Source organism: Dermacentor variabilis, chromosome 3, assembly GCF_050947875.1.
Source record: "Dermacentor variabilis isolate Ectoservices chromosome 3, ASM5094787v1, whole genome shotgun sequence".
In the NCBI taxonomy this organism is placed as follows: domain Eukaryota; kingdom Metazoa; phylum Arthropoda; class Arachnida; order Ixodida; family Ixodidae; genus Dermacentor; species Dermacentor variabilis.
In genome coordinates this window covers 98,717,900-98,851,967 of record NC_134570.1, presented here as the reverse complement: position 1 = coordinate 98,851,967, position 134,068 = coordinate 98,717,900, and the positions used below count along the sequence as shown (strand labels likewise).

At 44.9% G+C, this 134,068-nt stretch overlaps 2 protein-coding genes across 3 annotated transcripts; one reads left to right on the top strand and one right to left on the bottom strand.

Annotated features, from left to right (window-relative positions):
- Positions 1-14,861: 14,861 nt before the first annotated feature.
- Positions 14,862-104,290, bottom strand: pcm (5'-3' exoribonuclease pacman). 2 transcript variants are annotated; one of them, XM_075686027.1, is made up of 39 exons: positions 104,101-104,290; positions 101,300-101,431; positions 101,086-101,186; positions 99,902-99,999; positions 96,517-96,626; positions 95,716-95,826; positions 94,057-94,142; positions 92,193-92,280; positions 91,913-92,081; positions 86,731-86,798; positions 86,490-86,637; positions 83,170-83,308; positions 82,995-83,084; positions 80,392-80,548; positions 78,991-79,110; positions 70,850-71,019; positions 69,527-69,653; positions 68,943-69,032; positions 67,106-67,209; positions 64,755-64,868; positions 60,484-60,558; positions 57,153-57,240; positions 52,712-52,825; positions 47,714-47,812; positions 46,607-46,786; positions 40,309-40,391; positions 37,864-37,947; positions 35,757-35,892; positions 33,636-33,825; positions 29,034-29,239; positions 28,461-28,610; positions 25,941-26,115; positions 25,554-25,611; positions 22,994-23,075; positions 21,669-21,791; positions 18,492-18,537; positions 17,900-18,255; positions 17,446-17,661; positions 14,862-17,172 (listed from the first exon to the last, which is right to left on the bottom strand). In XM_075686027.1, exons 1-39 carry the CDS (start codon positions 104,173-104,175, stop codon positions 16,810-16,812), a joined length of 5,121 nt encoding a protein of 1,706 aa, XP_075542142.1. In that variant the 5' UTR covers positions 104,176-104,290; the 3' UTR covers positions 14,862-16,809. The 2 variants fall into 2 exon arrangements, with proteins under 2 accessions (XP_075542142.1, XP_075542143.1); XM_075686028.1 differs by lacking the exon at positions 21,669-21,791.
- Positions 104,291-104,445: 155 nt separating this feature from the next.
- On the top strand, positions 104,446-112,365 carry Spase12 (Signal peptidase complex subunit Spase12). Its single transcript, XM_075686026.1, has 4 exons — positions 104,446-104,633; positions 104,723-104,782; positions 105,286-105,372; positions 112,084-112,365. The coding sequence occupies exons 1-4, from the start codon at positions 104,580-104,582 to the stop codon at positions 112,189-112,191; spliced, it is 309 nt and encodes a 102-aa protein (XP_075542141.1). The 5' UTR covers positions 104,446-104,579; the 3' UTR covers positions 112,192-112,365.
- The last annotated feature ends 21,703 nt before the right edge of the window (positions 112,366-134,068 follow it).

The following is a 134,068-nucleotide window of genomic DNA, read 5'->3' as shown; positions in this document are numbered from 1 at the left end:
GCCATCAGCCACGTCACGTGCAACATGGATCACTAATTCTCTCTGGACCAGCAATATTATGGCTACTCTTCAGGGACGACGTTGGAAATTAATTGCAGGTGCTGACGTTCCCCGTCACATAATAGTTATTCTGACTTTGCCCTGCAGCAAGATACAGCCCGTGGTACCACTTTAAAGCCAGTATAGCTCGCGTCTCTCTAGCTCGAGGGCTCTTATCTAAAAGTATTGAAAAAGAGAAATCATTTTTCTCGGCAACTACTGCACCAAATTTGTTTATATTTGTTACGTTTAAAAGCAGTGAAAAGCTAGCGACTATAACGGTAGCAAGAATTCGATTTAGGCTACCCATTCCTTAATAAAAATTGTTGAAAATCGCCAACTTTCAGAAAACGAAACTATCAAGATTGCAACTCTGTAACTCAACAATGAAAAATGGTATCACAATTATGTAAATTACATCTAATAGCACATCTAAAGCGTACAACAATAAGTTTATTGACTGGAAAAGGCAGAGAGGTCGACCAGAAAGTGGAGTATCATGGCCTGCTATTCTGCACAAGGGAAAGGGAAAAGGAGAAGGAAGAGCGTCACAATGGGGTATTATGATGGGAGCAACGACATGAAAGAACACATCGCATAAGTTCTACCACCACAAGCGTGAGTCCAGGCCTGTATAACCTAAGAAACGTGAGAAAGCATGCATTGCCTCTATTGTCTGCCAACTCTCCGGCCATGTGCCTAACAGGAGGTCCTCCGATAGTGGTCTTCTGTCTAAATGCCTCAAGGTAGCTGCCAGTGTCAGTCTTTTGCATGCATACGCAGTGCATACCATGAGCACATGGTCTATAGTCTCAACAACGCCACACGCTGAACACCCCAGGGAGTCCGCCAGTCCCAATGATCTGCAAGTACCTGTACGTGAAAGCGACGCCTAAACGTAGTCTGTGTGTCAGGCAGGCATGAGGGCGTAGAATTCCACGAGGAACAGAAAAATGCCTAGCGGGATCCAGCCTTTTAAGGCGGACGTCGCGAGCGTCTGGCTGGGCCCAGTATTTTCTCATCGCACTCCTCATCAATTCCGACAGCAGGCATTTGAGGTCCGGTCTAGGGAACGGTACAACAGTTCACAGGCCATTGCTGAGGGCACGCCTTGCTTCAGAATTAGCCACCTCATTACCATTGAGCCCACAGTGTCCCAGTATCCACTGGAACATTATTCGGTGGTCTTTTTCTTTAGTGCATGAAAGGAGCTCGGTGATCTCCATTCTCCATTCTCCAGCACATTCTCCTCAGTAACTGGCAATTTCCATACTTAGGTGGCTTTACGAGACTGTAAATGGATAGCATGCTGTATAATTGCAAAAACGTCGGCAAGCAGGGATGTTCATTTTGGCCCCCAGCTTGGCATATGACACCAAAAAACTTTTCCAGAACGTCTTGGTTAAACTTTGCAGTTAACACATATTTGAAATCACATTTCTTTAACAAGTAGTTTGAGAGATGAATTGTCGACAGAATAGTCACTTGCAAGCCCTCAGCTGTTGTTTGTCAGAGAAAACTTTGAGGGAGAGTTCGTCCTGCCTTGACCTCTTCCTCCCAATCATTAAGTCACTGTAGAGAGGATTCCAGCACTTCAAAATCCTTTCCGCCTAATCTAAGACCTTTCTTAGGGTGTCTGCGATTCATCTCATCAAAAAAGTTGTTAATTCGCACTGTGAAATCGACGGTGGCTTTGACATATTCAAGGCCCGGTGTACCTTTGTTAGAATACAACTCTAAACCCTTCGCAACACTAATACTAATTTCACGGCTTGCTCACACGAATAGCATAGCTTGTCGTCGCACAAAAAGAATGAAAACAAGGGCGCAACATGGCACCAACTGCTTCGACTTGACGGGGACCGCTCGTCCACAAAGGCGCAATAGGAGCCGGCTCGCCCGATTTGTCGGCCCCACGACCGCTTCTGCCATCTGGTGGCGTGATGGAGCGGAGGTACCGAAGTTCAATGCAGCCTGTGCACAGCAGCGGCGCTCCGTCGTTCCACCTGTACTTCTAACACCGTGGGTAGGGCGACTGCGTTTCCGAGTACCAAGTGATGCCAAACCAAGCGCATGCTCTCTCTTCCCCCACACCGCACACGCCGCCCGAAGTGGGAGGCTTGAGATGCCCTCGCAATTCAAGGCATGCTATAGAAACCCTATCGTTGATGGTCGTGTCACTCTCAGTCCACTAAAGACATGACACAGCATATTCGCGCCAGTTTGGAGCATGCATTTGACATAGTGATTGAGTTCATGTCGATTCCAGCAAACTTATAGCTTCCGAGAGTCTGTTCTCGCATACTGGTTGTGTGGCCATTTAAAGAAGGTGTCAGTTTCACCCAAACATCCTAGGCAATTGACCTCCACTCTGCAGAAGAGAGCATGTGGCTTAACATCCTAAATCCGTAACTTTCTTTTCTCCGGTGCATACTGCAATTTCTTGCATATTTCAGTCGATTTCGCCTTTGCCATTTTTTATTTCCTGTTTAACTGCACTGCTCAGGAATTCACTAGTGTCATGTATGCTTTAAGTGCCGTTTTATAACATACATCCATTGTCTATGTTTTCAACGGCCACTAGTGCCAACTATATTTAGTATTTAACAAATTAATGATTTTTCTTTATCAAACTTTCTACACTTGTATTTATAACTTGGTTCCACCTCTCAAACATTAAATACAAAACTAGATAACTTTCTTTCAGCCATTACAAAGTGCCCAGCAAAATATTGATTAATCAATTAATCGATGAAAAACCCTGCATCGAAAGCAATTAATCGATTAAAGGCTAAATTATTAATGATTAATCGTTAATCGAGTAAAATAAATGAATCGACCATCCCTATGCGCATTGTCATAGGTGTCGTTCTGGTGCAAAATAGCAAAATCTTTTCGTGTTGGTTTCTGCTCAACTCTCCCCACTTCACATTCTTCTACAACACTCTGCGCACCCCAACCCGAGCCATGGCATCTTTCCCTTTCTTTGCAAGTGGCCTGTTGATTTTATCCCCCATAGTTTATCACGGATGGCAACAGAACACCTTTTCTGCTGGCGTTCTTTTCAGTTCAGCCCCCACCACTCACTTTTTAGTACTTGCCATGTCGCCGCTTCCTGCTTTCGTGCTGGGTTTTGGATATACGTTTGTGTTACGCTATGCATATGTGTGCCATTTGTCACTTAGCTGGTTCTGGTCTAACCTATGGGGCAAAACTGGCGTGCAATCACCAAACAGAAGCCATAACAGTCATACATACAGTGCAATATATGCTCAGCTGTCGAAAGAAAGCACAAGCCTGTTTCCTCTTATCTAGCTGTTATTGCCCAAAAGCATAAATGCATTTATACACGGCTGCTAAGGGCAAAGCAACCTTTTTTTAAAGACGGTGAGAAAGTGTCCGCAATCCCCAGACAATGCTGCCATTAACATGCGAGCCAAATAATACACTGCATGCAGCAGGGAGCCTGCAATCTTGAATACAAGTGACTGCTCTCTCCATCCTGCAGCTTTCGAGTCCCTCACATACCCACACTTGTCTCGTCTACACGCAATCTACCCTGACAGTTATACGTCCCGAACATGTCCCTGGTGTAGCAACCACACAGCGACACTCGCGCACTGTGGGAGTCTCTCACACTCGTACTCTTGGGACAAAGGAACGACAACACAGTGGTGCAAACAATCACAAGGACATTTATTGCACCTTTCATAGATCAATGCCTGCTAGCCGAGTTGCTATCCACAAAACATGCCGATGGGCGCGCGACAAATCTAGAAGTCCGACTTACCGCGACCTGGTAGCGAGCGAATATGTTCGCCCCATGCTGGATCCCAACGCCTGGTCCTTCGCGTCCTTCCATCGGTCACGCGAATCGTGGCGCGTTCGAAGGCGGTCTCGCAGGCATCGGTCGCCGCGCGCGCGGAATGTCCACGCCGCGCGCCGACCCGCCGGGGAGGAGGGTCGCTGCACGTGCGGCACGGCACGTCCGTCCCGCTTGCTGTCTCGAACCCCAAGAGAGACGGAGCGCCTTGTCTCCCGGCGCCCGAGTAACCCCGCAGCGGCGCGACGCTCGCGCCATCTCTCGCACCGCGCTTGTACCACTCCAACCGCCGCGGGCGCCAGGCCACGCGAGGGGCGAAGCCGCCCTGCAGGAGACGAGCCATGCGGGAAAACTAGATCTCAGGGGAGGCGTGAGAGTCACGCATCCCCACAGCACATAACATACGAATGCACCGACCGTCCGGGCGACGCAATTTCGCCACGAGTCACAACACACACACTCACTACGTGGTCTTGGGAGGCGAGACTCTCCGAACTGGACCTGGGAAGCCAACTGGCGACCCTCGACCAGGCCCGGCGAGCCGCGATCGCCAGTGGAGCCCTGTCAGAGGGAACCACCCAGGAATAAACCGCGCAACGGTTTCTGCAATAATAAAGTTCCTCCTCCTCCTCCTTCGAGTCCCTCGCCCTATTATGCACCCCACTTATGAAGTCATATATAGGCAATTGTTTGAGCTGCTTCTGCGTACGCATGTACATCCCTTAATATAGCCCAGCCTGTCCTGTCCCCAGACCTTTGTCAAACGCTAATTCCTTGAATGGTTACCACAAATTGTGTCTCCACAAGCGTTGATCACAGGGCTCTTGTAGAGCAGCTTCCTCTTTCGATTGGTTGTCGGTGCAGCCAGCGATGGCATAATGCCTCCTGGATAAATAACCTTTTACATCCCGCTCACCAGATGCGGTAAGAACACGTCTAAAGCAAACAGCTCAGCAGATGTGGCAAGGACACATCAGCAAACACAACGACATATGAACATGCATCGCAATTAAGTGCATCCATTTTCTCCCGTCTCCTGCAGTCCTCGCAGCCATCACCAGAAGGCAGCAGCGTGGTTGACATTCACGCTATGAAGCTATAAAAAATGTGATTTATAGATCTAGACAACAGCGCGGCGTGCCATATGTTCTTGTAATAAATTTCTCACACCATCAAGTTGGCTGGCCGACCACTGCAGAACATCAGTTAAGCTAAAGCAGTGGAGTTGCAAGCCACCGCTTCTCTTTAACAGGAAAAAGCGGTATTGTGGATATGGAAGTCCGTATGGTGCCCCAGCATATGCTCAACCTGGTAACCCAAATGGTCACAGCAGGCCATCAGCCATGTCACACAACATAGATCAGTTCTTGTTGGACCGCTTGGTCGCCTCTGGGGGAGGACTGGGAATTGTAAGTGCTGCTCCAGTTCCCCTTCTGACACAGAATAGTTCTGATGCCTAGCTGCTTGGAGTAAGACACAGAGGAGGGACTTTTCTCCTCCACAAACCTTGGCGACCATAGCATTGTGGTACCATCACAGAAGCTTTTACTGCAGCACCCATAATAATGATGAACTGATGATAAAAATGTGTTGGAGTGCATATTGCAGGCATTGCCAGATCCTGACTGGGAGCTTACCACTATGATTGAAAAGAAGTGTGTACAATCACTGCATTCTACTAGTGCTGACATATGGGGTAGAAACTTGGAGGTTGACAAAGAAGGTTGAGAACAAGTTAAGGACCACGCAAAGAGCGATGGGACAAAAAATGTTAGGCATAATGTTAAGAGACAGGAAGAGTGCGATGTGGATCAGAGAGCAAATGGGGATAGCCAATATTCTAATTGACATTAAGAGAAAGAAATGGAGCTAGGCAGGCCATGGAATGCGTAGGCTGGATAGCCGGTGGACCATTAGAGTTACAGATTGGCTGCCAAGAGAAGGGAAGTGCAGTTGAAGACGGCAGAAAATTAGGTGGGTGCAAGTTCGAATCAGTTGGCGCAGGATAGAGGTAACTGGAGATCACAGGGAGAGGCCTTCATCCTGGCAGTGGACATAAAAATAGGCTGATGATGATGAACCTCACGGACATCACGCAGGGGTATGTGCCAGCCTCAAAGCAGTTTTTTTAAGACTTGTAAATAGATGTAAACATGGTTTACCTCCATCAACATCTCATGAACATCTCATGTCCTGTCTTTTTCAGCAGCAGTAATTTGTAGGTGCAGTGGAAAAAGTTGTCACTACATTTGCTAACATTTTGGAAGACTTGTTTTCTCCCCAAGTGGCATTTTTGACAGACGTGCACTGCATAGCATTGTCATCACTGCCCCCCACCCCTCAGGACCGACCTTATATGTAACACCACTATATGAGGTGATCATTTTTAAGTTTTACATAATAATATTTAAAAATTACCTGTTGCAGATAGTGCAATTCCAGTGCTTGAGCTACATTATTCCGAGAGATGGACATTACTCGCACAAGAAATTGAAACACAGATTCAACTAATTTAAAATATATTAATGAACTTCTTAATTACCTTGTGGCACATATGCCAATTAACAAAATGTAGCCAGTCAGTTTGTAAAGCGTATCCACTTAGAATGAATTTACAAAATGACACCAGTTCGGAGATATGCATAAACAAACTCACCATAAAGATGCACTGGTGTTCCACTCACTTCTTTAAGAAATTGCTGTGTTATGCATTAAAGCACAAAAGTAACTGCAACACTCATGTATTCGATCCAACAATATTGGAAATATCATGAAGTTGGTGTTACACTGGAAATTAATTTCAAGTGAATACGTCTTGTAAACTCACCGGCTACAATTTACAAATTGCTACATGTGCTGTAAGGTAACCAAGAAGTTAATTAGTTGAATATGAGTTTTGATTCCTTGTGCTAATAACGTCTGCCTCTTCGAGTAATCCAGCTCAAGGGCAAAGATTATGCCATCTGCCACAGGCGTTTGTTAAAATTCGGGACACCTTAAAGATGATCACCCCATATATGATCATTGACACTACAGAGGAATAAATATACTACACTGCTGTCCACTTTTCCTGTGCACAGCAGGTTCAATTCGCTGTCTTCTGCGGCACATTTTCTTATATTAACAATATCTTCAAATTAATCCATACATATTCGATTGTCTGCGAACAATCCTGTTTCGTTTAGAGAAATAACTTGTATTGATGATCAGTATATGATCTAAACGTTAGTCTGAAGAACATTCTGAACTGATGTGTTCAATGGGATGTGATTGTTAATATACTGACAAATGTGTTGTTCTCCCTTTTAGAAAAAAAAAAAAACCTGATACTTAGGTGGACTCCCTTGATGCCCTACCTCTGCTTCAAGTTTCTAGTTACAAGTACTTAGGTGCAACCTTAACTAGCAATTTGTCATGGAATTTGCATGTGAACAGTATTTCCTTCAATTGGCTTCCGTAAGGTCAGTATATTAAGACACAGGCATGCTAGAAACCATGCCCTCTAGTGTTCAACTTCTTGCCTATTTTTCAATTATACGGGTGAAACACAAATGTGCAATTATAGTGTACATGGGACCTGTATACTATGCGGGTAACATAAAAAGTATTAAATGGTTCACCATTCAATGCAAATGATTTAGATCTACAGTCAAACCCGGATATATTGAGCCCACGTATAATGAATCATTGTGTAGAACGAACCACGGCAAAATCCCCTTGAAATTTTTTTATATCATTATTTTCTATACCGAATTACCTATATATAGAACTTTTCTGTCATCTCCTTCAGATTCTATATATCCGGGTTCAACTGTCTACAAGTGCTCTCTGTCAGACTCACCAATGCGAATTACAAAAAAAAAAAAAAAAAAGAATAATAATAACACAACAAGATAGAATTACTTGGAAAAAATATTTACACTGGAGTTACTTTTGCAACTTCCTAATAAGAAACATTCACTAGGTCTGACCTTATATGTGTCACCATTAGTATCCAGGCAAACAAGAAACCACCATCCTTGTACATTAACACCAGCTTTTGATAGAACTAACAGACACAAGTACTCTTTCTCTGAACATTGAAGGACTTGCAATAAGTTTCCTCCAAGAGAATAATATGCATCTTTCCTAAATGTTCTGTTAACTCTGCGCACCTTAGTATCCGTGTTTTTTGTGCTTCACGTGTTATCATGTGTAATACAGTTTTATGATCACAGCTCTTAAAAAACATTATGCAACAGTGTTTCATTTTTCATACTTCATTGTAACCTGTCTGCTTGGACTTCCATCTCTACGGTACTTTATAAATAAAATAGATTTATTTAAATATGTGTTAAATATGTGCTGGATGTAGGTTACACTATACGAATAAAGAACTCAAATGTGATTCAAAGTGGGAAATATGGGCATGAGAGTGCAGCCGTTTTAAAATCTAAGCAAACTGTTGCCTCAATAACAGAGCCATTGTTAGAAGGTGAGACTGATCTTCAGTCTCCAGAATGATAGTCTGCTAAAGTATGATACAAAGGTTACTGAAGTGGAGAGCGGTCATCAGAAGAAAACAGCACTGCATCCATGCCTGCCTTCTTCCTTGTCCTGTCTTCAGGCCATTTTCTTCACGATAGAATGCTAGTGCATCAAAATGGTTTTCATTACCCAAACCCAACATGAAGAACTACAATCGATAGGTCTGTTGGTCAATGCTGACAAGTACCTCGATCAATCTATTGTATTATTACCAAGTTCCACAGAAGGTGAACACCAGTACTTACATGTTAGGTTGAAAACAGCAAAGACTGCTCGCACAAAACATTTAAGCAGAAACTCGCTTTCCGTGTTCCCACAAGTGGGCCATCAGAATATTGTGAATGATGAAAATGCTAAATAAAGGTGCACAAGGGAAAGGCACTGTTCATAGTGAGCAAAGCATGCATGCTCGATTGTCATATTGCCACAATCTAAATATGTGTTGGTCCACCAGTTGGCAAAACCAGCTGCCAAGTTGCAAAGCAATATTTGTGACATTTTCTATCCATGGTGCAAAAAAGTGTACCTTTTAAATGGTCTTCACCCAATAACAGCAAAGGACTTCTTGCAGCTCTAAGAATCGTGTTTAATTCGCATATACACCCAGAGGTCGCTTTCGAACCAGACGTTTAGTAGACCATGGCTTTAGCAATAGCTGAAGTTTTAATGACAATCATTACTGCATACTTTTATTTTTCCGCTGGTGATGAAATTATGTAGTGGCAGGAAAATTCACATTTTATTTTCTTTGGATGACACTCACTAAATCGCTCCTTGAACGTAAGGTGCTGGTATACAGGTAACAGTGCCTGGCTAATCTCTGGGATGTTGCAAGTGTGTTTGGGCAGGCACTCTTGGAGCTGCACCATTACATTTGCCCGAGTTCATCCTAGACAGAGGTTGCAATTTAGCCTCGTCTGCTGATGCCACATGGTAAGTAACCAGCAGTAGCTTGTATGCCTTTAACGTCATTGACAGCAAAGATCAGAACCCATCACACAAAAGTCAGTGAGCTTTGCGAAGACTAAACCCTGTCAGTTGGCACTTTCCAATCAGGCTCCAAACCTTTATTATTTTGCGCTTCTGCACAAGGTTGAATACATTTCTGCCACCACATTCTTAGGCTTGTTTTATAGGGTCATATTTAGTAACTTACAAGTCCACACACACGTACTGCTTCCTTTTGAATGGTATGAAGTTAGGTGCACGCAGCCACACAGCATAACTGCCTACAAGCCACGGCAACGAAGCAAATGCTGAAAGGCAGTGAGCACAGCTTCAACATATGTACTTGGCTAGTTGGGAATTCGCAGCCAACAGCCAACACTTTGGTGCAGTAATGACAAAGACAACATGAAATGGAGCACGAGTACGAGGTTGCAAGCGAAGGTTCATTGATGCACTATACAAGTATGTCGTAAGGAACAGGATCCGCACGTGCACACAAGAAAAATAGGCAACTGGAATGTTTCATAAAACAGAGCATCACACATCTGTTCAAAGAAGTGGGCTTCGTTTCGCTGCACACTTGGTTTGCCAAGACACTGTCCAAAAGCACACTGACGGCAGCCGGCAGCAGCTAGTGTTCAACATAAAACGTGCCATAGTTCCCATGTTACTAAGTGCAGTTGGACCCAGTCGCACGTTTTTCGCGGCGCGAGAAGCCAGCACGTTGAAACCCCAAAGGGCCGCGTCGTGTGACACTAAGCTCAGTGTCACACGGTAAGGCTACGTGCAACCGCGCTGTGTGCTTTACTCGCTTATTTTCATGACTCCGCAGTTACTGCAGACGACACACAATTTCGTGGCAAGGCCACTTTCTCGCTCACATTCGACGACCCTGACGTTGTTACCGCTGCACGTCCGGCATACTGTCGAAGCAAGAAGCTGGTTGATGGCGTTCAAGTCAACAATCATGTACTCCGTCGCTGGCGGGCGTGCGTTGTCGCCGCGCACGTTGCCGTCGCTTGAACGCGCCGACGACAAACTAGCGACTTTCTCGTCAGCCTGCACTCGGTCGACACCATCACTGCTTGGATCCGGATCCAGTCCGTCTCGATACTGCCGAGCTTCACCAGTGACCTCGACGACGCCGGAGTCCGGTGTAGCGACGGTTTCATTCGTTGCGACGGCTGCAGATGTTTGTGGCACTTTCTTCCGAAGATTCAGCGTTTTCTTGCTGCCGTGCTTCTTACGCGCCCCACCCGGCATCGTGCAAATCATGCACTAGACAACCATAGACTAAAGAAACAACTTTAGACAGCGGCGGCGGCCTTGTACAAAACAAAGTTCATAAAACGGCGGTCTAACAATATAAGCGGCGGGAGCCAATGAAGTGTGTTGTATTTGTCACGTGACAGTCACGACCCAATGGTAGGGTAACATTGTACTTTTTTTTGTGCGGCTTTTTTTTTTTTCAAAGAGTCATTTCGCGCGTCGTTTTGGCGCGAAATTTTACCTCAGCTCCAGCCATGACACCTTCCCGTTCTTGGGCAAGTGGCCTTTTATCGATAGATGTCATTCCCCGCAGTTCATGATGGATTTTGGACGTACACTTGTGTTACTCTATGTATATATGTGTCATGCCATTTAGCTGGTGCTGGTCTAACTGCGGTGCAATCACTATATACAATAGTCAGATACTACTCAGCGGTCAAAAGAAAACACAAGCATTTTTCTTCTGATTTTTTTTTTCAAGGGCGGCAATGGCGAAGCACTTCGCAAGATAACGGCAAAGGCCACCAGCATGATGCAGCTCATTCGACGCGTCACCAACAAACACGCAGGTATGCGCGAAGGCAGCGTCATAAGACTCGTACAAGCCTTCGTCATTTCTCAAATAAAGTACACGGCAGCGTTTCGCAACTGGACGGTAGCGGAAAGAAACAAACTCAACGCCCTCATACGCAAGGCGTACAAATGTGCGTTGGCCTTGCAGCCGGAGTCAGCACCACCAAGCTCTTAGAACTAGGCTTACACAATACGCTCGAGGAACTCGTGGAGGCGCAACAAGTGTCCCAACTCGAGCACCTATCCAAGGCCCGCCCGGGAAGACACGTGCTCGAAAAGCTCGGCATCACGTACCACACACAGCACGGCATCAAAGTAGAAATTCCAAGTACAATACGCGAGTAATTATACGTACCCCCGTTGCCTCGATCGCAACATGCACCCTCAACACCACGCAGGGGGACGTAAAGTCAGGGCACAACATATGAACCAAAGTTACTCCAACAACAAGGAGGCGGTCTTCACCGACGCAGCCCGTTATCTAGACAGGAAGAGTTTCGTGGCGGCAGTTACTAGCCACTGAGGCAACCACCTCACGAGCGTCACCGTGAACACGGCACGCGTACATGCCGAAGCGGCAGAGGAAGCGGCCATAGCACTGGCCCTCACACAAACCAAAGAGACATACGTGATCTGCAATTCGCAAACGGCAATTCGCAATTTTGCAAATGGGCGCATCTCGCAAGAGGCGTATCATACTCCAGCGACATCCTATACACTAGGGAGAGGCCGATTTCGATAACCGAAGGCATTTGCTATGGATCCCGGCACACAGTGGATTGAGCACCCCCAACGTTGCTCGAGGCCTCACTCACCGAGCATCATCGGAGGAAGAGCCTCCGCGGTACTGCGAATGATCGAATCGTATGAGCAGGATCGGATGACCAGGTTCGTAGGATCATATGGATCGTATGACCAGGTTCCACGACATCACGACACACTACCAGTTACAAAGACGCGTATACCCATTCCCTCACGCTAGGTTAGACAGGACGCAAGCAGTACACTTCAGACAATTACAAACAGACTTTTACAGAAACCCCAGACTCATGCACGCCATGTATCCAGACATGTACACTACAAACAGATGCACATCGTGTGGAGAGGTTTCCACACTTAATCACATGTTATAGGAATGTCAACACTTAACAAACAAGTCGGACAGTGCCGAACCCTCCATCTCTTCCACCGCCAGCCTCCGCTCACGCTGGAAGACCCCACTGCTCAGCTGGAACCTGACAGCACAACGCTGGGCCGTCCAGCGAGCTGAGGAAGCCGCTTCGAGACAAGGTCTCAGAACCGTGTCCGCGGCGGGTGCCCAGACCCACTAAAACGACGCCGGACTCAATATTGATTTAAAAATAAAGTTTATGCTCTCTCTCTTCTGATCTAGCTTTTCCTGCCCAAAAGTACAAATGCATTTACACGCAACTTCTGAGGGCAACGCACCATTCTTTTTTTGAAGACGGTGAGAACACGCTCGCAATCCATAGGCAATGCTGCCATTGCGAGTCATATAATCTGCTGCATGCAAAATGGAATCCGCGATGTCGCATACTAATGACCGCTCTTTCTCTCCTGCGGCTTTCAAGTTCCTCCCCATGTTATGTACTGCTTATGGCGTCATAGACGATTGTTTATTGATGCTCTCGAGCGAAAGCTCGCGTACCCTTTCAACCTTTGTCCAGCTAGCCCATCGTGTCCAGTCACCAGTCCTTCGTCAAACACTAACCATATGCGCTAACCCCGAGTTGTTAAGTGTGCCGAATAAGGAAAAATAAGGGAGAAACAGGCATGAAGGGCATGTACAGCTGTTGGCGCTGCCTCTACTGAGAGACTCCAGCACGAGTTCAATTTTGACTGTGCTACGGGGTCCCCTTAAATTGAGGGTGAAATGAAAAGAATCACTTTGTTAAATCTAAAAATAATAAAAAAAGCAAGGCAAGGCTTTATGTGGAACGAATTTCCCAATGCTGAAGGTCTTGTGGGTCGAGTCTTATTAATGGACAACCAATACTTTGTAGACAACTTCAGACTGCTTTTCTTCTTTCTTTTTTTTTTGAGTGGATGTCAATGAAAGTTGCATAGTGCCTTGTGCATAGTGCTTGGGCCATGTGCATGAAATCTGGCGAAATGATGTAACTGAGAATTGTGTAATTTTCTTTTTCTGCAAAGTAGTTTATGCTCACAGTCCATGCGCACTTATTTCTGCTGGTCACTGTGCTTGCCCACCAGGGGTACCGGACAGAAAGACAGGGAGGTTAGCCAGTTCTCAGACCAGCTGGCTGGTACTAACCGCCCAAGAACGTTGGTGGGCACTGGAACATACGTTTTGGCAGTAATGTAACCTTTATAAAACAATAACTCCATTCATTGTGCCTCCCAGAAACACACATGAAATAACGATGCAGAAATTGTAGTTCATGTCATCACAAGCTGTCACTGCCACTAGCATACTGGTTTCCAGCATTTGCTTTGGATACCGCAAGGCTTCCACCATGCTCTCAGCTCTAGTTGGCTCACAAGGCTGCTAGCTACAACTCTGTTCAGTTCTAAATGGCAGCATCATATTTTACTGTGTCCAGAAATTACACTAACAACAACACCCCAGCTCCAATACAGCTAGCAATGCCACAAGCAGTAGCTTGCTGTGCTAGCTGGTTCAATTGCAACATTGATAAAATTTGTTTTGCAATATTACCATAGCATTTTTATGTAGACTTCGCTATCTTAACATGGCCCAAGCATCAAAGCAATCTGAAACAATCATTTCCTTAAAGTGACAAGAAAGCCAAGGAAGTGCCTTAAGAAGTCCCTCACTAAGCCACATTGCAAATTTTGGTTATACACTGCAAGTTGTATATGCAGTCTATGGAGTGCTTTATCGAAATAATTTTTCAATTCTGTTCATTACTGAAGTAGCTAGAAGAAACAGCTTCCTGTTACCATGATGCCAGAAGGCGAGCTTCGCTGTAAACAGACTCTCTCTCTTTGCTTCAACTAGCATCTGCAAGCCACATTCCTGCCTTCTCCCATACCACGGGGGGTATTCTGCAGGAGTCCACCTAGTGGACTGTCCATTTTGGCCGCTGCTGATTGGATGCAGCTGTACGAGGGAGGAGGAGATGAGCGGCCCCAGCCAATCAGCAGCGGCCGAAATGGACAGTCCACTAGGTGGATTCCTGCAGAATACCTCGCCAGAGCAGAGGAACAATGTCCGGTTCAAGTGATGAGCCATCCCCCCCCCCCCCCACACTTTTTTTTTCTCTTCCATTTTAATGCTAAGCGTTTTTCCAGTGGCAGCTTGCACCTTCTAAAATCAGTCACGCACCACGGTTGACGACATAGCAAGCAGTGCCTCTTACGGAGAGGTATCTGTGCATGTGACCTTGACTCTTGCTCGAAGTGCGGCTCCCTTGAGAGAAAGGGTGCGCAGCATTTTCAAATTTCGACTGTTTTCGCGCCACACAACCTTTCGTACTTAGCGGACATGATCAACATTGCGTGATCTACAAGCCATGCTTGCTTGTGCAAACAAACAAGGATGTGCAATGCCAAATCCTGGTGAGGGGCCCTTTAAGCCACGGTTCAAATGTTCAACCAACAAATTATAAACGTCTTTTGGCATTGCATGGCACCTTGCCTTGCCTGCTTAATGAGAAGAAACAAAAACAAAAGCACACAATTTTTTGAAAGAGTTTATTTACAGGAACGTTCCCTATGTATGCGTGCATTTAAGCTCGCTTACCACATTATCATACTTAGCTTCTGCAACATGTCTACATTGAAGATGATTCCAAACAATTGGTATTTACAAACACACACTTAAATTACATTCTCGGCAGGCTGCCGAGATACACAATTACACAGGCATGCAAAATGGCAGGTACATGTAAGAAGAAAAATGGTCACAATGAAATGTACAAAATGTTCCGAACATTAATACATGGCTTCTGCCAAAGAACTGCATACCAGACTTACTACGGCGAAGTGTGGTGCCAGTATCAATTCACACACCGCTGCAAGGTACAGTGCTTCACAAAGTATGGAAATGACAGGTACGGTAGTACACATGGATTTGTATAAACTTCATCCTTCTGGGTTCAAGCAAACCAACTTCTTGCGTTGTCATGTTAAATTTCTTTTAAGGCAATTACTAGCCTCATTTACCTACTCATTTTATCACTGTATTCTTCTCTGAACATAACAAGTAAACATGGCCCCTGCAAGTATATCAAATAGTCGCCGATGGCAAACGTTGCTTCAGGAAAGATTCATATCTGGTAACATGCACACGAAGAAGTGCTCAGACTTATGTACGAGTCAAAATTGCATAACATAATGAAATGTCCTTGTAAAACACTCCACTGCTTTAAAACTTGTGCCACTAGCACACAACACAGCTGAAGTGCAAAGGATGATAAAAAAATCTGCAATTTGCTTTGTCAACAAAGGCATGCCAATCTGTAGCCATGCCAAATCCATGCACCTATAGTACTACCAATGATTTATGGTGGTTAAACAACTGCAGCACCAAACTCTCCTCTAGTAATTTTAGTAAGAAACTTTTTGGCTTCTACCAACAAATGATAGCAACAGTAAGGAGTGTATGAAATAAAGTTTTAAAAAGCAACAACAATCAATAAATCTGACACGATTCAGAAAGAGACAACAACCAGCCTTAGCGCGCCATAAAAACGAAACAGCTCATGCAAGATCACACACAACTTTCTATGCCAACGTCAGGAAAAAGTGCACAGTCTTTATTAGATGCCAATTCTCACAGACGCACAATAATGGTATTAACAACAAATCTACTAACAGGCTTTTAGTAATGCTATGCAATTCATAAAAAGTTGCTAAAAGATACACCACTGTTTAGTGGTTTTCTCGAGTTTCAATGGCTCAAGAAAAGACAAAAACGCTGCGATAGATAATGTTAAGTAATCAATAAAGTACGCAATTTAAATCACATATGTTTAGGTATATCTATTGGACAATAAGAGTCACAAAAGAGAGAGGCTCCCATTGATAACCACTGCTCGTTGTTGTTGGCTTGTACCTTCATTCCGGCTGACTCAGTAGCTAGATTGATCACCATTTATATTAGCCCATAATAAGGGAGATCAATTTTGCTCTTATGTAGAGTAGGGCGAAAATAAGCATTTCCTGTAAAGGAAATGATGTGCGTGCTCTTGAAATTGCAATTTACCGCTGTAACGGCCTTGTGCAATCATTAAAAAGCAGCTATTACAAGCACAGCTCGCAAGTTCTCAAGGTCTTAACCCCTGCGAAAATCAACACAGCTTAAGATATCGCAACATGAGAGCGAGAAAAGAACAGTGATCCAAGGGTTACTAAACCCCTCTGTGTATGTGATGCAAAGCACAATTATGAAAATCGAAGAAAAGAAATTAAAACGTGTGTGGTAAATGGGAATCGAGACTTTACACAGACTTTACACTCACAGAAGTGCACTGTAAACCAGTGAAGCTAAGTCTGGTTTTGTATAATCCGATCTGCGCGTCCACGGGCGGCACCTAATGAGCTTCCACGTAATACAAAGGAGTTCTCATAGGGGCTTTGCCTAGAATGACGAAAACACACTATGTGACCTGTGACTGAGCTCCTCAGGAGGGGGCATTGTCGAATTTCACAGCCAGTCTCGACCTGCGTGCCGGAGGCTTTGATTGGGAAGCAGCAGCGGGCACTGTGGCAGTAGAAGTCTGGTTAGGCTCGGTCTTCGCAGATTGCTGTTGTGTGCTTGCTGAAGGTGCGGCCACATCCGCTGCCTCTGGCTTCTTGGCAGATGATGACGCAGCAGACGGCTGCTTTGCAGGAGGAGCACTTAGGTCGAGATCAAGAAGCGTCGGTGGTGGCACTGCCCCCACCAGTGGGTCCTTTGCACCTTTCGCAGTTTCCTTTTTCTTTCTCGGGGAACTTGAACCAGCTGCTGCTGTAGCTGACTTGGGAGCAGGCTGCTTCCGCATGACCTGGAACAGACAATGGCAATTTTCACACTTGTGATGTGGCTACTGTGTGTATTACTTTTGCTATTTTGAACAGTTGTAAGCCTTGTCACTGCTGAGCTATAACATTGTCGGTGTGTTGTATGGAGAAGAATCTGCACTCAACAGCACAAATGCGCGCAAGGCTATTACTGCCGCAGCTAGGCATCCACAACATCCAGAAAAACGACCATTCCCACAATCGTTCGCAAACCTTTGACAGCATCTGCCACTGCCGTAGCTGTGGGAGAGCCTCACCTGAGTGGGCACAAAGACGCTGGCCGATGCCGAGAGCTGGTGCTCATGGAAGGTGGCTGGCCGTGGAAGACAAGGCTCAGACTGCTGTTCCGCGTGACGGCCACCGCCCCTCTGTGCCAGCTGCCTGTCCTTCTGTGGAGACCTGCCAGGAAGTTGGGGTCGCAGCAGAGCGTCCGGATGTGGCTGCCTGTGAAGCTGCTGCTGGTGTTGCTGGTACTGCACATGTAGGAATGAGACCCAACCACAAGGGCTTGCTGTAGTTGTGAAAAAATGTGTAGTTTTTTTTTTTTGAGAACTTCCAAGGCAGTGCATAGGGTACATTCCAAAAGTTTCAGACTGCTTAGGACAGTGACATAGGCAAGGTTGGAAGGTTTTACAAAAGGCGAGTAGCTGGCCAGGCAAGGCCTGAACAGCTACACTGACTTTCGAAATGGGAGCCTTTCAACACACTTACCAAGAGCATCGTAGGCCGTGGTGCAAAAACGTTGCGGGGATTGGGAAAGTAGGGGCGCTGTTGGTACTGCTCCTTGCCTGGGGATGTCGCCATGTACAAGGGTGTGCGGGTAAATGGTGCCGGCATCCTCGGCATTTGCCACGACAAGCCGTAGCTGGGCTGCAGGGGCTGCTCGGCTGGCGTGCTGTTCAGCGTCTCCATCAGGAGGCGGTTGCTCTCCACAAAGGAGTCCGGAATGAGAGATGCTTCACATGGGGGCGGCATCCGAAACTGTGTCCCCAAGCTGCCGGCACCACATAACGGTGGTGGTGGTGGGTTTCCGAAGGGAAGGGGCAAGCTGGGTCGCTGAGCTCGCACTGCGCAAACAACGGAGCTTTAAAGGCATGCTAAAGGTAGGCACGAAAGTCGGGACTTAAAGAGGCACGGAAGCACTTTCTGAACGCCAGCAACTACTCAGAGTAGCCGTGAAATTTCTCTCTCCCCCTTCCACCTGTAATGACATTGCAACATTTCTTTTTCTTTTGTCCTCTACAAGCGCCAGTAAAGGTTGTTGCTCAAAGAAAGAATGACAGCTTCACTAAAACATGCTTACCTGTTATAGGAGTCGGTTGCACCAGATGAGGGGCAGGCGTTTTCTTCTGCAATATATATAAAAAGAAATCATGGGCATAAGCTGCAATGCAATGAGCAGCCCGTGCATTACACTTTACACAGGAACCACAAAAAAAGCACAGGAACACTCAGAAAGTCAACAGCTACACCAAAACGAACCATGAAAGGAAATGTGGCCTCAAATGCAGAAAACGCAGAAATGCAAGTACCGTAAGAATGAATGCAAGCATGCATGTTCAATGTTTTTCTGCACAATTAAACTTTCTTTTTCATGGTTACACTGGTAGTTCCAGTTATTTGACATATTCAACACGCTCATTCCATTAACAATAGTTTTACGAAGAAATATCCTGTACATCTTCAGTACGGTGCCGTGCTAGTCATTCTAATACCACATTTAAATCTACTCGCAATTTCTTTGAATGCACAATTGTGTTATGGTCACTTCAGTTATATGGCAGGATGCTAACGAATATTTTCAACTTTCCATGAAACTATTTTTCACTTTTTTTCTCTAGAAGTGCCAAGGGAAACAGAACATGTGCACGATTTGCATAGTTATACTACATCTTCTTTTTTTTCTTTGCATAGTTATTAGCCCAAACTTGAGGACCGTCTCGTGAGGGATCTCTTCAAAAATTTTTGAGGGGTGGACATCTTGCGACCAGAAAGAAGAGAGGATTACGCACCTAAGCCTCTCTCTCCTTTCTTTTTACAATACGACTTCCTGCCGTTTTGAATTGTATGCTCACCAATTTTGGATTCTGGATGCATCAATGAAACTAATGTGAGTCAGCGATGCGCCCTACTGCAATTGCCAAACTTCACTGGGACAAAGAAATGCACATTGGTGATGCTGTCAAAATGCATGTGTAACATGGGCCAGCAATTTGAACCTGCACCAGCCAATAGGAGTGCTTGTGTGGCAGCAGTAACAAATCGCAATGCCATTTTCCCACTTTCAATCACTTCTTTGCTTTTATTTTTGCATGGCGAAATACGGCACTACAGCTATCTAAAGGTCAGACCTCTTCTCTTTGCGATGGTTCCTAAATGACGACCTTGCATCAATAAAACATTGCCACTGCGCAGTGCGACAGCACTTTTGAACGCCCAACTTTTTATCCAATTTTTGTCGACAGCACACCAGAAAAATGCGATTTCCTCAATTTTACATCACTTTTCTTTCTAATATTTCCCCACGTGATTAAAAAACACCCAAAGGCATTAAAAAGAAAAAAAAAACCCGAATAAGAAATTTTGACCAGTTAACTGTGCCGAGAACCCTGCTCAGAAACTATGTCTTGAATATGTAACAATAGGTTTTGCTCCAAACCCTAAATTTGCATTTCAGAATGCAGTGAGCTCAACTGTTATGTGCTCTGGAGAAAAGCCTCCTGAAAAGATCAAGTTGGAAATGAAGTTGCCATACATATGCATGCAATTTTCACAGGACTGGAGCCTCAATTCACTGACATCGAGATAATCAAGACTGAATTGAGTGAGGTTAGAGGGACACTAAAGGCAAATATTAAGTCAATGCGGACTGTTAAAGTACCATTCCAGAGACCTCACAATGCTACTTTCGTGCCAACAAAAGATTTCGCATAAGAGAAAATCGCATCTGAAGGGTCCACATAGCTTTAGTGCAATTCAAATCGCCTGCCCCCGAGTGGGGGAGCGGCGACGTTGCATATGCCATCCCTGCCCTTTACAACTGTCTGTGAGTAAAACGGTGCCCGACGGACTGCGTCAAGTTTTTATGCGCAAAACACAACCGTGCGACCATGGCGAAACTAAGCCAAGACAGAGCATTGGATTTGCCGCTGCAGCTGCTCTTGGTCAAGTGCCGTGGACCGTTCGGGCATCCCATGGCATCACGTGGATGTGGAAACCTCTGCTACTTGCAGTTTCTGGGAGTTTCGCGGGGAAACAAAACCAACACCCTATGGGATAAGGAAACTACTGAAACGTGAAGCCGCGGGTGGCGCACATATAGTTGAGTGAAAATGAAACCTTTCGACCGCCCATGTCGTTAAGAGTAACGTCAATGAGTTTTTTTTTTTCTAAACATCGAATAGCACCGGGCAAGTGCCATTTTATTCTGTCTTATGATGCAATGCAATCATCTTTTTATTATGAGAGGTTGAGTACTGGCGACAAATAAAATGAGGAGTGCCTTCATCATTGGGCTAGTACCAGGCGAGTCGCAAATCGTGTCCTACATTTACCTCAATTTCTCGAGTACTAAAACTGTGTTCACGATAATACTGATGACTTCCTCAAGCATTAATCTATCACTTAAGCTTGACTTACTATTTGCCTTTGGTGTCCCTTTAAAATACCTGAGAAACATAGCATGCGACACAATGTACAGTTTTGCCAAGAAGAATGACAGAAAGAAAAACGAAAAAAAAAAGAAAGCTTGGGGTGGGCGAATATCTGAATTTAATATTTGAGAATATCTGAGAATACAAATATAAAATTACCCATTGACTATTTGTATTCAAAAATGAACCATTCAATATTTTTGAACAATGGAAACTACCATCTGCTAAACAAAGTATTGCAAGTTATCAGAAGTTAAACAATGACAAAAGTTTCTGAAGGAATGCCAATACAAGATGGATAACGTAAGTTTTGTTTTTGGTCTCGCGATGGAAGCCTCGTGTAGCATTTATGTTTTATGGTACAACCAATGATGTTTTCCTTGCAATGGCCTGGGCCCTTTTGCATAAATTTACGGCGCACAAGTCCTTCAGCTCTCATTTTTTTTTCTTTTTCTGAACTTCGTGTCATTTTTTGCCTGCCGTTTATTAGCGTTTTTGTAAAACTCCATTTCACACAGTGGCCAATAATTCTTGGAAAGCTTGTTGCCGACCAGACTATAAAAATGTTGAAAGGCTATTTGTGCAATTTTTAACGACAATTAGTGATCTCGTGTTTAAAGCTTCCTTGTCCTTGATTGTAAGCTGTCTTCCTTGGGATTTGTCAATACAGGAATGGTACCCAATTATATATAAACAATTGCACCTGCTGTAAATACCTGTATGCGTCTGCCGTTTTGCTATTCCATATTCGTATTTGTATTCAATTTGTAATAGAAAAATTTCATATTCGTCTGCCTCTAGAAAAAATTATATATGAAAGGACGCACAGTGACAAAGGCAAGAGCCTGGTGGGCTGCATCCTGTAGTGCAGACTTCTGGTTGTCCATGCAGGCGCTGGCAAACTTTTTCCCATTCGGAAGGATGACAAAGGCCTTGAATTTCTTCGGAGGCTGCAAGGAATTCACCGACAATGCTAATGTGTTCGGGGTTGTGCGAGTATTTGAAGTTTGAACATGAAACACATAGTCTGTGCTGTCTCATCTGTACCATGTTTGAGAGTTTATTGTTTGAAATTTCAGAATATAAGGGGTAGCAACTGAAGTCTACAGTGAGAAAGACAGGTGCAAGAAGGTTGAGCCATAATAATGTGGTACAGAATGCCAGCGTGCGCGGTGCAGATCATGCCAAGAGCAATGCGTCAACGTGGCTCGTGGCGTCCCGAGATTTGCGTGTGTTGCATTGTGTGGTGCCGTAAATCTTGGAAGCCTTGGTCGACTGCGCTTAGCTGCCGCAGCTGGTGCCCACGAATGAAGCAAAAAAAGCGCACTTTTGCCAGAAAGGCGGAGCATTGACGGCGATAGCAAAGAGACAACTACAGGGAGTAAGGATCGTGCGCTCAGGAAAACATTAACAGATCTCACTCGATGAACACGCTCGCCTGCATTGTGACTTTACAGTAACAATGCCAGCGAGCGCTTCGCACTGTGTCTCGGAAACTTGAGATTACGTGACCATCTACACTAGACATGCAGGAAAAGCAAGATGCGCATGAATCCACCAACCACTTCTACTCTACCTCTGCACTTGCACGAAGAGATTACCTCCGACGCTGCGAGTTCACTCCCTCCCCATTGGTCCCTTGTGCAGAAGGAATCGTCAGCTTTCGTTTCTTTGACCACTGCGAGCTGCTGTGCAGCCACAACCTCTGCAAGTTTACCAATGCGTCCTGGCGGTGCGCTCTTTGATGGCAGTTTTGCCGCTCAAATTTTTCATACACAAGGAGGCTTGAAGTTTTGCCTTGGATTACATTTTTGTATTTTTTTGGTAGATTTACTAGCCATACAGGCTTGTAAATCTAGCAACGGTACATGCTTGAAATGGCCCTTAGTTAGTTAGATCAAACTCAGATCAAAACCGCATCACGAAATTACTTTGTTAAATCATTAAAAAGAATATGCGCTGTTGTCCCTCAATGCATCTGAGATCAGGAAATAAAAATATTTCGTTACATAGCGAATTTTGTTAAATCAAGGTCTGACTGTATTACTAGATGTTGTAATCAACCACTCTGTTAATTAACTTTTAAAGCTTTTGAGCATCACCGGTAAACTCCAAGACTCGATCACGTTGCTTTGATCTCATTTTTACGCACCTGTCCATCCATTCCAATGCAGAAGTGCTCTGGCTCTGCGCCCATGGACTCTTTCGTGCACTTCACCAATTCCTCGAGGATGCTGCAAAGACAAAGTCAATTTAAAGCGTAAATACCCAACCTCGCTCCTTTTAGGTTTTCAACACAAGATGCTGCATTGAACCACCTCCCAGGACTCAGCTTTGTAATCAGTTCCATTAATCTGTAGCAGGGAAGAAGTTTGGGCGTGTTGGTGGGATACATTCAGACTGGGATACATAGCGCAAAAAATGACACAGGGACAAGCAGAACACAGGACGAGCGCTCCCCTTTTGCTAAGCGCTCGTCCTGTGTTCTGCTTGTCCCTGTGTCATTTTTTGCGCTATGTATCCCAGCCATTAATCTGTACCCGTCAATGGTGCATGCACAATCTTCATTTTCCTTTACATTTTTACAGCTTACATTTAACCTAGCGGCCGATAAGTGTGCATTAAAATGGTCACAGAACAACCTCTTTGGCAGTACCACTTTGTTCTTTTAAAAGAGATATGCATCTTATTTTATTTTTATTTGATCTAAAACCAGTCCTCAATTCTTTTTTTTTATTTTTAGTATTAAAGGAATGAAGTTCTGCCCAAGATTTCTTCTGTGACTTCAACAAGTAGGCACCCTGCTGGTGTTGTTCCACTGGTGCTTATGAATACTGTATTTTTTCTTGTATAACCCACACCTCCCACAGCACAACCCAGAGAGAAAAAAACCTTGTATAGCCTGCAGCAATAACTACATACAATGCTCACATCTATGAACAAACACTGCATTCGCGGTTGCACAACTCGTCCACATCGTATCTTTGGCCAGCGGCTCTGTTCCCCCTCTCTTCAGTGATGCTGACAATTTTCAGCTTCGGCTGCGTTGTAAGTGCAGCTCACCGTGGTCCAAGTTCTAGTTTGCCTGTGCCACATGCACTTTTTGCTTAATACTAAATGTAAAATGGCGACCCGTAAAGAGAATGGGTGACCATGAAGAAGGGTCTTCAACACGCAGGGCTGGAGATAGGGTGAGCTTCCCTAGGATATACCGAAACAATGAATGGGGGAGAACTTTGCCTTGAGGTGTGGTGTCACGGCAGCTTGGTGTGGGCTGCCGTGAAGCCATAACTCAATGTGAAAATTGCGTGTAACCTGCAGCCCCACTTTACTGTAAAATGTTTTGAACTTTTGGTGTGGGTTAAAATACAATACATGGCGCTGATAAGCGCTCTGCATAAGTTATAATTCCAAATTTGTGGCAGATGCTTGGTGCAATAGATACAGAAGCCACATGGACAAAGTAGTACTGTGGTTTCTGCATCTGTACTGCGTGGAGCATCTGCCATGGACTCACTGATCTGTTCCATACGTAGCAGCTAACGCTGTTTGTTATTGCGCAACTAAAAAGTGCAATAACTAAAGCTGGGTGGCGACGCCTCGTTGAAGTTCCCGCACCATCTCGCTATGACGTCATGGATTTTGCCAGCGTTTTGCAGGGCCTAGTTAATTCTTTAGCGATAAAGATAGACTACATAGCGTCCTAAAGGAGCCAACGATCAAATATGACGAGTTTCAGGAACTTTTGCTAAGGCAACCCGGCGTCAGTACGAGAAAATACTTTGGAATCCCTGACATCACAGTGCCGTGCCGGCGTTGAGGACTCAGCGCGAGATTCAAAAATTGAAACTTTGTCCATCATTTTCTCTTCTAACAAGCAACCTATTATTTCGAAATTAACGACAACAAAGCTTTATCTGTCTAAACTGATTTAGTGTTTTGCTTTAGTGTCCCTTTAAAGGGCCCCTAAACCAACCTGAGCTCAAAAATGAGTTACATTGTGGCCAATATGTGGTCTGCAATGAACATATGTAGACAAAAGAATTTTTTTTAATGATGCAGTAACAGCAAAGTTATAGGCATTTGATGAAGCACTATGCGATGGCCACGGTTTCTCCCTCTCGCTTTTGTTGCCCTCTCCTCCTTCGCCACACACTCCCACCAACTCCATGCAGTGCATCAAAAGCTACACGTCGCATCGGCACAACAGAAGGCTCCTGCAATGTCCGTCCCCAATTGCCTTTTGGGGGTTGCTGACTGAATGGAAGCTTTACAAAAGGTTCAGTGGCATTACAATGGGCGAGCCCCCCTCCATTTTCAGAATGCATAGTTGGCTCTCGTCGTGTAGGTGCTGTTGTCCCCTGCTGACCGACCAACGAATGCACTTTTACCCTAGTGACGTCACATGCAGCACCATTTAACGAGTGGAGCGGCACATTCCTGTGACCACTGGCCGCAGAGCACCGCGTGTAGTCCTGACCAAAACATAGTACGTCGTATACTGGAAGCGCTAAGGCAAACAAATTATACACAAGTTGTTGCAACACATCAAGTACGTAGTTGTTCTTAAGAGTGTGTCACAGATCAAGGACAAATGCATTGTAGGAACACACAGAATTAAACTTTTATCACCACACTACTTGGGAAGCTTCCACAGTGTTGCCTTCTAAGTATGAAACAGAGTGTAAGTGCTGTCGGAACAGCAGACATACCTCGCTGATGACGGAACCACTGGAATGCCTGAGCCTTCCTCCACCTGGTTCTTTACTCCTGCAAGCAGTAAAGCAGAATAAGAAACCCACACATTCTCAAGCTCTAAATAGAAAATAACTGCTTTCCAACTGCTTAAGATGGTGTATGCAGCTTGACCATTACCTATGTAGTCTGCTCCCTCTTAGCTGACATTGACTCAGCTGATCAAACCCAGTCCAACTCCGTCTGTTGTTTCCCACTCTTAGGTTTAGCAAAGAACAAATGTTCCATGACCAAGCCCACATTCGGAATTAGGTCCCCTTGGCAGTAACCTTTCAATGGGGCACTGACTAAGCTCATGTTTGAGTCGCAGTTGTTGTTATTTGGAAATGCAATAATCTCCACACCTTTGAAGAGCTCGTCCAGTGAGAGGGGAGTGCCCTGGTGCTGTGAGGAAGGGGATGCCTTCTGAGCAGCTGGCAGGGTACTGGGCATGGGGGCCGCCGCCGCCTTCTGCAACCCCAGCCACAAGGAGGCAAAGTCTGACGTGCTTTCGCCGGTTGACTCGGGAGCTGGGGATGACTGCAAGCAAATGAAGGGGCCAAATTAGTCGTAAGAGCTTTAGCTATTAATTACAGTTGAATCTCGGTAGAACAAACACTGACATAACAAATTATCGGATGAAATGATCTCCCTTTACGGTCAGTTGCCACTGACGACAACTGCATGTGAAGTCAATCTGCTAACCTGTTAAAACCAATCTGCCAAGTATTACAAGGTTGCATTTAACAAAGGTAGACAACACTGTTAATTATGCTGAACCAACTAGCCCGCTGCAAATTTTCCTGAATGACAAAGATAGGTCCTTCTATAGAAACACTGCCCAGCCTTTCTGACACACCTTATCCCTGTTTGTAACTTTTACACCGCGAATGAGAGAGAGAAGAAAGAATATAAAACATTTCTTGCCAATATTAGTGTGCGATGGACATGTGCTTATAATGAACATCAGATATAATGAGGTTCAACTGTAGTTGTGCACTGATGAGTGTTTCTGCCTCCTGCTTCCATAATGCAGCCACCACGGTCAGGAATTCAACCCAGAACCTCATTCACAGCAGGACACCATAACCCCAGAGCCACTGCAGTAGGCATGCCAATTATCGTGTGCGCATTTATACCAACTACAAGACACAATAGAGGGAAACAACGCAATGAACTATGGCACGGAAAATGATAGGGTGAAGTCTACTTACAGACAAGAAGACAGCAGAAAGGATTAAGAAGCACATGCAGCTACCTGATGATATGGTTGAGGTTCAAGAGAAGGAGGTGGAGTTTGGCCGTCATGAAATTTGCAGAGTAGATAACATGTAATCAATCAGAGTAATACAATGAGTGCCAAAGGAAGAAAAATGCAATTGATGATGACACAAGACTAGCTGGTGCGACAAGGTTAGGAAACTTGCAAGCATAGAACAGAGTCAGCTGACACAAGATGTAGGTGATTCAGTCACTGAAAGAGGCTTTTGTCCTGCAGTGGGCATAAAAATGGGCTGATGCTGATAAAGAAACACCAAACTAGGTAAGGTTGATAAAGTGTCCTATCAAAACTTTGTCAGCAACTCTTTGGCACAAGACAGTCAACCTTCACCTCAAGCACACCCTTTCCACTATGCCATGCTACCTCTCACCACATTGGTGGTCATGTTGGTTTTAAAGTGCCACGCTGTCACACCAACTCGTACTTTCATTCATTCATGTCGAATACATCAACATAATAGAATCCTGTTTCTGCCTGCATCACCAGCAACCTGGATCAACCTGCGTTCATGACTTACGTCGATAGCAATGCACCACAAAAGATGGTGGGCGTGAACAATGGTCGTCCCGTACACTCGTTTATGTTGTCGAGGCGGTTTGTAATCTTTCTAAGTGCTGTGTGACTGCTGCGAACAGATTTGAGTTGATTTGGTACGAGGCTGGGTGAGGGAACAAACGCAGGTTAATGACATCTTAGTTGAAATCAAGAAAAAGAAATGGGCATGGGCAGGACATGTAATGAGGAGGGAAGATAACCGATGGTCATTAAGGGTTACGGACTGGATTCCAAGGGAAGGGAAGCGTAGCAGGGGGCGGCAGAAAGTTAGGTGGGCGGATGACATTAAGAAGTTTGCAGGGACAACATGGCCACAATTAGTACATGACCGGGGTAGTTGGAGAAGTATGGGAGAGGCCTTTGCCCTGCAGTGGGCGTAACCAGGCTGATGATGATGATGATGATGGTACGAGACTGCTTTAGTGACTCACACCTGCCGACACAGCTCCAATTAGGCCTAATGAGCTGGACAAATCGATCACAACAAAACTTTGCCGCTGGCTAATATGATAATGAGCCACAAACCATCGCAGAAAGCTTGATGCTAATATACTCCTACAGGAGGCTCATCAATGATTGGTCGAGAGATCACACAAACAAATTAGGTTGACTGTTGAAGGGGTGTTCGGTATTTGAGTCCATGGGCAGCCAATCGGCAACTACGACGAGCACTTGTGCAAGCTTATCCAATATGATCTGTGTGCCTTCCAGGGGCTGATCGGCCCTACTTTCACACATGCTTCCGGGCTTTCCATGTGTCCTGCTTTTGTTGTTCTCTCTGTCTGCGTCGCATTAATTGTTTCGTTCGGTCCCACTGACCTGGCTTAACCTTATACCTGAAAATATTGCGCGCCATGGGAACACTGCGCACATCAAGGCGCCAACCACAGCTGGGTTTTTTGCTGATTATCCGAAAAATCAAATAGCAGATATTCTATTCATGAATAGAATATTCCGAGTATTTGCACACCCCTAATGATTATAAGAACTTGCATGTTTCGTTTATGTCAATTTCGAATTGATGATGTGGAGCCTGATGATGGCTTACCTTTTGTGCCTCAAATGGAGAGTTTGGAGAATGATGGAATCGGTTTTTTGCTTGTCGACGTTGCGGTGACAAGTCCTGCCAGCCGTTATCCGTGCTCGCATGAGTAGCCCGTGGTTGAGCCGAGCTGGTTCTGACCTTGTTGCCAACAAGCTGCGCCAGACAAAGGGAAGTCGACCAAAACATCCTATAGTGGTGCTTTCGACGGTGGATTCATTTATTCATGGGGTTAAATCTCTCAAAGCAACAGCGCAGCTATGGAGGACAGTGTAGACGTCACTCTAGATTAATTTTTACCGACTGGGTTTTCTTAAGTGTGCACCCAAATCCACGTACATGAGAATTTTTGCATTGCCCCGCCTCCTGGAATATGGCCATGGGAGCTGGGAATCGAACCCATGACCCAGTGTTTAGCAACATAACACTATTGACACTGAGCCACATTTTATTCCCTTACAAGTATGAAAGTAGCTGGGGATTGCATTATAATCAGGTGCAGACTTAGTGCCTCACAGCTGTGCTGCCCGTTTGCACACACACATACATTACCATGATGGGAACCAGGCACTGTCTCACCAGTGAGTACGAATCCGCTTGCTGTTGACGGCGTGCGGGCACCTGGTAGAGTTGCTGGCTCCGCTGCCCTCGGCTGCCGTGCGAGAGGTTCACCAGGAACAGAGTGGAGAGTCGATAGCCATGGTGTTCCGAGCACCGCAGGGGCAAGCCACCGGCAAACGGCTCGTCAAACACCACTTCACACATCTGTGGCTCATTATTCTCCACTATAGGAATCAGAAAGTGAGATGCTGTTAGAAGCTGGAACTTTCAGTGTCCGAAGTTAATTTGAGTTTTGGTGGAAAGGAAGTGTCAAGACCAAAGGCTACATGAGCCCGACAGTGTCCTAAAGACCTCCAACTTGGCACCGTTACACAGGCGTGACAGGATCAGTGAAAAAAAAAGCTATTGTACTGTAAGCCGAACTCTAAAGGCGCAATTGCATGCACGTAATTTTCGAGCGTCAGGTTTTACTGTTGTGGAAAGCACTACGTCACTGTCGCTTGTAACATTGCTGTTTTTTAGCCAGGCAGGTAATTTTACATGTTGCCTGCAAGTCCGCATAGCGATTTCCGCCAGAGACAGCATGATTACGCAACAGCATGGCAGCAACCAGTCTGCCCGCTTCAATCTGAATTGGCTCATGCAATTTCCTGTTTGCCATAACAGCAATAAGCAACAAGTAAATAGCAAAATTAGCCATCACTTTGTCTTATCTCAAGCTAAGGACAAAGTACAGGCATTGTCTCGTCATTATTATTAAGATTGTTTTTTTTTTATCCCGCTGGCCTCAGACGCGACTGAGAACTGCGAAAATGTTTTGAGTTTCGCTCACCAGAAGGCGCCACGACATTTCACGCTGGTGGCTGGTGGAATGGATTTCCAATGGCGATGACAGAATACTTAAGCTGGTTTAATAAAGCTTGACTACAGCATTTGCCTTGTGGCAAGTTTGCGATTTCTGTAAATGCACACAAACATATTTATTTGGACTACAATGTAAATTTGTTAGTGCTTTTTTTTGTGATGTCGGGTTGCTCCGCACCATGACGCGACCGGCAGACCCCGTCGTGTCGTTTGAATACTATGTGCATGTGGTTGCCACTTAAAATTGAAAAAACTTCATAGAGCATGCATATTGATAAGAAGTACCAACACAAAGGAGAAGGCAAATAAGTACAGTCAAGATGAACATACTCACACAGTTTCATGCAATGATGCCATCGATTATCGATCTTACATAGTCTTTGTATTTACACCACTACCACTGAACACTCATGCCAAATCTCTTACCTTCAGTGGCTACTTTTAACCCTTTCAGTGCTGGGTTTTTCTATTGGATATTATCAAATGAACACAATGGTTTATTTTTGGTTGTTCTGAGTGGAAAAAATTAAACAGATAACGTTAAGTGCACTCGTATCGTCCTGACGTTCCTGTCTTTGTTTTCTATCACCTACCTAGTTTTGTTCTGATGCGCAAACTCTTGTGTCAGAGACCACCCCCCCCAGCAAATGATGGGAAGATGGAGGGAGGGAGGCTGCTGCTAAACCATAGGACAGATGGAAGAAACACACAAGAGTGGTCTTTGCACTATGGTTTTGCAGGAGTTCCGACAAACTTTTCCGATGAATCATAGAATGACCTATTAAAAATGTCTCGCAAACCTCATGCCACACAAATTTTTCTCATCCTTCAACTATAACAGGGTGTCTACCAAGTTGACATTTCCAAATTCCCTGAGTTTTCCAGGTTTTCCCTAAGTGCCTTAGCAAAATTCCCTGAGTGATACAGAACTATGTTATTGTCAAGACGGGCTGAAACCATATTGCCCGATGCTGTCACTCTCTAGTAAGCATACAAAAAAAAAAACATACTTAATTCAATTTGAATACTAAGGAGTAGTGTTTATGTTATTTAAAAAGAGAATAGAAGGGAGGGGTTAGTAAAATGCACAGCAAATAAAATGTCTTAAAAAAAAATTGCAAATGGAGTAGGACATTCTCAAATACAAATAAAAAGGAGATGCATGCAGAAGCAAATATTTTCGAATATGAGCTATTTCTATCAACTGATACCAAGCTCAGTGGTATGAGGCCCAAACTTTGTCACAATTGAGATTCTCTCTCAACAGCTTGTAAGTTCTTGCAACATCAACTGTCCTGACATACTCTCAGCCCGTGCACGATGCCTCAGTGTTGTGTTTCACTGCTTTAAAGAGGTTATTTTGGTTTGGATGAGGGACACCTGCATCTCGGCATCAGCCAACACTTTGTTTTACTGCGAAAGCAATACTACGCCAGGTCTAACCGCTCGTCGCATATGCCGTGGCCTCCCCAGAGCCGGCGCTGCGCTTAGCAGGTGGTGTGACGTCAGCTCTCTCCGTTGTTATGACGACGCGTGATGTCAGCTTGCTCCCCGCCGCAGCTAGAAGGGAGCCACTCGTCGTGTGTGCCGTGGCCCCCGAGCCGGCGCCGCGCCTAGCAGGTGGTCTCTCCGTTGATATGACGAACTCCTCGCCTTGTGCTTGCTCTGTGGCGGCTTCACTGGAATATATAGTGGTGCGCTACGCGTTGGTTGATCAGTCTCGCCATGGAAGTTACCGACGAAGAGTCTATATCTGAATCTAGCTGCTCTACTGCTTCGGAACAGTTAAATTCTAAGGCGAAAGCTAAGTAAGCTAGGAAGAATGAGAGAAAGAGGTTGCAACATGCCCAGGAAACAGAGGAACAACGAGAAGAATGATTGCGAAAATGACGAGAAGCCGAAGCAGCTAAGCGAGCCGCTTTAGAAGGTGAGTCTAGCCGTGCTAGGCGGAATGAAACTATGAGACGACAATGTGCCAAGGAAACAGAAGAACAATGGGCCGAATGCCTTGAAAAGCGGAGGAGGAAAAATGTGTGTGTTTCTACTGAAGAACCTGTGTAAATAAGTGACTACATCAAACGAGTGGCTCAGTTTGCATCAGCTACATGCGAATTCCATCGCCGCTTCACCGAGAACCCGTTTGGAAGTGTGTGTGTTGTGTATGTAATCGACTGTGGCATAAGCGGAACATGTATGTGACTCCTCATGAAGCCCTCCCAGATTGGACTGAAATGACTATAGAAACTGTCAAGGTGGGCTTTCGCAGTTCAACCAGGTTTAACCAGAGATAAACCAGAGCCAATTTTCTTGAGCTCAAGCTCCTTCAAAATGGCGGCAGCGTGCTTCCTTTCCCGTTCATTCCTCAATGTGCAGGTCCTTTCTGTTCTTGTCCTCCTTCCGCCACTCGTTCATCCCATGGACCATTTGAAGCATCTTCTTGGTCAGTTTCACAGTCCACGTCCGATTTTTCGAACTCCCTAGGGGGCACGAAAACGTCCAAAAAATGGGCCAGTTGGAAAAAATAAGTGCATGTCATTTGCTGCCCTTAAGAGCTCAAACCACCACAGGCATATTCGAAAACACTCTGAAGGCCTGTCGGTAAACGTATTAGGCAAATCGGTGCTTGTACTATGACAGGAAATACCGGGTGCACGCGTGTATAATTAAGGAATACATACTGTGTCCCGTAGCAATAGCCCCTTCCCAGGCTTGTTATGCTTCACTGCAATACTTTTGTGTATGCTTCACCAAGTAACATTTCTGTACAGAGGCGAAGCTGAATTTCGGGAACCGGCATTATAACACTCACCGTGTTTTCCAAGCTTTTAAGTCAATCGCAAGGACCACAAAGGTGGAGTCCGTGCCATTAGTGACAGCAGCGAATTCTTTCAATAAAAAACACGGCACCCAACAGCAAGAAGCTTCATAGCTAATGTCGAAGCAGCTAGGGCTAGCGTTGCCGCAGTGGTGGCTACGGCTGCCAGCGGATCTGCGTTCGAGAGCACCGGTTCGAGGCAACAAGGTAATCAAAATGGCAGCGGTGGTGGCTTTGATTAATGCCATTTCAGACCTGCGGTCACGTCAAAACTTCCGGAAAATCGGACGGCAAAAAGTTCTTGCGTCAGAAATTTCAGATGTTCTGATACATTGACTCTACATGGTGGTGCCGCGAAGCCATCTAAATTATTGGGAATCTGGAAAGTCGGTCATTGACTGTACACTGGAACTCCTCCAGCCGACATCAGGAAGTCAAAGACGATCCATTAAGATTCCTGTCTCTTACTCGAGCCAGCATCACCGCGACTTTCAACCCTTTCAATAATATTGCAGCTAATTTTCCCTGATAGAGGCAAAAATTCCCCGAGTTTTTCCAGACTACTCAAAATCGCTGCGAATTCCTGGTTTTCTCGGTTGGTAGACACCCTGTATAAGTTATATCAAAGATACTCGGCTTTCTCTCTCTTTTCCCTTCTGCTAGCACACTGGAAGCTACATAGTGAAGAAGCCGAGAGGGCGAAGCCCCACCCAAAAGTTGTTTGTCATGACAGTGAAAGGGCTCGTCATGATGCAGTCAGCAGGGGCGTCTGAAAGTTTGTTAATCTGAGAAGTTCGTTAATGTGGTGTTTACAGAAATAAGGTTTAGGTGTAACAATATTCAAGTGCCAAGAAAATACAATTGTTATACTCAGGTTGCACAAAAAAAAGCAGCGCTCGTTACTCTGGTGCAGAATTCCTGGCACAAAAGTTAACACTTACATGGGAGAAGGCCGATGACAGTGCCCCGGTATCCTACAGGAACTGCAATGTTCTCCCGGACATTCACTACTCGGTCAAACAAGTAGTAAGTGGCCTTCGGATCGGGCTGCACCCAGCCATACTGGAGACCCGGCCGATACAGGTGCTTGGGGTGCACGTCCAAAAGCACTTCCTGTGGTGGCTCTGTGTCCTGTTTCACGTGGTTGATGCAGAAAGGAAAGGATAAACAACACAAGATAGTGCAAGGATCACTAAAGTGGAGCAATAAGGGATCAATGAAAGACCACCGAAGGATAACACAATGCTGAAAGCATGTTTTGGCTACCTGCTGGTTATGCTGCATAAACTTCAGCACTGAAAAATTTTGAGAAATTTCAAGAAAGGCAAAGTGACTAAGAACTTAAGCCATCTTGGGCATGTCTGTGGCAGGGGTCTCAAAACTCTAGCCCACCTTCTTCCAAGTCCTTTTTGTCCCTTTGGCCGATTTCTTGCAGAGTACCATGTAGGTGAATGTGCGCTGGCTAAACAGTGTTTTTCATTAAAGAGCTTTCTCTCACTTTCGGACTGTGTGTTTGGCTGTTGGTCTAAGGCGCTTGTAAGCAAGCCACATATGGCAATGCTGACAGCATCTGGATTGTCACAATGCAGCCTTAGGCATAGCTGCTGCAAAGTGAAAAAGACTCTTGCGAGAAAGCTAAACTACCACCAGTGCTGAAAAAAGAAACCTATCAACAGTATAGATTTACTCGCACTATAAGATGATACTGAACAACATGTTGTAACATTCAAAATGCACCATTTTAGCAAAATAAACATGCCACATAACTCGAGCATCACCAACACACTGCCTCTCGTGACTTGAACCTTTGTGGCCCCCCCCCCCCCATACTTCAATTAGCTCTGCAAAAAATTTCTACACACAACCCAGCTACCATTGCCACCTTTTACTTGAATACTTCGAGCCAATAAGAAGGCGGAAAGCTTTGTATTCAGAGTGGATGCAGAATGCAGCACAAATTTTCAGCACTCACTTAACCTTTTCCAGAGACATTATGCATTAGGACTCGCTTCCAGTTAATTATCCCTATTCAAGAACAGGTGCGTAACTAGCAAATCAAGGTCAGTAATTAGTTCAAGTGAAACATGCTGGCTTGTAATCGTCAGGAGAGAGTCTTGTACACAACTCTTCCTAGACAACAATTTTACAAATGTAACCAAACAAACTGTTCCTGCTGACACATGGTACTTTACAAACAAGATCACTGGTGAAGCTCTACAATTTTCCTAATGTATTTATTCTTTAAAGCACTAGTATAAAAATAGATGCTACAAGCTGCTAGTAGCAAAATTCAATAGATTTGAGAATCCTGCACTAGCCAGCAGTGAATTTAACGCTGTACCCACTTATAACAATATTCAAGTGCCCCGAAAATTCCATTGTTATAACCAATACTTGTTAAAACCGGGTTGCATAAAAAAAAATTAGAATAGGGGATGGCAGAGCTAATGTTAGAAAACCATAATAGCAGAGATCCTAGTGCCCCTTCCCACCACTTTTTTACATCCGGCCGATGATTGTGTTCACTCGTTTAAGAGCCTTAGAGCTTTAAAGTTACCTCTACATTAGTTTTCTAATTTTGACACAGAGAAAGTGGATGCACGTTCGATTTGGGGTTATCTTAGAATCACACAAATACTGCGAATTGAATCAGCAGTGTGTTTTGGCGTGTTTTCTGCATATTGTTTAATTGAACTCGCCGGATAATTCGATCAATTTCTTCGGTCCCACCAGAGTCGAACTAACGGAAGTCAACTGCATTTCTTTTCTGATAAGCTTGACAGTAGGAGAACTCACTTTTTTCTCGCTGCATTCAGTGTATAATACTTAAAATTAACCTGAGTTTTTAGTAAAAGACCTGCTGTTACGCACTTTTAAAGAAATTATATTTGCCCTTATTCATAGGCCCACAAGTAACCACCGCTGCAATAGGTAATTTGGTGCGTGTAATGATATCAACCGAATGAAAACAAGAAATCATTATGAACTATGGCCCTCGAACATTTATCTGTTGGCCCTGTGCAGTGAAAAAGCAGGCAGGGAAGAGAGGAAACAAACTGGACCTTGGCTCTGTTGATAGTCTCTTCAATGGCCTTGATGACACCTTCGTCGAGCAACATTGCGCCGCTTTTGACCCGCGGCACTTTGGAACACTCCTGCTCTTTTATCCACTTGGCCACCTCCTTCACCTCTTCTTTTCTAATAGGACAAGCAATGGCAAGACAAAACCATTAGTTGTTAGGAGCTAATTAACTTCTAACGAGATGTGTGCAAATGTTTGTGACATTTTGAATAGCTATCAAATAAAATGACAGCTTGAAATGAGGCATTCAATTTGAGAATTCAGTTCCTGTTGAATTACTTGCTGCCACGCTAGGCCTATGGCTACTAGTACAGTTAAACCTCGATATAACGAACTTCAATATAACGAAATTTTTGACATAACGAAGTATTTAACTTTTTATAATTTGCTGTCCATAGAACATCATGTATTTAGAACTTTAATTTAACGAAGTGTGTTCGTATGCGATTTCAATATAATGAAATTTCACTTCCACCGCAAAGGAATGTCAAGACAATAAATGGAAACTTCCACGGACGCGGGTGATCAAATGGTTGAATTACAAGTGGCTGCTTGCAAACACACCTCTCAAATCATGAGTGGCAGCGCGACAAGAGTGACCCCCAAAGTGGAGCCGCATCATGTTCTGTAAAAGTCCAGCTGTGATAAGGTCCTATCGCGCACTTTGTGCTTTAGGTGGAAGTGAAAGTGCGGGGGTGAGACAAGAAAGACGGTGGCTCCTCGAGTGCTGCCTTCCCGCGCGAGCGATGGGAAAGAGGGGGAGGGGAGCGATCTCGCAGTAACGCTACGAAGCGTGTGCGAGGGGTGGGAGTGGGGGTGGTAAGTTGGCACGTGTCGCGATTTCTGATGCACATCTCGGCTGTAGCTACCCATCACTGCCAGCGCGACCGAGCGCATACGCATCCGCGCACCTGCTTTAGAGATAATCGGCCGCGTGTGGAAAAAGTGGGCATTCCGAGCCGGCATGGCATCATGTAAGCTATCTTACCGCGCGCTTAGTATTGGAGGTTGCGCAATCTCTCGAGTTTCGGTGACCTGTTGAAGCAGCTGAAGCATTCGCTCCCTGTTGCCAGCGCTTTTCATGACAGCGTCATCTCAGTTCGGGTGACGCTATCGACCGCGAGGGTGGAATGCACACGAAAGCACGGCTGGCTTTGCTTAATTCATGTCACTGATTTGAAAATATCGACAATGCGGCATGAAACCGTATCATTCGTCGCCAACTTCTAAATTAATCAATATTGCTTTCTCATTCAAATTTGCCTTTTTTAATTGCCCGATAATTCGAGAAATTCTGTGGCCCATTTATAGGTAGAAAAAACATCGATCAGTGACTGTACTTATTTGCATAAAAGCTTAAATTTCGATATAAGGAAATTTCAATGTAACGAAGCAAATTGCCCATTTTACCTACTTCGTTATATCGAGGCATAACTGTAGTTTCAACAAGAGGTGTGCAAACGTTTACAAGATTTTGAATATGGTAGATAACAAATAGCAGCAATTGGAACTAAGGCATTTTGTCACGTTTTAACTACTTGTCTATGCATCTAGGGGCAAACTTCCCTATGGCAGACCCTCCATTAGACAGAAGAAGTTGAATGACTTGCATGCACAAATTAGGAAGCACATAGGAAAGTTTCCCTGCATATTTATTTCATTCTCTCTCTCCATTTTTTCGCAATTCTCTTTTAGATCAACTTCGATGCTAAAATGTGCTGGCCTGCGAGAAAAGCTTAGGCCAGCCAATGGTGATGCACGTGGTTTAATGTGCAAGAAGGGGTCATGCTTGCATGAGTCACTTGTAAGCAGAAAGATTTCTGCTCTCAAGTCAAAGCGTGTACATTAAAAATGAGGACATTACATTCCTCTCTTTTCTGACCATAAAAATCAGCGAGTGGTATCCGTATAGCGCAGTGAAACCCGGTGAAACCCGGACACAGGAAGAAACGATAGCGCTTGTCTTCATCTTCGTTTCTTCTTGTGCCCGTGTTTTGCTGCGCTATCCTGATACCATACCACGATAACAAGCCCATACTGCCACCTTCGTCGATAAAAATCAGGTTCGTGTTGTATGCGAAACTTACCCCGCTCCTTTTGGGTAAAGGTCTTCCACCGCAATTTTGTCCTGTCCCAGGAAAGAAAGAATTTTCCGCACGAAGTCAAGGTACCTGTGAAAAAAGGCAAAATTAAAGGAAGGTAGCAAGATCTTGAACATTTGTTTGAAGTAGGAGTGCGCTAATATCAGAATTACTGAATACGAGTACGTAGCTTCGAATATCAAATTGAGTATACAATTATATGCACTTGGCATAAGTTAGCAAGTTTGGTTATTTGAACATGTTGGCATATCACAATTATTTTCTCAATGGTAAGAAATGAGACTATACTCGTGGACAACTTTCTGTGGCTATGAAGGGAAAGCTCCAGGGGTGGAGCTTTAGCATAAGTGTTACCGTGCCAAGTAGTCCACCAACGTTTGACAGTGCTTTTAGTTCTCGGAACACATGCTGTATCGGCGCAGCTTCCATGCGAGACGGTTTCGTGTTTGCCCAGATGCAGAAGGGAAAAGCCGCAAAATAAGTAAACTTCTACACTCAGTGGTGTGATTTGCCTTATTTGACTGTTGCTAATACGGTGTTTATGTTTTGTCTTCCCCTGCTTAAATTAACGTGGATGAAAACGTGGGACTCTTCTCAGAGGTGCACTCTCTTGTGTGCGCTTTGCCTCCGTGGCATTCCCTTCATAGCCACAGAAAGTTGTCCAGGAGGATAGTAAGCCATTATATACTATAATATTCTGTATTATTCTGTAATATTCTGTAGCTCACATTAACTTGCAAAATTGAGTAATTCACACTATCCGATTGTTCTCGCCAACCTCTGCTTTTTTATACAACATCAAATGCCCATAAACTCAAAGGCACTTTACACTCTGCCAAATGTCACTCATTGCATTTGCTGTCGAGCAATAAGCTCAGGTTCGGGGCAGCGCTGCAACAGGGTGCACTCTTGCTGTGCCCCTTGCTACTGAGAGATCGGCTTTCCCAAAAAGCTTAGACGTCCTATGGTTAAGCATGCTTTACAGGTGAAATTACACCAGCAGCGCGAAATTATCCCAAAATTCAGCACAAAATGAGATGCACACTCCTAGATTAGCTAGAAGCAAACATCAACCGTGCTTGCCACCGCACAGTCAGTAATATATTAGATTTGTTTCGAATATTTGTATACCAGGAAATTTTAGAAATATTCTTATACCTAGCTTTCAAATCAAATACGAAATTAAATATATGATCTTCAACAATATTTGAAAGTTTTGAATATTCGCACACCCCTACTTTGAAGTTATCAACAAAGAATGGCAGATATTACACATTTTTGAATCTTTTATTGAAAATTCGAGAAAATACGAATTAAATATGCACTTTGTAAGGGTGTATTTCTATGCATGTTTTGGAAGATGGATGATGTTGACCAAACAGAGGTTGACAACATTTATTAAGCAACGCTGTACTTCAAGCAATGATGATAACTTGCATTGCAATGATAAATGTATTGCGTTGCCTTCAGGCATTGGCAAGTGAATGCCAGACATGTTCAACATCTGCTTTACAATTCTTGTGTTTGCTCTTTTGTTGTCCGCATCACCGTGACCTAGGCTGCTTTCTGATGCAGGGAACATGTCCCAATGATCCCAAAATTGATGGTGTGCCCTTCATACCTGCTGATGGCATTAAACTTGTGGAAACACCCAACTCTCTCACATTCCCTGAGACTTGTCTCCCACACCTGACTCTCACATCTCCTGGTGTTTGGCTTCCCCGAGTGACATGCATGCAATAGGGGGAGCCAGTGTGTTAGTAGTTGTACAGCTATGGTGACGTTGGTCTCGAGATGTTCACGCGCCTGTACTGATGGCGTGCTTGTTAGTGCACTTTGTTGGACGAACTTGCAATAGGCTTCCCGTTTGGCTTAAAATGAATTAAATTCTGGGGTTTCACATGCCAAAACCATGATCTGATTGTGAGGCACACTGTAGTGAGGGGTTCCGGAATAATTTTGACCTGCTGGGTCCTTTGATGTGCCCCAAATTCAAAATATACAAACGTTTTTGCATTTTGGCCCCTGCCACGTCCGGGATTTGGTCCCTCAACTTCGTGCAATGTCAAAGCAACTGAGTAACCATGGCGGGTCCCGTATGGCTTCAAAGAGCGGCACTACCATCAATGAACACGATCGCTCGGATGCGCTTCTGTTTGCAGGTCTGCAATTGTGTACGACTTGGGCTTTGGAATTGTCAGGCATGTGTGAAAATTCGCTTGGTATCCTTGCACGACGAGACAAATATACTTAATTTCCCAATGTTTGATCAAGGAACTATTCCTTGGATGCATTTTGGCTGGCCGGTATGCTCGTATAAGTGGGGCAATAAACACTTTTTTTGTGAGTTCTCAGTGGACTGTTGTCAGTGTTACCAAAGCACACGAGAGACCCCACAAATTGAAACTTGACCTCTGAAGCCCTACTTACTTCTCCAGATACTGCTTGAGTACTTCAAGGCACTTTGTTGAGTAGAGCCAAGAGTCATTCATTCTCTTTGAGTACCCAGGAATCTGCAAGTACAGAATGACACACGGTGCTCGAGTGATGCCACATATGCCAAGTGCACTAGGCCCGCATCAAAATGAACGTGAAAGAACTTTTGAAATATGTCCAGCTGGTTACATATCTGAGCAGAATTTTACTTTTACATTTACATTTTACTGAATTTTGTGCTGTCTAGGCTGAAACATGGTGGCGTGTGATACTGCTGACAATTGCCTGATGTGGCAGGTCAAAAGTACTGTGAACCATCAGCTACCTGGCAATGATAGCAATAGTGGCAATGGTATGTGCTGTCCACAGGTAGAATAAAGTATGGTGGTGAGCATGCCCTCTGTCTGTGCTTTGAACCTTGTCCTCAACTCATTAAAAAGACTTCTCTTAGTCAAGATATACTAGCTCAGACATACCTCGAAATACTGGAAGGCAAATAAAAGCAGCAAATGCAGACAGAGCCATCTTGCGACATTGCTAAACAAAACCATGCAGAACTTTCTAATGCGCTATGCAACCTCACTTATTTCATGGAATATGTACAGTTAAACCTCAGTATAAGGAAGTAGAAAAAATCGGCAATTTGCTTCGCTATATCGAAATTTTGTTGTACTGAAATTCAACCTTTCATGTAAATAAGTACAGACTCCTATCAATCTTTTTTACAAGGGGCCACAGACTTTTCTAAATTATCGGGCAATCGAAAAAAGCTAACTTGAATGAGAAAGTAATTCATTTTAATGAATTTGGGAATCGGCAACGAATGATGCGGTTTCATGTCATGTCAATGATAACTTCAGATTGGCGGTACAAATTAAGCGAAGCCAGCCATGCTTTCGCATGCACTCCGCCCCTGCAGCTGATAGCATCCCCCCACTGTGACGACGCTATCATGAAAAGCGCCGGCAATGGCGCTTTTCAGAGGAGCGAATGCTTCGTCTGCCTCTCACTCTAATGGGTCACCGAAACTCGAGATTACCCAATCACCAATACTAAACGAGCGGGAAGACACCTCACATGATGCCACGCCGTCTCGGCACGCCCGCTCCTTGCACAAGTGGTAGATTACCTCTAAAACAGGATGCGCGGCTGCGTATGCGTTCAGCCGCAGATACAGCCATGTGCAGCTATGACCCAGACAGGCAACAGAAATAGAGACCTGCACAAACTTATCCCCTCCACCCCACCCCCCTCTTCCACCCCTCACATGCACTTCATCGCGTTACCACGAGCCCACCCCCCCTCCCCCTTTCCCTTTGCTCATGTGGGAATGTGGCACTCGTGAAGCCACATCTTTCTTGTCTCACCCTCGCACACTTTCACTCACACCTAAAGCACACAGTATGTGGGGCGCGATAGGATATTATCGCTCTTGGACTTTATATGGAACATGATGCGGCTCCACTTCGGCAGTGCCTCTTGTAGCGTGGCGCACCATTTTAGAGGTGCGTCTGCAAGCAGCTGCTTGTAATTCAGTCATTTAACCATCTCAATTTAGTTTCAATTTAGTGTCTCGGCATTCCTGTGCAGCGGCAGTGAAATTTCGTTATATTGAGGTTCTAAATACATGGTGTTCTAGGGATAAGAGGTTATTAAAAGTAGAATACTTCATTATATCGAGAATTTTGTTATATTGAAGTTTTCTATATCAAGGTATAACAGCATTTTGTCCCACTGCAATATTAAGTAGGGGGGTGTGAATATTAGTAGGGGTGTGTGAACATTCAAAAATATCAAATACCATCAAAGATTATATTTTTATATTTGTATTCTATTCAAAATTCGAAAGTTATTGAATATTCAAAACAAATCGACTATAGTGACTAACAGCACCAGAGAACATAATGGAAAAGAAAAGGAGATAAGGACAATCACAGGGCAACTATATTGCTGGCTTTGCGGGAGCAAGCACGGTTCTGAGAATTTGTTTCAATCTAATCTAAGAATAAGTGTCTGATATTGTGCTGAATTTTAAGGTGATTTTGTGTTGCTGAGAAAATTTCACCTGCAAGGTGTTCTCAACCACTATACTCCATTCCACACATAGCAGTCAACGCTGTGGTGGCTAGAGAGACTTCTTGCAGTGGCTTCGTTTGCACTTGAATATAGTTTGATGTTTTTTTACCACACTTGTGCGCAACTGTTTTCTTTATGCAGGCTCACTATTGAATGAAACAAGCTTTAATCCTTAGAAACAATGGGGTATACAACTGCTAATGCGTTGTTTTAGAAGATTCCTATTTTTGTTCTTTTCAGGTTTTTTATTTGCAACCCTTCGCGAGGAGCCTCACATGCATGCTCGCATGAACAAACGCTGTTGGTGCTCAACCAAGCATGGACGGAACGCACGGAATGATAACTTTTCTTGGCCGAACTTATTGAGTAGCTTCCACAGCGCTGACTGCTATGTATGGAAAAATAAAACCTATCCCGCATGGTGTGCCACAAGGGAGCATTCTCGGACCACTTCTTTTCATTGTTTACATGAATGATCTTTTTTCGACCGCTGAAAATATCAAATGGATAGGCTATGCAGACAATACCACCATTTTTTTCAGGGGCACGAATCCGGACACTCTCGTCAATTATGCAAACATTGTGCTCTATGATATCGCAAACTGATGTAAGAGAAACTACAGTCGAACCTCGATATATCGAACAGCGCGGTGATCGCAAAATAGCTCGATATAGCCAGAATTCGATATATAAAATCACGTAGAAAACGCATAAAAAACTAGCACAAATCAATCAATGAACCAATCATGGCACAATAGATACTCACATGAAGCTTCAAACAAAGTATTTATTTCGTTCGCTGAAAGTACTGAAGCAGCGTAGCCTGCTTCATATTGGCAACCGCGTGCTTGACCTAGGCGTCCTCAACATAGTCCAAACGGTCCACAAGAGACGGTCCAGTGCCTTCTATCGCGCCACAGTAGCGGCGTACAACGGCCAAAGCAGCTACAGCCTCAGTTGCAGTAGGGAGCGGGGCAACATCAGCGCTTGCTGGATCAGCCTCGGCAGCGTCTTCGTTTGGCCGCTCAGCAGTCACTTCTGCCGCGATCTCACGTCTGTTAACTCCGCCACTGTTCCGGTGCTGTTGTCACCGCCAACGAAGTCCTCAATGCACATGCTGTGTGGCTAAGCACCAACAAAGCGCTCCAACTGGCTCCACGGCCGCCTCGATCACGCGCACGGCGGGGGCAAGCCCCGCCGTGGGTGCGTGATCGAGGCGGCTTGGCAGCTTGCCCAACCGTGCGCGCGTGATCGAGGCAGCCGTGCTGGCTCCAAGCCGCTGCGTGTGTACGCCGCTACGTTCAAATGGCGCCCTCGGCGCAACCGATGTGGGCAGCTGTCGTACGCAGCAGTCTGGAATGCCCATCGCGCCGCCATCTTCGAGAGTGTTGCGGGAAAGCTCGCCTCCTGTCAACAGAGCGCACTTGGTCTGGGGCGGCGGAGTTTGATACAGTAAAACCTCGTTAAACCGTACCCGCTTAAACAGTAGTTTCGGTTTAAAAGTAGTAAAGTCAATTCCCCGACTCAGCGGCCATTGAACATAATGTATTTAGTATCTGCATAAACCGTACCAGCTTATTGCGTACGCATCGGTTAAAACGTAGCGTTTCCACTTTTCGTCGCGCAAACACGGCGGTGCGTCGTCTCCACCGGGCGGTCCGGCAGAACAACAAGCCTCAGAGATCGGTACAACGGCCTCCAAGCGCCCTGTGCGTTTGCAAGTGAAGCCGCATCAACATCAACATCATTTCGACGCCGTGCCAGAGAGCGAGAGAGCGTTATGGCGTCGTGCAAGCGAGGACTCGCGTCATGCTCGGATAAAAAAGACGCCGGGTGCTCAGCATAGAAGAAAAATTAGACATCGTCCGTGCTATCGAACGTGACATGAAGAAGTCGGCGCTGGCCCGCGACATGGATCTGCTGTTGACTACAGTGTGTGGCATTTGGAATGCGAAGTTGCTCGGCAGCGCTGCTGCGACCGCGAAGAGATGTCGGCTACGAGGTTCGACTTTTCGCCATCGTTGCCTCTGTTGTTGCCGAAGTGTCGACTAGCGACAGTGATGAGGACGACACGGAAAGCGACAGCACGGGCGATTCAGGCCCGACAGTGGCAGAAGTTGCGCGTTACGTCAGCCTCTTGAATGCAATCGTCGCAATGAGAACAGGGGCGCGATAACGTAACTATTCCAAACGAAAAGTTTTCAGAACTCCAGCACCCGGCAATGAAAAAGGCGCCCCGGAACTTATGCAGCACTAGTGCGCGCGTGCACGGAGAATACGTAACGCCAACGAGGAATCTGCCGTGCAAGTGTTTGCCGAGAGGAGGGGGGCTGGCTGAGAAGCTGGCACGCAGCTTGAGTAAGTTTGAGGCTGCTGTCGTCGTGCTAGGCCGCCGCGGCATCAAACGAAAATAACACTTATGTCGCGCGAAGTGAATAAATACTGCATGTTTTTTCCCCTTTCATCGCACTCTCTCTGAGTTCCGTTTTCTACAGGTAAGTGGGCGATCTCATGCTATTTCGGTTAAACAGTACTACCGTTTAGTACGTACTTTTTCCGAGCTCCGGCCGACTACGGTTTAACGAGGTTTCACTGTATATCCATTTTACATCCGGCCCCGTTCGAAATAAAAATTAAAGATGCATGCGATTTTCCACGTGATATAGAAAGTGTTCGATATACGCAATAATTCGATATATCCGTGTTCAATATATCGAGGTTTGACTGTATTTAAGAACTAATGCTAAAAAAACACGAGTGATCATGTTTCGCCCAAAGCATAAGGCCCTAAATCTTGAAGACAGGTTGTATTTCAAGAGTGAAAAAATTAAAATTTCAAACGACGTTAAAACTCTAGGAGTTGTATTTTCAGAAAATTTGCTTTGGAACAAACATGTGGAATCTATTTGCGGAAAGCTAAACAGAATAACGGGACTGTTACATAGGCACCGACATGTCTTGCCTACCACTGTGAAACGAACTGTATATAACTCCCTTTTTCTTTCTACACTAAATTATTGTCACCTAGTCTGGGCAACAACATCAAAACAAAAAATCACTAAATTAAAATTATTTCAAAAATGAGCAATTCGTGCTGTAGCTACTCTTTCCTCCGAAGAACACATGTCTAAATATTTTTACGAATACAAAATAATGCCAGTCGAATTCATTTCATCTAGCATGCATGTACAGAACAACGTTGAAGGGGAAATGTTGATTATGTAAATTTGTTTAACCTGAATCGTCACAAAATTCCCTATAACATGAGACATGCCGACATTTGGTTAACAAGCTTTTGTCGTACTAATGATGGACACCAATCTGTATCCTACCGCATTGCTGATCTACTAAACATCCTAACTACAAGTGGATTAAACCCGGATACTATGTCTCCTCCTTTTTTCACTTATTTCCTTTCGCAAAATCTCGCTATGTGATTCCTGTACTTGTATTTGATTATTTTATACATATTAGTACGTATATCGGTATTAGTATACATTAGTATTAGTGTATGTATATATGCATGTATGTATGCACATATGCGTATGTCGTCTATGTATATCGAGTTTGATGCGTCTGATGTATTCAATTTTGTTTCCTTTTTCTTAAGCTGCATTATCACAGCTTATTTTCTGAAATTATTTCGTATGTACCTCTCTTTTCTTCATTTTTTTTTGTTCTGCACAAAAAAAAATTTACTGCCTGTACGTCCATGTTATTTCTTTTTTTTTTTTTCACATTTCCTGTAAAGTGCCTAGACTTTATTTATGTACCCATATTACTGCTGCACACTGTCTAATAGGGGGCCGGGCTTAGTCAAGCTGCAGTAATGCAGCTTTTTCCCGCCACCCCCTTTCTCTCTTTGTTGAGAGACGAAATAAAATTTTGATTTGATTTGGATGAACAAGTTTTTTGGACTATCTTTAGGCCCCGCGAGGTTTGGAAAAATTGGTCAGCGAATGTACAGTCGCTTTCCGGATATATTGCGCGACTCAGCACCGGACGCATCAAAGTGTGTGGCCGACACCATTTCCAGAAACTGTGCAATGACTTCTACGTCGTGCGAAGTCACGCGAAATCTGGTGAAAGTGATTGCATTCAAAAATGCCAAAAGTAAAAAAATGCCAAAAATTTCCAAAAGTCCTCTCTTGAGAATACAGCTTCTGCTCTAAAAAAAAAAAGCTGTGTTCCATGAACCACATATGCCAGTCCTTACCTCTTCAGATGTCTTGTTGAACTTCAGATGCAGGCCAACGTTGACAAGGGAAGCCGAATCAGCCTCCTTGCTGTTCATCTGAATGTACACAGTGCCCGTGATGCGAGACACAAACTGTGCGTTGACCCCAAGCTGTTGCGACAGCTGATGAGCGTTCATGTAATGGACCTGGCACAGATTCTGAAAATAAGAATACAGGCAAGCATTTAAGGTTTGGCTTTTACAAACTTTGGCTACAGTTTACGAACTAGAGTATGCACATTCATGGAGGCATATAGCAATAAAATACCATCATAACTCTATTTAACAAAACCCGTTTCTATTTTATGAAATTAAAATTTTTATTGTTATGAAGTGCTTTTGATTCCACAGCACATAATCACAGCGGCTAATGCGCTGAAAACCTCTAAGCAATACACTCAATGTTATGCCTGATCTAATTAAGATCTTGCAAAATATATGGGTACAATACAAGCCACAGAAAACCTGTTGTGCCTAATGTGCCTTGAAATTATTTAAAGTATTGCTATGGTAAACATTACTGTTTTCGTTTCGGACTTCGTTCCTTTTTCCTCTTTGCAGGGTCTCAGATTAGGCTAAGTGCTGAACCTACGAAATGGCGCCAGCTGCTCTGCTGTAGCCGACCTGAAACGTGTCGTCTACTCAGTGCGGCTTTGGCTTGCAATTTCTTAGTCTGACAAAGCCCATGTAGGCAAAGCTTGCATTTCTTTTTTCTCAGTCTCGAATAAATATGTTATTTGCATGAGCATTTCAAGTGTTTGATTTAGAAGTTCCCAGTTTAACAAAGTAATTCCGAGCTCCCATAAACTTCACCAAATCAAGTTAACTGCACAGCACATGTACAAAGCCATGACTCTTATTTGAACCGAGGCTGAGACTGCTGGTGATTATGCATGATGTGTACAAGCATGACAAAATTTAAGGACATACATATTACGCTGCTACTGAAAGACAGCGCCGCAAAAAAGTGTTTCTTCCACATTTAATTCAGACATTCCTGCAATCTGTAGTTTTCAGAAAATTTGAATGTGGCCGCACACAAACAGGATGCAGAGAAAGAGAAATAAGTTATAACAAACTGTTCACCCTTTCATTCCGGATGATGCCATCCAAATTTGGCTCGAAGGGCACTGTAAACTTGACGAGGATACGCCCAGCTTTGTTGGCTGGCTTGGCATCAACAACCTTTCAGGGAGAAAGAACAAAAACAATGCAGTAGTTTAAACATATTTGAGCGACTTCAATACATGGCATACAATTCATAATGCCCATCACACACTATCACGAAACCACTCCAGCACACTGTCATCACACGAGCAGAGTTTTGAAACTCTGTTCATTGGTACCTTTGACAAGCATCTTGGAATTAATTCAGGCACAATACATTAATATTGCAGTTGAACCAACATATCTGTGATGTGCTGGAGTCCAGAAAGAGATAATTTGCAAGGACCCAACAACAATGTGTTGAAGGCCAAGTGCACTGCAATTTCGGATCGTGCAAAAATCCTTCTGCCAGTGTAAGACAATGGGCAGCTTCCCGAAAAATGTTAAACTGGTATAGTAGTGGACGCACCACAATATCTCCCCAAAATAGATGTTTTTGATACTGAAGCTAAAAACAAAGCTGGGCAGGTATGCTGCAGAATGTTGAGAATAAGTGCAGTACCTGGGCATGGCCTCAGAGATTAGGTAGAACCCGTGGTGCACTGATGATCTCAGAGTTTACGTTCTAGGATCTGTGTTATATCCCCTAACCATCACATGTCTGCATCGGCTGCTAAGGTGCTATTTAGAGGATGTTAATAAAAAAACATTGGACCAGCAGTGCAGCTTTGCCAACATTGCTTCGATAGCATGTCCTATACATTTATAACCAATTTAACCTAAGTGAAATCTATGTGACTTTTAAAACTGCTTATGACACAGCAGAACAATAAGCACTTTGTGTTATACCGTTGTCTACGGAAACCAATGTTTGGCAAACAGCGGCAGTGTGTGTAAAGTGTGTATAAAGTGGCAGTGTATGTAAAGTGCTCAGAGATATTGTCATAATGGAACGAAGACAATGAAACAAACAAGAACAATGTGAAAGAGATGGGTTTATGAATCAACCAGCCAAAACCAGAAGTTGATCTAAATATACAGTAGACTTTATAAATCAACTACAAGGAGACCAATGAAACTTATAATATATTCGGCTGGTTGTACTAAACTAAAGGCAAAAAAAAAAAGACGCTTCAACATATTGCTGGTTCATTTGCCAGTATTTGTTCGATCTTATAACACCTCTAAGTAGAATTTGCACGCGCCTTTACTAAAGTGGAAATGACACTAGGGCTCCTAAACAAAGTATAAATTAATGCGGACACAAGTTTTAAAGAAAGATAATTCTGGGAATCAGAAAATGATGAAACCAGCAAAGTTTACCGACACAGAATAAAAATTTATTTACGCTTTTTATCGTCGTTTCTCATAAAGCACTACATTGCTTTATGTGGACCACTACTTGTCAATTTGTGTGTGGTCCACTGCGCATTTCATATTCAGCATTCATCATATGACTATGCAGCACTTGCAAGACGCATAGTGACCCCCGCCTGCACTAACCACCTTGCTAGTTCGTACTGCCATGCGAGCATGCAATTCTCTGAAATGCCAAAAACATGAGATGCAACTTGTTGTCGCTACCTTAGCATGCAAGATATGTCATTCATCTTTTGAATGAGCTTTCGTAATCAAACTGAAAGCAGCGCATCATCACCGTGCTACGTGAAAACTTTGATTCCCATCTTATGTCGACAATGTGACGATACTGGCTAGGCTGGAATTGACGGTAAGCTGTTGTGAATGTCGCAAACATGTTTTTGGTTTCGTATCCAATAGCAGTGACACAGAGTGCGGGGAATCGTTAGAATAGGGTTGTTAGAATCAAGTTGCACTATTCTCGTAATGTCTACTGCGAACTTGACCAATGTCACTGGAACACTGGACTCAATATTTTCAGCCCTGCCCACGCGGTCGTGCCTCTTACAGAAGTAGACCATGTATGTGCAGCATTGAATATGTTTAGTTGCTTTGTAGAACTGCCATGCGCAAGCATGAAATTTACTATTCAAGTACATTTGGAGCTGGATTTTGTTTTGCCGGACACATTACAAATGGGCGCTGTGCTATGCAAAACTGGGTTGCAACTTTGCAACTGAGAGAATGATGAAGATGATGTCCGAAAGCGTAGAAGCCTCGTTTGTGGAGGATTAAAATTTTTAATTGTGCAAGCTGCAGTGCTAAATGAGCTGCTGAGTAAATCATCACGTCACCAGTGCTTCAGCCAGGAGTCACGATTGTGCCGCAAATGCGGCTTCGATTGGCAGTGAAGATGGTGATGAGCTGCTCAAGATGTGGCACTACTGTGACACCTCTTACCCACGAGAACAAGAAAGTCGAACCTTCAACGTGAACAATGTGTACAGGCCATAAAGAGCATTGGCAAAGGCCCAACTGCTCTTGGCGACCTTTGGTCAATTATAAACGTGTCCCATCATCAAAACATTTTTCCTCAAGGCTTTCAGCAAGAACATTCAGCAAGAACATTACTGTTGTGTATGATGGGACATGGATGACGCGAAGCCACAGTAGTCACATCATCGTGGGGGTCGTCATAGTTGTACATAGTCTCGGTTCTCGACTTCGTAGTTTTGTCCAACCTATGTCATGGGAGCACATTGGGACCAAAAAAAGAGGACCAGGGCTACAGCGTATAGAAGCAGGCTCATCAATACCAAAAGAACACAGAAATCAGGCACTATGGAGGTAATGGCTGCACTTTTTCTATTTGGCTGTTCCTTGGGAAGATATCATCTGCAGTACACGAACATCAACTGTGTTTGTGACAGTTGCACATTCTTAGCATTAGGTGAGGATGCCACTTATGGATTTATTCCATTTTCCAAAGAGTACGGCATCAATCTTGTGCGTAAGACGATGGGAACTGCCCTACATAGTGTTGTCTCAAAAGGCAAAAACGAGCAACCACTCGGTGGCATGGAGGGAGCCTCACACAAAATATTAAAAAGATGACAACCTACTATAAGTAATGGCTCTGCAAAACAACAAAATTGAGGACATGCAGAGGGCAGTCACGGCGACATTTCATCACATGAGATCAATTGAGGAGGAGGAAAACCACAGTCTTTGTCCTCCAGGACCTATGAGCTGGTGTAGGCACATGGTGGCAGTGGCTAAAGGAGAGCACTGGCCTACCCACAAGTACAAGCTCAGACGCCATGCAGCTGAAACAATCTTGTCAATTTTCCAGTGGCTTTCCAAGACTTAACTGCTGATGAAAAGGGAAGAAAATGCAAGATGGCGCCAGAAAGCTTGCATTCTGTGATCTGGTCTATCCTCCCAAAAGACGAGGGTGCATCGCTGATAGCAGTAGAAACGACTGTCATCAAAGCAGCATGCCATTTTAATAGTGGCCCTCTTCATGCCTACACAACGTGATGTTCTTCCCCTGGCATACAACCTACAGGTTGTATGCTGGCATACAACCTACAGGTTTTTCAGCTGCCCTTTGCCGGGCAGCTGAAAAAGATGCTTCTAGCAAAAAGAAAGCACAGAAAGCACTCCACACGAAGGAGAATAGAGCCAAGAAGCCGACCTTACACAAAGGACTACAAGACAAGAGTGGTGACTTCAAGAAAAATAAATTCGATGTATAACTTCAAATACTTTTTTTGTCTGCTGGGAACTGTATTTTGACACATGTACCGTGCTTGCAAAGCTGATATTTCGGCAACCGTTGCAAATGTTTTAACCCTGTTTGTTTTATTATACTTTTTAGACAATGTGCACACAGTAACATTATTATTTAACTTATGCCTGTTATATATTATGAAGGGCTCATTTGCGAGTACACAGTTTGAATCTATCCAAATTATTTGACAAGCAATATAAATTAAAAATGATCTTGTTAGAAAAAAAAAGGAAGAGAAAGAGAGAGAGGTGAATGTCACAGTGTGCAGCATGTACCATATTTACTCGCATAATGATTGCACCCCTGAATATTGTCATCAAAATTCGATTTTAAAAAATTTCTCGTGTAATGATCGCATCCCGAACTTGCCGCAGCGATATGTCGTGTGCCAAGCCTACCTAATAATAATCGCACTTACCATCTGTCGAATGCTAAGCGAACGACTCTTGAAGACAAACCAAGCGGTCTGCACGCACCAAACCATTTTAAGCAGATGCCCCATTTCATTCCTTTCATCACTTCCATGACAAAAAAAAAAAAAAAAAAAAAAAAGCTACAGCCAAACTTGCCTTTATTATGTGTAGGCTTTATAATGGCTGTGGTGAACAACAACAAAAAAGGAGCCTTTCGATTCTTCTAATCTGCACTCGTGGGCACGCAACAAATCGTGAGCAGCAATGATAGCAGCCACGTTTACACTGATACGTTAGAAGTGTCCCCTATTCATACGCCTCGCGCCTTTTCTTGTTCACATGAGATCTACCGGCCAGAAAACATATACGATTGCAATGTGCAGCATAGAACGGCAGCGCGTTTCAGTTATCGCCTGTTAAAAGCATGCATTGTGCTTCTGACGGCACCATGCGCTGTGAAACAGATGGGCGAAGATGCCTATCGCAATAGGATTGGTGGTGATAGCTGAGAATGCTGCATGAGGGAGCTGGTCCTGATCTTCATGCTCACCTTAAGGGAACCAAGCAAACGCATTCGCGAGTACCAGAGTCGGCTCTCCTGAATATCCTACTCCGTGGTCTTGTCTCTTAAGATTATCCAAACGTGCCTGAGAGCTCACCAATGCCGCATAGCACTATCAGTGAGCAAGCAAAAATGTGGCTCCATGGATGAAATAGGCATAGCATTCCTATGACATGCAACTGATGAGTATGCAGTAAATCAAAATGAATGTAGTTCGCCATTTTATTCTTTGAGAGACCTGCCTCCTCCTCTTCATTCCTCTTGCCTGGTTTTCCCTTTTTTTTTTGTGCAGTAACCGCAAAACACTTTGATAAGCAAAAATGATGAGAGTGGAGAAACGTTTGCGTTACCATTCCTTGGGAGCCGTAATGGGGATTGCCAATCATGAAGCATGTCTTTCCAACTGGGAACAGCTCTTCCACTGTTTTGAACTCTTCAAAGTCTGGAGACTTTTCAGTGATGTCCTGAAAAGAATAGCACACCAACTGTATGATTAACTGTGGTTCCCTTTCTGCTACATATTTTAGGGTACACTTAAAGAACTGCCAAGGGATATGATATAATGGAAAGTTAACCTCAAGCTTTAATAATTCAACAGTGCACCTAATATTAAAAGTTTGTTTCCTCACTACTACTCTTGGCATCATATCGGTTGTTACTTTACTCGAACGCAAGCCCCTCAGTTTCGCTTTATCTTCTTTTGAAATGTCTAAATATAGGATGTGGCAGTGCGTGGGGATGTTCAAATAATGGGAAGGTCTGAATAATCAGTCAGCAACTGTACACAAATTATTTGTCTTGGGCTTGTCTCGGCTATAAGCTGTGTTTAATGTAGATGCGGCTTGCTTACTGAAACCAAAACTGTTTGCCCATGTTCTAAGATTTATATTTGTTTGTCTTGAATAATTCGAAAATTCCAAATATTCGCACAAGCCTAATTTCATCTCCAAATAAGAACTCTGAAAGTTGCCTGAACAAGCTTTCGTGCATCGTAATATGCAAACGTAAGCTATTTCTGTGGCTAAAAAAAAATTAATTAGCCCTGACTAGACCTATTTGAAACCATTGATTCCACAGGTCAAATGGTGTGGGAACTTATCTAGGTGCTGCTACCTGCCTTTTGTTTAAAGGCGAACTTCAACAAAATTTCACTGCTGTTATTGCTGTTACAGTGGACTCGGAACCTCCAGGGACCAGGGAAATTGGTTCCGTTTATCAGTAGTTCCATTTACTGAGAGACACTGCAGAGAGCATTGCATCCAACCAAACATGAGGGTGGTATTCCGTTTAAGCGGCAGTTCCATTTAAGCAATTTCCGTTTATCGAGATTACACTGTATATTAGTTAACATGAGTAATGTATATGCATTGAAGCAATCTTGGCAAGGCTGCAAGGGTAGCACAGTTGATCCCAGAAATACCAGACTCGGAGATATCGAATTATCGTCTATATTGAACAGTTGTAAAATCCCCTTGAAAATCTGATGCAGAAGTATAGCAATGTAACATGCATACATTGAACTCCCATTCACTGCCACACTCAATTTATCGAACCCTGCGCCACGCCCTTGCAAGTGCGCTTGTCCTAATGGAGATTGCAATCACTTCTCATGTCGTCGGGAATATTTACTGCAGTGAAATTTGAAATGCCACTGTTATAACAGATGCTGCTAAATGAGAGATTTAGTTGGATGGGCAGTAAGTGCCATGGAAGAAAAATGAGCAGGGTGCTCTCTCTGTTTTGCCCACTGCGCATGTGGATGGCTCATAAAGACTGCGGCCGTTCGTTATCAGCAAGAGTAGGTCGCCACTCTGCTTCAAGAATGCAGAAGGACTCCCGGTCTGATACGCATTTCACAAGAAAGCGCGAATGGCGTCCAATCTTTATAGTCTCAATGGCTCTGGGCATGGAATGCCGAACTGAGATGCTGCGTCACTGGGTTTTTTCTTGTAGAAAGAGGCTTTCTGCAAATGGCATTTTAGGATTCTGCGAGCTGGCAAAACGAATCGAACCCCAACATCCACTTGGATGGGTCTTTACATCGCAATTTAAATTTAACACAACCACCGTATGAAAAATCCGCACTTTACGAAAACTTGTCTGAGAAGCCAGTAGTGGTGCCAAGAAGCTGTCTGAATGAATGAGCATGTCTGAATTATCGATTGGAGACTGCATACACTACCCTAAAGCTTCTTATGCATTCCAAAATTTATGTGCAGTTGCCCTTTAACGCTCTTTCTGGTGTGCTGAGCTCCTGCTCACAGCAAGGCTGCCTTTTCTGCAACAGCACAAGTGTAATCGATGTACTTGCCAATTTTTTAAAATTCGCAAGATCCCACAGACACGAAAGGCGGGGTAGGGGTAGGAGAGAGAAAAGCACTTATTTCTTTTTTTTTAAAACCTTGCCCTAAGCACATGCCTTTTCAGCAAGGGTGTGCGAATAGTGAGATATAAGAGGGGGGGGGGGGTGAAGAAAAGAAGGCTCTGCATAATTAAAATTTTATCCCTTCTAAATAAAGTAAAATAATTACATCCACATAGTCCATTTAGCAATAAAATTATTGTTTACGTTATCTGATTTACAGTTTTAATCTCGGTATATCGTAGTCAGCAAAACAGTCAATTTTCTTCGTTATATCGAAATTTTGTTCTACTGAAATTCGACCTTCTATGCAAATAAGTAGAATCACCGATTGATTTTCCTTACACAGGAAGGGGCTGCAGAATTTTCTGAATTACTAGGCAATCGAAAAATGCAAATTTGAATAAGAAAACAATTTATTTTGATAAATTTCGGAGTCGGTGACGAATGATGCGGTTTCATACCACGTACATCGACGATACCTTCTCAGTGGTACGAATTAAGTGAAGCCAGCCACGCTTTCTGATGCACTCCGCTCCCGCTGCTGATAGCCCCGCCCTGCCTATCAGGCGCTATCAGAAAAAGCGCCAGCAGTGGGAAGCAAATGCTTCATCTGCCTCTTGCTCCAATGGGTCATCGAAACTCAAGATTACGCAGCCTCCCACACTAACCACGCGGTAAGACAGCGACAGCTTACACGGTGCCTTGCTGTCTTGACACACCCACTCCTTGCACACGTAGCAGGTTATCTTTAAAACAGGGTGCATGGATGCTTATGCATTCAGCCACGCTTACAGCCATGCAGAGCCACGGCCAAGACCCGCGCTAACTTATCTCCCACTACACAGCCCCCCCCCCCCCTTCCCCTCCTCCCGGCCCCTTGCGCACGCTTGATCGTGTTGCTGCGAGCTCGCTCCCCCCCCCCCCCCCCCTCTCCGTTTGCTCATGCGGCAAGGTGGCACTCGTGAAGCCATCATCTTTCTTGTCTCACCCTCCCACACTTTCACCCGCACCCAAAGCACGCAATGCGCAGGAAGTGATAGGATATTATCGCACTTGGACTTCATATGAAACATGATGCGGCTCTATTTTGGCGGTCGCTTTGTAGTGTGGTGCGCAATTTGAGAGGTTCATTTGGAAACAGCTGCTTGTAATTCAATCATTTGACCATTTGCGCCTGCGGATTTACTGTCCCGGCATTCCTTTGCGGCAGCAGTGAAATTTCGTTATATTGAAATGGCATACAAATGCACTTCGTTATATCAAGAATATAATTACCTATATTGAAGTTCGTTATATCGAGGTTTAACTGTATTGAATGCCGTTATCAACTATATGTTAGTTTAACTGAGAAGTTTTTAAACAAGAACAACAATATATAGTAATTCCTCTTACCAACTAACCTTGACCAGAGGTCCCAATACTGCCTTTGACTATGGGACCTCCTTTTGTGTTTCATATCTGTCAAAACTTGTAACCGCATTGAAGCAATAAACTTGGAACTTGTAAATGTGACTGTATCCAGCACACCATGACAATGACAGTAATTCAACATACAAAAAGCATGTCAGCAGATGCATGTTAAACTGTAATGCTCATTGAAGGAACCAGGTGCATTACCATACTGTACCACACGTCATTTTAAAGGTATCCAAGTACAGCAACATTGCCCAAATATTATGTATACCTGCCTAAATAGGGAGAGAACATTCGCAGGCTGCCTAAGGTGCGACATGCGCATTTAAATTGTGCATAAATGATTTCCTCCATGCATTCACTCAAGATTTTGTGCATCTGTGCAACAACACAGTTCTCCTGCAGCAGAATCATTGGAAGACTCTCCATCAGTCTTTCCTTCTGAACGTTTCAAAAACTCTTTCTGTCCTTTAGTATTAGAACAAAACAAATATTCGACACCTTCAAATAGTGAACTCTCGAATTGATTATAAACTGAATAGCAAGAACTATTTGATTTGTATTTGAAATTGCAAATATTCGCACATCCCTACTGTTCAGATACACATATCCACTTTACTACAACACATGATTTGACAAGCTAGATCACAGTGACTTTGGTGCTGCTGATTCTTGCCTGCTTCAGGAACTAGTTCATAAACTTGCCTGAACCAAGTACTCTCTAGTATCTTCTCGCCATCAGAAGACTTCCAATGTTAAAAGGCAACACGGCAACACTACATTTTAGGTGGTGTATGAGATCTTGTTAACAGATCCGTCATGAAACTTGATGCAACATTCGTAAAATCGTAAAGTGGGCCCAAATTTGTAAGCTTTAGGCTAAAAATTCGGGAGGGTTGGCAGGTATGAATCCACCAATGGTCTCAACCAGGTAGTGAGCTGCCCCATCAGGGCGCCTTTTAGAGGCTGGACTTCTTGCAAGAAGCCTCCGTGGTCTCAACGAGACAGCTTACCTTGACAATAGACTGGCGTGCAAATGGGACACTGAGCTCTGCCCACTGCTTCTCAAGTGTGATGCGACCCTTGGACGTGCAGGTGTACCTGATGGTGGTGAGTGAGAGAGATGTGCACTGTTACTGAAGTATGGCGACATTGCTGGTTTGTGGGAGAACGAGGGGATGGGTGGAGAGAACATAAACGGTCACAAAAGCACAGCCTCAGTGACACTGTTAACAGCATTGTTTGACAAAATTGAATGCAAGTGGCCATTTTATAAACAATGCGACTATATACCATAGTTTCCTATAAAATTTACAGCAGGCGAATTTGACACTAGTGTCTAATGAGCTGTACACATGGCAGGTCAGCCAACATGGAAATAATGGGCAGTAAATGGACTAGCTTCAAACTACTTTGTGGATTTGCCAATTATATCATATTGTTACGTGGAGGCAGACACAAAAGGAAAACATATTTACAATACATTTCCAAAGCGATCAAGCACTGAACCATATGATCAAGAGCGCGGGCCATGTCAAATGTGCCTTCTTCATCGACGCTCCTCTAGAGGAATAGTACCGTGACAATATTCAATGAATTATTTCGTTATAAATGCAAGAATTCACGATTATTACACATGTGTGCAGAGTCTTACTGCCGACTGCATTTAGAAGCAAGTGACCACTTGGAAATTTATGCCAATGAAGCCAGATAAAGCATAATAAACAAATCTGCAAGGACATCTGAAACCACAAGCACTAAGACAATAAATCCATACACTATCCATCTTTCCCATGGTAGCTGAATAATCACAGCACCTGAGTTCCTTCAGGTAAATTTTGTTGGAAAATAGGAGGGCACACTAACTACACCATTACATACATTGCTTAGGACTAGTTTGAAAAAAGAAAATAATAAAAGCAGAACCTTGGTCGAACTGTCCACAACGGAAACTTCTTTTCCTACCTATGCACAAAGTTACCACAGATGACCATAGCGGCATGTCATCACAGCTCTGTGGCAAAAAACAAGTCATTACAAAAGCCAAGCCAGGAAGCAGCAGCAGCTGCTAACAGTACTACGGCAGATGTAGTTGCCTGATAAGACATGCTTTCTCTGCTGAATAAGCAGACTTCTGATACTCTATTGGTAGTGATTACTTTTGAAGATATTTACCAATATTGGCATAAAAAAGCATCTCGTATTGAACACATGCACGTGCGCTGGGACTGGCAGCAAGATCAGCAGAAAGCTGCATGGGTGGCCAATATGTGTGCCCAGATGCAGTGTAAATTGTGACGGCACATTAGCTTTCTTACGCAAGACAAGTGCTGCAATGCTGTTTAAATATAGTGGAATGCTGCATGGCATGACATGTGAAATACTTTCAAGCTCAAGCAGCTTTTGCACAATAGTGGGCCATTTAACTCTTCCGTTACCATGACAAAATGGCTGTTTTTCATAGGTCTCTGAAAAACAATATTTACCACTATAAATAATATTCCAGCACACATTGCAGCATAGCATATAGTGCGTAATGAAATGCTCTTTTCAAAAACATATGTTGCCAAATAAAAATATTTATTAGGTAAAACATAAAAATTCTAGAAAGCGCCATTATTGCTGCCAGTCGATAACAACAACAACAAAAAAACATATCTACAAAAACATTAATACCAAAGGAAATTAAGAATATACTATTCAAAGATAAATAACGCAGGAATAGTGTCTGAAAAAATAAATGCTCAGTAGACCGCTGTTTTTTGGATACAAAAAGGAAACTAAGACCAGTTCATCGCTCATGCCATGTGGTGAAGCAGTTCCTGGATTTTGTGAAGCATAGGTGTACTCTGCACTTTTCCCACAAGTCTGGTTTTTGTTCAACTTTGCGGCCCTCGTAACACATTGCGCAGTTCCGCCTGTTCAGCATTTTCTGAAGACAGTCCGATGAGAAGTCCAAGGAACGTACTTGACCCGTTCATCTAGAGTCATGCCCCTCTTCCAGGACCGATGGCTCTCAGCATAGGTGGGCAACTGCAAGATTTTGCATCCATGCCTATCTGTTTGCATTTTTGCAGATTGTCTTTATCACCTCTGCAGAGAAGAGCAGTAGAAAGAAATCCCACACTATTGTAAACTGTCTTGCGCTGATCCGTAGTGCTGGGTCGAGATGGACTACATGCGGCGTTCTTGGCATGAATGGAAGTTTCTTCGCTGCCGATGGCAGCACATTAACCACGCGAAGTATGCACCCTCAAGGTAATCAGTAGAGCTCTCAGGTCGTGCAAAAGATCAGCACATAAGTGCGCACAAGGAAGGAGATCGCTCAAGGCCGTAAAGAAAACTCGCCGGTGAACAGCTGCGGATGTCCCATGGAGACTCAAAACATTGTCGCCGTCAGAGCTTGAATCTGCTTAGCTATCATCTTGGGAGTCATAACTCGAGTCTGCATCGCTAAATTGAAGTGTGGGTGCAGCATAGTTTCAAGCATGACACTTTTCTCGTGACGCAGCCGCGCAGGATGATGCCACGGAAGCAACTTTCGATAACTGCGCAGTGACACCAGCAGCACCCCTTGCGGGGTTTTATGAGAGAAGTGTTACCGAAACTCTTGGAGACTGGTTGCCTAAGTCGGGTCCACATGCTGGACATGTGACACACCTTCAGAAATACACTTTGGCTGAATAAAATGACTTTGACTCCAAATCAAAGGAAAGAGGGAAAGGGGAACCTTTCTAGTGAACAGCTGGCGTCATTTTCAGTTACTTATCACCGCTCAGCCCTGTCGGATGGCAAAGCCCGCAATATAATTCTCGACTTGCTGGGAGTCATTTTATTGCAAAATTTTGATGCTAGTGTAGCGAAATCGTAAACGGCATGCTTTTCTCTCCAGCGTGGCAGAAGGTGGCAACCACACCTCTCTTCGCTACAACATACGCACATTAATCCACAAAAAAGTCCGTCAAAAACCACAACGTTGCCGGAGCAAAAAAATTTAAACTGATTCTGAAAGTGCAGTGTCTGTATTAAGTACTGGATGGCCTTAAGAGGATAAGAAACGGCTCCAACAGGTCGAAGTCGGCGATGTAAAGCATCAAACGTCGGTGAACGATTTGAATAGGCATGGTAACAAAAGAGTTAATGATCTTAATTTGTGACGTGTGACTGGTACACTGAAAATTCACCAATCTCGACACACTGCTCATGTTGAAAATTTTCCTAAATTATAGGGCCTCATAACAACCTGAACTCACTGTATTGCTAAGGTTATGATAACCTACAACGCTGATGCGAAGAGATACTTTATGAGAGAGAGAGTGAAAGAGAGAGAACCAAATTGCTTACTTTCGACCAGTCAATGTTTTGCAAAAGACCAGGATGTCAACGTCACCGACGTTTACGCCATAGCGCCCCAGATACCTGGAAAACAGAGAGGACAGAAAGCATCAGACAATGAGCATTACGTGTGATCATTACCTTTGGGTCAACACAATCTGCCACCATAATGGTACATATTCATTACAATAGGATCTCTATGATATGAATCTCTCAGGACAGCATAAAAATTTGTACCATATTTTCACGCACATAATCCACAATAAAGTAAAGTAGGGGTGTGGTTTATATGTGAATTTCACATATAACCCACACATAAGGTGCAGATTTACGGCACCGCACTGCTGTGAAGCCACACCTCAAGGAAAGGTTCTCTGCCATTTCATTATAGCCCAACCCTTCCCACACCCCTGCATGTTAAGGCTACCTTCTCTTCTTCTTCATGTTCGAACATTCTCGTCTTTATCGTTGCCATTTTGAGTTTAGAAGTTAGCAAACAGTGCACGTGGTGCCGGAACAAATTGCAGACCATGTGATCACACATCACCATTCCCACGGCCCTCTCTCTGTTCACACGAAGCACTTCGCAACATGGCGGAGAGCTAAATCACTGTTGAGATCTTTTGTTGCCCTTGTGAGGACTGCTCCGTCTGCGCTGTCATCCGCTGTCATCCGCATGCTAGCTGTGAATTGATCCGACCCATGTCCCATGCCACGCAATCGATTCCTCCACGATCTTGTCTATTGTGCAGGTTCAGCTTTATCAACATCACCAAAGAGCTGCTGGCCGAAGATATGACATAGACGAGTTGTGTATTCACAAATGGAGACCGTTATTGACAAGATTTGAGTATTCGGTGCAGTTATTTGTGCGGGTTATATGTGTGAATGTTCTTTTTATTTTCTTCAGGCTGTTTTAATTGGAGGTGCAGGTTATACACGGTGGCAAGTTATTTCACAGATGCCAATGCAATCTTGAATGCCATGCTCTTCGTGGCTCGGCCTATGAGCTCGCATTGGTACTGGTGAAATCTCGGAATCCCCGAGCCAGCCGAGTATCTGGTGCGGTGAAGTTTCTTGCCTACTCAATCCCACAACACAGCACTGTGTTGTATGCCACGTGCTGTTCGACCAGAACGAGCTAAGTGGAAAGTGGACAAGAAAGACCATCATAATGGAACAGAAGGCAGCTATCTAAAGGCTGTCGTGTCAGGTTCTAAGTGGTCTATTGCACATGCTGAAGATTCTTTTGTTGTTTTATTTAAATTTCATCACATGTGCGGCCGTGAGGTGGCCTTGTGGGCCACAAGGCCGTCTTCTTATTTCCATGTTTATGATTGTGCACCCTATTTGGCATATATTGCATTAAATGGCAATAATGGATAAAACTAAGTAACAGATATAACAGAGTAATTTCGGCTCCTCCTTCAACTTTGCTTTTATGAGGTTCGAGTGTACCACCGATATTCCAGTGTGATAAATGGCCTTGTATGACAGCCACCCTGCTGCCAACATCAGGAGGAGGAGGAATAAACTTTTATTTTTGAAACAGCATCCCGGGGTAAGCCCCGGTTCTACTCACTTAGTTTTTACTAAACGTGTAGGAACAAGCTATGCTTAAAGTGTGAACTTGGCAACAATCAGCAGACCTCGTGCGAGGATGTCAGAAAGACAAGAGAATACACAGAATCAGTTCAGACTGATACGGTTTCAGAACAATAGTTGGGCATCTATTTGAGGTGAGTGAATACTGAATAGTAGATTTCGAAAAGAATATCAAGTTGAAAGAAAAAAAAAAGAAGCTGCATATCGAATGAAATATCGAATATTGGAAACCTGTTCACAACCTTTATTGCTTATGAATTTTAGGTAGAAAGATAATGTTGCCCATGCTCAGGAATCTCCTAGCATTGCATAACAAGAATATAGCGAGCCATCAGTAACAGCATGGTCTACTCTTATTTAAGGAAACACCAAATTAGTTTGTCAGCACTGATCACAGCCAAGTTATAGTACACATGAAAGGCTGGAAAATATATTTTTTTAAAATAGAATTTCTGTTGAATAGAATAAAGTGCTTTTGTTTCTTTTTGAAACTACTGAATTAGTGATGTTCTGTTGTACTGAATACCAATGAGGTTCTTGGTATAAAAGCAGTTTGTGGCAGGTTTTTATTTATTGCATAGAAAGCTTTTTTTCCCAATTTATCTGCAAAATACAGAAGGGCTAAACGAACTTTAGGGCTGCTGGACTATCGTAAGGCCAATCTGCAAGACAGACAACAGGACCGTACATCACACGTCTCCACCACCACTCTGCTCCTAGCCAGCGCAGCTTTGCTCTTTCCATATGCGGCCCTTTGTTTAGGCCTGACTGAAGAGAGACGCGTCTGTGCCTGGCCAGGTACAGCCAACACCTCTGTTGCAGGTCGGTTATCTCCTTCTCTCATAACCTTCAAAATAAAAATGTGGATGTGGCGCTCCATGTTTCTTCTCTCTCTTCTTTTTATATTCATGTTACATATTGGAGCCTATGCACTTTCTCTACGAGGTGTTCTGCCGAGAAGTGGCATCAGGTTGCTTCCCTTGCGGCCAGTCACACTACGCTGCTTACGCTGTGTCAGCCAAAATGCAGTCCCCTTCTTCGGAGCATGTGCAGAACGATCCCAACTTGCGTGCCGCTTTAACAGCTGTCGGTGTCGTCGGCGAAGCAGCGTAGGCACCTTTTTTTCTTTGCGCCATGCATTGAAGGTCAGTGCGACGAACGTGCAGATGGAGCAAGAGCCATCTCGACATCGGGATGTCACACTACATTGGCAGCATTTGGTTACGTTGGCTGTGCTGGGGTGTCGGACTACAGACATTGTTGTTCTCGCTAAAGTGACGTAGCGTGTGCACGCTCACGCTACGCCACCCTATATATACATGCTTTAACCAAGCAATTTCTCCTGACTATGATTAGTTCAAATTTTGTATAATTCAAATTTTCATAGCATCCCCACAGAATTTGAATTAACAAGATTTTACTATATTTGATTCAATTCAGTGATAGTCGAGTATTCGCACACGCCTAGTATCTTTGGCTGTAAACGTTTAATGTTAACACCAGAAATACAAGCCAGATTCAAATTAATCAATTTAGCATCCAAATACGTTTCACATATGCAGCTGTCTTGCATATGTCAGTGTACGCCTTAGTGGCCCATGCATGCAATGCCACACCACAGTTAGATGGCGTAGGAATTGCAAGACACTGTTCTCATTAAATTTTCCCTTTTTCCCCTTTTCTGGCTTACTAATATACTCCGAAGACTTGCCTATTTAGCATTTGAAAAGTGTAGTCTACCAACATAAAATAATTAGTACTTGTCATTAGACTCCTCCTCAAAAAGAAAGCTCAACTGAAAAGGAAGAGGGAAAGGAAAGTTAAGAGATGTTTCAATTTGTGAAAGTGGGTTACACAAAAGCGTTTGCACCCCATGAACATGCACAGCGAGCACCACAGCGTCGAAGTGCAAAGTGTCACTACGCTGACCTCTACGGTGCGACGACTGTTGTGCCACAGGGAAAGCGGAAGTGCTAGACATGCAAAGAGACGCTGCAAGCATGTGCAGTGAGCACAGCAGCGTCGAAGCGCAAATGGAAAGGGCACAAACACAGTCGCTACATTGATCTCGATGGTGCAATGCCTGGGGACGTATCCTGTAATGATCACTTCGGCGATACTATCGCCTCTGCGTGACATACTGCCCAACCAGCCAATCAGCTCATCTGATTTTTTTCAACCAGCCAATAAGCATGTGCCTGATGACAATACTATTGGCGAGATGATATTGTTGCTGAAAGTGATTGTTGCAGAATATGTTCCCTGGTGTGCCACAGGGAACGCACCATTGTTACACATGCAAAGAAGAGACGCTGCAAACATGCACAGTGAGCACCGAAGCATCTAAGCAAAGCACTATGCACGAAGGCGAGCTTTCTGGTAGAAACGCGATCTCTTGCGTGGGCCAATCTTTTGTTATTGTTTTGCACTTTTAGTATTTCAGTCTGAGTACATAAAAGGCATGTGCTGTTGGTGTTTTGTTTCATGACATTTGTTTATGGGCTGTCATTCTCAAAATTCCAAGAAATAACTGTAAAGAACATAAGACAAAGTATGAACAACTTTAGTGCCGTATAGAATGCTTCGCAGACTCAAACACCGCTGATTTGAAGAGCTGGCCAGTTATGCTTGTGCACAAAAAAAGAAAGAGAAAGAAGGATGCTATCAGTGCTTACCGTTCTTTGATTCCACTGACTTGCATATCGAACACTTCCTGGTCGCTACTGGTCAACTTGAAGATACTGACGCTGTCACAGTTCTTTGCATTCTTGTATTTCTCCAGGGAGTGTCTACAGTGTACACAAGAAAAAAGCACACCCACATTTGAATTCTTAAAAGCTGCCATATGGAAAGGACACACAGCCAGCATTGCAGTTTTAACAATACTCATCTTTGCCGTAGTTTTACAGAATAGCAAAAAGAAAAAAAGAAAAGACAGATAGAGAAAGGGAGAGAGAAGGAAACAAAAAAGGGATGAAATGTTAGCCAAGATGTCGTGGCACCGTGATGTTTGACAAGTATTTGATGAGAAGTTTTTCAAGGTGAAACAACACATAACGTGCCACAATCACCAAATATATACGGTAGATCCTCGTTCATGCGTTTTGGAAAAAATATGTGAGAAAATAAACGTACTAACCGGGAAAACATTAGGTCCGAACTACAAAAATTTTACAGACTCAAGACATCTGCAATTCGAACCGTCACGCGGACTGCGAGATGCGCATCGAGCTGGTGGTGCTCCAGCGGTTGGAGACACATTTTGTTGTTTTCCTATTGTGTGGTGTTTTAAGAGGGCGATGAGAAACCAAAACACAATCGAGCTGGCGGGTGATGCCGGATGCCACCGGAATCTATGAAAATTTGCAACAGTGCTGGCTGATAGCAAACAGCGACGTTTTCGTGGAAATCTCATATGGTGACAAGTGATGGGTTGATGGGCGGAATGGTTCATTTGGGGGCTTTCAGTATAATGACCTTTAAGAATGAACAATTTACTGCGATCCCCTGAAGTTCGTTATATCGAGATTTCACTGTACACCTCTCACCACAAGTACATAGAGGCTGCAACAGCAACTACGCACACAGTTTTAGGGGTCTTCTAGCTTAACGTAACGCCAAAAACACTGCTAAGGCAATGAGTGCCATTACCTAATTTGTTTATGCCATTAAAAAGAAAGAATGAAATCTCTGTTTTAGGCAGCACTAGGCGAGAGCTTGTAAAGCTCATGCGTGCGTACACTCCCATTCACCTACATTATAATATTCAGCGTTTCATATCAAACACACCCTTTCCAATATATTCACATTAACTAAAGAAAGGTTAAAAGGGAACTAAAACAGCATCGCACAAATGCCATGCTCCTTGGATGTACTGACGCAGGTTGTCCGGTCTCTGAATAAATTGTTTCACTGCTTTGTTACGCTTCAATATTATACGAAGAAAACAAGGTGTACACTCAAACCTAGTTATAACAAAATGACATGTAATGAAATAATGGGCATAACGAAGTATATGAAATTCCCTTGAAATCCCCATAGTGATTCAGGTATCTAAAACCTCGTTTTAACGAAGTGAAATTGTCCTGCCAATGAATATAACGAACTAGATTCCTCTCCAAAACTAAAAAAATCCGTGACCGCTGCGCACTGAGTACATCGCTTTCCACGGGGTTCGGCACTCGTTCGCCGTGACAGTTCAAAACTCCTGCATCTCCCTATTGAATACATCGTCGAGCAACACTGATCTTTCTCACAGCTGCGTTTAGCTGCGCACCTGCGCACAAGGAGCAGCTCACTACCGCACTTCTTCACTGGCCTCTCTTTCTTGTGCATGCATGGCTCTGCGAGACGCGCGGCAGAGCGAAAGACGCGCTGTGTTACAAAAGATTAGTGCATTCACTTCTATTGTGCGGCGCGCTGTGGAGGCAAGCGCAGCTGGGCGTGGCCTCCGAGATCGAACTGGTATCGGTGCAATCTCGGAGGCCACAAGCCGGCTGTGCCAAGCCGGAGAAGCGTAGTTGGCTTGGCTCCTCAATCACACAGCGCAGCGCTGTTGTGTTCCACTTGCTGATCGACTACGACGCGCCAAGTAAACGCAAAAGACCACCACAATGGAACATGCGACATCATGTGTTGCACACGGCGGAGATTGTTGTGTTATTTTATTCAAATGTCATCCCCTGCGTGGTCGCGGGCCGCGCAGGGGATGACGGTCCCGCGGGCCGAAAAGCAGTCTTCTTTCCATCTTTAGAATTGTGCACCCCGTTCGGCATGTATTGCATTAAATGGCAATAACATATATAACAAAGCAACGGATATAACAGAGTAATTTCGGCTCCCCCTTCAACTTCTTTATAACGAGGTTCGAGTGTATACATGAACTGTGACCAAAAGGCTTAATGCGTTTCTTGAAGTCCTCTCATTAAATTACACATCAAGTAATCATATGGGGCTAATCACAAAGAGTGCAAGCTGGACACCACCAGCAACCGGCAGAGCACCACAGGGCTTGAAGGCAGGTTACCTTTCATCCCTAGTGGAGACAGCCACCACCAGAGCTTCAAGTAGATGGGGCCAATAGACGTAAACGGACTTGCCCAGGAGCTCCGTCGATATCTCTGTGAGTGTCTGAAAGGGAAGTTCATTAGCAAAGCTCCATGACATAAATATTTCAAATAGTGCACTTCAGATTGCTGTTACCGTGTAAGCACGAGTAGCTTTGACTGGCTTCAGTGCTCCTTCGGCTTATCATTAACACTTAAAGGGACTGACAACTGGCCAGAATGCGTTGTAAGACGTTGACAGAAATGAAATGACCATGATTTATAGTGATAGAATCCAGCACACGGTTAGGGATTTAAGTAGGAGTTATAATTTTAAATTGGCAAAGAAAGTCTCAAAATCCAGTAAGTGGTGAGACCTAGCAGTGAAATCTTGGTACTTTGGATGCATTCTGCGAGATTACTGTACGTAAGTCGACTGTTATCAAGTACATCCTAATTATTGCTTAAAATTGCAGTTAGTATATTATTATACACTAGTGCATTATTCTATGTTTCGGAAATGAAAAAGGCAAGCATGGCTACGGCAACACGCTGAACTCCGTGTCACGTGTTAAGGCATTGTTTCGTTTTTGATCCCATTGGTTTCATTTTGACTGGTTAAATACCAAAGCAGTTGGAGAGGAAGCACGAAAACACGTGGCCTATTATCACAGAAATCATTTAACAATTCAGAAAACATTAACTACAGGAACATCGACTTGATAAACAAAATCATACTTTGTTACAGCATGGCCACACTTATCGTCTGCCTCCCCACTAATGCCGGAGTGTAATTGCTATCGTGCTCACCTATCACCGTTTTCAGCATGCTTCTAGTGAATGACTGCATCCTCACTGCACATCGAAAAATTATGATAAAAAAAATTTTCCACAGTGTTTTCCGCATTAGCATTTCATGATTAGACATTCTGACTGGCAAGTTTTCCATTGCACTGAAAAAATGGGTACCATGAAAAATGTTTGTCAGTTCCTTTAAGAAGGGAGAGGTGCGTCTCTGTTTTCTGGTGTGTGGTGGAAAGCACATATAAAGACACACAGCAGTTTTGCCCCTCTCCCCCCTTTAGCGCGTGCTTGAGCACGTTATCCACCCACCCTCTCTCTGAAAAAATTGTCAGCTCTCGTGTTTCTTCGAGCGCTCCGAGCTGCTGCATGGCTTGTGCAAGTTGTTACACAACAAATGGTGCAGCGTTGTTTCCTGAATACTGCGTCGCGGCATGCATGCTTCGAAGGCGTTTTTGCCGCTCAAACTTTTCATGTAGAAGGATGCTTGCAATTAGCTTTGTTCTCGGCCAATATGTTATAGTTTTTTGCTATGTTTACCAGCCATAGAGGCTCCAAGTACATGCTTGAAAGGGCCGAACGCTCTGTTAAATCGAAACAGTATCACAAAATTACTTTGTTAAATTGGGGGAAAATGAAATACATGTTTTTCAAGGGAACTAAGACCAGGAAACAAAAAAGTTTGTTACACCACGAATTTCATTAAATCGACGTTTGTTTTATCGAAGTTTGACTGTATCAATAACTATGTTCAGCCACTATTTAGCATCAGAAAGTTCATCAATAGTCATACCAAAAGTTCAATGACAGTCACATCCTAAAAGGTACCCAAAGCCACAGTTGGTGTCAATGCAAATTTTATTCTTCTGTCTACAAAATGTCAATTTGTATCCCCGTCTGTACCACACGATCACTGGTTGCCCTGCAGTTGCACTCACACACAATGCTACTTGGGCTCTATACATTTCAGTAAAGGACAGTACTCAACTAAAGAAGAAAGGAAATTGTCCTACTTACTCGTTCATCTTTGTTATCTATCGTGATGACCATGCTTTCGTTCCTGGTCATGGACTGGAACACTTTGATGCACTCTTTCTTCAAGCATCCCTTTAAATGAGGAAACGTTACAGACTTCAGAACACATACACAGTCTATTGCAGCAATGCTAGAGAGAGCGTAGCCCCTTTGAAATTCGAGCTGTTGGTAACTGCTTAGGATAGACGACAACACTAGCAAAAATAATGAGTTCTTCAAATCACGGCATGTTGTCACAAGTGGAGACAATGGTATGACCAAAGCACAAAAGAGATGAAGAAAAGTTTTAAAAAGAAATTATAACTGCAATGTACCCACAAATAACCAAAACAATTTTCCAATGTTCACAGTGCTCAGATGTGACCCAATTACACTAGTAAGGCATTGAATTTTTAAAGTTTTTGAGACTCGCACAAAAAATCATATACATTTTGCTATAGTTTCTGTTGTGAAACCTGTGGCCTGCAAACTTTTCTTCCTGACAGTACTTCATATTTCATCAGAGCATGGCTTTGACAATGCAAATGCCATGTCATCTTGCATGACAGGAAATGCCATCGACTTACAGTGTAGCGCAGATGCTTTAGAGTTGGGAACCCAGGAAAGTAAACATCCAGCCTGATTCCCTCCAGAAGACCCTTCTTGATCATGGACACAGGAAGTCGAAATGCATCTTTATCCAACTCGGTCACTCTGCAACATAACAGGAGACATTTAATCCAAACTCATCAAAACTGGCTCAGCCCTGACAGAGTTCCGAAGGTCTGACCGTAAAAATAAAGAAAATAATGGGTTCAACTTGAGAGAACGGTAAGGATCACATGAGAGATGAAACAAAAAATTATCGGCATATTGTTAAAAGTCAGGAGGCAGGACTTGACTGGAAAAACTTTAAAATGTCTTGAATCCTGTTTTTATAAAGTGACAACAGTCGTTGCTGAAATTCCCATGCAGGCCAAGGGAACGTATAGTGCTAAAACAAATGGATGCAAAAACATACATAGATAGCAAAAGTAGGCAAAAAAACCTCACAATGTCTAACCTCAGCTCAACATCCAATCAGATTTGATGACCTCACTAAACCAAGCCATCCCATGACGTTGAGGTACATTCAGTAGTCCTCAGCTCAACCTTCAACAGCTGTCAACACCACCGACATCAACCTCATCACTGAGGTTGATGTCGCATCTTCAAACACAACCTAAGTTCTTAATTCATGTTTGTGTGCCGATTGTTGAATGTGCTTCCCATGCTTACCTATATAAACATGTTCCAATACCTCAAACAAAGGTAGATCAAAGCCATGATATAGCAAATCATATACAAGGTTTCATGAAAAAGATTTTTTTAGTAGGAGGCTTCCCCTGTGAAACGTGCTTTGTCTTATGCCTTAGATAAACCAACTGCTTCGAAGACGTAAAAATATGCGTCAAAACGAAGTGTAATACAATCGACTCATTTGCTCAAGAGGAAGTAATTTGTGCACTTTAACAGCTGCAGAAAAGTCGGACCTCAAACTTCCACCTCCCTGTGCATTCGACTTCACTCAACCTCTAGCTCACACGTGAGGTGACGGTTGGAACAGCTGACCTCTCGGACGAGCAGTCATTAACCTCACTTCTCTGCGAGACAAAGGTCAAGTTGGGGGAAGGGGGGAGGGTCAAAACCTACCTCATGAGGTCTAAACCTTGTGAGGTTTCCCATATTTGATGACTGGTGCTTGCAACATTTCAGTGGCACCTTTCAGAAATGTAACCCAGAGTTTATTTCTGCTAAGCAGACAATGAAGATGTAGTGAATGACTATTATAAGTGCCAATACATTTGAGAAGAACAAGCTGAAAATGCAGCTCTGTTGGAGGTAGCCTCACTGATGCAGAAGGCACTCACTTGGCATGGTTTTCATCTATACTAGGCAGCAGTCGGTCGCCCTTGCAGGGGCGTGCGGGCTGCGTTTCCTTGGAGTAAACAAACAGCAGGTGTCCCGAGTGGCCATTGCGGGCCTTCTCTTCCTCGGTCAGTTGCTCGAAGCGCTCCTCCATGGCGGGAAGCAGGCGGTCCTGATAGGAGGTGCACACATACCCAGAACAGAGAGTGAGGAATAGCAACTCACCAGTAGAACAGCACCAATGCAAAGGTTCGTGCTATTTATGGCCACTATCACACATATACAGTATGTACACATGTGAGTGATTCAACAAGTGTTAAGCCTTAAGGCCAAACTAAACTTACGCATGCCAGCGCATGAAAGTGTGCACCCACTCGCCTCTTGCATGTGCAGTTGGTGCAGGTCAGATCTTATGCATCGAAGCATGGGCGAGCATAGAGATCTAGAGATCTACTCCAGACAAATATCCGTGCTCTGGCTGCCTCACAAAAATACGAAACAATGCCTATGAAGGAGAAAATAGTGAGTCAAGTGGGCACGTGCTGGTGTGCATCTTGTATGTTCAAACTGCCATTCCTTGCAAGGCACAGCAAATGCAAAAGGTGCCAGCAAGCGTACGTATAGTTTGGCCTTTAGTGTCGTCACTTTTGACATAGGCAACTGAGGTGGCTGTTATGCAGCTGAATGCTCACATTAAACATGTGAGCCTGGCACAATAGCTGACCAGAAAAAGAATCCCCGCATGATATATGGTGCTATCATTTCTATATTGTTTTCTACAAACAGCATCATGGGACAAGGGCCTTTTTATTAGGTTTACTAATTTAGACCGTGGCAAAAAATAAGTCCAACAAGGTCAAAGATGTACATAGAGTCAACGGCCGAATTTTCGGACATGCTCGATAATTCAGATGCCTTGACAGCATGGCCACGTACCCCATAAAGCCAATGTATAAAGACAACTGAAATTTCGGGCACTGAAATCACTTGCTGTTTGATTTTCAGGGATTTTTGCCATGACTGCACATCCAAAACAGCATTCACCAAAGCCACCACTGCCGCTATTTTGATTAGCTTGCAGCTTTTCTATGACGATCCATTGGAAGCTGTAGCCACCACAGCGACAAGGCTAGGCTTTGCTGCTTCAATGTTTGCTACCAAGCTTCCTGCTATTCGGTGCTGTATTTTATACTGAAAGGATTCTCCGCTATCAGCAACGATGCCAGTTGCACTTGTCATCCTCGCCAATGGCTTTGAAGCATGGAAAGCATGGCAAGGGTCAAGCGTTGCATAATCCCAGTTTCCAAATGTCAGCTTAGCCACAGTACAGTGGTGCTATGTGGTTAAGCATAAACAATGTATTGAGGTGAAGCATACCAGGAGTAAAAAGGGGCCACAGTTACGGAACACAGTAATGTATTCCTTAATTATACACGCGTGCACCTGCCGTCTCCTGTGAAAGCTAGTGAAGTACTCGGCAAATAAAGTACCTCCGAAGAAAATAGTAAAACCTATTGTGAATCGAGTCGAACATTCCCAAATACAAATAAAAAGGAGGTGCATACAGAAGCAAATATTTTTGAATATGAGCTATTTCTATCAATTGATTACAACCTTATTGGTATGAAATCCGAACTTTGCAACAAGTGAGATTCTCTTTGTGAGTTGAGTGTGTTGAGGGTGATTTAACAGCTGTTAAATCACCCTCAACTCTCTAGACATACTCTTAGGCTGCGCACAATGCCTCAGTGTTGCGTTTCACTGCTTGAAAGAGTTTACTTTGGTTTGGATGAGGGACACCTGCATCTCGGCATCAGCCAATACCTTTTTTTTATCTCAAGCTTTTTCAAAGAAGCGGCGGCACGCTTCCTTTCCCGTTCATTCCTCAATGCATAGGTGCTGTCTGTTCTCGTTCTCCTTCCGACCCTCGTTCGCTTCACGAACTATTTGAACCATCCCCTTGGTCCATTGTACAGTCAATGTACAACTTTTAGTACTTCCTAAGGGCCGCAAAAACATAAGAAAAATCGGGCAGTTCAACAAAATAAATGCATGTCTTTTACTGCCCTTAAGGGCTCAAATCGCCACAAGCACATCCAAAAAAGCTCTGAATGCATGTCAGTATACTTATTAGGCATATTGGTGCTCATAGTGTGACAGGAGATGGAGAGTGTACACGTGTATTATTAAGAAATACATACTGCGTCCTGTGACAATTGCCCCTTCCAACGCTTCTTATGCTTCACTGCAATACTTTTGCTTATGTTTCAATATGTAAGACTACTAAACTAAGGCGAAGATAACTTTCAGGAACCTGCTTTATGCAATGTGCCATGCTTTCCGACATTTGAAACTAATAGCGAGTACTACAAAGGCATTGCGGACAGCGGCGAATTCTTTCAATGAAAAACATGGCACTGAACAGCAAGATGCTTAATAGTGAACATCGAAGCGGCTGGGCCTAGTGCTGCTGCGGTGGAGGCTACGGCTGCAAGCGGATCTGCGTGCGAGAGCGTCGTTCGAGGCGTCGCGGTAATCAAAATGTCGGCGGTGGTGACTTTGTTTGATTAATGCCATTTCGGACCTGTGGTCACGGCAAAAAGTCCGGAAAATTGAACAGGAAAGGAGTCTTGCGTCCAAAATTTCAGCCGTTTACTCTACGGGGTACGTGGAAGTGCCGCGAAGCTGTCTGAATTATCGGGCGTCCTGAAAGTTGGTCATTGACTGTACACTGGCACCTTGTCCACCCGACGACCCGCAGCCAAAGAAGATTCGTTACGATTCCTTTTTGTTGCTCGAGCCAGCATTACCGCGACTTTCATTCCCTTTTTGATAAAATTACAGCTAATTTTACCTGATAGAAGCACTAATTCTCCAAGTTTTCCCTGAGTATTTCGAGACTATTAAAGATCCCTGAGAATTCCCAGTTTTCCCAGTTGGTAGACACCTTCTACTTCGCTATACCGACTGTTGCCCTTTACAGCAGTATATGCTTAATGGTATGCACAACTCTGAACCAGCAAGAACGACTACCAATACGCTGTCCGTCGAACCGCTACACGACTACGTATGTGATGAAAATTCAATAAAACCGCAGAAAAAGAATTTAGGGCATGTGAAACACACCCTATTTTAGCACATTGATGCAACAGCTGTTACGATAGATAGCATCCTTATGTACCAATGTGATGGTCTTTCGCTTCTGCTTTCCACTTGGCTCGCTTATATTGTCGTGAAACCAGCTCAACAATGACGTGGTATTGGGGTACAGCTATCATGCCGTGATGTGAACAAAGTCATCGTGTTCAAGCAGCACGTGGCACACAACACAGTGCGCCGACTACGTATGCAGCTGAGACGGTATTTTCAGGTGACCTCCACAACTTCCAGAGATAATTTCACTTATGTGAGATTTTGTAAACCCACCAAAGTATACAGCCAACAGAGCTTGGTACAGTGCCAGTAACACGTATGTACATGCAGACGTGTTCAGCCACTGAAAGCGAAACCATCTGATTCGCCGCTTTCTTGTAGCCCCGCAACTCCGCTGTGTGAACACACCAGCTTGGCTTGGGCGGATCGTAGCAGTTTTACGCTGTCTCGGAGATCACACTTAGCTATGTCAGTGCAGAGTGGTACACTGCAGTGAGAGAGAGAAGTGGAGGCACTAGTATTTAGCACGCCATGGGTAGCTAGGTGTGGCCTCTGAGATTGTGATCTTGGAGGGTGCGCATAGCTTCGCCAACTATGTGCCGCAGCAAGAGAGAGGTGCAAAATGATAAGAAACAAGTGCTGCTTGTGCGTGGTAGTGAGAAAGGCCAGTATTGCTTGACGGGATATTCGATGGTGGATTGTTGAACTACCATGCCGAACAAATGCAGAACCCGGCAGAAACCTGGCAACAATAAGTATTTTTGGTTTCAGAGACAAACCAAGTGTGGTAGCGAAGCGACGCAAGAGAAGAGCCGGACTTCTCTAGTCGGGGACCAGACAAAGAATGCGTTTATTAGAGTGAGGGGAAAGGAAACGTGGCAGGGTGCACTTACAGCGTTGGGCATGGAGTGGCGCTAGCAGAGGGGGAGCTGGTGCACGTTTCTGCCACGGCTGCGCATGGCTGTAAGCACGGCGCAGTGCATCTGCAGCCGCGCACCTCGCTTGAGAGAGGTAATCTGCCGTGTGTGCAAGCAGCAGGCATGCTGAGACGGCATGGCATTATGTAAGCAGTCTTCTTGCACGCTTAGTATTAGAAGTTGCGTAATCTCAAGGTTCGGTGACCCGTTGAGATGAATCATTCGCTGCCTGCTGCCGCCACTTTTCATGATAGCATCGTCCCAGGGCGGAGTGCACATGAAAGCGTGGCTGGCTTCGCTTAATTCGTAATTCCGATCTGAAGATATCGTTGACGTGGCATGAAATGATATCATTTGTTACACAGTCCCAAATTCATCAAAATGAATTGTTTTCTCATTCAAATGTGCTTTTTTTGGTTGCATGATAATTTGGATAATTCAGCGGCCCCAGAAAATTAATCAGTGAATGTACTTATTTGCATAAAAGGCTAGATTTCAATACAACAGAATTTTGTTGTCACAAAGCAAATTGCCGATTTTACAGACTTCTTTATATTGAGGTTTAACTGTACATGGATCTCTAAGAGGATTTCAAGTGTAACTGCTTTTACTTTGTTACATCCATTACTTCGTCATATCCTGTCTTGTTATAATGAGGCCCATGTGCATATGCTTAATAAGTGTACTGGCAGGCCTTCAGAGCTACATTCGAAACCGACTACATCGAACCCATTTACATCAAACTAACCTGTATATCGAACAATTTCTGAACACAGTACAGTTACAATGAGTATACGTAGCAAAAATTATGTTTACATTGAACAAAGATAGCAGCGATTCCTCATATATCAAATGTCAAGCAGTGCACAAGTGCCCCCATAAGTTGGCTTTCCCTTGCTGCGGCGAGGAAACCCGGAGACGCATTTTAAAAGTGGTTTAGCCTGGCGGCACGGCTCCATCTACCCGCCCTCCCTACCGTGACTGTGCCACGTCAGGTGAACCGTCCATAGTCATCTGAAACAAATGGTCCCGGCCCGCCCACAGCACTTGCTCAGACAGCCAATCAGAGGCTCTTGCGCCCTTGCTGTGCAAATGCGAGTTGTCTCGCTGTTTTTTTCGTTCATTGTGTTTGCGCCTTGTGGGCCTTCTCCTGCAGTGCTGCCGTGATGGCTGGCGCAAAGCAGCAGAATTTGCCTTTCGCCATGAAGCTTGAAATCATAAATCGAGTCAAATGCGGTGAGAAGTCGGATGTCGCTGCAGCGTACAAGATTATGAGGAACACTCTCAGCACGATCTTGAAGAATAAGGGGGAGATTAGGGCTAAAGCAGACAAACTACCCAGTGTCCATGGTGCCCGACGCCTATGCGCGGCCGTGTATAAGACGTCAAGGTGGCCATGTACAAGTGATTCATCTGAAACTGCTTCAGACGTGGTGGCTCCCGTGTGCTCGATGACGACTCTGAAAATTCTGATAAGTGCGACGAAGCAGGCGTTGCCAAAGTTTGGAGTGAGTGGTCAGAATTTTTGGAAGCCATTGATGGATCAACAGCCAACGAGTTGGTGAGCGTCGATGATGGTGTCACATGCGACCACGGGAGAGCTCGAAAATGAAGACCACATTCAGGGTGTCTACCAAGTTAACATTTCCAAATTCCCTGAGTTTTCCAGGTTTTCCCTGAGTGCCTTTGCAATATTCCCTGAGTGACACAGAACTTTGTTTTATGTCAAGACAGGCTCCCTACATCATGTCGCCCAATGATTTCACTCTCTAGTAAGTTTCACTCTAGTTAAAAAATAAAAAATACCTTAATCCAGTTTGAATAGTAAGGGGTAGTGTTTATTTAATTCAAAATGAAAACAGAAGGGAGGGGTTAGTAAAACGCACAGCGAATAAAATATCTTCGAAAGAAATAGTAAAACCAATCACAAATTGACTCGAACATTCTCAAATACGAATAAAAAAGAGATGCATACAGAATGTTTTGCGAATATGAGTTATTTCTATCAACTGATAGCAAGGTAATTGGCAAGAGACCCGAATTTTATCAGAAGTGTGATTCTCTCGCAACAGCTGGTATGTCAACCTCAACTGTCCTGACATACCCTCAGCCCGCGCACAACACCTCAGTGTTGCATTTCAGTGTTCTAAAGAGTTCTTTTGGTTGGATGAGGGACACCTGCATCTCGATGTCAGCCAACACTTTGCTTTTAGAGTGCAAGCTCCTTCAAAGAAGCGGTGGCATGCTTCCTTTCCCGTTCATTTCTCGATGCGTAGGTCCTTTGTCTTCTTGTTCTCCTTCGGCTGTGCGTTTGCAACACAGACTATTTGAAGCATCCTCTTGGACAGTTGTACAGTCATCGTCCGATTTTTTGGACTGCCTAGGGGCCGCGATAACGTCCGAAAATATGAATGCATGTCTTTTACAGCTCTTAAGGGCTCAAATCGCCACAGGCACGCCCGGAAAAGCTCTGAAGGCCTGCCAGTAAGCTTATTAGGCATATCGGTGCTCGTACTGTGACAGAAGATGGCTGGTGCACGCGTGTATAATTAAGGAACACATACTGTGTCCCGTGACAGTTGCCCCTTCCCACACTTGTTATGCTTCACAGCGTAACATTGCAGTAATGAGGTGAAGCTGACTTTCGGGAATCGTCATTATGCATCGCGTTGTGCTTTCGGAACTTCGAAGCCGATCGCGATGACCACAATGGCGGTGTCGGTGCCATTGCTGACAGTGGCGAATTCTTTTAATGAAAAAAACACGGCACAGAACGGCAAGAAGCTTAATACCGAACCTTGAAGCAGCTGGGCCTAGCATCGCCGCGGTGCTGGCTACGGTTGCCAGCGGATCTGCGTGCGAGTGTGCCGGTTCGAGGCAGCGAGGTTATCAAAATGGCGGTGGTTGTGGCTTTTATTATTGCCGTTTCGGACCTGCGGTCACGGCAAAAAGTCCGGAAAATCGCACAGCAAAGGGTTCTTGCGTCCTCAATTTCAGACGTTCTTATACATTGATCTATGGGGTACATAGTGGTGCCGCGAAGCCGTCCGAATTATCTGGCGTCCTGAAAGTTGCTCGTTGACTGTACTCTGGCAACTCCTCCAGCCGACGACGTGGTGTTAGAAACCATTCGTTACGATACCTCTCTGTTACTCGGGTGAGCATTACGGTGACTTTCGTTCCCTTTCAATAAAATTACAGCTAATTTTCCCTGATAGAAGCACAAATTCCCCGAGTTTTCCTCGAGTTTTTCCAGACTACTCAAAATCCCTGAGAATTCCCGGTTTTCCCGGTTGGTAGACACCCTGACATTGCTGACATCGTACCGAGCACAAGTGAAAGCGGGACCAATGAGGAAAGCAACGACGATCCTTTACCCACATCCTACACAGTGATTGGTGCGCTCGCACTAGTCCGGCGCTTCTGCGCAAATGTGGAAGGTTGTGGCCTCAGCTGCTCCAACTCTTAGACAATGTGGAGAAATGCGTGCAAAGTTGCCCAAATAAAAGAAGCTACAGACTATTTGATGTGAAACTGAGCTAATTTCATCAATGAAGTGCTTTTAGATGTATGTGCTTTAATGATGCCCAATTGTTCAGCAGGTTGATATCGAATTATGCCCTCTATTGAACTGATAGGCATTGAGTTTGATATAACTGGGTTTGACTGTATATTGGATGAGCATGTGGCAATTTGAGCCTTCAAAGTCAGTAAAAGGCATGCTTTCGTTTTAAGAATTGCATGATTTTTGCGATATTTTTGCAGCTTGTAGAGAGTCTGAAAAATCAGATGTTGACGGCATATGACTGCAATTGTACATGTGAAAGGATGTGCCTTTTCTGAACAGGATGCCCATGAGCTTAGAGAGGGCCACCAAGAAAAGCTTCGATTTAATAAATCATTTTAGTCCTTCTGAAGATTTTACATTTGCAGATAAAGAAATAACCCAAAAAGGAAGGGGAAGTGTTGCATTAAAAAGAAGGAATACCAAAACGTAAAGTTTCGCATTTACATGTGACTATTTTGTAGAAACGACTAACTCAAGCTGTTATTGTAACAGTAAGGAACCATACCTCTTCTATGAAAGGTATGAGCACAACAGCTTCCCAATCATGCTGCTTCCCATTCAAGTCTGTGTTGAAGTCCTTTGGGTAGTAATCCAAGATTGGAGATGACTCATTCTCCATGAGATCCTGCAAACAAGAGAACATGAACGCAATATAAGCACCTTTTAAAATTATTCTCTTCACACAATTTGACACGATTACAAGTTTGACTTCACAGATGCTTTTTATCTGGAACTACAGGTCTACAGCAAAAAGTTTACACAGTCTAGCCTACATAATACAATGCACTTACATTAATTTGACTCTGGTTAATTCTATTTTTTTTGTCAATTTGATCCTGAAGGAAGGTCCTGGCTGTCGCCTATGGTGCCCAAACTTTCATTATTTCATAAAAGCACTTCTTGTTGGGCTAGTTAGTAGCTGTTCATTATAAAATATAAATATGCCAAATAAATGGACACACACAAGAGAAGAGAACGGGACAGGGCGTTATTTCAATCCTAAAGTTGACCTTCGCTGGACAATTCCTTGATGAGTCCACCATGCAAGTGCTTGGCCCCTATGGTGACCCCAATAGTGACCCCTTTAGTGGTAGCGCCTGCCTCGGCAGTGCTTAGGGGACAAAGAATGCATTGAACACACGTAATCTCATATCTAATGCCTATTTCCAGCTTGCCCTTGAAAAATTTTCAAGCAGTAACCGTAGCTCCCAATGCATTATTACGGTATTTATCAGATTATAACTAGAGCGTTTTTGTTTTTTCAAGAAAACGGCCGAAAATTGTCTGCTACGTAACCAAGACCACCTTAACAACGTTTGTATGCGAAGCTGACTTTAGGAAACCTGCCACCATGGTGCAACGCATAGTAGACCCTCGCCTATTTGTCATGCTAAAAAATCGGGTGCGCCTAAATTTCTACCTTTTTTTAAGGGGCTTTAATGTTATCTCTACGCTAGTTTTCTACTTTGGGCATATAGAAAGTGGGCACAGGTTTGACTGAGGGGCATGTTGGAATCGGGCTAATACTGACAAATGAATAAGAAGTGTGTTCAAACGATTTTTTCTGCATCTTGTTTAATTCGACCCATCGGGTATTTCAGTCAATTTTGCTGGTCCCATCAAGGTCGAATAAATGGAAGTCGGTTGTATAGATTGCATACAGGTAATTAATGCATTCACAATTTGCAAGAGCAAGAAACATGTTTCTTATATATTTCGAAGACACCAGAATACATGGGTCCCTCAACAAAGTGCAAAACAAGACAAGTTTTCTTAGAAAATCTGACAGTAAAGATGCAGAACAAGACATCTTCTACAGACACAAATTTTCAGCGCACTTGAAACATCTATGGCCAAGCACATTTGAAAAGGCTGGTAGGAATGCTCATGTTAAATGGTTGCTTACCTGATATGCACCAGGGACGAGCTTCTTGCTGGCAGATGGCAGGATTGCCATGAGCTGCTGGAATGGCAAGAAAGGCTTGCCCAGGTCAAATGACATGTCCAAGTTTTGAAAATCCTTGATGTCCGAGATGTAAGGAGAGTAGTGGTGTGGGTAGTACCTGTGAAAAGCGAATGAAGGCCAGTATATCTCACTGATCTTTCTGTAAGCATTGCCCTGTGATTAACAATGCAATAATCGTGACAACCCTTAAAGGGCCACTTACACTAAGAGCAAATACTAAGTCGATGTGTACCATTTGAATACCATTCCAGAAACCTCAGAATGCTTGTTTCATGCCAAGAAAAGACTTAGTTTACGAGGAACTTGCATTTGAAGGGTCCGAATACCTTTATAGCAATTCAAGCCTCCCGCCGGCCAACCGGGGAGTGGCAACATCGCCGCCGTTTGTTGCCGTTGGTGAGTAAAATGGTGCCGGACAAACGGCAGTACAATTTTTTGCACAAAACTGTACTGTACTTTCTCTATGGCTGTGGAAATGTGCGGCCATGGAGAAACCGAGGCATGACAAAGCAGTGGAATCGCCGCTGCAGCTGCTTTTGGCCAAGCAGCGTGGACGGTTCAGTCAATCCCGCGACATCACATGGAAGTGGAATTCTCTGCTACTTGCAGTTTGTGCGAGTTTCACGAGCCAGCAAAACCAGCAAAGCACTACATGATAACGAAACTACTGAAATATGGAAGCGCAGGTGGCACAGAGCTGAGCGAAAACAAAACCTTTCGACCGCCCGCGTCGTGTCAAGGGTAATATCAACGAGTTCTTTATTCTAAAATGAAATAAAACTGGACAAACAGCATTTTTATTCATCTTATAATGCAATACAATGGTGCTGTCATAACTAGTGGTTGAGTACTAGAGACAGAGTATTAGGCACTACAATTTAAATGAGGAGTACCTTTGTCATCGGGCAAGTACCTGAATATCCAGGGGGAGCCTAATCGTGTTCTGCATTTACCTCAATTTCTTAATTACTAAGCAATAATATTACTATTCTTAATTACTATTCACAATAATATTGACACCTTAGAGGTTCTTGAGCACCAATCTATCACTTTAGCTTGACTTAATATGTGCCTTTAGTGCCCCTTTAATAAAGTATTTACCAAATTCCAATAGAATAGGGGCGACACTTGACTTCCGTCAACCAAGAGAACAGACTGGCTTCAGCAAGGGATAGTCTACAATGGATCACATCCATGTCATCAATCAAGTAATCGACAAATATGTACAGTACAATCAATCTCTCTAGACCTGCTACAATAAACATACGGTTTGCAGCTTGACAGAAATGCACAGCCTTACAAAACACAAAGGACTTCAACCTGTTCAGGTTATCGAAGTTTTTAAGATGTGACTGATGCATATGGAAGAATGAATTATAACAAGTTAACAACTATTTAGTAACTTCACAGGGTTTAAAATCCTAAAGCAACACTGGGGTTATGCGAGATGCCATAGTGGAGGGCTACAGAAAAAAGTGTAACCACTTGAGGTAGTTTAACATGCCGCTAACGAGAAGTATGAGTGGGCATTTTTGCATTCTGCACCATCAAAATGCAGCCACGGCAGTTGGAAATTGAACCCACGACCTCATGTTCAGCAGAACAACATAGCCATTAGGCCATTACGGCAGGTTTCTTTCGATAACAGTATGTTGTTCCATGTATAAGTAAATCTTACCCACGTTCGACGCCATTAAATGAAATGCAATATTCTCTGAAGCACAAAACGACTTCGATCTCGCACTGAAGAGATGCTTCAACATTTTGGAAAACACCGATTGGCCATGTGAAGCGCTGCACCTCAGTCACTGTGGCACCGTCAGCAAACAACGCTCAGTGTGAGCTACAACAAGATGCAGTCCATGAGAAGTTGACTCCATTTAAAAGCAATGCCACAGCTTTTGAGAAGTCTACGATTTCCACGGCAAATAACAAGAGCCGAGGCTTCAATATGGCAAATAAATTAATGTGTCACAACTTGCGATCCAAAAAATTTTCCACATTTCCGAGGGCTAGTGTGAGGGGGAAGGGCTTGACCTAACTCAGTGTCAACTTATATGAAGACCACACAAGCAGCTATAAAAAAAAAACAATATTAAAAGAAAGGCAGCAGTGTAGATTAGACTGAAAACAGAAGGTAGCCAATATTCTAGTTGAAATACAGTGTAAAGAACGGAGTTGGGCAGGCCTCGTAATGCTTAGAACAGATATCGTTGGTCTATCAAATTTACAGAATGGATACCAAGGGAAGGGAAGTACACTAGAGGATGGCAGAAAACTAAGTGGCGCAATGAAATTATAAATATGCAGGTATAGGATAGAGTCAGTTGGCGCTAGACAGGGGTAAAGGGAAATCACTGGGAGTGGCCTTTATCCTGCAGTGGACATACAGCAGACTGATCATGATAACATTAGTTTGTGTTATTGCAGCCCACGTTTCTCGTAAGAAGAACCCAATTACATGTGAAAGAATATTTTCGAGCTCAGTTTCCAGTTCACATGCCAGCAGTTCCCTTTCGCGTTTCACACAAAGAACTTCTTACCAGTTCCAAGACTGTACGCCATTGTAGTAATAGTGCAAGTTCCACTGAACAGCTCGGACGTAGCCATGTGCTTGTTCTTGCATAACTTCCCTGAAACGATGTAACAAGCCCTCTTGAAGTTAATACACAGTGGGACCACCACAGCCTTTCCAGATAAGGAGAAATAAGAGCTCACTTGTTGACATCCTTGTAGTCCAGCTTGTTGACATAATAGTCCCGCTTGTGTTGCCGAAATTCCATCTCGACAAGACCCTCCTGTTCCTCATCACTGTCATAGTCGGGAATGTCCAGGTGGCTGAACTTCTCCAGCAGGCCTGACAAACAGCAAGCCAAGCAATGTAAGACACCAACATTTAGCGTGTAGGAAAATATGTGTGGCCATGCCATGCAAGTTCTGAAAGGTAGTTCACAAAGCACAATTAACAGGAATCTTTAGCAATTAACCTCTCTATTAAGATAGGAATGAGGTGCAGGAATTCCCTCCTGGGACAAATGGAGATGTGGACACAGAGATTGTTTAAGATCTCTGTTGCATAAGTTGCAAAGTAGGGGTGTTCAAATCGTGAAATTTACTAATTGAATTGAATACAAATATCCAATGATGATCATGTTTGGTCTTTAATGGTGCAAGGGCCAGATACGACCAAAGAGTGCCATGACATGTGATGATGCACTATAAATGACCTCTCAATAAAGTGGAAAATAGAGTGCTAATTGTAGGTGTTACATGGCCGTAAGCAGGACTAAAGATCTGTTGCTATAAATGGCATAACACATAGATATTACAATAATGACAATGACTAGTGCGCGCTATGACAGAATACAAATATTAAAGAAGAAACGACGTTCAAGGACAAAAATTTAAAGACTCGCCCTGTGTCTTCGTTGACCGGAGTCCCAAATATTTTCCGTCACTTCATTCCTTTTCGGCAACTCGATGCGGTTACACCAAAAGTTATAAATTAACCCCTTATCACACAAAGTACCATATATGATACACATACTTCATCTAGCAGATATAATCAAAAAGAATATCCTACATATTTACCTGGAACCTATGTCCACTCTAGCAAATGAATAAATTCAAATCTCGGGGTACGGAACTTCAATATAACGAAATTCTCGATATAAAGAAGTATTTAACTTTTCATAATCTCTTGTCGACAGAACACCATGTAATTAGAACCTCAATATAATGAAGTGCATTTGTATGCAATTTCAATATAACAAAATTTTGCTTCTACAACAAAGAAATGCCGAGACAATAAATGGAAACTTCCGCAGACACAGATAGTCAAATGATTGAATTACAAGCGTCTGCTTGCAAACACAATTCTCAAATAGCACGACAAGAGCGAACACCAAAGCAAAGCTGCATCATGTTCCATATAAAGTCAAAGTGCAATCAGATCCTATTGCGCCCCATGCACTTTATGCTTTAGGTGTGAGTGAAAGTATGCCAGGGTGAGAAAGAAAGATGGTGGCTTCATGCACGAGGGCCACCTCCCTGCGCAAGCAAAGGGAAAGAGGGAGAATGGAGCGAGCTCACTATAACGCGATCAAGTGCGCGCGATGGACGGGGCAAGGAGGTGTTAAGCTGGCGTGCGTCACGATTACTGGCGAGCATCTCGGCCGTAGCTGCGCATGGCTGTAGGCGTGGCTGAGATCATATGCAGCCGCGCACCTTGCTTTAGAGTTAATCTGTCCCATGTGCAAACAGTGGGCATGCTGAGACGGCATGGCATCATGTCAGCTGTCTTCCCGCGCGTTTAGTATTGAAGGTTGCATAATCTTGAGTTTCAATGACCCGTTGGTGCAAGAGACCAACGAAGCATTCGCCCCCCACTACCAGTGCTTTTCACGATAGCGTCGTCTCAGTGTGGGTGATGCAATCAGGCGCGGGGGCAGAGAGCAAGCGAAAACATGGCTGGCTGTGCTTAATTCGTATCGCCTATGTGAAGATATAGTAGACGTGGCACAAAACCACATCATTCGTCGCCGACTCCCAAATTAACCAAAATGAATTGTTTTCTCATTCAAATTTGCTTTTTTTGATAGCCCGATAATTCAGAAAGTTCTGTGTTCCCTTTCTGTGTAATAAAAATCAATCGGCGACTACTTATTCGCATAAAAGGCGGGATTTCAATATAACGAAGCAAATTGTCGATTTTACCTACTTCACTATATCAAGGGTTAACTGTTCATAGTGCCAGTAGCACTAAAAACAGCTTTTAAGTTTTTTCTGCTATAAAATGGATGGTAGCAGCATGTCACAGCATGCAAAAAGTTTGTAAAGAAAAAGGTTATTTTCACAATGTATATTCTTCACATGGGAACAAAAAATACCAGACTGTTAGCTGTTTATTAGCCGAATGTAATATTTTTAATGAGAAATACATTAGGGTAGCTCTGTGAGGCAACCATTAGTTGCCGTATCGTATATGATACCACAGCATGCAGTATAGTGGGTTGTTTCTTGGAGAAGAGAAGAGATTTGTTCCACCGCCAAAGAACACAATTGATGGCAAAATATAAAGTTTGTGCAGGCTATACTCTTTCTTAGCAGCATTATCAGTAACGAATAGGTTAGAAAATGCAAATTCAAGCAGTGATTACGACGAAGATAGCCTGGCGCCTGCTGCATTACGAGAGCAAATAACAATAATGTGACCGCGCTACCTTGGAGCCGCCGACACCCCCCTGCAAAAAATGATCCTGGCCCGCCCGCAGCGCTTGCTCAGACAGCCAATCAGAGGCGCTTGTGCCCTCGTCATGCAAGATGGCGAGAGTGGAAGTTGTCTCGCTGCTTTTCTGGTTCATTGTGTGCGCCTTGTGTGCCTTCTCCCACAGTGTTGCCGTGATGAAGCGGCAGAATTCGCCTTTCTTCGTGAAGCTCGAAATCATAAATCAGGTCGAACGCGGTGAGAAGTCGGATGTCCTTGCAATGTACAAGATTCCGAGGTGCACTCTTGAGACGCTCGAGAAACAGTGTGAGCTATTAAATGCACCTGCGAACACTTGAGCACTCAGCGCACGCAAGCAGCATGATCACTGTGTCAGCTAGAATGGGCCTTAGCAGCACATTTGTGGTTTTGATGGCCAGCTTCCAAAAAACTTTCACAGCGCTTTTCTTCCCAGCTATTTCCCACAAAAATGCTGAAAATGAGTGTGAACCAGGTTAGGGGGGGGGGGGGGAGGGAATTACAAGTTATATACATTACAGCCATTAATACTAAATGCTCTAAAAACAATCCTGGTCTCTCTTTGAAAGTAACTGTTGTGCATGCAACTAAACAGCTGTAGCATTAGCCAAGAATGCCATCTGGCCACCATCACTGAAAACCCTGCCTTGCAGCCTTGTGCAACAGTCATCCACCCCCTTAATATTTTTTTCACCCAGCTACATAAGGAATGTTTGATGCCCAGCAAATGACTATGCCAATGGCACAGCACACACCAGAGCGCACAGATGCATTCTCTGAATTTCGCACTTACGCTTTTCGTCTGGATCCTTGGTCTTCTCCTTGTCAGGTGGTGGTGAACCGTTCTGCTGCACAATACCATTTGGTGCTTCGGCATAGGCTCTCTTTGATGCCAAGAACTTCTGATCGGCTTGAATGTCGGTGAATTTCTCGTAGTCGAACTGGAATTGATCAATACACCTCGTTAATCAGTAACTAAAAAAACCGTATGAGGAAGAGAAAAGAAAATGCAGCAAGTGGATAGGTAAGCATACCTGAGACAGCCTGGTGAGAAACTTTTCAAACCTTTCCAAATTTAGCTTTCCATACTCATTGATGTAACCTGCAGGCAAAACAATGGGTAGAACAACTCATAAAAGTTCTTAGCACTGGTACTTCTGTGTCTGTTATGATTACCAAAGAAAAGCACAAGATATTAATGGGAAAAAATAAGTGCTCATTAGGTGCCACTAACGCGTTATGTTTATGACCGACTAATAATTGACTGAAACTGCAAATAAAATGCACAAATTACATGTAAAATGACAAACTACACACAGGCCAAATGCGTCAAACATTGAGCTTGGCCATCTCTAACAATAAAATTTGGAGGACGCTTAAGCTTCACCTTTAAGAGTGGAATGCGACAGCATTCAAAGATCCCCGACTGCTTCTCACGCGTCCCAGCAACTGGAGCGTATGTAACTGCTATGTTTATCGGGAAACGCTGGCCGCGAGTGCTATGCACAAAGGCAAGTGCCAGCTGGAGGTATTGCAAGGAATCGGGCGTGCCGCTCCGTGGGCCCCAAGACGCCCATCATGCCGGCGCGCGCAAATGGCGGACGTCGCAGTCAGTCTGTGAACGCCGCAGCCGGTATGTGTGTGTGAAGGTTTTTTTTTTTAGTTTTCGTGTAACAGAACTATGTTTTCTCGTATAGTAAAATAACAATCCAAGACCTATCATGTCTGCAGGTTGTGTGTAAGTCATAGTTTACGATTTTTCCATGTATTTTAGCTCGAGAAATTGAATTAGTTCAATAAATTCCTTGCGTCACATGGAGGGCCTGGGTATGGGTCGTTTGAAAATTTTTTAGCCAAAACAACATTCGATGCCGGATGCCGATGCTGGATGGCGACGAGGGTCGCCGATGCCGGATTTTTTGCGACACGGGCTCCTTAACGCTATAGCGTTAAAAGGTGAAAAACACATGAGAAGCAGCTTCTTTCAACAGCACCAACTGTCCTTTCACAGAAATTAAATTGGACTGGATATGTGTAACCCTGTATCACTTCACTTGGGCTGCGTTGCCACTGTGTCTCTCTACACAGAAATATAGACTATGATGGTTCTTGATTCATTTCTATCTTTTACAAACCAATGAAAAAAAGAGATGAAAGAAACATTGCATTTTGTTGCAGCTTCCTTGCCCAAAGGATGTGGACGCAACTACATCACTGGACAAGCTATAAGCCAAGCCAATTATGGTGCCCAGGCTCTGGGAAAAATGAGGCAACACGGGTCGGTCACAAGCACCGTTTCCAAAATGCGATAAGTGATGCATCACATTTCTAGTGCATCACGTCCATGTAAACGGTGGTAACGTGCTATGAAGGTGAACTGCATTAAAGCAGGGGGTAGTTCTTGGCAAGAAAACTAATCTCACGTGGTGCATGTAGACGCTGGCATATCACTCTTAGCAAGAGAGAGGAAAAGCAAGATGGCTACTGCTGTGCACCCTCCTCCCCTCGAAGGCGAAACGCAAACCACCCTATACAAGTTCCAGCTTGTTTCACATGTAGGAAAGTGCACCATATGTAAATGCTGTCACGCAAGTATTAGCCCGTTTCACTGAGAAATGCGATGCGTTACCGTCTCATTCATGCAAACTCGGCTCCAGAGTGAAGTGACCACAATGTTGCTCAAGTGCCACAGGCCTGTCAAGTTTTCTGCGTAGCATGAACATCTTTAATAACCAACACACATGGCACAGCCCTTCCTTTTAAGGCCTTTTTAAGGCCTTTTAAAAGGCTTTTAAGGCCTTTTAAAAGGCTTTTAAGGCCTTTTAAGGCTTTGAAGGCCTTTACGCACTTCCTTTTAAGGGGGGACATGGCTTTCAAAGCCAACTTCCTTGTTTCTTCATGGATTTTCATGAAAATTGGCACAAATGTTTAGAATCTCTCTGATTCTCCCATAAAAGTTTCAGAGTGATATCTTGGGAATATTTTATTGAATTTTATTAAGCAGAATTTTTCTCCCTCGAACTTTCTGGAGAGCCTGGGGAACATAAAAAATGTGATAGAAGGCTTCTTAAGTATTGACTGCATAGCTATATGCATGCTGAAGGTCGTGACATTCTTGTTTTCTCTTTTTTGCAACACAAATTTTCTGGAGTGCCATTTTTTATGTTACCTTCGCATCAAGCACACTTTCAGGGTAGACGAATTGCCATATCGTAGACTTACAAAGGGTCAAGACAAGAAAGCGAGAATGTCACGACCTGCACTGTAGCCCAAGGAATATGACAAAAAAAAGAAGCGGAGTCAAAATATGTTAAACGGTAAAAAAGAAATCAGCTCCAGAAACTGAGCAGAAAGGCAAAAAAAGAAAAGAGAGAAAAAACAGTTTTGAGAAAACGGCTCTCAAAGTTTCACTTTCTCTTCAGTTCTCTAAAAGGCATCAAATCTGTAGTCTTTCGGTTGTGTTGTGATGTAGGGCTTCTGCTACATGTGGCCTCTGGTCTGGTGTGCCTTCATCCCCCCCCCCCTTTTTTGTATGGCATTCTTTGCTGCTGCTCTACAAAGAGCATGGTGCCTGGGTTTCAAACCAAGGTGCAGAACTCTGTGTGGGCATGAACATAGTTCCAGTTTTTTCTTTTGGTAGAATTGACGTTACTGAATGGAAACTCTGAGTCTCAGTAGCCTTCCAACTCATGTTCTCCTGACGATGGCTGTGGAACTTAGGTTCAGAGAGCCAGTGATAGATATGCAGCTGCTAGGTGCATTCCAGAATTATACTTTTGTATGATGCCTCGATCACTTCTGCAACCAGGTGTCTGTGCCAGCCCGAGGTGCCTAGTGAACAGAGCTCATGATGAGGTTCTCTTTAGGAAGGGGTGGTATGATTGATATTGTTGCGAGTTATCGTGACAATATGATAATAGAGTGAATGGACAATATGCTTGGTTGCAGGTTCGAGGTGCCGACACACGAAATGCCTAGTCACAGATACAAGGAGTCTACACTCGATGTGCTTAGTCACACAGTTCGAGGTGCCGACGCGCGAAATACCTAGCCGCAAAGTCCAAGGTGCTGACACGTGAGATGCCTAGACGTGGGCAGAGGAGTCAACATTCGATGCGCTTATTCGCGCAGTCAGAGATGCTGACGCGCGAAATGCCTACACACAGGCTCGAGGAGTCGACACTCGATGTACTTAGTCGCGCAGTCGGAGGCGCCGATGTACAAAATACTTACCGTATTTGCACGATTTTAAGTCGACCCCCTTTTTTGAAATTTGGAAGTCTGAAGTTGGGGGGTCGACTTACAATCGAAACCAAAACATGGCCCCGCCAAAAAAAAAAGCGATACCAACGGGAGCTACAACGTGGTTACAATTTTATGCTTGCTCTATGGCTCTACCCGTATTTTTTTGCTATCCCGCGTGTTTGTTCGCTTTTCGGAAGGGTTTTTCAACATTTTTGAGTCTTACAGTGCATGCAACACTCATGGGGGGGTGTCAATAGTTGATGGAAGCGCCGCTGTTCTCATTTGCGGTGGCACCCTCAGAACGGCGGCGCTTGCGGGGAGTACCGGTAGTTCATGGAAGAGCAGACACCGCTCGCGGGTTTCTCTTTCTCTGTTTAAAGGCATTGGCTTTCTCTATGGCATTGGTATTGGTTTGACGCATTCCACTTGACTGCCGGCTATGTGCTACTTCTATGCTTCCCCAGTCGTCATGAGTGCTCCAGGCCTACTAATCGTTCGGCACTCGTTCACAGCAGCGTTCAAGAGGGCTGCCATCCTTTACGCCGAAGAAACAAATCGCTGCGCAGCGGGCCGCAATTTCGATGTTTCTAAACGGGTGGTGCGAGAGTGGCGACTGCAGCGAAGCGAAATTTTCACCTGTGTGACGGCAAGTGAGAAATTTCCCACGTGCCGAAGTCTGGACGCTTTCCGGAGCTGTAGGCTAAGCTTGCGGCGTGCGTCGCTGAAATGCGTGATCGGTCCCTGCCAGTGAAGTGTGACGTGGTCATGAAACAAGCCTGGACCTTAGCCTTAATTTTAGGGTTCTGCTCTGCCGTGAGTACAGCGAATGGCTGGCGGCAGAAGACTGCGAAATTACGCCAACCGGACCTGTCAAAAGAGCCCCCCTGACGGCTGCGTGTGGTTGGGTGCATTTGGCGTGGGCTGCTGTTTTGCAAGATGTCCTGGTGCGGTCGTTTGCCAAATTTGAAATTTCGCTGGACCACGACGCGCTGTGGGACCGCAGCAACGATGGTGATGGCAGCACTAGTGAAGACGAGTAGTCCAGTGACTGTCAGCTACTAATTTTCGTTATCGAATGCGCCCTCGGGTATGCTCTCTTATTTTTTTTGTCTGGTCAAGCGATATGGGGGGTCGACTTACATTCGAGTCGACTTACAATCGTGTAAATACGGTAGGCGAGGGTCCGAGATGTCCACGTGCAATGTGCTTGATCGACGAGTCAGAGACTCCTATGCGCGAAATGCTTAGTCACGGTACGAGGATTGCGTGCGCGATGTGCTTGAACACAAATTCCGAAACACCGAGTGCTGAAAGGCCAAGCCGCATGTCCGAGGATTCCACGTGCAAATCTTGGTCGTGAAGTCCGTGTCGCTGATGCTTGGAATGCTTAGCCGAGGGTCTTAGACATCCACAAACGTAGGGATCGGCCACGCTACTACAATGTCTGCCTACCGCCAGTTTTTACACGTCAATATTACGGCGAGTGGACACTTCCAGGCTCGCGAGGTGCAAGGAGCTGAGCAGATGACCCGAGCGCCGGACCAATGGCGAACCGCGCTGGAGTCACGTGGCGGGTGCGGCCAATCACAGACTCCGGCACGACCTTCAATCATTTGCTTTTTGTGCGCTTGTTTCTGTATGGAGGAGATAGCTGAAGCGGCAAATTTGAAGACAGAGAAATGCACTTTACAACGAGACTAAGATGGCGGCGGTGCTCGGTTGCGCCGTTCCAGAGGTACTGTGGCTTGAAAAACGCTGTTCTTGGTTGATTTCCGCGAAATTTTTTGCCACCTTGGTTGATAAAACAAATCTTTTAGAGCACTTCTATGTGGTTCATAGGTATGATATTTCGGAATCATATATAAAAAGAATTACAGAAATTGAAAATGTGATTTTCAAAAAATCAATTATTTGGCCATTTTTCGCTATGTGAAAGCTGCGTCCCCCCTTAATTTGGGGCCGAGCACTAACCTTCCAGCGTTGGCATCACATCAATGTAGGCCTGGTAGAGAACTGGTAGTGCATTGTGAGCAATGTGGAGGTTAGGCAAATGTGGAAGAAAGTCATTGCCCACTAGGAAGCACATCAGCACCCAGTCGTCAATGATGTTGTCCACATTGAACTCAAATGGGATTGTTTCCTGCGAAACGAAAGATGAGATAGTGGGGGAAAAGGACTCATTTAGCCAACAGAAAACATATCCAATCCATCTCGACTCTAACATGCCCACCGAGAAAGATGAGCTGCTTACCTTTAAAGCTTGAAACTCAAGCTCCAAGTATTCTCGAAGCAGTGACAAATGGAGAAGGTGAAATGTGATCTCTTCAGGAACATTGAGCCTGTGACAGCAAGCAAGAAGTCGATGAGGAAATGTAAAAAAGAAGACAAGAGCGTGTGCCATGCATAGCGTGCAATTACATCAATGATATACACAAGGTGCCATTGTCTGTGAACGTACTGTGACTATCTTTGCATAATTATTTCGGAAACAACTAAAAGTACACCTGAATATAGAAAAAATGACAAACACAAAAAACAAAAGCATGCACATAGTGCAAGAAGAGCACCTTCATCCATATGCATGCCAGACAAACTTGGAAATGAACACATTAGGACCTTACAATTGAATATGCACAACTTTTCCTTTGCTAACTCAGTCCTCTTAAAAGAATCTTAGGATAAAGCCCTGAACCAAAACTAATGCTAATGGTGAATATCAAGCAATGCTTATGCACAAGGAAAAACTGCAATTTCTGGCTGCAACCAAACCTAGCAAACCATGGGGAACTCCTTGGTTTCAACTAAAATGCAGATGTACTGAGGGCGAACAAAAAATAAAGCTGATCTCAGTTAGAAAGCTTGCCAGCAGTTTGCTGAAGCCTGCTGTCCTAACTAATAATTGTTTACTCAGTTTGCATAGTGAGAATGAGTGCAAATGCAAGCATTAAAAAAAAAAGAAGAAAACTCACTTTGCAGTTTATGCAAAGAAACATATGCAACTATGACAAAAAGGCAATGTCAATTGGCCACAAAAGTTTACATTACACAGGTTCTACGAAAAAATTAAATTTTTGCTCTGATAAAGGCTAACTGCTACAAAATTTTGGACAGCCTAAGAAGCCTACTTAATGATGGCGTAGGTAAAGAGCCTCCATGCAAAATCTGACTTTTGCAATACGAGTGAAAGCATCATGAAAATCTAGCAAAATAGCCATTCTTTATACTGAGAACGGGTGGGGTGGGGGGAGCTAATGACGAAAAGAATTCAGTGGTGATTTCATGGTAGATGGGAGAAAAGCATTAGCATTATGTCGCACCTCTTTGAGATCCCAGATCCACAATTTAAACTGCATTCACCACATCACAACGTGTTGTTCAGGAGCTCACTCGATACACATCCTGCCTCTTCAATGAGTGAAGTGCAATTGACCGTAGTACAAAGCAGACCACCGTCAGTTGTGCTACAGACACACACACACACGCATCCACCACATGACCTACATCTACCACGTGACTGGCTTTCCACACTTCACATACACCTTTCTCTACTTTAAAACTCACAAGGCTAATGGAATAAAATGACACACACTGCCATTATTACTTGCCAGAAGCGACGCATGACCTAGGATAAGTGGCTCAACATGACCTCCAAAATAGGCAGGCACCATGCTGGAACTTATGTCATAGCGACAACCACCAGGTGTATGCATTGTCTACTTAGGTACTGTTTAATGACTGCTAACAAGAAAAGTATACATACAATTACCAGCCCTGTGGCTTTGCCACGATTGCTTCAGTGGTATATACTAGTCATCCATATACAAATTTAGGCAGAGTGAAATATCACTGTAGCTGGCCCTTGAGGTATGGTGATTCTAATTAGATCGCTATGTAGATTGCAATATTTTTCACAAATACAGTGTACCATAAACTTTTGTGGTGAACAGTAGCTACTACTGCGTCACAGGGTGCACATAAAACATCAATTGACAGCCAAGTATAATAAATTGAAAACCAAGGAAATAATAATAATAATAATAATAATTAATGAACAAAAGTAGTTGTGAACATGCACTAAACAACACAGAACATTACAAAGAGGAACAAAAACTAACCTCTTTTGACTCTGCCTCTTGCCATACACAATCTCCTCCCGAAGCAGTGCAAAGTGCGGTTCATGAGAACATATGCCTAGCATAATCTGCAAAGGAATATCACCCACATGAAAAAAGAAGAGAAGGAGTACGGACGTGTTGCTGACGAACAAAGCCTAACGCCTATGCTTGGACATCTACAGTTTTTGTCAAAACTTTCAAAGCGACTCTTCAAGTGGTATGATTTGTTTCTGGGCCACGTGGCAAGGCTCTTTCCCATACCCCACTTAAAAGTCTACAGCTTATACTCTGATAATTATCAGGCAGCACTGCAGAAGCTTTGCAAGTAGTGTGATCACAGAAGGCCCACTTCTACGTGTTTTGCAGCGCAGTTGTTTTCGACCTGCGATGCTTTCAGTGGAACAATTACTTCAAATACAGTTGACTTTTGTTAATTCAGTTTTAACAGGCCCGCCAAAATTGATCAACTTATTCCGGCGGAGCGAACTAAACAAAATGCAGAAAAAGATGTCATAACACACTAGTGATTCATTTGCCCGATTCTAACACGCCTCCAAATCAAACGGGCACCCACCTTCTGCGTGTCCAAAGTTAAAAACTGTCATAAGTGGCATTAAAGCTCTTTAACAAAGTAGAAATCCTTTTTTACCAAGAAAAATATGTGTTCCACAATGGCAGCTAGTTTCCTAAAGCCAGCTTCACCGCATAGTTTTTAAAGGGCCCCTCACCAGGCCTGACGATTTTGAGCTGACAAGCACGGTGCATACATACTGTGCGAGCTAATGATCATGACAATCATAATGAGCAGGTGCTGCAGTCCCAGCTGGAGAGTCGACATCAGTTGCACCAGTGCAACTACGTAAATGGCAGTGCTGTGATGTCACTCACAATGACATGCGACTTCAAGAATTATTCGAGGCAACATCAGTTATTTGTTTGATCAGTTGCTTCAGTATACGAATTAATGTTTACAGAAATAAATAATAAAACATACAAACTGAATGCCTGCATGTCTTTAACTTCGTAGATAGCAAGAGAGATGTACTTCCGCTTCGTCTGCTTGTTCCTATGTCATGCAGTCACGCGTGTAGAGAATGAAACTATGTTATTTTCTACTGTGTTCCGGCGCGCTATCATGCTCTTTCATCTACTCGTATCTACCTCATTGTTCATATGGCACTGACTTGCTGTATTTGCACGATTCTACTGCGCCGCCGATTGTAACGCGCAGTTACATTACCACCCAAATATCCGGAAAATAACTTGGTGTCAATTCTACTGCGCACATCAAGTAATGGAACCCGAGTCAATGCATACCATGCTCACACAATATTATGAGAAACATAAATTCACACAGACACGCACACAGCTGAATCTTAGTGGCTTTAAAGCCCTCTGCACCTCGGTTTGAAACCCAGGCACCATGCTCTTTGTAGAGCAGCAGCAAAGAATGCTGTCCCATTTAAATCCCAGATTCATACATAAGCATCCAAAGTGGGCAGGTATGTGAACTATAGAAGCAGCTACAACTATGCCTCTGCGAAAGGGCAGTGAAATGGTAATGGAATCAGCACACATTCAAATCTCCCTAAATCCACGCACTGCGACAACAGCATGAGCAATGCACAAGCATGCTAAGTTAGTAACAAACTTTCTCACCAAGTCAGCATCAAGCCCGTACAAACAGTGCCTTGTGTTTGGGTCATAACCAGGCTGGGACCGTTCAGTTCGGATAAAATCCATCACCTTGTGTTCCCCTTCACCTGGCGTCTATTCCAAAACACAGGAAAGAAATGGTTTGTCTCGTAAACAAAAGAACTCGCCATGCTATGCTCAACAAAACTATTCTACTAATTCACACTTACAGCAAACCGAGGAACTAATATCCGTCAGCACAGTACACATACAGTCAAACTGCATGACAGCATGCATAGATATAGCAAATTACCTGCTATACCTAACCTTTGCCGAAATATTATGTGACTTGCAATTCACATGCTCTTAGGACTTCTTTATAATAAACCTGCACAAGCACATTGTTAATATACATCCAAATTTTACGCCTCAGAAAAGCACGAGGTATATGGGGTGCCCTTATATTTACTGAATCTGAGAAAGGGCCAATGTTTGAAAATGTGACCCTCTAAAGCAGAGGTTCCCGAACCAGGTTCCGCGAATAGCATTTTAGGATTTCACAAGTGCCCAAAATGGATCTGACCCAATCGCCCCTTTGGCGGATCTGTACATGATAGTTTGAATCTAACAATTAAAATGACCCCATCTGCATCAGGAGTTGTACGGGGGGTAGGGGTTCCACAGCAGGCAGGGTTACCCCAAGGCAAGGAAGTTTGGCAATCCCTGCTTCAGAGCATGGCCAACTCTGATGCACAGCAAATGATGTGCAAGCCAACCTTTACACTAGTGTCATCAATTAGCCAAAATTAACTTGTGGCAACAAACCTGGTGGCCCGAGAGGTAAACCTTGACGCCTTGCCACAGAGGGTCGGTGGAAACCTTTGTGGCCACAAACTGCTGCAGCTGATCCTGCAGCCGTGCCATAAATTCAGTGCCTGCATTGAAATGCATGTTGTGGTAGTGTTACTCTTTGTATAAAGCCTTAAGTGTCAACCACAAGGCTATGCACTGGGTCTTTATGATTAATGTCTTGAAAATAATGTCTACATACAAACATGCATATAATTGTACAGTAAGCCACAGAAGTCTACAGGACACAGGTTCTACAACAAATGTGAATTTCTCCTCTTTAAAGCAAGGCGCTCTCTTAATTTGATGGATTACTGTGTAGGTTGCAAAAGCTAATACGAATTGAAACTTTGAGGCTATAAGCCCAGGACTTGCGGGAATTTAGTTTTTTCGCAAGTCCTGTGTCCTGCAAAATTTTTGTGGCCAACTGCACACACCCACATACACGGGTGTGTACACATTTAAAACAAGCTCAAGAGTGAAGCACTTTGCAGACAACCTTGAATGACAATGAAGGCAGTACTGTGCCGTGAGAGCTCTTTCACACTATGGGCATGCTCAACTCTTGTGTATCCCGACGTGTTCCCTGCACGACTCTCACATTTCCTGGATTCCGGCTTCCTCGCATAGCACATGCGGCTGAGGGAGTCAGTGTTGTTAGCTATGCAGTACGACGAGAGATGGAGCGAGTGTTCCGATGATAGTATCCCGTAAATGGCATGGATACTAGGGTGCAAGAGACAACTGCTTCCTCCCTTTGGCTTGAGAATGGTGTTGTGCGCGGACCAACAGCATGCTTATGGGTGTGCTTCACGGGATTGACCTGCCGAGGGTCTCCCTATCACTCGAATGCACTTCTGTTTGTGAGACTGCACCTGTGAATGGCTTAGGCGCCGGTATCCTTGCATGGTGAATCAAACCTAAATTCTAGCAATGTGTTCCATGCCTTGTATTTTGGCGAATGGTAATCTTGTATAAAGTTTGCAATAAATGCCCTTAATGTGTTTGCACAACTGTCCCTGCAGTTATTGCATTGTTGCCAAGAGCAACTCAGACCCCGCAATATGTACTAAAATGAAAATCAAATCGTGGGGCTAAAATTAAAAATTGAGTTCTGGGGTTTTAGCTGTTAGAACCAATATATTATTACCATACTTACTCGAATCTAGGCTCGCCCCGATTTTAAGCCGACCCCCGAATGTCCGAAGCCAGAAAAAATTAGAAAAGACTTAACCCGAATGTAGGTCGAACAAACATGCGAGGGCAGCGTTCACAAAATGAAAACAGCATTTATTTAATATGAACTTGCCAAGCTCACTCTACGTTATCATCGCTGCTAGCCTCGTCGCTATAGCCCAGACCACACGCATGCTTGCGGACACACACAAGCTTACTTGCGCCCGCACGCCCATGCATGCGCAGACAGTGCGGCACGGCTCACATGCATCTAAATGCGGCGCGATCTTGGTGAACAGCTCCTCTCTGTTACTGTGCGCTTAATTTCTTTATTGCTGTCATCTCCTCATTGCAGAACGTGCAAATAGCATCCCCATTGCCCTCTCTAACGACAGACATTTTTTTCATCGGCGCCTGGCTTGAAATTTTGACGATGCCTCTGCGGCATGCACAACTTTTCGTGTGAAAGCGGCACTATAGTGGCATCGCCTGTTTGTTGCCATTACATTAATGCCATGTTATGGGCCACACCGCACGCAGATACGACACAGGTCAAAATAGCGATGTCACTCGTGTACTTACCGTATTTACACAATTGTAAGTCGACCACATTTTTAAAATTTGAAAGTCTGAAGTTGGGGGGTCGACTTACAATCGAAACCAAAACATGGCCCCGCCAAAAAAGCGAGAGCAACGGGAGCTACAACGTAGTTACAATTTTATGTTTGCTCTATGGCCCTACCCGTATCTTTTCGGTATCCCGCGTGTTTGTTCGCTTTTCGGAAGGGTTTTTCAACATTTTTGAGAGTTTTACAGTGCACACAACACTCAGGAGGAGGGTGTCGATAGTTGATGGAAGCGACGCTGTTCCCATTTGCGGCGGCACCCTCAGAATGGCGGCGCTTGCGGGGAGTATCGGTAGTTCATGGAAGAGCAGACACCGCTCACGGGTTCCTCTTTCTCTGTTGAAAGGCATTGGCATTAGTTTGAAGCGTTCCACTTGACTGCCGGCTATGTGCTACTTCCATGCTTCCCCAGTCGTCATGAGTGCTCCAGGCCCACTAATCGTTCGGCACTTGTTTACAGCAGCATTCAAGAGGGCTGCCATCCTTTACGTCGAAGAAACAAATCACTGCGCAGCGGGTCGCAATTTCGATGTTTCTGAACGGGTGGTGCGAGAGTGGAGAATGCAGCGAAGCGCAATTTTCACCTGTGACGGCAAGTGAGAAGTTTCCCACGTGCCGAAGTCTGGACGCTTTCTGGAGCTGTAGGCTAACTTGCGGCGTACGTCGCTGAAGAGCGTGATCAGTCCCTGCCAGTGAAGTGCGACATGGTCATTAAACAAACCTGGACCTCCGCGTTTTAAGGCCCTGCTCTGCCGTGAGTACAACGAGTGGCTGGCGGCAGAAGACCGCGAAATTACGCCAACCGGACCTATCAAAAGAGCCTCCCTGACGGCTGCGTGTGGTTGGGTGCATTTGGCGTGGGCTGCTGTTCCACAAGATGTCGTGGTGTGGTCGTTTGCCAAATGTGAAATTTCGCTGGACGACGACGCACTGTGGGACCGCAGCAACGATGACGATGGCAGCACTAGTGAAGACGTGTAGTCCAGTGACCATGTCAGCTATTAATAAATTTTCATTATCGAATGCGCCCTCAGGTATGCTCCTTTTTTTCTTTTTTTTTCCCCTGTCACGCGATATGGGGGGTCGACTTACATTCGAGTCGACTTACAATCGTGTAAATACGATACGTTGACTACTGGCGCGACTAGTAGCGGATGTGATACTGACTTTTCTAGATGGCGTTAGCTATGCACCCCATTTATCCTTTTTAATTACAACCTGGCACGTTTTATAACCCTAGAATCTAAGCCGACTCTAGAGCTTGGCCTATGATTATGTGAAAAAAACTATCGGCCTAGATTTGAATAAGTACGGTATAAGGCACGCCATGGTCGGGGACTTTGGATTATTCCTTACAACCTGGAATGCATCATTGTACACCTTAATCAAAGCAAAAGAGTGTTTTTTGCCTTTTGATTCCGCTGAAATGTGTTCGCTGCGGCCGGGAATTGAACCCATGACCTCATGCTTGGCAGTACAATGTCAAAGCCACTAAGCAACCACGGAGTGAGCAGCTTACCAACCACAGTTATGTTAAAGAGATTTTAATTAGCTCTCACCAGGCGAGATGCAGTTTGAGTCAAACCTCTCCTCAGTAGGCAGGACCTCTCCCTTATCCCGTGCCTCCTTCTCCAGTGCCTGGGCCTCCTTTGCAGACCTGACAACAGACAACAGAAGCGTGGGATATTAAAAAAAGACATAATGCCGACAGTACAACAGCAGCCTGGTGTGCTAGCCCTTGTAAAACTTCTGTATCATAAAGCTTAAAGGAAAATTTTTTTTGCACTCTGCAAGGAAGTATGTTACAGCTAAATGTAAGGTGTTGGAGCGATTCTTGTTGCACAATTTCTAAGCTGGGCTGGTTGGCCCATGCTCAAACTGACAAACAGAGCAGACAGCAGAGCAAGTGCGTTTGTCCGGTTTGTATCACTTGTCTTGCTGTCTGCGCAGTACACCATGTTGATCATTGTTGCCTTTTAGGTTTAGCAGCCAAGCAGGCTTCAGAAGCAGAGAAATTATTCTATTGTGGAGGTAGGGCCTCTACTCTAACCATTTACTGTAGCAATATTCTACATACAATGAAGGTGGAAAATTTCTCAAAATTGTGACCAACCAATAGGCAGCACACAATTTCTTTGTTGCCACTATGCATTGGTTCTGCACAGCTTTGCCTAGGTCCAAAGCACCAAGCTTACAAAGAGAGAGAGAGAGGATGAGTCAACATAGACGTGTCACAGTGCGATTGTGATAACTAGTAATACATCAACAATATTTTTTCTTATAATGATTGTATGTGCAAGTGGCCTGACACTTTAATGAAAGAAGAAGCAACAATTGTTACTTTTACTGTAATCTGACAGAATAATTTCAGACTGCGTTACAAGTGGCACTTCATGTGACAGTAAAGTGGTTCAATGCATAAAAATAGGCTTGGTGCAAGATGCAAAGAAAAAAAAAAGAAACAGATGTTAATGCCTATGGAGTCCTTTTGTGCTGAAGTTTACAAGCTGTCAGGTTAGGAACAAATTCAACAAATTGTTATGTCTGTACATTGGCGACTATGAAGAGCCTGGCGACATAAAGCCAAAGCCCAGTTTCTTCTGGAGAAGTTTAATATGCCCACGTGCTATCTCCAACTAGAAGAAGAGAACAATTTCGAGCAATACTATTTCACTACATGTGACAGAATAGCTGAAAATGCACCCCATGCACATGCAAACCAAAACGAAATGTAGGTACTTACTTGAATCTCCGGCCTCGCTGCTGATTCATCTTGGCCCTGGGGGCAACGCCGTCAACAGCCATGAAGAATGTCTTCTTGGGCTTGATCATCCGAAACAGAAACTGAAAACATGGAAAACTGACCTCAGACAAACAGGCAAGCAACTCAGTTCTCTGTCCCCATTAAGATAAACGAAATACACAATGACATCCATATAACGTAACCCTGTACTCACATCTATGTAATTAAAGATGTCCAAGAAGATTTTTTCTTCTGTAATGCGAAAGTGCGGGTCCTCATCGTTGGGATGTGAGCAGACATGGATAATTCCGTTCATGTCAAGGTACAAGTTGTCGAACTCTGGAATCTGGGAAGACAAATTAAAGCACAATGAAATGGCAGGTCAGTCTGATAACACACAGCTTGTCTTAAGAAACATTAAATATTTGAAATTGGATATTGCAATTTAAGTTTTAGTTTAGCGGGCTTAGTGGAACAGTGGGATCGAAATGCGCATGCACAGAATGCTAAACGACCCATAGCGTTAAGCGTATGCATGCTAATTCTCAGATTTAGTGTGACCGTCTTTGCTAATTTATGTAAAAACATGGTGGCAGTCGTGGCTGCCCACTTCGAACTGAATTTGGTGCTGCTTTTGTATAGAGTTCACTTCATTTGTAGCAAATGAATGCGTAAATAGCTTTCACACAGCCCCAGGCCACTTTGACGACAGCCTATTATGAATAACCTTGTCGATTTTTTGAGATCGCCTGTAGTTTCGAATGAGTCGAGGGCTAATGAGAGGAACTTTCGGGATGGCTGCTCCACCTATTGGCAAGGTCCAGACGTAGGCACAACGGCATATGGCCTCTGAGAGTGGCAGATCTCAGAGGCCTTAGACGACAGGTTTGTACCGATTTTACTGTGCACTGGCAGAATGGAGAGTACAAATACAGTGTGCTCCCGGCTGTCACTGTGCTGTCTCTTGCACTTTTCAGACAACATGCAATGCTTGGCGAATAGATAAATCACTTATGTGCACTTTGTATGCGAAATTTAAAGCATAGTTGAACAGTGTCCCACATGAAAAGTATACTATTACGCTATACTAAAACTCGCTTCCTGCAAAGTTCATTTGCGGAATGGTAATGATATTTCCCTTAATCCCGCTATTATGCTAAGTTTAAACTAAAACTGTGTATTGCCTGGCTATAGTCATATGACTAATGTTGGCATATTTGTGTTTGTAGAAAGAGAGGAAAGTTTGCTGGCACTTGATAGTGTTCACGTTGATATCACAGTGTGGGCATCAAGAAGATAGAAGATAGCATCATCATCTCTACGCTGAAACTTCATAATGATAAAAAGGAATATGAAAGGAACCAGGAAACAAAGAAATGATGACAACACAACTGCTTACAAACTATTTTTTTGTATTGAAAGAAATACAGAGTATATACCTACTAAATGGCTAAAGTAGTGATGCACCGTATAGCGTATGCATGCATTAGTTGTCTTGCTCTTCCATAATATATGAAATGTGTGCTTTCCTTGTGTTGATGTAGCAGCAGCAGTAAAAGCTAGCCGACTGTTTTCAAATGTCTCGATAGCAGGGCCAGGTTTCACTAATATATACCATAGCAGGCAGGCTGTCAGCCTGCCTGCTATGGTAAAAAATGATATATAGGTAATTTGATATATAAAATGAAAATTTTATGCAAAAACTTTCTAGAGGATTTTACTGCTGTTCAGTATGCACAATAATTCATTATATGTGGGCTTGGTATACCCAGGTTCGAATGTATGACCTTGCATTTACTGCATCGTGAATAAGGAACCCATAAGGGTTCTACAATGTCGATGAACTTTCGACTTTGTATTCTTTTTTCCTCCTTTAAGAGAACATTGTAAGGGCACAAGTCATTATGGTAGCGCAGACTGCCAACAAAATGAGCATAAGATTATGACAACACCAGTCTAGTGATCTGTCAGTCAAAGTTGACATACAGAACGAGGATATGTTCGTAGCACAAGCCCACAATGGTGGATTGGTCAAGCATCGGATAGGTCATAGAAATCGACAAAGTTGTCACATACAGATACAGTTTTAGGGTCAATGTAATTTTTTGAATTGCTTCGTGTGATTCTGCCGGCTGCCGTTATGTAATCACAGCCAGTCAAGGAGCACGAACCATGCAGAGAATGCAAAGACATATGGTGGGACTAAGAACTGCCGGCCAATTTTCTTTCAAGCAAATTCAAACTCAAGCTAGACCGCAACTGTCTTGTGTACATCGTTTTCGTAAGCGACATGACACTTATGCGAGGCTCGAACAAACAACGAATAAACAAACGACACTTGTCAGAAACAGGTTGCACTGTTCCCTCGTCAGGGTGCAAGCATTCGCTCGTCGTCGTGTCGTCTTTTCACCGTGTGTTCGTCCCTTTAAGCGCTACCACCAGTTTTAAAGAAAGGTTGCACTGTATTCATAAACAATGTGAGCTTGAAGAAACTTAACAGAGCTTTTATTTTTGTACTCGCAAGGAAAACATCGCGTCCTGTAACTGATCCCCTACTTCTGTCATCAGGCCAAGCTTTAAATAACGTTAAGATAAGACCATGGCGAAACAAGGCACATGCTCCCAGCAAACACGCGTCACTTTGGTTCGTCGGCACACAGAAACTGAAACATAAAGACACTTCCCCCTCTTCAACGTTGAGTGGCACTCAAACTCATCTACGGCGCTCATAATTAGGTGCTTCGGATGTAGCGCTCGAACCTAGACGGAAATCGATTCAATACATAATTTTGCACGGTTGAGCAAACTCTCGATCTTAAGCGAAGTCACAAGAGCTATACGCGTGATACGCAAGCGAGGCCACGCTAATCATCCGCACACTATGTTTCACTCCATTCCCGACAGCGTCTGAGACGCGCTGTGAAACGAGGAGTAGCTAGAACGATGTAGACGGTAACACGATCTATGAACTGCGTATTGTGACGGTTGGGCTACCTGTCGCGACGTCAAACCTACCTGATATTCCTTGACAGCAGAACTCAGACAGGGGTAACGTTCGCTTATCCATCGGTAGAACTTTGGCACTCCCATTCTTATGCGCGGTTCGTTTACCTAGAAATTTATTTAGTCATAGAGCCAATAAATTGCTTGGGTCAGAATTTACAATAGCGCGGATGCAGGGACAGCAGAGATCGAGAAAACGCTTAGTTGCTGCGTTCCTTCACCTCATACACTACAACATACTACAAAATAAACAATAAAATATAAGTATGTAAAAAATAACAATAAATTTTGTTAAAACGCATTATTGCTGAATAGTGAACTTTTAAAAACTAATATTCTTTTCTGCGTACTAGTCATCGTAGCAGCTTGCCCGCCAGGCGAAAAGAAGCTGTGTGCCTACGTGTTCCTTGCAGCTGTTAGTGAACCCGTGTTGCAACTGTTTAAACTACCTTTCTGCTTGTGGTACTCCCACTGCAAACGTACGTACAGTCATGATTGACATACCGTTCCTGACGCCACTGTTGGACCGGATTCCTACATACATGGTATGTTATATGGGCCGCGGCTCTGCTTGCGAGCCGGCTGGTTGCATGTTGGCTCGCTGACTGTGAGATTGTTTTATCCCGTTTCGCAGGATTTCGAGGGACAGAAGGTAGCGGAGAAAATATTTCAAGTGGTCATAGTTGCCTTTGCGGTAAGTGGATTTGCACTGTGGCGTCCTTCTCGCGCATTGCAACTGCAGTGTAAACGGAAACCGCGAACAAGCCGAATGTACGTGTAACGTGTCGTTTTCGTTTCGTTTGCAGTAGAGGCGGAGCAGGTGACTGTATAAACAAAAAAAGGTCGCATTGTTTTCTTAAAATTCTGTTTTGTTCGCGTAGTTGGCTATGTTGCGATGCCTTTTGCGCTGGTTTTTTTTTTGGCGCTTGATAGAAAAGGGAAAAGCTCGTGTCAGTGCAAGTGATGGAAGTCTAAAGCACTACAGAGGTAATAGAACAAACCTCACCATGCCAATGAAATACTCATGGCATGTATTATATGCGGGCTAAACTGTCAGTGATAAGTCTGAGCACCACATCGCATTCTTTACTTTCCATATTTGATGCGCGTGTTGGTCTGCATGCACGCAGGTATCTTTTTTTTTCTTTTTCTGTGCTGAACTGGCACCCTCTAAAGCGTTTTATTTTTTTCCTACAGGCGGCTGGACTTGTCTGGGGATACATTGTGCAGCAGTTCTCCTACACTGTCATCAGCCTCGGAATCGGTTTTGTCATTTCTTGCCTGGTAAGCAATCCGCGCGTCTGTCATCGTGGATGTGATCTCCCAGACATTTTTAATTGGCAGCCTGTGGAGCGGCGATGCAGTGAACAGTTGCGTGCAATACTGATTTAACGTAAAACACTGCCCTGCGTTGCAAAAGAAATAATTCTTTGGGAAGTATGACACAAAATTTGTTCGAAAACATAATGTTGGGTCTCACTCACACCTTCTTTACTTGAACTATCCCAGTCGCTGTGGCAAGAGAAAGAGGGTGCATGTCTCCTTACAGGTGACGGTTAATTTCATGTTCTGAAAATTTGTTTTTACATTGTCTTCAGCATGACTAAAAAAACAGACAGAAGTAGTTTGGGCAAAAAAACTTGCAGTTTTTTTCAGTGGGTCTCATTGCATCCATGTATGTGAACTCCGTACCAAATTCTACAGTTGCTGAGTCCTGTGGAATATTTAAGGCTAAACTCCATGAGCGCGATCGCTCGGTTTTGCAAATCTAGAATTCGTCGCTCATCGCCCGGGAGTGCTATGAGCGACTAGCCAATAGCGCAAAGCCGCCGGTACTGGATGTACATAACTCAAGTACTTATGATTGTCGCACGGAACGAGCAAACGATTGGATTTTTATACGTGCAAGGACAAGAACCTACTGCAAGACTTTCAGAAATATTTTATGCTGCTTTTTACAGTAAAAAGTTAATAAAGCAAGCGTCGCGCTAGTTTTGGTGCTTATATTGCTGCCCTCGTACTGGCAAAACTGGGGCGATGTTGCTTGAAGTCATCGCTCGCATGGGGTACGACTTGTAGGCGATAAGCGAACGCGACAGCCATCTCCATCGCGTTGCTTGTGGCTGTAGCGTGCAAGATCGCTTGCATGGGGTTTATACTTCAGACCTCTATTTAACGAAACGCAACTTGGTTAAATTTTTTATTTACTGTAGCTCTTTTGATTCTGCAACTCATGTTCACAGAGCCTTATGCATTGAGAACTTCGGAGCATTTAAGTGAACTCAATGTCTTGCTCAATTTAATAAATTCTTGGGGAGGAAGTTGGGGGAATGTGTGCATACACACCAAGTTTAAGCTCTGGTGATGGATGCTGTTGACCTGTATATAAAGTTTGGCGCTCCTATAAAAACACAAAACATGCGAGTAGTGCCCACATAGGTTAACATTACATTATTTTTACCCTCTTGAATTCATATGCTACTCACATGAGTGTTTTAAGTATTCTGAATTCAATAAAGTTCTAGATGAAACGAAATATGTATCAGGTCCCATCATCTTTGTTAAACTCTATGCAGGAATAAAATAATTGTCATTTTCAGTTACCTCTACACAGGAATAAAATCATCTATTTCGTGTGTTCTATGCTTTAAAGGGACACTAAAGGCAAATACTGAGTCGACGTGTACTGTCTAAATACCATTCCAGGAATCTCGCAATGCTTGTTTTGGCCAAGAAAAGACTTAGTTTACGAGAAAATTGCATCTGAAGGGTATGCATACCTTTTTTCTAAATTAAAATCTTCTGCTACCCAACCGCGGGAGTGGTAACATTGAATACGCCATCACCACCCTTTGATGCTGTCGGTGAGTAAAACAGTGCCCGACAGACGGCGGTACCGAGTCAAGACAGAGTGATGGATTCATTGCTGCAGCTGCTTTTTGTTTAAGTGGCATAGACCGTTAGGGAATCTCGCAACAGCACATTGAAGTTGAATTCAATACTACTTGCAGTTTGTGCGAGTTTCATGAGCCAGCAAAACCAGCGCAGCACTACACGATCAGAAAAATACTGAAACACAAAAGCATGGGCGGTGCAGAGTCGAGCAAAAAAACCTTTCGACCGCCTGCATCCTTGTCAACGGTAATTTCAATGAGTTCTTTTTTCCAAAAATTAAATAAACTGGAAAAGTATAATTTTATTTCATCTTATAATACAATATAAGGATGATTTTGCAATGAATAGTTGAGTACTAGTGACAGAATTTAACTGAGGAGAGCTTTTGTCATTGGGCAAGTGCTTTAATATCCCGGGGAAGTCTCTAAGCATGCCTTGCATTTACCTTAATTTTTCGATTATTGAGGCTTTGTTCATGATAATATTGATGCCTTAGACATTCTCGAGCACTTATCTATCACTTCAGCTTGATGACTTAGTATTTGCCTTTAGTGTCCGTTTAAGGACATCCAGACGTTTCAGAAATTTGCCCCATGTAATTCATTTCTGTCAAAAGCAATGCAAGATAAGAACTCGCTACATGCCCACATACTGATGCTTCCAGCAATCACATGGGCATCAGTACGTCACTGCTTTTTTTTCCAACACACTTAGAAAATGGATCATTCCATATTGCATTTCCTTCGTAGCTTCATGCTACACTTTGGTGGATGACAATATTTCACTTTCGTGAACCTGATAGACGTAACATGGCCTATTGATAGTGACCTACTGCACTCGTGAAAGATAGCCGACCTCCTTTTTGGGTAGCGGCAAAGTAGGTGCACTCATATTCTGGCTGTCTAGCCCCATGATCTATCCTGTTAGATTGTCACACGCTCTCCACTATATCCAGTGTTTCATCGTAACAGCACCACTTACGACGGGAACAAAGAGAACAGGGCGCATGGCTTGTGTTCTGTTTGCTCTTCCCTGTTGTTAGTGGTGCTATTGAAGTTGGTTCGTTACAAACTTGTGCAACTTGCCGCTTTTAATTGCTGACGACATCCAGACTGTGTGTTCATTGCAAAGCCGATAGTTGTCCAAATTGGTTGACATTCGTTGTGATGAATGCAGCGCAAGGATCACAATCATCAGTGAAGTCAGTCAACTGAGCTCATTCTTATCTGCATCTCTCGTATCCTCTTAGTTTACCTACAGTAGTTTGCCACGAGGCATTGTGGGTCGAATGCCATTTCGGGGCTACTGCATGCTTAGCAACAGGCTACATTGCAGTACAAATTTAGCCATGCTGCGTTTTCTGCTAATCACACCTGGAGGTGTTTATTATTGCTACCAATTGCTCTCTGCAGTGGTTTAATGACACTAGTGTTCTGTTGCTGAACAAGAAGTTGTGGATTCATTGCTCAGCCACCGCATCCTCATTCTGATGGGGATTGGAATGCAAAAATACTCATGTAACGTAGTTGGTCAGTACACGGTAAAAAGCCACAGCTGGCAAACTTCACCTAGAATCCTCAACAATATTGCCTTTCGTAACTGCTGTGTTGCTTCAGGATCCATTAATCCATTCCTTGTTATAAGCGGGAAGTGATTTGCTCTTTTCTTAGTCATTTGCGTAGTTGCCCTGTTGCTTGTCAAGGGTTATAGACTTGTCTACATCGAACCATTCTTAATTAAAAAAATTAATTTAGTTGTAGTCTTTCATTTATAAATCCTATCGCAAGGACAAACTTTGACAAGATGTGGACTGAAATCCAGATTCATACCCTCGGCTCTCAAGAGCAAATTAGATGCTATCTCCATCATGACCTTACTACAGTCGATCCCAGATATATCGAACCCGGATATATAGAATTATTGCCTATATCGAACAGTTGAAAAATCCCCTTGGGAATCCCATGCAAAAGTATAGTGCTATTGTTTGCGTATATAGAACTCCCGTGCACCGGCATATCGATCTATTGAACTCCGTGCTGAGCTGCGCCCAGGCAAGTGCGCTTCTCCCACCATACACCACCCCTGCAAGTGCGCTTCTCCCATCGCATCCCACCCCTGCAAGTGCGCTTCTTCTCGCAAAGCTCTCGCAATGTTCCCGCGATCTCACTCGTGCTGCCCCGCACTCTGAGAAAGAGGAGTGTGGGTAAAAGGCACGTGACGAGGAGCACTTGGAGTGTGATTGGGTGTGAAAGGGAAGCAGGAGGGAGAAACCATGCTGACTGCAGGCGCCCGTTTCCTGTATTTTTTGGCTGACACCGCTGGCGCAGCGAGACGAACGAGGTCAGTGCAGCTTGGGCTTGTGGTAGTGCGGAGACGCGGAGCAGTGTGTTTTTCGATTTGCTTTGTTGCTTTTATTCACGAGGCCAACGCGAAGGCTTGAGACTCGTGTGGTGCAGTGCGTTTTTCTTTCCACTTTCGGCATGTGTTCCGGAGCCATGGCCGTGAAAAAACGCAAGAATTTGGATTTTTCAACCAAGGCGGACATCATTTGACGGATGGAGACTGGCGAGAAAAAGTCGTTGGTTGCCGCGGCGTTCGGAATTCCTTGCAACACCCTGAGTACGATCCTCAAGAACAAAGCCAATGTGAAGCTTAAGAACACATTGTACGCATGGTTTTTGGAGACACGTGCCAAGAATGTACCTGTTCACGGCCCAGTGCTTGTGGAGAAGGCCAAATGGTTTGCTGTGGCCTTCAGAGAAGAAAGCTTCACTTGTGGCACTGGTTGGCAGCAGCGATTTAAGTCGTTACAGCATCGTCGTAAAGATCCTTTTGGGCGAAAGTGAGGCGTCTAGCACAAGTCGCATAGAGAAGTGGTTGTCCGAAGAGTGGCCAAATATTTCCGACAGCTTTTCGCCATCGCAAATATTCAACGCAGATGAGCCGGCACTGTTTTGGCAAATGTTGCCAAACAAGACTCTGCATCTGAAGGGCACTGCATGCCACGGTGGAAAGAACAGCGAAGTGCGCGTATCGATTTTGCTTGCTGCAAATATGGATGGGTCATGCAAACTACGGCCGTTTGTTATCGGAAAGAGCAGGTCGCCACGCTGCATTAAGAACGCGAAAGGCCTCTCGGTTCAATACGCGTCCGATAAGAAAGCTTGGGTGACGCGCAATTTTTTTTGTTGAGTGGCTATAGGCATGGGATGCCGAACTGGAGAAGTCTGGCCGCAAAGTTTGTCTTCTTCCTGACAGTTGTTTGGCCCATCATGCTGTCTGCCCTTAAAGCAGATCACCCTCAAGTTTCTGCCACCAAATACAGCGGCAAAACTTCAGCCTCTGGACCAAGGCATTGTGAAAGGGTTTAAGGTTGGGTACAGACGGCAACTGATGCAGAGGCTCCTAATCAACCTTTGATTAGGAATCGAACCTAAGGTAGACCTCTTCGGAGCCATTCAAATGCTGGCTGGTGTTTGGAACGACGTGAAGAAAAGCATGATTGTGAACTGCTTCTGCAAAGCAGGCTGTGTGGTAGCTGCAGATGATGGATGTCTTGACAGTGAAGACGATGACGCTGGATGCCTGGACAGCGAATTTCACGAGCTCTCGGCATGTTGGCTGGTGCTTGGAACGACGTGAAGAAAAGCATGATTGTGAACTGCTTTTGCAAAGCAGGCTGTGTGGTAGCCGCAGACGATGGATGTCTTGACAGTGAAGACGATGACGCTGGATGCTTGGACAGCGAATTTCGCGAGCTCTCTGCATTCCCAGGCGGCATTACAGCATGCGTTTTCATCAGCGCTGACGACAGCGTGCAAGCTGTAGCGGATCACGCTGATGGGCAGATTGTGGCTGACATCATGGGTGACGAGGACGCAGACTCGAGCAGCAGCAAAAGTTCCGATGAAGAGGACTAACTGCCATGCACTGCAGCTGAACTTGCATCAGCTTTCAGCGTCATTCGCTGCTGTTGTGGCACAATGGAAGGAGCTGGCCTTTCCCATTTTGACACTGTCAACAAGCTTGAGGGCAGCTTAATGAACTTGATGGTGCAGAAGAAAAAGCAAGCAAAGGTCACAGATTTTTTTCTTCCGAAATAAAGTGGTCTGGTCATTGCGCTGTGTTTGTTTTTTACGCGCCTTGGAGACAAATCGGTAAGTTCCCGTTAGTCACGACATCGGGAAACTGCCTTGAGATGTGTGGAGTTGTTAGAGAAGCTTTTGACATGCATATTTTATATTTCGAATTATTGATATATCGAACTATTTCACGATCCCCTTCAAGTTCGATATATCCGGGATCGACTGTATAAGGTTTTGCTATGATCAACAGTAACAACTGGCTTTTGACCAATTTTTTGAACGATTTTGAAAAAAAAATTTGGTATCTCCCCAGACATACATGTTAGTACAGTGTGCATAGTACACAGCCAAATTTTAATGTAGATTTATTGAACTAAGTGTTCTGCTTGTTTTGAGCCAATACTAGGGATGAGCTTGGTGTCTTTTTCAGGAAGCAATTGCTAGCCCTTTTCTTTTTTTGCATAGTCTGTTTACTTGATTAATAACAATAATGTAATCAATCAATGTTTATTTATTAAAGTGTCCAGGAACAGCTGTTAGGCCTTTGTTCTGGCACACTGGTATGATTTTTTACAGTGCATGAAAAATAACAAATGTTATGTATTGAATAAGTAAGCAATATAAAAAAGCAAAATGGAATACAGTAATTAATCACAGCAGTCTGTTGGCATTGAAATTGCAAGGTGGTTTGCAAGGTGCAGTATGTGAATTGCAAGACTAATTACGTATACGCACTGTCGCCTATCTGTAAGCACCTTCTCACGGCTGGTGTCAATTAAATCAGTGCTAGCTAGCTATTAGTGCTATCTCAGTGCTATCTATCTAGTGTCAACATTGCAGCGCAGTTATTGGATGTCCATGGAAGTCGGGATCAGGTACAGTTATTGCGTGAGTTGCCAACGTATTAATGATGAGGCATGCAGCTTATCTACCTTTTTTTAAGAGGGCACCCTGATTGTCAACCAAATTCTAGAGTGGTCTTGTCTCTGAAACCATGTATTTATTGCTCTTGCAGCTCACGCTACCTCCCTGGCCAGTGTACCGCAAGAATCCCATTCCATGGCAGAAGCCGCGGGATGAAGCCGGGTCCTCGTCAAGCAAGTCCAGCAAGAAAAAGAAATGATCAACCACAAACGAGCCTTTAATAATCTTTATCGCTTCTCTCTTTCTTTTTTTTTTCATTAACACTATTGCATATTTTGAGCGAATCTGGAGCTGTGGTGGGTGTACCTTTTCAATAAATTATCCACAGTCTGCCTTCAAGTTCAGGGCATGAACAAGAAGGCAGCACTTGGCAGCTCGTGTTTCTTGTTCTCTGTTGGAACTTGCTGAAGCACTGTGCCTCATTGCATGCAGCTCAGTTGATATATAAACGAGCATGCATACTTTCTTATATTTTTTTCCATGTTTGAACATTGTTAGGTAAAAATTTGTACATAAGCATATTAAAGGGACATGAAAAACATGCTCTGTCCTCCTTGGCATGTGTCGTAGTGTAGCCAGCCTCTTTCTTTTTCCAGTGTCCTTATGCAAATGTTTAGACATTTATTTGTCATCCTATGAATCCCAGTTTCCTCCCTACACTAGTCCCTTCCCACTATGCTTTCATGGGTCAGATGGTTCGCTTGGCCAGTTGGTGCATGGTGATCGTGGGGGGGTTCCGGCAGGTACAGATGCAAGCACGAGAAAGCAAATTCACGTGACATTGAATAAGCAACCATCACACTATCGTGATGCTTTTGTGAGTGTACTGTATAAGGTAGGAATGGGGCACAAGCATCTTGGGGCTGCCAGAATTAACTTTGTAGTCATTTGTAGAGCTATGTTGTATAGAAGGCGTCCACAAGTGGGCATTCATTAATACACATGTCGTAAATGACACTTAGTTCAGCCCTTCCACTGTGCCATTTTGCAATTTCAAATATGCATTCAGCAGAGTTGGTTGCACGGTAAAGAGTGATGCAACAGCATTTTAACGGGCCCGGTGTGATCCCTTGTGGAAGGTGTAAAGTGTATCTGGTTTCAAAGGGCTTCACAAATCCTTTCCAGTTATGCTTTTGAATGTGCCTTGTATAATCGGGGTAACTGGCAATCAAATAGAACTTCACAAACAAAGGTGACATTACCTAAGGTGCAGTCAAAAAGCAGGAAGGAGGCTAGGTAGGAATTGAGGTGTAGCTAGTGAAGAACTGTAAGAGGAATATCTTGTGCAAATTTGTCTTGTAAGTTGACTGCAGTGCCTAATCTTCATACGTTTAAGTGACGTTATTCATCTGCATTCACATGAATACAACAGTAGCCTAGAGTTGCTGTTTTTATTCTTTTGAAACGCGAAGTAACAGAAAGCAGGTGTAGCAGACTTCTGTAGCTTCGAAATTCTTAGCCGTGGGTCAGTACTTGAGGCTCAAAACAAATAGAAAGTGGAAGGCATAGTAAAGTGCTCAGACGCTTTCTAACCCTAAGATGGATAAACGTGGGGAAGAGAGCAGGCACATACTGTTGCAGTACTGTTTTTGTCGCGAAGCCTGCCTACATCAAATTGCTTATTAGTATGTGTAATCGCTGTACACGAGCAGTAAAAGCAAATTTAGCTGACTTGATTGTAGTTGATAACTGTGTAATGCTCAGTGCAGTGGATTCCATGCGGGAAATTATCCACCCGTTCAGGTAATGTCTGCACAATTTTGTACACCGAGATAGTGCACCAACAGCAAAAGCATTGATGAAAGAAATGATAATTAAATGTGTTGCATACATCTTGATACAGTTCTGATTGGAACAGGGCTGCAAATTTTAATATCGGACAACATGTTCTAATAAGAGGAGTGGGAAGGTAGATGGGAGTTTTTTTTTGGTGTCAGTATGTTGTGGGGGGGGGGGGGGGGTATAGTGGGCTCACTTCTTTCATTGTTTTTTGTAATGTTTTGCACGAGGCATTCTGTTCAAGTGGCTAGATAGATCTTTTTCAAATCTGCTAGACGTGAAATAGTTTGTGTTGTAGCGAATTTTCGCATGGAGTCCACATTCTGTAAAGTTGTCAAAACTTGCTAAAAAAAACTGAAAATTCATCTGCTCTGTAGCTGATGCTTTTCATGATTCTGAAGAAGCAAGAAATGTGGTGAAAGTAAGTTTTCAATCAAAAGGAGCCTGAATGGATTAAGGGTGTTTTATTCTGCCTGTAGAGTCATGCATCCATGGCCAAATTGAAACGCGCAATGTATCTCAATGTTCTCGCCTGCGTGTGGGAAATTCCTAAGGGTTTTCCATTCCGCCTGTTGACGCATGCATCTGTGGCGTAACGATTACAGTATGTGCCTCTTGTGCTATGGGTCCCTGTTTGAATCTAGGCATGAAACAATTTGTTCATTTATTTAAATAAATACATTATATATCTGGAACATCAGGTCGACTGGTGGCCTCAGGGAGGCATACCCTGTAGCACATATCCAATGGTACATAATTTTAGACCACTATATCCGGGATCTGCACACGAAAAAGCCGAGATACATTGCGAGATACACCACAGGAGCTGTCCTGATTCGGAGAAGGATGTTCCATATTAATCTACCATAAAATAACTATCTAAAACTTGTAGTAACAATTCTATTAACACCTTTGGTCTTAATGTGGTAATGTTAAGGGCTCCATGTTGCAGAAAATCCGGTGTGAGCGGTGTTGTCCATCAGAAAAAAAGCATCCCGAACCACAACAATGCAGGCACTCTGCATGGCGCATGGGCATTACTGAACTAATTGAATTTCTGAAATGAAAATGCGTCAGAAAATTTGTAAAGTTTGACATACACATAACCTACAGACGTGATAGTGTTGGATTGTAATTTCAGTATGTGATAAAACAATTTTGTTTCGCAGAAACTCAAAACACAAACACCTTTTTGCTTGCTTACGGGGGTATGAGCCACTGCTTGTAGCCTCTGCCTTATGGGGGTATGAGCCCTGCACTGCCGCCGGGATCAGCCCACCATTGTCTCCTTTGGGCCCCATGACGCAGAATATCCAGGCTCGACGTCAGCAGGGCCTGATAACGTTAACACATTCCACTCTTAAAGGTGAAGCTTAAGCGTCCTCCAAGGTTTTTGCTGAAGGCTAGGGTAGAACTGCTGACTCCCTTATGCTTGCTCTCTGCAACCATACCTTGGTGGTTTAGGAGGCCGCCATGTTGTCTGGCTGTTGTGTCATTTTGGAAGGCTTGTGCTCCAATAGAAAACCATGATTTTGAGCATAGGAAGGAAGAAGACTGCATGCACTAGAAATTACTTGCAATCCTCCTCAAATATTTGCTCGTCTTTCTCGTGTTGTCATGGCACAGGCATCTTCTTATGTGTTTCATAAAGGTACAACGCATAAGACAGAATGAGCAGTTTACCCAGCAAAGTGTTGATTGCATATCTACATATATACAAGGTGTTTACCAACCGGGAATTCTCAGGGATTTTGAGTAGTCTGGAAATACTCATGGAATTTGTGCTTCTATCTGGGAAAATTAGCTCTAATTTTATTGAAATGGAACGAAAGTCGCCTTCATACTTGCTCGAGTAATAGAAAGGAATCGCAGCGAATCTTTTGACGCCGTGTCATCGGCTGGAGCTGTTGCCGTGTACAGTGAATGACCGACTTTCCGGATGCCCGATAATTCGGACGGCTTCGCGACGCCACCACGTACCCCATAGAGTCAGTGTGCATAGCAGAGCTCTGAAGATGTATCTGAAATTTCGAGCCAAGGAATCGTTCGCCGTCCGATTTTCCGAATTTTTCGTCGTCAGTGCAGGTCTCAAACTGCAATAATCAAAGCCGCCACCGCTGCTGCTTCGATTACCTCGCCGCCTCAAGCCGGCGCTCTCGCACGCAGATATGCTGGCAGCCGTAGCCGCCACTGCGGTAACGCTAGGCCTAGCTGCTTCGACGTTTGCTATTAATTTTCTTGCCGTTGGGAGTCGTGTTTTTCATTGAAAGAATTCGCCGCTGCTAGCAATGGCACCGAGTCCACTTTTGTGGTCCTTGCGATTGGCTTCGAAGCTCGAAAAGCACGCTGCTTTGCATAATTCCGGTTCCTGAAAGTAATCTTCGCCTCAATACAGAAATGTTACGCTGTGAAGCTTACGTGAAAATATTGCGGTGAAGCATAACAAGCGTGGCGAGGGGCAATTGTCACGGGACCCCCCCCCCCCCCCCCCAGTATGAATTCCTCAATAATATAAAAGGGCACTCGCCATCTCCTGTCCCAGCACGAGTACCGATATGCCTAATAAGTGTACTGGCAGGCCTTCACAGCTTTTTCAGATGTGCCTGTGGCGATTCGAGCCTTTAAGGGCGGTTAAAAACATGCATTCATTTTTACAAACTACCCGTTTTTTCGGACGTTTTTGCGGTCCCTAGGGAGTCCGAAAAATCGGACGTTGACTGTACAACTAACCAAGAGGATGCTTCAAATGGTCGGTGTGGCACACGCACGACGGAAGGAGGATCATAACACAAATGACCTACACATTAAAGGGCCCCTGAAACGGTTCGGACAAATTTTGTAGACGCGTAGGATACAGCTTAAGTGGAACATTCGCACCACAATTTAAGTGAAGCGTTACGTATTAATGGAGCTACAAGCGATTAGAAGCTACCCTCCTCCCTAGCCATGCTTTTCCTCCTCAACTCGCTCGCCGAGCGAGTGGGGCTAAGCTCCGCCTTCACTGGTTCAGCGTCACGATGCGACGTCACATCGTCCACTTCCGGTTGTTTTGGAGCCCGCCCCCGCCCGCGCGAGACCGCTCCGCTAGCCGCTTGGCCGTCGACCCCAAGCGAGAGCTATCGAAGCAGCGTGCGTTGCGAGCATTCTGTCGTAGCGCCGAACGTGTCTTGTATTCCGGTAACCACAGGCAAGCTGGTCATTTCGGCAAATGACTGCAGGCATAAACTCAAGCTGATGAAGGAAGTTTAGCGTAGACGTACGTGAGCGGCCTGATCGGTCTGCGCGGTCGATACACTTGTTGGTGCAGCGCTTAACCAGCCAAACAAAGCGCTAATATTGCTCTAACCAAGTGTAAAACATTTTAAACATTTATAAAAACAACGTGTTACACTCCTGCGAAAAATACACACCAGCAGCAAAGAAGAATACACTTCGTTGCTGCTACTGTGTATGGTTGAGCTCTGTGCCACCAGGTGGCTGCACCGTGCAGACCATTGGCATTTGCCCTTCTGCTCATCTCATGGCTCATCCCGTTACGGCAAAGTCAAGCGGCCAGACTCTGTCCCCTTGCGCTTGCGTTTTCCCTAATACCGGACTCGGGAAACGCTATTGCGTTAGTAATCTTCCGGTGTAAAGTGACGGCCACAAACGCGCAAATCCTGGCGCCGATCGAATAGCGGCAGTCCGATGCGCAGCAGCCAGTTCGCTCGGACGCTGCCTTGCAGAGGGACACGATGTCGCAGCGTGACATATTGCCAGTCGCTACGTTTGCAGTCCACAAGGCAACAAAGTCGAATCATAGTGCTCGCGAAAAGACTGAGACCGACTCTGACCGCGGCGCTCTCTTCAAAATGGAGTACGTTGTAACACAAGCAGACGACACATGCTGTGTGCCGGAAGTGCTTAAGCGTACTGAAAAATTATTCTTGTGCATTCTCATTATGTTACTTTCTTTTGATAGAAACAAATTAACTAACATTCAAACTATTACGAAGATCATTTGTTTACCATAAAGTTGGAAAAATTATCGATCACGCGCCCTTGTCAGCCAATCGGATAGCTCGCCCCACTGACGTCGTGTGGGTGATTTCGGTCATATGGGTAGGGGCGGCTTAAAATTCCGCCGAGCAGTGCGCTGCGATCGGCAGCGATGTGCATATTTAAAACCTTATAATAAATTACACGCTTTACGCGGAGCACTTATATGTGTCAATTAATGATCAGAAGGACCTACTCTAACGACTCAATACGTTTGTAGAAAATCGTCAAAAGCGTTTCAGGGTCCCTTTAAGGAATTAACGGGAAAGGAAGCGTGCCGACACTTCTTTGAAGGAGCTTGAGCTCAAAAAACAAAGTGTTGGCTGATGCCGAGATGCAGGTATCCCTCATCCAAACCAAACTCTTTAAAGCAGTGAAGCGCAACACTGAGGCGTTGTGTGTGGGCTGAGAGTATGTCACGGTAGTTGAAGTTGATACACCAGCTGTTGAGAGAGAATCTGACTTGTGACAAAGTTCGGGCTTCATACCAATGAGCTTGCTATCAGTTGATACAAATAGCTCACATTCGAAAATATTTGCTTCTGTATACATCTCCTTTTTATTCGTATTTAAAAATGTTCGACTCAATTTGAAATGGGTTTTACCATTTCGTTTCGAAGATATTTTATTCGCTGTGCATTTTACTAGCCCCTCCTTTCTGTTTTCTTTTAGAATAAAATAAACGCTACTATAGCTGCTATGCAAACTCGATTAAGTTTCTTTTTAACATGCTTGCTAGAGAGTGACAGCATCGGGTGAGATGGTGTCAGCCAGGCTTGACTTAAAACAAATTTTTGGGTCACTCAGGGACTCTTGTAAAGGCACTCGGGGAAAATCTGGAAAGCTCAGGGAATTTAAAAATTTCAACATGGTAGACACCCTGTATATAATATTGTGATGTACTTTGACATGGGGCTAACAGCTGTGTGAGATGTCAGCCCAAACTGAACAGTGGACAGGGCAAGTAGTGACTGGTGAAGAAGTACAGATGATGGTTGCTTGTAAATTTCAAATCGGTCAATGTCGATGAAAGAACATTCTGTCATACAAATGCGATTGGAGCTGTATTTATCTGTCGCAGTAAACACTATACATGTGACGTCGAGCACAGAATTAGTTTTGTACAAACTACTTGTGTTCTTTACCTACATGGCAATAAATTAGACAGGAGCCACAAACTTAAAGTACATTGAAAAAATTATGCAGATCCCACGCACCGTGGGAATCAATGTTAACAAAGCATTTTGCGGGCAGCTAGCAATCAAGCACTGTTTGGGGCTTGGATAAACATTGACAGATAGACCATATTTTTGTGTACATCAAGCAATTTTGTTTGCATGACCTGAGTGTGTGTGACTCAGCAGCAGTAATAAGATGATGTGAGTATTACAGTGATGGCATGATGACTGATGCTTTATGGCCTAATTAAGGTGGCGGCGCAGGTTGTGCATTCCCTGAATAATGTATGTTGACATGCTCACTTTTTGTACACAATGGGAGAAGAAACGTTACATGTTTTGTTGCGTCTGGGCTGATACTGAAAGTGGTGCATTGTAACACAGTGTCTGAAGGGTCTTGCAGCCACGAGGGAAGAATGGGAGACAGTGACTTTTTCTCGCTTTTATAAGCAACTTGTTAATATGGGAAGTCACACACGTTGAAGACATTTGTAAGATTGACTGTCACTCGCTCATTCCGTTCCCGAGTCTCTGGCCAAGTGGAAACTGGAGTGTGCACACGGGATATTGCTTGTGCTATGTGACATGCCTTGCGCACCAGATGGCTGAAAGAGCTAGGGCAAAATATGCATGCGATCATGACTTAATGATTTGAGCACCACACTTTTGTTCCGGGGGGGGTGACGAGTTTCGATACCACCATTGGACAATACATATTCTTTTATGGAAGAGGCCTAAAACAATGCAAGACAGGAACCCACCCACCCACCTATCTATCTACATACCTCTGAATGCATGGGATGAGTCAAACAATGCTTTGCATTAGTACCAGAGTAGAAATATATTGATATGGAACAGGCCGCCACAGCGCGGCTGTACTGAAGAGGAGAAAGATGAGGCCGGGTCACCATCTTGGCCACCATTGGCCTACGTGTAAATATATCGTAAATAGCCTTGTGCATCAGCTACACGTAACCTCATTTGATGGGGGTGGACGTTTCCCGTAGCCGCCATGGAGCTTCGCAAAGGTTGCAATGCCGACAACGCAATTTCGGCTCCTGCTTGCGGCACTTTCACACAAGCCTCTTCGCCCTACGTCACAATTACCCTCTCTCCTCCCTCGCGATCATGACGTTTTCACCGGAGTCGACACTCCTGATGTTAAAGGGACACTAAAAGCAAATTTTGAGTAAAGCTAAAGTGATAGATTATTGCCTGAGAATCTCTAAGGCGTCAGTATTATCGTGAACAAGGCCTTAATAATAGAGAAACTTAGACATGATTAAGACTCCCCCGGGATTTTCAAGTACTTGCCCGATGACGAAAGTACTCCTCAGTTAAATTCTGTCACTAGTACTCAACTACTTGTTGCAAAAAACAGCATTGTGTTGTTTTATAAGACTAAATAAAATGCTACTTATCCAGTTCTATATAATATTTAGAAATAGTAACTAAATTAAATTATACCCTTGACAACGACACGGGCGGCCGAAAGGTTTCGTTTTCGCTCGACTCTGCGCCGCCCATGCGTTTGCGTTTTAGTACTTTTCTGATCGTGTAGTGCTGCGCTGGTTTTGCTGGCTCGTGAAACTCGCACAAACCGCAAGTAGTACAGAACTCAACTTCCACGTGATGTCGTGAGATTCGCCACTGGTCCGCATGCCACTTGAACCAAAAAGCAGCTGCAGCTGTGAATCCACCACTCTGTCTTGACTCGGTACTGCCGTCTGTCGGGCGCCTTTTTACTCACCGACGGCATCAAAGGGTGGTGATGGCGTATTCAATGTTGCCACTCCCCCGGTTGGGTAGAGGAAGATTTGAATTTCGAAAAAAAAGTTGTGCAGACACTTCAGACGCAATTTTCTCGTAAACCAAGTCGCTTCTTGGCCCGAAACAAGCGTTGCGAGGTTTCTGGGATGGCATTCAAACAGTCCACGTCAACTAATTATTTGCCTTTAGCGTCCCTTTAACGACTGGCTCCACTTGGACGAACATGCCATCACCAGTCACAGGTGGGATCTGACTACTATGCTCGCAAACGTTCTTTTCTGCCTCGACGCCACTCCATGGAAATGGTTCCAGACTCACAAAGAGGAGATCATGAGCTGAAATCTCTTCAAAGAGAAGCTCCACGACCTTTTTGTCAATACGTTTGTTCGCCAACTGAATGCAAAGCAGGCCCTTGCCGCACGTGTACGGACGTAGACCGAGTCCTACGTGTCGTGCATTCTCGACATCTTGGCCCTCTGTAGCAAGGCCGACCCGAACATGTCGGAGGACAATAAAGCTAGTCACTTCCTCAAAGCATTGCTAACAATGTCTTCAATCTGCTGGTGTTTAACAACGTCGCCAGCATCGATACGGTCCTCAAGAATGCCACCGTCTCAAGCATGCTAAAAGCTGTCGAGTATCCCAACACTGTCAGCGCCTTCCCAACACAGTTGCACGTCATCTTGTGACGACCTTTTCGACCAGCCCTCCCTATGTGACAACTTCGTCGTCCTCCGCCAACAATGATCGAACGTCGGCCTTCGCATGCTAAAAGCTGTCGAGTATCCCAACACATCAGCTGCTTCCCAACACAGCTGCTACGTCATCTTGTGACGACCTTTTCGACCAGCCCTCCCGATGTGACAACTTCGTCGTCCTCCGCTAACAATGATCGAACGTCGGCCTTCGCAGGCTAAAAGCTGTCGAGTATCCCAACACATCAGCGGCTTCCCAACACAGCTGCTACGTCATCTTGTGACGACCTTTACGACCAGCCCTCCCGATGTGACAACTTCGTCGTCCTCCGCCAACAATGATCGAACGTCGGCCTTCGCATGCTAAAAGCTGTCGAGTATCCCAACACATCAGCTGCTTCCCAACACAGCTGCTACGTCATCTTGTGACGACCTTTTCGACCAGCCCTCCCGATGTGACAACTTCGTCGTCCTCCGCCAACAATGATCGAACGTCGGCCTTCGCATGCTAAAAGCTGTCGAGTATCCCAGCACATCAGCTGCTTCCCAACACAGCTGCTACGTCATCTTGTGACGACCTTTTCGACCAGCCCTCCCGATGTGACAACTTCGTCGTCCTCCGCCAACAATGATCGAACGTCGGCCTTCGCAGGCTAAAAGCTGTCGAGTATCCCAACACATCAGCGGCTTCCCAACACAGCTGCTACGTCATCTTGTGACGACCTTTACGACCAGCCCTCCCGATGTGACAACTTCGTCGTCCTCCGCCAACAATGATCGAACATCGGCCTCCACTCCGTTCGTCCCGTGTGCCCTGAACCTCTTTTATCCACCCACGTTCCCACCTCGCTACAAGGCAACCCGTCCGAATGGCGCACCGTTGACGACAAGCCGCCAGCCGATTCATCCGTCTGTCTGTCACCTGTACGTACGCCGAAAGCTCCTCCAGCGTAACTGCCGACGCATCGGGCATATCGCTCGCCACTGCCGCGGCCACCGGACTTCGACACGCTATTCCTTTTCCGACCACCCGCCTCCCTCTAGTTAGTCCTTTTCGTTTGCTCCCTCTATGCCCAAACCACCACCTGACCATGCGACACCCCTTACAAGACCCCGCTACGCCCGCTCACCTTCTCTCTGCCGCCGTCAATGCCTCCGTCACGCCGTGTTCCTTCTCCGCTGCCCTTCACGCCACTGGACACTTCTACGTGCGCTCCTGACATTCGCCGAGGCTGTCGGCCTCGCCGACCGCCTTTAGCTCCATCACATTTCCGCGGCGTGCTGCTGTTTCTGGTGCTCCTTCTCTCCCCCTACTTTCATTCCCTACCCCCTGTGCAGCGCGGTTGAGGTGTCCTCTGCTGAGAGACAGTTACTGCGCTGCACTTTACTCCAACCTTTCCTTCCCATACTCAAGAATCTCCTTCTCTCTCTCTCCTTCTCCGACCTATTCGCAGCAACCCGACCGGAAAACTAGATGGTGCAGCTTCTGGAGGTGGAGCTGCATTGATGACATTGGCACAAAATCCTCGCTTTACCGGCCATACCCATGAACCAGAATCTTTTGGACGTTCTTGTTGACAATGTTTCTGTGTGCGCGTTGATTGACACCGGAGCACATGCGTGTGTCTGATGTCGGCTCAAAAAAGCTCTGACGCCTGCCTAGTACCGAACGCCGTACGAGTCGCCGAAGGAGGGACTGTCGCTATTGTTGGCATGTGATCTGCCCGACTCACCATCACTGAGAGAACCACCGTCGTTACCTTCGCCGTCATCGAGCATCGCCCTCGTGACCGCATTCTCGGTCTGGATTTTCTCGCCACTCCTTCTGACCTGATTGACTGTTCGCCCGGCTCAATTCGCTTTGACTTGCGTCTTCTTGCCGACCCTGTGGACCCGCCTCAAATCCGTTTAAGCTACATGGATTTTATTCGCCTCCCGCCTAAATCTGTGACACACGTGACACGTCAACATGTTTTCCGCACCAGCTGTACCTGTCGGCAATTACATGGTTGCACATATTCCGGCCGTTATGCGTATACACATGGTGTTACCGTTCAGCACACTCTGCTGAGAGTTACTGGCAACCGCTCCTGCCTTCCCATTGTCAATTTCGCACTATTCGCGCAAGTCCTCGCACAAGGGATCTCAATGGCTGAAATTAGCGCAGTGCAGAATGATCAGGTCGAGCCCTTCGCAGTCGACGCTTGTTGCAGTTCAGCCCATACCGCGACGTCATCCCGCGGCAGTGGCGTTGACATTGGAAAATGGTTTCCTCTGACTTTACACCTGCTCAAGCTGAAGCCCTCTGTCACGTCCTTGAAGGCTATCGCGACATTTCTGGCTTTGACAATCGACCCTTAGGCCAAACATCTGTCGTGACCTATCGCATATATACTGGCGATGCGAACACTATTCACCGACGTCCATATCGTGTTTCCTCGTCGGAAGGAGCAGTTATGCAACAGGAAGTACAAAAGAAGCTTACAAAGCACATTATCGAGCCTTCACGTAGTCCCTGGGCTCTCCCGTCGTAATTGCCAAAAGAAGAATGGAACGTGGAGCTTTTGTGCAGATTATCCCCACGTGAACAATATCACAAAATAGGACGTTTACCCTTTCACCCTTCACCGTATAACTGCCCATACGGTGCCACTTATTTTTTCTACTGATTTGCTGTCCGGCTACTGGCAGATTGCCGTCGACGACATTAGACCGAGGGAAGACTGCATTCGTTACCCCTGACGCTCTTTATCATTTCAAAGTGGTGCCTTTCGGTCTCAGCAGCACGCCGGACACCTTCGAACGGGTGATGGAGTCTTGGCTTCAGGTGTTCAAGTGGTCCACCTATTTGGGCTATCTGGACCAACGTTACTAGACTACGTTGATCTGGACGATGTCATCGTTTTCTCGCCCACATTGGACACGCATCTCGGTAGTCTCTCAGCGATTCTTGACGTGTTCCGCCGGGCCGGTCTCCAGTTGAACACTTCGCTCGCCGCCAAATCGCTGTGCTTGGACTGCTAGTGGATGCAAAAGGCGTGCTACCTGATCCGGACAAATTCACGCAGTTACGAATTTTCCTATCCCGAAGTTCGTAGTTGGGCTGCGCTCCTATTTCTGGCGCTTTGTAAAGGATTTTGCGACCATCGCACGTCCCCTCACCGACCTCATGAAGAACGACGTGCCGTTTCCTTGTGGTCCTGATCATGCTGCATCTTTTTCTCATCTCACTACTCTCCTTAGCATGCCTCAAATACTGGCCCACTTTGACCTGTCTGCCTCAACGGAAGTTCGAACGGATGCCAGTTCTCACGGCATAGGAGCGGTGTTAGTGCAACGCCAGCGTGGACATGATTATAGTCTATGCCAGCCGAATTCTATCACTAGCCGAGCGCAATCATTCAACAGCAGAGCGCGAGTGCCTCGCTTATATGTGGGCAGCCGCGAAGTTTCGTCCATGCTTGTACGGACGCCCATTCTGTGTCATCACTGATCGACACGCTCTTACTGGCTCTCCTCGCTCAAGGAATCCACGGGACGACTTACTCGCTGGGCTTTACGCCTGCAAGAATATACCTTCTCCGTCGTATATAAGACGGGACGCTTGCACCAGGGTGCACATTGTTTGTCCCGCTACCCCGTGAAAGAACTGGCAGGTGCGGATGTTGCCACTAACCGTTTTCTATGTCACAGTTGCTTCAAATCGGCAACGAGCAACGCCGTGACCCATCGTTACGAGCCCTCACCGACCGGCTAAAGTCAACGCCTGGTGACGCCTCTCTCCGTTGTTTCTTCTGAAGGAGGGGACGTATATACCGCCGTAACTTTGACCCCCATCGTCCTGACCTTCTGCTCGTCATCCCATCACACCTGCGTTCGACTGCTGTCCGCCAACTTCACGGCGGTCCTTTGACTCGACACTTGGGCGTCTCAGGCGCTTACGACCGTGGACGCCGTCGCCTCTTTTGGCCAGGTCCACTCCGTGGCAAGGTCTCACCCGCTCCGTGCGGCGTTACGTTGCCGCTTGTCAGCCCTGTCAGCACCGGAAGAAGCCGTCCGCGCTTCCAGCTGTATGTCTCCAGCGAATCGACGTCTCGCCCGAACCATCTTTCCGAGTTCGTCTACAGTTTCTTGGGCCGATTCCTCTCTCGGGCTCCGGAAATAAATGCGTCGCCGTCATTACCGATTACGCTGTATACGCGGTAAGCCATCACAAGAGCCCTCCCGACAAGTTTCTACTTTTCATCATTTTCTGCTCTACATCATTTCTGGCGCGCGGCACGTGCTCCGTGTCAATTACTAACTGATCGTGGCCGTAGCTTTCTTTCGGCAGTCGTCGAAAGCATCCTCCACTCCTACTCGACGAAGCACAAATTCAGCGCGTCATACCACCCACAGACCAGCGGCCTCTGAGCCCTTACCGTACCATCACCGAGACGCTTTCCAAGTACGTTGCGGCCGACCACCACGACTGGGATCTTCACTTACCATATGTGACATTCGCGTATAATTCGTTGCGTCACGACACCGCCGGCTATTCACTATCTCTGTTGCGTTTCGCCTGCGACACGTGGTTTTGCCGGCGCGACTGCGGCGGGGCGGCAGACATTTTGGCCCGATCGTCGTCGCCGCAACACTCATCGCCAGGTGTTTCCAGGCGCGTCTGCGGCGATGCGACCGCCTAGGGATCTCGTTCCAGTCATTGTGCCCGAAACAGGCGATGCCAAAGCAGGGACCATCTTCTCGTTACAGTCATTGTGTCCGACCGGCAGCGCCACGACAGGGTGCTACGAGATCGTGCGCAGCGCCACGACGGGGTGCTACGAGATCGTGCGCAGCGCCACGACAGGGTGCTACGAGATCGTGCGCAGCGCCACGACAGTGTGCGTCACCATTAGCCCATTGTACATTCACGTGCTCGTCCTTTGAGGGGTTCCTTCTTGCCCTCAACTGCGAGAGTATAAAAACAGCTGCCCCCGGACGCCAAAAGGAGGGCTCCGATTTCTTCTGTTGAGTGAAGTGCTCTCCCGTCTCTCTACTACGGTCAAACCTGACCGCCAACTCTTTGCGATGTTAAAATAAACAAGTTGTTTCGTTGTTACCAGTCGACTCATGCTTTGCCGGGACCTTCGGATGCTTCCAGTTGTACCCCAGGCCGCCAGGCCAACGCTACCCTTGGGGCTTGCGACCCAGGTACAACCACGGGCGTCAGCGCCGAGTTCCCAACAGATCGTACCAGCAGTCCGATCCAAACATCTGGTTGGCAGCGGTGAGATCGCCTACGACTTCAAACAACTGTCTGCCAGCGGCGAGACCGCGACAACGGAGGCCAGCAGCAAAGAGATGCAGTTGACTGTATGCTGAGCAGCTCAACGACGATCCGGGAGCAGTGCAACGAGCCCTGTGTGACGACTGGTTGCCTGCAGCGGAACGACTGCGCGGAATTCCTGCCTGCGAGGTTTGGTGAGTGCGGGACTTTCTTCTTCTGAGCTTTGCCAGGCTTTTGTTAGTGTTAGAAACAGAGCTGGTAATTGTGGTTGTCGTTGCTGCCGGGTTAGTTTGCGGCAAGACAATAGTAAGCAGTAGAGAAAGCAGCATTCAGAGCAGCCATGGATTTGAAGTCGTTGCGCAAACCGAAATTGTTGGAGCTTGCAAGAGAGTTGGGTCTGGATGTCTCGGACAAACTCAGAAAACCAGAACTGCTAAAGGCTATTCTTGAGTTAGAGGCTGAGGATGACGAGCTGTCGGAATGCCTTGAGACTATTGAGGAGAGGTCAAAAAGACAGGAGCGCGAACTTAAAGAGCAAAAAGAGAAATATGAGCGCGAACTTAAAGAGCAAAAAGAGAAACAGGAGCGCGAACTTAAAGAGCAGAAAGAAAAAGAAGAGCGCGAACACGCTTTGGAAATGAAGCGTCTTGAGGTAGAAATGGAACGCGCTCGTAATGGAAGTCAGGCACACGGTGCAGGAGAACGAGTATTGTTCAAAATGACTGACCTGATGCGGCCGTTTAAGCTTGGAGAGGACATTGGTTTGTTCCTGGTTAACTTTGAACGAACGTGCGAGAAGCAGGGGTTCTCTCGGGAAACGTGGCCACAGCGCTTGCTCACTTTGTTACCCGGCGAGGCGGCCGACGTAGTCGCTCGCTTGGATAGAGAGGAGGCAGAGGATTTCGACAAAGTAAAATCGAGTCTGCTAAAAAAGTACCGGCTGTCTGCGGAGGCGTTCCGTCGGAAGTTTCGGGAAAATGAGAAAGGCAAAAGTGAGTCATATACAGAGTTTGCGTATAGGCTTATGTCGAACATGCAGGAGTGGCTCAAAGAAGAGAAAGCGTTTGGTGACCACGATAAAGTTCTGCAGTGCTTCGGGCTAGAACAGTTTTATAGTCGGTTACCGGAGAACGTGCGATACTGGGTCTTGGATAGGCCAGACGTGAGTACGGTGGCTAGAGCCGCTGAGCTAGCCGAGGAGTTTGTGACGCGTCGAGCTCGCGGAGCTAAGGACGGTCAAAAGGGTGAATTTGGCTCGAAGTTTGAGAGGCCGAAGTTCACGCCCATGAGATTAAAGGGGGGACACGCGTAGTGCGGATGCGAGTGAAAGCAGTCCGACCAGACGTAAAGAGACGGCGGCAGCCAAACGCAGGAAGCGGTTCGAGATGAGGCGAGCGCGCTTGTGTTATACGTGCCAGAAGCCGGGTCACTTTTCGGCGCAGTGTCCGGAAACAACACCAAAAGTTGTGTTTTTTTCAATAGGCAGCACTGACGAGAACATGAAGCTTCTCGAGCCTTACATGCGAGACCTCCTCGTGAACGGGAAAGAGTGCCGAGTGCTTCGCGATTCCGCAGCTACGATGGATGTAGTTCACCCGTCTTATGTAGAACCCCATATGTTCACGGGCGAGTGCGCATGGATCAAGCAAGCCGTGGAAGCTCATAGCGTGTGTCTGCCGGTAGCAAAAGTGCTTATTGAAGGACCTTTCGGAGCGCTTGAGACGGAGGCCGCAGTGTCATCTATGCTGCCACCCCAGTACCCGTACCTATTTTCAAACAGGTCCGATCACCTCCTGCGCGAGAAGGGGCTTTTGTTTGGTGAAGCTAGTGTTCAGGCCTTAACCAGATCGAAGGTTCGGGAGCTCGCTGCAAAGGCGGTAGTTGCGGGGCCGACGTTATCAAACAACGAAAAAGGGTCAGAGGCGCAGCAAGCTGATATTCAGAGCACGCCCGAACAGAATAAAATTGAGTCTGTAGCGTTGAAGGCGCCAGATACTGGAGAGGAAATGCCCGATAAGGGAAAGTTAGAAGAGCTATCTACTGATTCGCTCATCGCGCCTACGTCAGACGGACTTGATAGGTTGCTAAAAGTCAGCCGGACGGCTTTGATAACCGAGCAAAAAAAGGATGGCAGCCTGGAAAACGTGCGCTGCAATGTCAAAGAAGGTATCGCCAGGAAAACTGCGCGTTTTGTGGAAAGAGGGGGAGTCCTGTACCGGAAGTATCTAGACCGCAGAGGAGTGGAGTTCGATCAGCTGGTCGTGCCTCAATGCTATCGTCAGGATCTGTTGCGCTTGTCACACGGGGGTTCGTGGTCCGGACACCTAGGAGTTAAGAAAACTAAGGACCGTCTCTTGCAAGAGTACTATTGGCCAGGGTGTTTTCGGGACGCAGACCATTTCGTGAGGACATGTGACACTTGTCAGCGGGTGGGCAAACCAGGGGACAAATCGAGGGCGCCGTTGAAATTGGTACCTATCATTACGGAGCCTTTTAGACGGCTCGTTATTGATACTGTGGGACCTCTGCCGGTAACAGCCACGGGGTACAGACACATTTTGACTGTGATCTGCCCAGCGACAAAGTTCCCTGAAGCAGTGCCGCTTAAAGAACTCAGCTCAGTTGAGATAGTTAATGCACTACTGTCCATATTTGCGCGAGTTGGTTTTCCTGCAGAAATTCAATCAGATCAGGGCACAGTGTTTACTAGCGCTTTGACGACAACTTTTCTCGAAAGGTGTGGGGTAAAGCTGTTACACAGCTCAGTGTACCACCCACAGTCGAATTCCGTTGAGAAGCTCCACTCCGTCATGAAGCGCGTGTTGAGAGCGTTGTGTTTTGAACATCGAACTGACTGGGAGCTGTGTTTGCCTGGGGTGATGTTTGCGTTAAGAACCGCGCCGCATGCGGCTACGGGGTTTTCGCCAGCTGAACTGGTGTACGGTCGCTCGCTTCGATCTCCGCTTCGCATGCTTCGAGAATCATGGGAAGGTAGGGGCGACGACCCAGTCGTGGTGGAGTACGTACTTAAGCTCCTCGAACGCTTAAGAAGGGCACAGGAGTTGTCAGGTGAAACAATGGCAAAGGCCCAGCAGAGGGCCAAGGTTTATTATGATCGGACAGCCAGGGCCCGTCGTTTTGAGGTTGGCGATGAGGTCATGATATTGCGCACATCGCTAAACAACAAACTAGACGTGCAGTGGGAGGGCCCAGCACGAATTGTTCAGAAACTGTCGGACGTTAACTACGTGGTAAGTCTGCCAGGAAAGCGGAAAGCACAGCAAGTTTACCACTGTAATCTGCTCAAACCTTATAGACAAAGGGAAGCAGTGGTGTGCATGATGGTAAACGTTCCTGAAGAGCTTCCGGTCGAGCTTCCGGGACTAGGCTCAGTGACGAACAGGGAAGACACCGGTCAAGTCATTAGTGACCTTATCAGTAAAGCACCGCTGTCGCCTGAGCAGAAAACCGAACTACACCAGCTATTACAAGAGTTTCAAGGTCTGTTCTCTGAGAGGCCTGGTAGGACTTCTGTACTTACTCATGATATAGAACTTACCTCCACAGAGCCAGTACGATCCAAGGCGTATCGGGTGTCACCCCGCCAGAGCGATATTATGGAGGCTGAGGTAAAGAAAATGCTACAGCTCGGTGTTATTGAGGCAGGTGAGAGTGATTATACCTCCCCTTTGATTTTAGTTGAGGTACCGGGCAAGGAACCTCGTCCTTGCGTCGACTACCGCAGGCTTAATTCCATCACTAAGGATCAAATTTATCCGATCCCTAACATCGAGGAGCGCCTTGAGAAAGTTAGTAGCGCTCAGTTTATTTCCACCCTAGATCTTGTCAGGGGTTATTGGCAGGTTCCACTTACAGAAGAGGCTAGTAGGTATGCGGCGTTCATTTCACCAATGGGAACATTCCGTCCTAAAGTGTTGAGTTTTGGTTTGAAGAACGCGCCATACTGTTTTTCAAGTCTCATGGATAAAGTGTTGCGGGGACAGCAAGAATTCGCTTTACCGTATCTAGACGACGTAGCGATATTCTCCGCATCCTGGTCTGAGCATATGACACACTTGCGGGCAGTGCTAACCCGCCTGCGCGAAGCAGGCTTGACAGTAAAGGCTCCTAAGTGCCAGTTAGCACAGGCCGAGGTTGTCTACCTCGGTCACGTGATTGGTCAGGGTCGTCGCCGCCCCTCTGAAATAAAAGTGGCCGCTGTGCGAGACTTTCCGCAACCGCGCACCAAGACCGATATTCGGTCGTTCTTGGGTGTCGCCGGCTACTATCAGAGGTACATCCCTAGGTACTCTGATATCGCGGCTCCCCTGACGGATGCTCTAAGAAAAACAGAGCCTCAAACAGTCGTCTGGGACGAGACAAAGGAAAGAGCTTTTAGCGCCCTAAAGAGTGCCCTAACAAGCCAGCCTGTGCTACGATCGCCAGACTATACAAAAGGGTTCATTGTTCAGTGCGATGCTAGTGAGCGAGGCATGGGCGTTGTACTGTGCCAACGGGAAAATGGAGAAGTAGAACACCCCGTCCTGTATGCTAGTCGTAAGCTGACCAGTCGTGAGCAGGCGTATAGCGCCACCGAGAAAGAGTGTGCGTGTCTCGTGTGGGCCGTTCAGAAATTGTCATGCTATCTAGCCGGCTCGAGGTTTATCATTGAGACGGATCACTGCCCTCTCCAATGGCTGCAGACCATCTCTCCCAAAAATGGCCGCCTCCTGCGCTGGAGCCTCGCTTTACAACAATATTCCTTTGAGGTGCGTTACAAAAAGGGGAGTCTCAACGGTAACGCCGATGGCTTAAGTCGAAGCCCCTAACGTAGGAATCAGCCTCAAAATTGTTTGTTACTGATGTTTTTCTTCCTGAGGCAGGATTTTTTTTAACATATTGCTTTTGTTTAGTGTTTCAAAGTGATGATATGCTTTCTAGTGCAATTTTTCAATTTGTGGACGCGTTCTGAGTGATGCTAGACTACTGTAAGGAACTAGGCAGTGGTATAAAAAGGGGAAAGAGCCTGGCAGGGCTTAGTGAGGGTTGTGCCGTGCTTGCTGACTGAGCGGTTGAGTTTTCAGCGTAGTTCTAACGCTTGCCGGGAACGAGAACAAAAATGTGAACTCTCCCGAAGTCACTTTGCAGTGTCCCGTGCGAACCTGAACGAGAGAACGAGGCCTTCTCTGTGCGCTGCGCTCAAGAAACGTCAAGGGACGCCCGACTTCGGTTATGAGCATCATCGAGCGACATCCCTCCGGACAGCGGATGCAGTCCCCTGTCCATCGGGATCTCCTTCCCCCGGCGGGGCGGTCTGTTGCGTTTCGCCTGCGACACGTGGTTTTGCCGGCGCGACTGCGGCGGGGCGGCAGACATTTTGGCCCGATCGTCGTCGCCGCAACACTCATCGCCAGGTGTTTCCAGGCGCGTCTGCGGCGATGCGACCGCCTAGGGATCTCGTTCCAGTCATTGTGCCCGAAACAGGCGATGCCAAAGCAGGGACCATCTTCTCGTTACAGTCATTGTGTCCGACCGGCAGCGCCACGACAGGGTGCTACGAGATCGTGCGCAGCGCCACGACGGGGTGCTACGAGATCGTGCGCAGCGCCACGACAGGGTGCTACGAGATCGTGCGCAGCGCCACGACAGTGTGCGTCACCATTAGCCCATTGTACATTCACGTGCTCGTCCTTTGAGGGGTTCCTTCTTGCCCTCAACTGCGAGAGTATAAAAACAGCTGCCCCCGGACGCCAAAAGGAGGGCTCCGATTTCTTCTGTTGAGTGAAGTGCTCTCCCGTCTCTCTACTACGGTCAAACCTGACCGCCAACTCTTTGCGATGTTAAAATAAACAAGTTGTTTCGTTGTTACCAGTCGACTCATGCTTTGCCGGGACCTTCGGATGCTTCCAGTTGTACCCCAGGCCGCCAGGCCAACGCTACCCTTGGGGCTTGCGACCCAGGTACAACCACGGGCGTCAGCGCCGAGTTCCCAACAGATCGTACCAGCAGTCCGATCCAAACATCTCCTATACGGCCGAGAACCCGCGTCCCCCTTGGACGGCTTTCTGACCTCGCCCGCGAGTTCTGCCACTGAATAAGCCCGCGACGCGATCGCACGCGCCGACCACGCGCGCCAGCTCGCCCGCACCCATCTCGAGGCCTCACAGGAGCATCAGATGACGCCTCTGTGATTGCCACCATGACGACGTGCACGTTTCTCCGGGGCTATCTGGTGCTTCTCTGGCCGCCCATCCGCCCCGTGGGCCTTTCCCAAACGCTGCTGTCGCGTTACACTTATATCGTGTGGTGCGACAAGTGACCGATGTCGCATATGAAATCATCCCCGCCGACCCCTCAGCGTCGTCGTCAGTTGCAAGTTCACGTAGCGAGACTAAAGCCACATCACACACCTTCAACCACGGATGTGTAGCTTGAGCACCGGCACGGTGCTTCTACTTCCGAGGGTGATATGTTGCGGAACAGCCACCACAGTGTGGCTGCACTGAAGAGGAGAAAGACGACATGTTCCCGATTGTTGAACAGGGTCACCATCTTGGGGGCCACCGTTAGCCTACGTGTAAATATGTCGTAAATAGCCTTCTGCATCAGCTACACGTAACAGTATGTTACGGAATCGTATTTGAATGCACATGAAAATTAATCTGCCCGCTTAGCCACCTGAGACAACTTTCTATGAGCAGCAAGCAGAATTTCCGTTTGGGACCTCTTGAGGCAATGACTGCCGAGTATAAATTCAACACGTTGATCACGTGGAGCCTAAGGAAGCATAGTGATGGAAAAACGTACTGTTTCTGAAAATGTCAGCAATGCTGAATAGCGCAATTTAAGTGGGTGGTGTAGGTTGTGCATACACTAAATAACATTTGCTGACATGCTCACACTTCCTGCACATTAGGAGACAGCTAGCATAAACTATTTTTTTTCACACACAGCATGTTCCGGAAAGATTATGCTGCATTAGTAATTACATGGCCATGAGTGACAAAAAAGAAGGCAAGTTGCTGCAAGATGCATCATTTGCTGGCATGTCTTCAATATGCAATGGTAGGTTTATTAGAGAGGGAAAAAGAGGACAATGCAGTAAAAATTGGACTATTTGCCATCCGTCCTTGTCCACTGTCAAAAAGTAAGCAGGTCAGTACTTGGCATTATGTTGCTATCGCGACTTCAAAAAGGAAAAGAAAAACAGTTTTGCCTGACAGGCGAAGCATTGATTGTGATAGCAAATTATTATGTAGCTATACGAAGTAAGGTTAGTCGTTTTATCAACTGCATCATCATCATCATCATCATCATCATCATCATCATCATCATCATCATCATCAT

Coding starts and splice junctions, on each gene's coding strand:
- pcm (XM_075686027.1), bottom strand. CDS start 104,175: ATGGGAGTGCCAAAGTTCTACCGATGGATAAGCGAACGTTACCCCTGT. Junction 37,948..40,308: donor CTCAAGCAGTATCTGGAGAA/GTAAGTAGGGCT, acceptor CTTTTTTCACAG/GTACCTTGACTTCGTGCGGA. Junction 28,611..29,033: donor AAGCGGATTCGTACTCACTG/GTGAGACAGTGC, acceptor TGTCTGGCGCAG/CTTGTTGGCAACAAGGTCAG.
- Spase12 (XM_075686026.1), top strand. CDS start 104,580: ATGATTGACATACCGTTCCTGACGCCACTGTTGGACCGGATTCCTACA. Junction 104,634..104,722: donor ACCGGATTCCTACATACATG/GTATGTTATATG, acceptor CCCGTTTCGCAG/GATTTCGAGGGACAGAAGGT. Junction 105,373..112,083: donor GTTTTGTCATTTCTTGCCTG/GTAAGCAATCCG, acceptor TTGCTCTTGCAG/CTCACGCTACCTCCCTGGCC.